This window comes from Eschrichtius robustus, chromosome 15 (genome assembly GCF_028021215.1).
Source record: "Eschrichtius robustus isolate mEscRob2 chromosome 15, mEscRob2.pri, whole genome shotgun sequence".
Classification (NCBI taxonomy): domain Eukaryota; kingdom Metazoa; phylum Chordata; class Mammalia; order Artiodactyla; family Eschrichtiidae; genus Eschrichtius; species Eschrichtius robustus.
In genome coordinates this window covers 60,377,762-60,511,902 of record NC_090838.1, presented here as the reverse complement: position 1 = coordinate 60,511,902, position 134,141 = coordinate 60,377,762, and the positions used below count along the sequence as shown (strand labels likewise).

Genomic DNA, 134,141 nt, shown 5'->3' with positions numbered 1-134,141 from the left:
TGAGAAAAACTGCTGACTGAGTGATGGGTATTATATGATCCCATTTCTGTAATTAAAATACCCCCACCCAGTCAAAAAAAAAGAAAAGAAAAAACTAGTACATGAACATGAAGAACAGTATGGATGGAAGGAAAACAAGTTGGATAAAAAGAAAGGTTAGGGACTTCCCTGTGGATAAGACTCCAAGCTCCCAATGCAGGGGTCCTGGGTTTGATCCCTGGTGAAGGAACTAGATCCCATATGCATGCCACAACTAAGCCCCAGAGAAACCAAATAAAGAAATAAATAAAATTACGGTTTAAAAAAAGGTTAAGCTTGGAGAAAGGAAGCAGAAAATCCACTACAAAAAAGGATTCATTTATTGGACAAATATTTATTGAGTTCCTTCCAAGTGGCATGCAGTGTTCCAGGAACTTGAGAAAAACCAGTGGAAAATATTGGTTTTTTTAAAATATTGATTCTAATGACACAGACATTCTAGTGGAGGGAGACAGATGACAATTAGAATAAACAAGTAAATGATGTAATGTAGGGTGGGGAAAGAGGAACGGGGAATGGCTTGCAATTTTAAATAGGACGGTCAGATCAAGCCTCATTGAGCAGGATGGCATTTGAGCAAAAGTTTGCAGTAAGTGAGAGAGTGGGCCAGGTGAATATCTAGGGAAAGAGCTTTCTAGGCAAGGAAAATGCCTGGCATGTTTGTGGAACAGCCAGTAGAGCACAGTAAGAAAGGGGGAAATGGAGGTGTTAATGGAACAAGATGCAAGTCACACAAGAAATAAACACTTCCATGTAAGAACATAAAAATAGGGACTTTGCTGGTGGTGCAGTGGTTAAGAATCTGCCTGCCAATGCGGGGAACACAGATTCAAGCCCTTGTCCAGGAAGATCCCACATGCCGCAGAGCAGCTAAGCCCGCGAGCCACAACTACTGAGCCTGTGTGCCACAGCTACTGAAGCCCACGTACCTAGAGCCCAAGCTCCGCGACAAGAGAAGCCACCGCAATGAGAAGCCTGCGCACTGCAACGAAAAAAAAGAAATAAAGTCTTTTAAAAAAAAAAGAAAGAACATAAAAATATGAAGATTAAGTCTCCTTTTTCTACAAGTTACAAAGAAAGAACTAAATTATGTGTTTTTTACTTTTCTTTTTCCAAACTACATTATGCCCACAACACCTAAGTACATTAAGTCTAAAAGCCCTTCAATAAATATATGTTGGTTGATTAGAATTTACCATGTCAGTGAACTGCACACACCTGTCCTAAGTGGAAACTTTCATTTCTGCTTCTGAAACATTAGGAAAGATTTTGCTGAAAGGACCCTTGATGAAGAGACAGTAAAAAAGACTTGCAAAGTGGAGGTGGATTGAAGGCTTTCTCATTCTGCACTCTTAACTTTTCAAAAGAATACTGTCACTAAAACTCAAAAAGATTTTTTTTAAGTCATTGGTGGAAAATGTTACCATGTATATGAAGTGTAATAACAAAGTAATATAAGAAATATTTATTCAAAGAAGTGTTCAAGAAAGCAGTCTTCTTAAGAACCTACACATTAAGATTCTCTACCTGACCAAACCCTAGCCAGGTTCTTCTGAGACCTCCTCTCAACAGGGCCTCAACTTTAGCATATAAAGACTAACATAGTTTACAACAGCTCAAAGCCGCATCCTTGGAATGAGCCCAACTTCCCTTAAAGTGCCTATCTGAAAAAACTCAAGGCTGCCAAAGAAATTTAGTGTTAGTTCCAGCTAACAAATGAAGATAGAGTCCCTATCTTCTAGTCTTTGTGGAAGGACTGGAGACTAAATTTGATAAGTAGCAGTTAACGAAAGCAGAGGGATTTCACTTGCCTAACAGCTGCTTCTCAATTTTTGTAATCTTTCATTTCCCTGACTCTACTGGTCCCCTACTCATCCCCCGACTCCCATTCTCTCATTCTCCTTTTAAAACGTGAGATCACCTATGTACAAATCGAAGTTGATTTGAACATTTCCCTATTGCAACAGTATATCATTGATTAAAATTTAAATGTTGACAGGTGTCCAGCTTTGTATTCACACTGGACTTTTACCCAGTGAAATACTAAATTACTGATAAAAGTTAAAATTTAACAAGTGTATGGCTTTTTTTGTCTATGACAACACTGAAATCAATAATTCTGCCTCGTCTCCAGGTTTTTTTTCTTCATTGGAACTACTTTAAGAAATTCATTTGCATATGCTGTTACTTCCAAACATCTCATTTCTTTCTTATTCTAAATAGTCTAAATGATATTTATTCTGTCCTAGGCAAGAGAGGAAATTTAGAGGCAATATGAGAAAAGATAAACATATTTGATTACATAAAACATAAACATTTTCAGATGGCAAGAGATAAAATTTTAAAAGTTAAAAAAACAATGCATGAGAATGAATATTTGCCACGAAAATGACAGACAAGATGGTGGTTTATATCACAAACATACAAAGAACTCTACAAATGGATAAGAAGAGGGAAACAACTCAATATAAATACAGACTAAGTACATAATTAGGTAAATCACAAAAGAGAAAGCAAGTGCCATTGGTCAAAAAGACAAGATGAAGAAATGCTCAACTCCAGTAGTAGTTTAGATGAATGTAACTGCAAACAAGGAGATACCAGTTTTCATCAATCATATTGGGGGAAACTAATAAGAATAATAACATCTTAATGCAGAAAAAAAGGTGGAGTAGACATAGAGCTCAGGTACTGACTTTGTTAGTGGGGGTGTGAATGACTAAAACCTTTTTAAAACAATTATTTATTAAGATACATAAAAAGATAATATTGGGTTGGCCAAAAAGTTCATTTGGGTTTTTCCGTAAGATGGTATGGAAAAAAACCAAATGAACTTTTGGGCCAACCCAATATTTAATTCATAAATCCCATGTTTGGCAATCTGCAGAGATAAAATAATTAGTCATAAGGGTATATGTACCAGGATGCTTACTGCAACACTGTTTGTAGTGGGGGGGGGGCTGGGAACAGGTGTAAGATACTAGCAGACATAAGGGAGAAATTCACTGGAACACAAAAATATTGGGGAATTAAACACCAATATCACATCAATGGACAGATCTCCAGACAGAAAATCAATATAGAAACACTGTTCTTAAACAACACAGTAAACCGGTTTGACTTAATAGATATATAAAGAAAATTGCATTCAAAACAGCAGAATACACATTCTTTTCAAGTATACCAAGAACATTCTCCAGGATAGATCACATGATAGTCCACAAGATAAGTCTCAGTAAAGTTTAAAAGATTGAAATCATGTCAAACATCTTTTCCAACCACGACACTATGAGACTAGAAATCAACTACAAGAAACAAAAAAGTGCAAAAAACACAGTACAAACACGTGGAGGCTAAACAATATGCTACTGAACAACCAATGGGTCACTGAAGAAATCAAAGAGGAAATCAAGAAATACCTGAAGACAAATGAAAAAACAAAAACGCAATGACCCAAAAGATATGGGACCCAGCAAAAGCCGTTGTAAGAGGGAAATTTATAGTAATAGAAGCCCACCTCAGGAAACAAGAAAATTCTCTAATAAACAACCTAACCTTACACTTAAGGGAACTAGTAAAAGAACAAACGAATCCAAAGTTACTAGAAGGAAAGAATCATAAATAACAGAGCAGAATTAAATAAATAGAAACTAAAAAACAATAGAAACTACTAGTGAAACTAAGAGCTGGTTCACTGAAAAGATAAAACAAAATTGATAAACCTTGAGCCAGACTCATCAAGAAAAAGAAGAGAGAGGGTCCAAATAAATAAAATCAGAAATGAAAAAGGAGAGGATACAAACAATGCCACACAAATACAAAGCCTCATAAGAGAGTACTATGAACAATTATATGCCAATTAAATGGACAGCCTAGAAGAAATGGACAAAATCCTAGGAATGTGCAATATCCCAAGGCTGAATCAGGAAGAAATAGAAAATATGAACAAACCAATTACCAGTAATGAAATTAAATCACTAATCAAAACACTCCCAACAAACAAAAATACAGGATCAGATAATGTCACAGGTGAATTCTACCAAATGTTTAGGGAAGAGTTAACATCTATCATTCTCAAACTATTCTAAAAAATTGCAGAGGAAGGAATACCTCCAAATTCATTCTATGAGGCCAGTATCACCCTGACACTAAAACCAGGCAAAGATATCACACACAAAAAGAAAATTACAGGCTAATATCACTGATGAACATAGATGCAAAAATCCTCAACAAAATATGAGCAAACTGAATCCAACAATACTTTAAAAGGATCATACAACAAGATCAAGTGGGATTCATCCCAGGGATGCAAGGATAGTTCAATATCCAATAATCAGTAAATGTGATACACCACAGTAACTGACTGAAAAATAAAAACCATATGATCATCTCAATAGATGCAGAAAAATGCTTTCAACATAATTTGACACATATTTATGATTAAAACTGTGAACAAAGTGGGTATAGACGTTACATACCTCAACATAATAAAGGCCATATATGAGAAACCCACAGCTAACATCATAATCAATGATGAAAAGCTGAAAACATTTCCTCTAAGACCAGGAGTAAGACAAGAATGCTCACTCTTGCCACTTTTATTCAACTAGTATTGGAAGTCCTAGCAACAGCAATCAAACAAGAATAAGAAATAAAAGGAATCCAAATTGGAAAGGAAGAAGTAACATTGTCACTGTGTGCAGATGACATGATACCATACACAGAAAATCCTGAAGATGCCACCGTCTACAGCTCATCAAGGAATTTTGTCAAGTTGCAGAATACAAAGTTAATATACATAAATCTGTTGCATCTCCATATACTAACAATGAACTATCAGAAAAAGAAATTATGAAAACGGTCTCATTTACAGTCACATAAAAAAGAATAAAATGGGGGTTCCCTGGAGGTCCAGTGGTTAGGACTTGGCACTTTCACTGCCGTGACCCTAGGTTGAAACCCTGGTCTGGGAACTAAGATCCTGCAAGCTGCATGGTGTGTCAAAAAAAGAAAAAAAGAAAGAAAAGAATAAACCACCTAGGAATAAACCTACCTATAAAATGCTGATGAAAGAAATTGAAGATGCCACAAACAGATGGAAAGATATACCATGTTCATGGATTGGAAGATTTCATATTGTTAAAACAAACATTGATTGTCCAAGGCAATATACAGATTCAAGGCAATCCCTATCAAAATACCAATGGCAGGGGCAGAGTCAAGATGGTGGAGTGGGAGGACGTGGAGTGCACATCTCCCCACAACTAGGTACCTACCAGATGCTGGTGGGCGACCTCAACACCGAGGGATGGGAGGAACCCCCGAGTGACCAGGTAGGACGTGGGGGGGAGAGAGGGGGGAGGAGAAGTGGAGGCTGGACAGGACAGGCGCCCCTGAGGGGTGACTGGGGGAGGGGAGGGGCTCCCACACCTGGAGGGACACTTGGGGGTTCAGAAGATTGGGGGGGAGGTGACTAGCATTTTCCCTACCCAGTAGGGCCCAGGGGAGACTGCTGGTGTCCTGGGTTGGGTCCTCTGCCTTCTGGGACCCCCTCCAGCTGCGTGGGTCCTAGGGGCATGGGAGGGAGGGTGGGGGGAGAAGAAGAGGAGAGATGGATGGGGAGGGACCCTCCAGGATCAGAGGATCAGGGGAGATGTGGCTACTTTCCCCTACCCACTCGGGCCCAAGGAGCCTCCTGGGGTCCCGGGCCTGGTCCTCCACCCTCCGAGGCAGGAGGCATTCTGGGGCTCCTCCTGTCTCACTGATCCTAAGCTCCACCCCCACTCCCTGAGGGCCTTTTCTGGACACATGGGTCCTAAGCCTAGACCATGCCTCCTAAAGCCTGCCCCTGCCTAAGCCCCTCCCCCCAGAGCCATGGCCTTTTCTGGAATTTTTTTTCCCTCTTTTTTTGCTTTTGTGGTTTTGTTTTACCTTCTGGTTGTTGTTCCATCTATATTTTTATTTTTCCTAACATATCTGTTAGTTTCTAATCTTATTTTATTTTTTTACTCTTTGTTATTGTTCAGCTCCTTTTTTTTTTTTTCACCCCGTGCAGCTTGCAGGATCTTGGTTCATGAGCCGAGGGTCAGGCCTGAGCTCCTGTGGTGGGAGCCCTGCGTCTGAACCACTGCACTAACAGAGAACCTCAGACCCCAGGGAATATTCATCAGAGTGAGGTCTCCCAGAGGTCCTCATCTCGGCATTACGACCCAGCTCTACCCAACAGCCTGCAAACTCCAGTGCTGGAAGCCTCAGGCCAAACAAGCAGTAAGACAAGAACACAATCCCACCCATCAAAAAAAAACCAAAATGAGACGACAAAGAAATATGTTACAGAAGAAGGAGCAAGGTAAAAACCTACAAGACCAAATAATGAAGAGGAAATAGGCAACCTGCCTGAAAAAGAATTTAGAGTAATAATAGTGAAGATGATACAGAATCTCAGAAATAGAATGGAGGCATGGATCAAGAAAATACAAGAAAGGTTTAACAAAGACCTAGAAGAAGTAAAGAACAAACAAACAGAGATGAACAACACAATAACTGAAATGAAAAATATACTAGAAGAAATCAATAACAGAAAAACTGAGGTAGAAGAACAAATAAGAGAGCTGGAAGACAGAATGGTGGAAATAACTGCCGAGGAGCAGAATAAAGAAAAAAAATGAAAGGAATTGAAGACAATCTCAGCGACCTCTGAGACAACATTAACTGCATCAACATTTGAATTATAGGTGGCCCAGAAGAAGAAGAGAAAAAGAAAGGGTCTGAGAAAATATTTGAAGAGATTATAGTCAAAAACTTCCCTAACATGGGAAAGGAAATAGCCACCCAAGTCCAGGAAGCACAGAGAGTCCCATACAGGATAAACCCTAGGAGAAACACAGCAAGATACATATTAATCAAACTAACAAAAATTAAATTCAAAGAAAAAATATGAAAAGCAGCAAGGGAAAAGCAAAAAATAATGTACAAGGGAATCTCCATAAGTTTATCAGCTGATTTTTCAGCAGAAACTCTGCAGGCCAGAAGGGAGTGGCAGGATATACTTAAAGTGATGAAAGGGAAAAACCTACAACCAAGATTACTCTACCCAGCAAAGATCTCATTCAGATTCAATGGAGAAATCAAAAGCTTTACAGACAAGCAAAAGCTAAGAGAATTCAGCACCACCAAACCAGGTTTACAACAGTGCTAAAGGAACTTCTCTAGGTGGAAAACACAACAGAAGAAAAACACACACACAAAAAAACCTAAAATAATTAAGAAAATGGTAATAGGAGCATACATATCAATAATAAGCTTGAATGTAAATGGATTAAATACCCCAACCAAAAGACACAGACAAGCTGAATGGATACAAAAATAAGACCCGGGGCTTCCCTGGTGGCGCAGTGGTTGAGAATCTGCCTGCCGATGCAGGGGACACGGGTTCGAGCCCTGGTCTGGGAGGATCCCACATGCCGCGGAGCAACTGGGCCCGTGAGCCACAACTACTGAGCCTGTGCGTCTGGAGCCTGTGCTCCACAACAAGAGAGGCCGCGATAGTGAGAGGCCCGCGCACCGCGATGAAGAGTGGCCCCCGCTCGCCACAACTGGGGAAAGCCCTCGCACAGAAACGAAGACCCAACACAGCCATAAATAAATAAATAAATAAAAATAAAAAAATAAACAGGAGCTGTTGTTTTAAAAAAAAAAAGACCCATATGCCGACTCTTTGGTGGGGCTAATGGCAGACTCTGGGAGGGCTCACGCCAAGGAGTACTTCACAGAACTTCTGCTGCCAGTGTTCCTGTCCCCACAGTGAGCCACAGCCACCCCCTGCCTCTTCAGGAGACCCTCCAACACTAGAAGTTTCCTATTTTTAACTTGAAGAGATAAGGAAGGAATACAAAGTAAGATCATCCTCCCCTTTTGGAAAACGGAGAAATGAAGAGTGAAAATCCTCAACTACAAGTATTTTACTTTAAATTATGGAAGTGAGTTCACAGATAAATGAGAAAGAGGGAGAAAACAGGAGATCAAGGCAGAGCTGACAGGAAGGGGATTAAGATGAGACGTGAATCCCCCTTGTGCCTCTCCATCATTCCTTCCCCTTCTTCCCCCTGTGGCCATCAGAGCAGTGGATGAACAGAGCTGGAAAATGGAGCACAGGGTAAAGCCATGTAGCTGACAGGGTCTTGGTGCTGTGGCCAGGTGTCAGGCCTGTGCCTCTGAGGTGAGAGAGCCAAGTTCAGGTTATTGGTCCACCAGAGACCTCCCAGCTCCACGTAATAACAAACAGCGAAAGCTGTCCCAGAGATCTCTATCTCAACGCTAAGACCCAGCTCCACTCAACAACCAGCAAGTTACAGTGCTGCACACCCTATGCCAAACAACTTGCAAGACAGGAACACAGCCCCATCCATTAGCAGACAGGCTGCCTAAAATCATAATAAGGTCACAGACACCCCCAAAACACACCACTGGACATGGTCCTGCCCACCAGAAAGACAAGATCCAGCCTCATCCACCAGAACACAGGCACCAGTCTCCTTCACCAGGAAGCCTACACAACCCATTGAACCAACCTTAGCTACTGGGAGCAGACACCAAAAATCAACGGGAACTACGAACCTGTGGCCTGCAAAAAGGAGACCCCAAACACAGTAAGTTAAGCAAAATGAGAAGACAGAGAAACACACAGCAGATGAAGGAGCAAGGTAAAAACCCACCAGACCAAACAAATGAAGAGGAAATAGGCAGTCTACCTGAAAAAGAATTCAGAGTAATGAGAGTAAAGATGATCCAAAATCTTAGAAATAGAATGGAGAAAATACAAGAAACATTTAACAAGGACCTAGAAGAAATAAAGAACAAACAAACAGTGATGAACAACACAATAAATGAAATTTAAAATTCTCTAGAAGGAATCAATAGCAGAATAACTGAGGCAGAAGAACAGATGAGTGACCTGGAAGATAAAATAGTGGAAATAACTACCGCAGAGCAGAATAAAGAAAAAAGAATGAAAAGAATTGAGGACAGTTTCAGAGACCTCTGGGACAACATTAAACGCACCAACATTCGAATTATAGGGGTCCCAGAAGAAGAAGAGAAAAAGAAAGGGACTGAGAAAACATTTGAAGAGATTATAGTTGAAAACTTCCCTAATATGGGAAAGGAAATAGTCAATCAAGTGCAGGAAGCACAGAGAGTCCCATATAGGATAAATCCAAGGAGAAACACACCAAGACACTTATTAATCAAACTATCAAAAATTAAATACAAAGAAAATATTAAAAGCCACAAGGGAAAAACAACAAATAACATACAAGGGAATCCCCATAAGGTTAACAGCTGATCTTTCAGCAGAAACTCTGCAAGCCAGAAGGGGGTGCCAGGACATATTTAAAGTGATGAAAGGGAAAAACCTACAACCAAGATTACTCTACCCAGCAAGGATCTCATTCAGATTTGATGGAGAAATTAAAACCTTTACAGACAAGCAAAAGCTAAGAGAATTCAACACCACCAAACCAGCTTTACAACAAATGCTAAAGGAACTTCTCTAGGCAAGAAACACAAGAGAAGGAAAAGACCTACAATAACAAACCCAAAACAATTAAGAAAATGGTAATAGGAACATACATATCAACAACTACCTTAAATATAAATGGATTAAATGCTCCAACCAAAAGACCTAGACTGGCTGAATGGATACAAAAACAAGACCCGTATATATGCTGTCTACAAGAGACCCACTTCAGACCTAGGGACACATACAGATTGAAAGTGAGGGGACGGAAAAAGATATTCCATGCAAATGGAAATCAAAAGAAAGCTGGAGTAGCAATTCTCATATCAGACAAAATGGACTTTAAAATAAAGAATATTACAAGAGACAAAGAAGGACACTACATAATGATCAAGCCATCAATCCAAGAGGAAGATATAACAATTGGAAATATTTATGCACCCAACATAGGAGCACCTCAACACATAAGGCAAATGCTAAAAACCATAAAAGGGGAAATCGACAGTAACAAAATCATAGTAGGGGATTTTAACACCCCACTTTCACCAATGAACAGATCATCGAAAATGAAAATAAATAAGGAAACACAAGCTTTAAATGATACATTAAACAAGATGGACTTAACTGATACTTATAGGACATTCCATTCAAAAACAACAGAATACACTGCCTTCTCAAGTGCTCATGGAACATTCCCCAGGATAGATCATATCTTGGGTCACAAATCAAGCCTTGGTAAATTTAAGAAAATTGAAACCGTATCAAGTATCTTTTCCAACCACAATGCTATGAGACTAGATATCAATTACAGGAAAAAGTCTGTAAAAAATACAAACACATGGAGGGTAAACAATACACTACTAAATAACCAAGAGATCACTGAAGAAATCAAAGAGGAAATCAAAAAATACCTAGAAACAAATGACAATGAAAACACGATGGCCCAAAACCTATGGGATGCAGCAAAAGCAGTTCTAAGAGGGAAGTTTATAGCAATACAATCCTACCTCAAGAAACAAGAAACATCTCAAATAAACAACCTAACCTTACACCTAAAGCAATTAGAGAAAGAATAACAAAAAACCCCAAAGTTAGCACAAGGAAAGAAATCATAAAGATCAGATCAGAAATAAATGAAAAAGAAATGAAGGAAACAGTAGCAAAGATCAATAAAACTAAAAGCTGGTTCTTTGAGAAGATAAACAAAATTGATAAACCATTAGCCAGACTCATCAAGAAAAAAAGGGAGAAGGCTCAAATCAACAGAATTCGAAATGAAAGAGGAGAAGTAACAACTGACACTGCAGAAATACAAAGGATCATGAGAGATTACTACAAGCAACTATATGCCAATAAAATGGACAACCTGGAAGAAATGGACAAATTCTTAGAAAAGCACAACCTTCTGAGACTGAACCAGGAAGAAATATAAAATATAAACAGACCAATCACAAGCACTGAAATTGAGACTGTGATTAAAAATCTTCCAACAAACAAAAGCCCAGGTCCAGATGGCTTCACAGGTGAATTCTATCAAACATTTAGAGAAGAGCTAACACCTATCCTTCTCAAACTCTTCTAAAATATAGCAGAGGGAGGAACATTCCCAAACTCATTCTACGAGGCCACTATCACCCTGATACCAAAACCAGACAAAGATGTCACAAAGAAAGAAAACTACAGACCAATATCACTGATGAACATAGATGCAAAAATCCTCAACAAAACACTAGCAAACAGAATCCAACAGCACATTAAAAGGATCATACACCATGATCAAGTGGGGTTTATCCCAAGAATGCAAGGATTCTGCAATAAACTCAAAACAATCAATGTGATACACCATATTAACAAATTGAAGGAGAAACACCATATGATCACCTCAATAGATGCAGAAAAAGCTTTCAACAAAATTCAACACACATTTATGATAAAAACCCTCCGGAAAGTAGGCACAAAGGGAACTTACCTCAACATAATAAAGGCCCTATATGACAAACCCACAGCCAACATTGTCCTCAATGGTGAAATACTGAAACCATTTCTTCTAAGATCAGGAACAAGACAAAGTTGTCCACTCTCACCACTGTTATTCAATATAGTTTTGGAAGTTTTAGCCACAGCAATCAGAGAAGAAAAAGAAATAAAAGGAATCCAAATCAGAAAAGAAGAAGTAAAGCTGTCACTGTTTGCAGATGACATGATACTATACATACAGAATCCTAAAGGTGCTACCAGAAAACTACTAGAGCTTATCAATGAATTTGGTAAAGTAGCAAGATACAAAATTAATGCACAGAAATCTCTTGCATTCCTATACACTAATGATGAAAAATCTGAAAGAGAAATTAAGGAAACACTCCCATTTACCATTGCAACAAAAAGAATAAAATACCTAGGAATAAACCTACCTAAGGAAACAAAAGACCTGTATGCAGAAAACTATAAGGCACTGATGAAAGAAATTAAAGATGATACAAACAAATGGAGAGATATGCCATGTTCTTGGATTGGAAGAATCAACATTGTGAAAATGACTATACTACCCAAAGCAATCTACAGATTCAATGCAATCCCTATCAAACTACCAATGGCATTTTTCACAGAACTAGAACAAAAAAATTTCACAATTTGTATGGAAACACAAAAGACCCCGAATAGCCAAAGCAATCTTGAGAAAGAAAAACGGAGCTGGAGGAATCAGGCTTCTGGACTTCAGACTATACTACAAAGCTTCAGTAATCAGACAGTATGGTACTGGCACAAAAACAGAAATATAGATCAATGGAACAGGATAGAAAGCCCAGAGATAAACCCATGCACATAAGGTCACCTTATTTTTGACAAAGGAGGCAAGAATATACAATGGAGAAAAGACAGCCTCTTCAATAAGTGGTGCTGGGAAAACCGGACAGCTACATGTAAAAGAATGAAATTAGAACACTCCCTAACACCATACACAAAAATAAACTCAAAATGGGTTAAAGACCTAAATGTAAGGCCAGACACTATAAACCTCTTAGAGGAAAACATAGGCAGAACACTCTGTGACATAAATCACAGCAAGATCCTTTTTGACCCACCTCCTAGAGAAATGGAAATGAAAACAAGAATAAACAAATGGGACCTAATGAAACTTAAAAGCTTTTGCACAGCAAAGGAAACCATAAACATGATGAAAAGACAACTCTCAGAATGGGAGAAAATATTTGCAAATGAAGCAACTGACAAAGGATTAATCTCCAAAATTTACAAGCAGCTCATGCAGCTCAATATCAAAAAAACAAACAACCCAATCAAAAAATGGGCAAAAGACCTAAATAGACATTTCTCCAAAGAAGATATACAGATTGCCAACAATGAAAGGATGCTCAACATCACTAATCATTAGAGAAATGCAAATCAAAACTTCAATGAGGTATCACCTCACACCAGTCAGAATGGCCATCATCAAAAAATCTACAAACAATAAATGCTGGAGAGGGTGTGGAGAAAAGGGAACCCTCTTGCACTGTTGGAGGGAATGTAAATTGATACTGCCACAATGGAGAACAGTATGGAGGTTCCTTAAAAAACTAAAAATAGAACTACCATACGACCCAGCAATCCCACTCCTGGGCATATACCCTGAGAAAACCATAATTCAAAAAGAGTCATGTACCACAGTGTTCACTGCAGCTCTCTTTACAATAGCCAGGACATGGAAGCAACTTAAGTGTCCATCAACAGAAGAATGGATAAAGAAGATGTGGCACATATATACAATGGAATATTACTCAGCCATAAAAAGAAATGAAATTGAGTTATTTGTAGTGAGGTGGATGGACCTGGAGTCTGTCATACAGAGCGAAGTAAATCAGAAAGAGAAAAACAAATACCATATGCTAACACATATATATGGAATCTAAAAAAAAAAAAAAGGTTCTGAAGAACCTAGGGTCAGGACAGGAATAAAGATGCAGACATAGAGAATGGACTTGAGGACATGGGGAGGGGGAAGGGTAAGCTGGGATGAAGTGAGAGAGTGGCATGGACTTATATATACTACCAAATGTAAAATAGATAGCTAGTGGGAAGCAGCCGCATAGCACAGGGAGATCAGCTCCGTGCTTTGTGACCACCTAGAGGGGTGGGATAGGGAGGGTGGGAGGGAGACACAAGAGGGTGGAGATATGGTGATATATGTATACATATAGCTGATTCACTTTGTTGTACAGCAGAAACTAACACAACACTGTAAAGCAATTATACTCCAATAAAGATGTAAAAAAAAAAAAACAAAACAAAACTGCAATCAGGTATCTTCACCCTAGTCAGAATGACCATCATCAAATATTCTACAAACAATAAATGCTGAAGAGGGTGTGGAGAAAAGGGAACCCTCTTGCACTGTTGGTGGGAATGTAAATTGATACAGCCACTGTGGAGAACAGTATGGAAGTTCCTTAAAAAATTAAAACTAGGGCTTCCCTGGTGGCGCAGTGGTTGAGAATCTGCCTGCCAATGCAGGGGACACGGGTTCGAGCCCTGGTCCAGGAAGATCCCACATGCCGCGGAGCAACTAGGCCCGTGAGCCACAACTACTGAGCCTGCGCGTCTGGAGCTTGTGCTCCACAACAAGAGAGGCCGCGACAGTGAGAGGCCTGTGCACCGCGATGAAGAGTGGCCCCCGCTTGCCGCAACTAGAGAAAGCCCTTGCACAGAAAGAAGACCCAACACAGCCATAAATAAATAAATAAATAAATAAATAAATAAATAATTTTAAAAAAAAAATTAAAACTAGAACTACCATATGACCCAGCAATCCCACTATTGGGCATATACCCTGAGAAAACCGTAATTCAAAAGGACACATGTACCCCAATGTTCATTGCAGCACTATTTACAGTAGCCAGGACATGGAAACAACCTAAATGTCAAACAACAGATGAATGGATAAAGAAGATGTAGTACATATATACAGTGGAATATTACTCAGCCATAAAAAGGAACAAAATTTGGTCATTTGTAGAGATGTGGATGGACCTAGAGTCTTTCATACATAGTGAAGTAAGCCAGAAAGAGAAGAACAAATATCATATATTAACACATATATGTGGAATCTAGAAAAATGGTACAGATGTACCTATTTGCAGGGCAGGAATAAAGATGTAGACATAGAGAACGGACATGTGGACACAGGGGCAGGAAGGGGAGGGGGGGACGAATTGGGAGATTAGGATTAACATATATACACTACCACATAAAATAGATAGCTAGTGGGAACATGCTATAAAGCACAGGAAGCTCAGCTCAGTGTTCTGTGATGACCTAATTGGTGGGATGGGGGGGGGGGAGGTCCAAGAGGGAGGGTATATAGGTATACATATAGCTGATTCGCTTCATTTTACAGCAGAAACTAACACAATATTGTAAAGCAATTAAACTCTAATAAAAAATAAAAATAAAAAAATTTAAATGTCTGAGAAAAAAATACCAATGGCATTTTTCCCAGAACTAGAACAAATAATTTTTAAATTTGTATGGAGACACAAAAAACCCTGAATAGACAAAACAATCTTGAGAAAGAACAGAACTTCAGGTATCATACTCCTTGACTTCAGACTATACTACAAAACCACAGTAATGAAAACAGTATGATAATGGCACAAAAAAATGACAGATAGATCAATGGAACAAAATGGAGAGCCCAGAAATGAACCCATACTTTTATGGGCAATCAATCTATGACAAAGGAGGCAAGAACATACAATTGGGAAAGAACGTCTTCGGTAAATGACAATGGGAAATGTGGACAGCTACAAAGACTCAACTCAGCCAATAAATAAATAAATTTATAAAATAAAAAAAAAAGGGACTTCCCTGGTGACGCAGTGGTTAAGAATCCCCTTGCCAATGCAGGGGACACAGGTTCGAGCCCTGGTCCAGGAGGATCCCACATGCCGTGGAGCAACCAAGCCCATGCGCCACAACTACTGAGCCTGCACTCTAGAGCCTGTGAGCCACAACTACTGAGCCTGCACGCCTAGAGCCCATGCTCCGCAACAAGAGAAGCCACCGCAATGAGAAGCCCACGCACTGCAACACAGAGTAGCCCCCGCTCGCCACAACTAGAGAAAGCCCACGCGCAGCAACGAAGACCCAACACAGCCAAAAATAAATAAACTTTAAAAAAAAAATTATTTTGCATGTAGCTCTTTTTTTACAGAGCTACATGCAAAATAATTAAACTGGAGTACTTTGTCACAGCATGCAAAAAAATAAATTCAAAATGGATTAAAGACCTAAATGTAAAACCTGAAATCATAAAAATTCTTGAAGAAAACATATAACTCTTTGACGTTGGTCTTAGCAATATTTTTTGGATGTGTTTCCTCAGGCAAGGGAAACAAAAGCAAAAATAAATAAATAGGACTACATCAAACTACGAACTTTTCCACAGAGAAAGAAACTATCAACAAAATGAAAAGGTCACCAACTCAACTGGAGAACATATTTGCAAATGTTATATACAATAAGGAGTTAATATCCAAAATATACAAAGAACTCACATAACTCAAAATCAAAAAAACAAACGAGCCCATTAAGAAATAGGTAGAGGACCTGAATAGACATTTTTCAGAAGAGGACATATAGATTGTCAATAGGCACATGAAAAGATGCTCAGCTTCACTAATCATCAGGAATGCAAATAAAAATCACAATGAGATATCACCTCACACCTGTCAGAATGGGTATCATCAAAATGACAACAATGGGAAATTCCCCAGTGGTTCAGTGGTGAGAACTCCAAACTCTCACTGCCGAGGGCCTGGGTTCGATCCCTGGTGGGGGAGCTAAGAACCCACAAGCCAAGCGGTATCACCAAAACAAACAAAAAAAAATTACAGCAAATAACAAGTGTTGGTGAGGATGTAGAGAAAAGGAAACTGCTGTGCACTGATGGCGGGCATATGACCTGGGCAGCCACTATGGTAAACAGTTTGAATATTCAAAAAAAGTTTTACAGAATTCCCTGGCTGCCCAGTGGTTAGGACTCTGTGCTTTCACTGCCAAGGACCTGGGTTCGATCCCTGGTAGGGGAAATAATCCCACAAGGTGGGCAGCACGCCTCCCCCCCCCAAAAAAAATTTACAATATAACTACTATACAATCCAGCTGCTTCACTTCTGAGTATTTATCAGAAAAAAACAAAACACTAATTCAAAAAGATATGTGCACCCTCATGTTCATTGCAGCATTATTTACAATAGCCAAGATATGGAAGCATCTTTTTATTAAAAATTTTATTGGAGTATAGTTGATTTACACTGTATTAGTTTCAGGTGTACAGCAAAGTCAATCAGTTATATATATACATATATCCACTCTTTTTTTAATTCTTTTCCCATATAGGCCATTACAGAGTATTGAATAGAGTTCCCTGTGCTATAGAGCAGGTCCTTATTTGTTATCTATTTTACATATAGTAGTGTGTACATGTCAATCCCAATCTTCCAATTTGTCCCTCCCCACCCTTACCCACTGGTAACTGTAAGTTTGTTTTCTACATCTGTGATTCTATTTCTGTTTCATAGATAAGTTCATTTGTACTCTTTTCTTAGATTCCACATATAAGTGATATCATATGATATTTGTCTTTCTCTGACTTACTTCACTCAGTATGACAATCTCTAGGTCCATCCATGTTGCTGCGAATGGCATTATTCCATTCTTTTTTATGGCTGAGTAACATTCCATGGTATATATGTACCATATCTTCTTCATTCATTCCTCTGTTGATGGACGTTTAGCTTGGAAGCATCTTAAATGCCCATCAATAGATGAATGGATAGAGAAGTATATAAATATACATACATATAGATATATATATTTACTATATGTAATGAATATATAAAATAAATATATATAGAAAGAAATATATTAGATATATATAAAGGTATATATTAGATATTCTTTCCTATATATTATGTAGCAAGGAATATATTATACATAATATATATAAAGGAATATTACTGAGCCAGAAAAAAGAATGTAATCATGACATTTGTGACATCATGGATGGACCCAGAGGGAATTATGCTAACTGAAATAAATCAGACAGTGAAAGATAAACACTGTACTATTTCACATATATGTGGAATCTAAAAAACCAAACAAATGAACACACATAACAAAACAGAAACACAATCATAGTTACAGAGAATGAACAGGTAATTGTCAGAGGAGAGAAGGTCATGGGAAGGAGGGAAATAGGTGAGGGAGATTAAAAGGTACAAAAACAAACAAATAAAAAACAGGTGAAACCTGAATGTATGTCAATGAATGCCATTTATCACTTATTCAATTTGCCACAGAAAAAATTGTGGCATATTCTGTGGACTCTTTGCTGCTTTTAACATAACAATTAATTAGATACATATTAGTTGAACTGGAGAATATCTATGATGCAAGTTTAAGCAAGAAAAGGAAGCTGCAAGTAATATCCATGGTGTAACCACATTTTTTAAAATAACAAAACTCCAAAGTACTTATATACATGTGCATCTGTATGCACGCAAAGTAAGATGTGGAAGCTTACAAACTAATGGGGGGAGGATAAGGTGATTATTAATCATTTCCTTATTTATCTACATTGTTTCACTTGTGACAGTGAGCATGTGTTACTTTTCTGAAAATAAAATAAGGTCCTTTAAGAAAAAGTAAAAAATAAGAGAAATCTCCCAAGGAAGAACATAGAAAATGGACCAGTGTGGCTAACGGGGGCCAAAAATAAAATGGGGCAGGCAGTCATGACAGACCTGGGGTTCAGTCACATACTCTGTGTTCGTAGAAAAACCACGAACAAAAACTTTAAAGACTTTTATTCTGCTAAGGGTCCTACTTAGAAAAGCCCCAATCAAGAAGCTCCAATGACAGCCAATCATTGATCATGATGGGAGGACTTGTAGTCGGTCTGCAAGGGCCACTCAATCCACTTACAAGTCTCCTAGCTATGGCTTCTGAGGGCTTCACTTTTAAAAATCCCTCACCCCTTTCCCCCACTGGGAACACGATTTCAGTTTCAGCTGAGGGCTGCATATCCCCAGTTTGCAAAACTTGTGAACAATAAAGCTGTCTTTTTGCTTCAAGTGAACCCTGATTCTTTTCTGGATGTTATTTCTAATTTAGGACAACACAGTTGTAACTTTAATACTTTATTAAAGTTTTTAATAAAGCTTTTAAAATAAATATAATATATAATAAAATAATAAAGTTTTAACAAACTTCTCAAAGCTTAAAAAAATACTTCTGCTATATCCATAGGAAGGAATTTTATTTGGAAAAAAAAAAAGGAATGAAGTATTTTCTTTTAATTTTGGTTGTGTTGGGTCTTCGTTACTGCACGCAGGCTTTCTTTAGGTGCATCGAGCGAGGGCTACTCTTCGTTGGGTGCGCGGGCTTCTCATTGCAGTGGATTCCCTTGTTCCGGAGCACGGGCTCTAGGCTTGCGGGCTTCAGTAGTTGTGGCACACGGGCTCAGTAGTTGTGGCTCGCGGGCGCTAGAGCACAGGCTCAGTAGCTGTGGCCCACGGGCTTAGTTGCTCCGCGGCATGTGGGATCTTCCTGGACCAGGGCTCGAATCCATGTCCCCTGCATTGGCGGGCGGATTCTTAACCACTGCGCCACCAGGGAAGCCCAGGAATGAAGTATTGATACATGCTATAACATAGATGAACCATAAAAGCATAATGCTAAATGAAATAAGCCTGTCACAAAGGACCGCATATTTTATTATTCTGTTTATACTGACGAAATAATATTATTTTTAAGGCAGGAGAAGAAAATTTTTAAACATAAAATTCTCTCTCTGCCTGTTTGGGCTACTACCCCTCTTGCACTGTACATCTGTATGATCCATTAACCAGATCTCTTTAGCAGATGTAGGAATGCCTGCTCAACCATAAAAACAATTTTTTCCTGGTGCCAGCAAGGTAACTTCTTAGGATATAACATTCATTTTTTAATCTTGTAAGGGGTCACCAATTACCCACTTCTCGCCTTATACAAGGAGATCTGAACTACATAGACTGTCAATACATCATTTGATATATAACCTTTTGTCTCCAAAATGTGTATAACTGTGCTTTAACTTCTAAGGGGCAAAACAGTCCTCAGAGCTTTCTGAAAGACTGTCTTCTATTGGCTCGAATAAAATTCTTTATTTCCTTCTTAGATTGACTGCTAATAATTTTTCATAGACATTTGCATGGCATAGCCAGCAGGATATCAGAGATACCCATCAGAGGACACCTGGAGACTACCTGAACTGGTTGTTGTTCAGTACCAGCTCAGGTCCTTTGAGTTCCACTGGCTTCTCAGTACTTTGCAGGTGTTCCAGTGAGTTCTCCTGATATCCAGATCTTGTTGTTTTAAGTGAAGGTCCTACAGGTTTTATTCAAGCTGATTTTACTTAAGACTTGGAGTCTTAAGGAGCACTGGTACATTTCTTAGGCAGGGACTTAGGGGGATCTGGGTGGGAGGCTCAGGGAAACCCAGATAGGTGGCCAGGTTTTTGTTAAATTTGGCTTAATTGAAAAACAAGTAGATACATGGTCTAAACAAACGGCTAGTGAAATGAGGCTGAATTATTCCACTCCGAAGAAAAGGGACATTTGCTCCTTCTGGCCACAAGGTGTCGTCAGGCAACTGAGAACTTAGTGGAAATGTCTGAGGATTAATCCTTGTGACGTGGAGCAATCTCACAGGGAATCCCAGTACCACTATTAAGTCATTTCTGCTCTTCCTGAGACACATGATGTAAAGACTGATCATCTAGTGCTCTGAGCACCCAAAGCAGTTTTAGACTGCCAGAGGGAAAACCAGAGACACGTAAAAGAGTCAAACCAGTCCAAGGTTAACTCTCTGAGGAGCTAGACTCAGAAGCAGCACACATGCGATCCACCACACTGTTCTCAGAAAGTTGTTGAATTAGGCTACCAAATTAATAATGGGAAATTGTTCCTCAAAGGCCAAACAGCTCCCTGACAGACAGGCACCTATGGGAGGAGCCCCAGCTGGGCTTATGTATCACACTTCTGGCACTGATAACCTGCAAGAGCTTACTTAGGAACTGTGGAAAGTCACGCCCTGAAAATGACCGAGATGGGGCTCTTTTTGACACTCCCAAACTGGCTTTGCATATGCAGTTATATAAGGCCAGCTTGATAAACATCTTCTCAGAATTCGGACCCTAAGGGAACAAGATCTTCTAGGAGGGACTTGCTTTTCTCTCCCTATGCCTTGAGATGTAAACGTTCTACCAGGACTCTCAGGAACTCTTACCTTACTCTTATCTAAACCATCTCCAATTCCTGAGACTGAGAGGAAAAAAGGTGGAAAAGAGGCCTTTTTAAACTCAGGCAGATAAACTTAACTTACTCCAATTGTTATTTACAAACTAGTGAGTTTATATTGTAATACCTGATTCATGACTAGATTTGAAAATGAAGCTATGAGATCTTTGGTTGTGTCTGTCTATACGTGTGTACGTTATAGATATGATATATCTTTACCTTCAGATGGCTTTACCAAAATTAAATGCCAATTAATGTAAATTAACTCTATTTAATTGGCTTAAATAAAACTAAGCTCTTATGTAAATACTCAGAAATATAAAAGAAACTAACCCAAATGAATTTCAGGTTCACATGATCTGTAAAATATTTAATGTTAAATTAATATTTGGTATCAAAATTAGTTTAAATTTTTTGGTTTAACTGATAACAGATATGTCTGTGGAACCATCAACATTAAGTACTAGGTTTACCAGAAGTCAAATAAGATCTTATAATCTCTGTTAAAAAATTTGCCAGCAAGAAAAAGAACTTGGTTTGATGAAACCAAGTTTCTTTGTCAATTGCATTGTAATTTGATCTTTAACCATACCTTTGTGGTTTTTTTTTGGCTGTGTTGGGTCTTCGTTTCTGTGCGAGGGCTTTCTCTAGTTGTGGGGAGCGGGAGCCACTCTTCATCGCGGTGCACGGGCCTCTCACTGTCGCGGCCTCTCGTTGCGGAGCACAGCCTCCAGATGCACAGGCTCAGTAGTTGTGGCTCACGGGCCCAGTTGCTCCCCGGCATGTGGGATCTTCGCAGACCAGGGCTTGAACCCACGTCCCCTGCATTGGCAGGCAGATTCTCAACCACTGCGCCACCAGGGAAGCCCAAACCATACCTTTTAAAGTCTTTTTATCATTTACGGACAGCTATTGTTGTACTCCGATGCTTTTGAAAAAAAATGCTTCATCTTCAAGAATATTCATAGAAAGAACCTTTTGACAAGTACAGGTTTCTGATATCTTTCAAATCATACCACTAATCTGGGTAAGAAATTAAGGAGTTCTAATGGAAAACCAAATGGCTTCATAAACTGTTAACAGATGATCGAGATCAACAAGGATTCGCTACATAGGACTGAGTGAACTGATGAATAGGGTTATAATTTTTATGGCTTTTTGTCTGAGATATTTTTGGCTTTTAATCTTTGTTTTCCAGTTTTAAGGAAATCTTTCCTCTTAAGCTAATAATGACTTATAGCAACTTGGTAAGTTGTACGTTTTTAAGCAGAATTGAAATATTTATCCTTTCTCTCAACTTAATTACTCCAGAATTTGGAAAGTCTTAGTGAATATTCTTATTTTTAGGCAATATAGTTATTTGTATAAGTTCAATAAGAATCTGTTCTCCTTATAACAGGACATAATTGGAAACATTGGTTATATTACCATGGCTTTGACTGGAATGTTGTATTACAGAATATGATAGAATCAGATACGACCAAATAACTTTAAAGAACTAAGGTGAACTTTATGGAGCTATAAAGCCCCTTGGAAAACAACCTGGTACCCTGCTTTCAGTGTTCTCAGCAGCCTTACCAGGTAAATAAAGAAGTCCACCTGCTGGCTGGTGCAGGAATCTCAAGATATTTTGGGGACCTTGAGAAGAGAGGAATTCACCCAAATCTATAGATACCACAGGCAGAATCTGATAGCAAGCCCTTGATGTGGCTTGCCCACCCTTGACAGGCCTTTTAAAAGTTTAACCTGAGATTCCTTATGAAAACTTCCAGCAAAGCCAATTTAAAGAGCCTATATAATCAATTACACTTATGTAAATAATTAAGATAAGTTTATTGAAGCCAGGCTTATTTTGCAAACAAATTACTCTTAATTTGGCTATATTTGGTGGAAATGAGGATAATTTTAGAGAGAAAAATTACTTGTGGATATTAAATTCTAGTGCTGTTCGTGCCTTTGGGGTTTTATACTTACTACCTAAGACTCACTTCCTGAAGGGCTCCTCATTACTATGTTATATTATTGTAAAGTTTAATTAAATTTTTAAAGGACATTCTAAGTTTCTTTCTGAAGCTTATCCCAGTAGTCTGTCTTTGGGCAAAGATCAGGTGCCCCATGACCTGCAACCAGGCAGATTATGCATACTGGGAAAGACATTATTTAAAGGGCCATCTCCAACCTAGATAGAAAGACCCTTACCAGGTACACTTGACTAGCTCATACACAGTAAAGCTAAAGGAAATTGACTTTTGGATTCTTATTTCCCACTTTAGAAGGGCCCTGCACGGGGCTGGTCTGTAGAGAAGACTGCTGACCTCAACTCACTTTAAAACAGTACTCAAATAGAAGAGAAACTACACCCACACGAGGACAAGAAGACAATGACATCAGAAGTAGACAGCTATCTTGAGATGCTGGACCTGACTTATATGATTATTTATAGTGTTTTATTGATTTCGTGGACTTTTGCATATATCAATTTTTTTCTATCATGGGCACAAAGCCTAAGTAGGGTTTAAAATTAATTCAATTGTTGGCTTTACAGTCAATAATCTATGACTGATTCTTCCAGGTGTACCTTGGTGGATTTCTTCTCTCCAAGGCTCTAACTGGATGGCCCTTAGAAATTTTATTTTAGAAGAAAGATACGCTAGGACTGTGCCAGCTACCACTGATATCACTAAGTGGGACCCTCTTATTCAGCCAATTAATGACATTTGTTCAGAACCTGACTATAAATACTCCTTTTCACTAGATATTAAATATATTACTTAGGGCTTCCCTGATGGCACAGTGGCTGGGGGTCCGCCTGCCAATGCAGAGGACACGAATTTGAGCCCTGGTCCGGGAAGATCCCACATGCCGCGGAGCAGCTAAGCCCGTGAGCCACAACTACTGAGCCCGCGTGCCACAACTACTGAGGCCCATGCTCCTGGAGCCTGTGCTCCGCAGTGGGAGAGGCCACCGCAATGAGAAGCCCGTGCACCACAACGAGGAGTGGCCCCTGCTCCCCGCAACTAGAGAAAAACCCGTGCGCAACAACGAAGACCCAATGCAGCCAAAAATATAATAAAAATAAAATTAATTAATTTAAAAAGAGATAACGGATATAAATTTATATATATATATATATATATATATATGTTACTTAGCTCCTACCAGGATCCACTGGATTTATCAAACAATTTTATGGCCTTGGCTCTCCCCAGGTTGGTTAGGAAGATGCACAATTGGTTTTACTCATGCGCAAGGTCACCTAGAGGTAGCCTTTGAAACTGTCCCTGCCAATCTGCCTTTAATATGAACACACTGGGATCAATCAGTCTTCCATTGGTATGATCGTTTGGCCACAATATTTATCCCTTCACTTGGAATAGAAGATGTCATTATTTACAGAGGCTTTAACAAAATTCACCCAGCAAGCCTTAAATGATAGTAACCAAGCCATTAGCTTGCTCAGTTTAGAGGTTTCCACGATGAGAAAAGAGGTCCTATAAAATCACATGGCCCTAGATATTTTAACTGCTCCCCAAGAGTCTTCTAATATAACCCATATTGTGACACATATGAAAACGCAAATTTCCACTCTAAATGATCTTCTTCCCAGTTTAGGTGAAACACTAGGAAAAAGGTTTGGTTTGGGGGGGGTCCTGCTTTAAATCTTTACTAATGGCATTCTTACTCCTGTTGGTAATTTTGATTACAGTTTGTGTAACTTATAAAGTGATGGTTTCTTGTATTTTGTGCTATGTATCACCAACTTCTACTAATATAATATCTAAACTGCTTGAAACTATTGATTACATCTATAGTTCTCTATAAAATAATGAACATGCACAATGCACATGCAATGTAAAATTGTCATAAGTCCTATTGGGCAACTTGGAATTCACTGTCAGTCCTTGACAGACATTACACCAGTACAATCCCCCTAAAAGGAAAGAAAGAACCAGGCTTTTAGAACTGGGAATGGAGGGACATGACAGACCCAGGGCAGGTAAGCAACCACAGGTGGCATCAAGGGACCAAATATTTGATCACCTAATGCTTTCTATCAAAACATTAATGATCAAAAGTGAGAATTGATGAAATAAAACTATTTTTAAGGCAGGACAAAAAAAATTTAAACATAAAACTTTCTCTCTGCTCATTTGGGCCAATACTCCTTTTTAGTGTGCACAGTGCTTCTACAATTATACATAAACCAGATCTCCTTAAAAGACACAGGAATGCCTGCTTGATGGTAAAGAGCAATTCTTCCTGGCACCAGAAAGGTAATTCCTTAGGATATAACATGAGGGATCAGACATAACATGAGGGATGAGGCAGCATTGAACATGGGGGTGTTTTATTTCTTTTCCTTCTCAACTAAAGAGGGTTTTCATTTCCAGCTCAAGTGTATTTTATTTTATTTTATTTTATTTTATTTATTGCTATTATTTTTTGGCTGCAGCACACAGCTTGCAGGATCTTAGTTCCCCGACCAGGGATTGGACACAGCCTGGGCAGTGAAAGTACCGAGTTCTAACCACTGGACCGCCAGGGAATCCCCACTTTCCTTTCTTAATCTTTAATCAAGATGACTCACTACTTGCCTTGTACATGCAGATCTGGACTATGTAAACTGTCAATACATCATTTGATATATAACTCTTTGTCTTCAAAATGTATATAACTGTGCATTTTCTCTCTTTTTTTTTTTTTTTCAAAGTACAAACATCCCAGCAACAGCACATGGTAAGCTGTTGCTGAGGGCATAGGTTTTTGTTTTTTTTTTTTTTAAATTTATTTATTTATGGCTGTGTTGGGTCTTCGTTTCTGTGTGAGGGCTTTCTCTAGTTGCGGCAAGTGGGGGCCACTATTCATCGCGGTGCGCGGGCCTCTCACTATCGAGGCGTCTCTTGTTGCGGAGCCCAGGCTCCAGACGCGCAGGCTCAGTAATTTTGGCTCATGGGCCTAGTCACTCCGCGGCATGTGGGATCTTCCCAGGCCAGGGCTCGAACCTGTGTCCCCTGCATTGGCAGGCAGATTCTCAACCAATGCGCCACCAGAGAAGCCCCGAGCATTGGTCTTTATTGGAGGAGGGGTACAGGCAGGGCATGAGGAAGGTTCCCCCATTCTAAGAGGATGGGAACAGTCCTGGCTGCCCCACAGCGGGTTGTTGGGGGGGTCTCTGGCCAGGCCACAGTCCACATGGGAAGACACCAATCAGTCACAAAGTCATGGGAATGCCACACAAGCCTGGCTGTAGGCCCAGGCACCATACAGGCGCCCGGGGCAGGTCCCCTGCACATTCATTGTTAAACTATACAGGATGAGGCTGTACATGAGTTAATTACAAAAGAGTCATATTTACAAAAATCTGTACACACATTTGAAAAACTCACAAAATTGTCATCTATGTATCTCAAGTTGCTAAATGAAAATAATTAAAAATGGAATAAAATTATACATTTCTTTTCTCAGTTCTTTTCAAAAGGATTAATATTTTTAAAGCACATATGCTACTTTCCTTAGCAAATTCCACGAAGAGACTGAGCAGCCCAGCCCTCCTTGAGCCCCAGAGGACTTGAGCTATGAATGGGCCTGGCCAGGGGACACTGCCCAGAGTTGGGGAAGGGGAGCCAAGCCCACAGTGCAGAGCAGAATGCTGAAACACAAAAAAGGAGGACGATGTCTCTGGCTGCAACTCTGGCATTAAACGGAAGAGGCAAACAGGATGGAAACATGCAGCCCTGCCAACCAGGTTGGGGCAGAGTAGGAGAACAGGCGGCCTTGAAGCCTCGCTGCAAGAGAGGTGGGAACCAGGCCTGGGCACGTACCTTGATGGGAGAAAGTTGTGTTTCAACCAGCTGGGTGTGCCTACTGGGCCTGGCAGGGAGTGTATGCATGAAAGAAACAGGGAAGGGCAGGTGGGCCGCCTTGGCCACAGCCAGCTCATCCAGTAACTAAAGTGGATGTAGTACAAAAGTTGCAACCAAGTACTATGGACATGCTACCTGCTTGCCTTAAGGGTCATGTGGCAATGTTGGGCCAAAGGCAGGACCTTGTCCTTGTCCTGGGTGCCTGGGTCCTCAGCCACAGAAAGAGCCCCAAGTTTTCCCAATGTGTGTGGGTCAGGGGAGACAGACCACTCTCCCCTTACATGTTAGCCGAGAGCTCCTGGGTCCAGGTATCAAGGCTCAGAGTTTGTGCTTCTCTTTGCAGTCTGTGTCCCCTGTAGGCACCAGCAGGCTGAGAATGGACAGAGGAATATCTGGGCCTCTCACCCCATGACAGAGCACCCAGCCTGAGCTCCAACTCAAAATATCACAACAGCCCTTCCACACTGACAAGGTGTCCAAGAAAACCCACAGGGTGGCCTGCTGAATAGGATGCGATGCACAGTTCCATGGGGCAGAGGGGCATGGGTGGTGCTGATCCTAGGGGAGCTCCGTGGTCCTCAGGTGTGCACCAGGCCTGGGAGGGCCATAAATGATCACTGAGGCAACGTGGTTGTTCTGCATGACCTCAAAGATCACCCGCTGAAGACCAAAGCAGAATGTGGAGCCAAAGGGGTTGGTGTTGTCTGGGGAGGAGGACCTGTGCAGGGCAACAGGCTTCGCCACAGGATGGCCCAGAAGCTCTTGGATGTTGCCCCCCCCTTGCTGTAGGTCATGCATGTTTCTGTCTGACCATCTGTGTTTTCTCTCTTTACAGTTAGTGGGATCTTGAACTCACAGTGGTGATAAATGTTAAAATTATAATGTCCAGGGTAATTGGCGTGTGGGACAAAGTTCTTCACTTTGAGTATATTCGCGTCAAAGAGGATGTCCACTCCAAGAGTGAAGTAGTTAAAAAAGTAGTCATTGCACTTGGATGGAACTTGCTTATCAGGAGAAGGAGAATGAATCTTCATTTTGTCTTCTGACTTGTAGAAGACCTTGTGTGGAGAGCTAAGCATGCTAAGAACATCTTGGCAGGAATTGCCAAAATACACTAAGAATTCAAATACCCACATCTTGGCATCTGCTAATACGCTGGGTCCGCAACCTGTGGCAAGTAGGCGAAATCATAAACCTGAGGGTCCAGTTCCATCTCAAAGAACATCTATACTCTCAGCACACACATTGCCCAGGAAACAGCTCAGGGGCATCATGGGAACCTTGGTATCCTGTAGGCTGTTTCCACTGTAGATGTACATTCGTTTCACAATTGCTTCTTGGGTTGTCTGGAGAGAAGCCAGACCATGGGCAAAACTGGGTTCGTACTTGGGAGCCTCGGTCCATGAATCTAGCTGAAAAGAGAAAGACAGTCTTCTGAAGTTGAGGTGGAAGAGCTGCTCAGTGGAGTTGTACACTCCAGGATGGGTTGCACCGAAAAACTGGTCTATCTGCTCAGTGGTGGGAGCTATGGCTTGAGAATTGAAATGCACACCACAATATTTTAACTTTACTTTAGTCAAGTCATATATTTCAATCACCTTAAGTCTCTGATGGTTTGATCCCATCCTGAGCCAGGTTAGAGATGAGGTGATGGCTTAGAGGAGACCAGTGCAAATTCCCATTGCTCGTTTCCCAGAGGACGCTGAGGCACCATCTCCACACCCAGCATTGGTTTGGTTCGCTGATCCGGCGGCCTCCCTGCCGCAGGGCAGACAGACCGGAGCTCACCTGACCGGCAGCAGCCTCGGGCGGCCCTGTGCGTTAACTTCTAATGGGCAGAAAAGTCTTCAGAGCTCTCTGAAAGACTGTCTCCCGGTCTATAATCCTCAGGTTGGCTCAAATAAAATTCTCTATTTCTTTCTTAGATTGACTATTAATCAAATTTTTCATGGACAATATAATGTCCAGAATAGACAAATCTGTAGAGACAGAAGATTAGTGGCTTGTGGCGAGGGGTGGAATGGGGAACAGGAAGTGACTTCTAATTGGTAAGTGTTTCATTTTTTTGGGGGTGAAAAATGTTCTAAAATTGATTATAGAGATGGTTGCACATCTCTGTGATTACACTAAAAAAACCACTGAACTGTACGTTCTATCTTTATACATTTTTTTCCTTTTTTTTTTTTTTTTTGCTTTTTGGCTGCCAGCTTGGGGGATTTCAATTCCGCGACCAGGGGTTGAACCCAGGCTGTGGTAATGGAAGCCCGGAATCCTAACCATTAGGCAACCAGGGAACTCCCAAACTGTATATTTTAAATGGAAGAAATGTATGTTATGTGAATTACATCTCAAAAAGTTGTTTTAAAATACTATCCACTATTAACATTTGTCTTATTCATCCCCAAAAGACTAATATTAGATATCTTTGAATAAAATCCCAAGAATGTGCACCAGATTCTAAAGACAATTCTAAAAATGGTTATCCAAAAGTATCGAAGTCTAAAGGAACTAGTCCAAAGAAAACACCACATTTTGGGGCATGTACATTTTCCAATGTTTAAAAACTTTTACATAACTTATAATATGCAATACAAAATACATAATGAGTATACTGAAGTACATTTCAGAGCCCTAATTTTTCTGCTTCCCTGGAAGAGGGCTGAAATTTGTATATATTCTGAGTCAGTTGGTTTTAGAATTCTTGGGACCTATTTGCATTAAATAACTATTTCTTAAATATTTTCCAGTATACATTGAATATACCAAGGAAATTCAAATATAAAGAAAAATTCCGCTAAGATCTAGAAATACATTCCAGGCTCTCAAAAATTTGGTTAACACCAAGAAGACAAATTCTTTTAACATCTTTATTGGAGTATAATTGCTTTACAATGGTGTGTTACTTTCTGCTTTATAATAAAGTGAATCAGCTATACATATACATATATCCCCATATCTCTTCCCTCTTGCTTCTCCCTCTCTCCCGCCCTCCCTATCCTACTCCTCTAGGTGGTCACAAAACACCGAGCTGATCTCCCTGTGCTATGCGACTGCTTCCCACTAGCTATCGGTTTTACATTTGGTAGTGTATATATGAAGAAGACAAATTCTTAATGAAACTTTTTGTTTTTTGGCCGCGCTGTGTGGCTTGCGGGTTTTATTTCCCTGATCAGGGATGGGACCCAAGCCCCCTGCAGTGGAAGCACCGAGTCCCGCCACTGCACCTCCAGGGAAGTCCCTTGAAACTCTTTTAAGTTAAAAAAAAAAAATTTTTTTTTATGAGATTTTTTCCGTACAGAAAAAGCAGGAACATCCATTCAACTGTATCGGAATGAGAGAAAAGAAATCATTTCTTATATGAAAAGTAACAGATTATATGGACTCTCAATTAACTTTTATTTTTAAATAAATAAACAAATCTTCCGGGAATAAACGTTTGCTTGTACGTAATCCTAAAGCATTTCAGCAACAGCGATTTTCGTGAGCGCCGCTGGTGTAGTGGTATCATGCAAGATTCCCATTCTTGCGACCCGGGTTCGATTCCCGGGCGGCGCAACTAACTTTTGTCCTTCCCTTAAATAATTTTTATAATCTTTCTTCTTCTGGAAACACTACTTTTCATTTCCATGAAGATTTATATTTCACTATAAATTACTGTTGACACATTCGAATCTGGAGGTGGAATTCAAAAAAGTTTACTCAAGTCATGAACTAGTTAACCTTTACGCCTGCGCAGTCTGAGACATCCCCGAGCGTCGCTGGAAGAGCGGCTGCGCAACGAGTGAATATAAGGACTGAGGTGCAGCCTGGCGGCCAGAAGGTTGAAAGTGCAAGATTCTTCTGCGCTTGCGCGGCCTGGGTCACTTCGCTGGCTGCTCCAAGGCTCCCGGCTCGCCGCCATCTTGTGTTGGGGCTTCATTGTTCGCGCTGGGCCGGGTGGTTTAGTGTAATTGCCGCCGAAGCAGGGGGCGGAGTAACCTCCGGTCGGCCGAGAAACCCCGCTATTTCACAGACATAGCAGCTCGAAAGATTTGTGAGGTAGTAAAGGGTAGAGAGCTGGACCCGGAGGCGCCGCCGCGACAGCAGCAGCCATGGAGGACGAAATGCCTAAGACTCTGTGAGTCTGGGGCAGCGATGAGGGGGGCGGGATGGTGTTGGTCCCGGAGCGAAGCTTCGGCTCTGCGCCTCTCCCCAGCCTATTGTTCCCCGCGGACGCCGCGATATCATGGGTTCCTCTCCTTAGCGCTCACCGGGATGCCTAGGGACCGAGACCCGGGCTGTGAGGGGACGAGATGGACGGAGACGGGGCTCAGCCCTCTAAATTAGTCCCTACACCGTAACTACCCCACAGCGTGGCTTTTGGCCTCGTCCCGGGCCCTCTGTGGTCTTAGGCGTGGAGAAAAGATTTTCATTCAAACCCGTTTTTAGAACTCGGCTAGCCTTTTTGTTCTACGCTTTTCTTCTCTCCCCCCATCCCCCTCTCCCGCTTCTCGATTAACCTCTTTTGATTTTTACGGCCGTCTCCCTTTCATTTTACTTTCATTTTCTCTAGAAACTCTTTCTTTCATTGTCTTTCGTTGATAAGAATTTTTGTCTTGAAAATACTTATACTGATTTTCAGGGACTTAAACTTTATTCTCGCAGTTGCCAACTGGAAAAAAGCCAAATGTTTTTTCTTGAACTTCTCTGTGCCTTTCCTTCTGTGGCACCCCCTCCCCCGATCAGAAAGCCCCAAATCGGACCCCTTAAGGATTTTGAAACTGCTTTTTAAAAATGGAACTCGACCCCGGAGGTATATATCAACTGAGGGGAAGTGGATATAATGCATTTTTGTCGTCGCTTGCTACTTTTCTGATTGACATGTCGTTGAAGGAGCGGGGAGTTTTTAATGAAGCAACAATTGATAAGTACCTTAGCATATTTAGTCACCTCTGAGAATTTTTAGACTTAGTGTTAAGTGATCTTAGTTTGGGATCTTTTCTTTGTCGTGTTGCTCTCCCCGCCCCCTCTCCTTTGTTTTTTTCGAAATATTATCCGCTGAGGTGATCCTGCCTTTGTTGCTTTTCTCGAAAAGAAGAAAAAGCCCGATGAGTTTTTGACGTAGCTTTTTTGTTTTTGTTCTTAGAATACTGGCAGTTTGAGAACTCAAGGCAATAAAAATACACTCTTACGTTTCTTTTTGCAACTCTCTGGATATCACAGTTGTTACGAAGTACAACGTAATCAATTATTTTTTTCGCCACCAAAATAGTTTCAGTTTTGTAATCTATATGAGAAATATAGTCACTTGTTTTCTTAATGAATAGGTAAACTTTTGATAGTTTATCTCATAATGTTAGTTACATTATGTCTCTTTTTAATAGGATGCAGCAATTAGCGCATGACTTTTGTCTTTTGAAAGATTATATCTGTAGATGAATATTCCCTAAAAAATCAGCCCCATAGAGTTTATGGAAACCTTTTTTCCCTCTTGCCTCTTCGCTAGAAGTGTGATAGCCAGCAGCATATTGGATTAAGAACTCATCTTTTATAATGTCTTTAAGATTCTTATTTTGAAATTTTTAATTTCAGAAACTGCTAAAAATAATCTGAGAACTTAACCTTTTTAGTACATTGATTTGGGAGTATCAAATAATGAAGACAACTTAAGCTTTCCCAGGCCAGTCTACAAAAGCAAGCAGTACTAGCTTGGGCACAGGGGACCAACCATTGCAGGAGAATTAATGAAGTTTTATTTATTTATTTTAAATTATTTATTATTTATTTATTGAATACTTACCGTTTGCCATGTGTTCTCTGTTAAGTGCTTTATGAGCTTGTGTAATCCTCATCAGAATTCTGCAGTAAATGGGTCCATTTTACAGCTGAGGAAAAGCTAAGCTTAGAATTTAAGTAACTCATCCCAAGTCATATACCCTTTTGTTCATCATCCTGCAACTCTGCTGTCCTCAACTCTTGACACTTAACATTCATGACTAATTTTGCTTTGTATGCTTTACTAGAACACCCCATCCAAAAATCTTTTCCCCAAAGTAGTCCATGCTTTAACATTTCCTATTATCCCCTCCCTCGCTTCTACCTTTCTCAACCAAAACTCCCATTCTTCCAGTCAGACCAATCTTGATTAAATATGAGTAGGTGCTCATCCCTAATTTTTCCCAGCAATGTTTCTATTTTTAATATAAAATGTTTGTTTGAATAACCTTGGGAGTCAGAGGCTTTTAATATGTTCTTAGCAATGTCTGGTCCATGGTAAGTGATTAATAAATTTGTTTTTAAAACTGGTACAGTTTCAAGCAGTGAATCAAGATTTTACTCATTCTTGAGGGTAAGATACAGTCTGAATTTCAGTATTACCTGTGTACCTGAATGGCTCAGAGGAAGTGCCTTCCTTTGCCACAAATGAGTGTTCAGCAGTGCCTTGTTAGAGACTGCCAGTATTCAATTTCTTGTCAGCAGTACTCTGGAAATGTACAGTTGACCCTTGGACAATGCAAGGGTTAGGAGCTCCAGCCCTCAAGCAGTCAAAAATCCATGTATAACTTTTACAGTCAGACCTCTGCTTCTGTGGATTCAACCAACCGTGGATCATGTAGTACATATTTAGTGAAAAAATTCCATGTGTATAAGTGGATCCACGCAGTTCAAACCCATGTTGTTCAAGGGTCAACCGTATTGTGAGAAGTGGTTTGATTCTGGAAATGTTTTGAAAATAGAGAATTGCCAGTGGTTTGGATGTTGAATATGAGAGTGAAGTCGGCAATAACTTTAATTTGCAAACGCGTAATTATCAGCCATCTAGAATGTTAGTTTGTTGTAAAATATAATTAAAAACGAGAACTGTCCTGAGAGCATGGATATCTTATTAATAAGTCTTCTGGGCATAGTGTTAGATACTTCCGTTCAGACCGGTTTATGTACAGTTGGCCCTCTGTGTCCACTGAACTGGAACCCTCAGATATGGTGGGCCAGTTGTAAGAAACCTGAGCATCCATGGGTTTTGGTAACCATGGGAGGGGGCAGGGCCAGGAACCAATCCCCTGGGAGTACCAAGAGTTGGCTGGCTGTATATGGTCTGATCTCCAAGTGAAGGAGGTGCTAGCTGATAAAATAAGAGGGTTTCAGCTATCACGCAACAGAGTGTCCTTTGTGAAGAGTAGACAGTTGTTAAATAATAGTAAGGTTGGGGCTTCCCTGGTGGCGCAGTGGTTGAGAATCTTGCCTGCCAGTGTAGGGGACACGGGTTTAAGCCCTGGTCTGGGAAGATCCCACATGCCGCGGAGCAACTGGGCCCGTGTGCCACAGTTACTGAGCCTGCGCTCCTGCTCTGGAGCCTGTGCTCCGCAACGAGAGGCCCGCGCACCGCGATGAAGAGTGGCCCCCGCTTGCCGCAACTAGAGAAAACCCTCGCACAGAAACGAAGACCCAACACAGCCATAAATAAATAAATTAATTTAAAAAAAATAGTAAGGTTATGATGCTGGTATATAGTATTTGTATTATATACAACAAGCATTTACTGTCATACATAATTTCTTTTTTTAAATTGAATATAGTTGATGTACAATGTTATATAAGTTACAGGTGTACAGTATAGTGATTCACAATTCTTAAAGGTTATACTCCATTTACAGTTATTTTAGAAAATATTGACTGTATTCCCTGTGACATATAATATACTCTTGTCATAATTTCATAATTAGTAGGAGACATACACCTTTTCCCCCTGAACTAGAGTGACTCAGGCAAAATGGGTTAATTCCCTAGCAAATTGCAAATGTTCAAAAGTAATTCTGAGAGAGTACAGTTACCTCTTTGACAAATATTTATAGAGCACTTAAATATTCCAGGCAGGGTTCTAGATAGTAGATATATAGTATGAATGAAAATAAAAATCTACTCTTACAAAATTTATCATTAGATTAAAATGTATTCATGTTTTTCACTCAGATTTTCAGAGGCCTCATATCAAAGTCTGCATTTTTTTTTTTAAACTCTGCCTTTTTATACAATGATTGTGGCTCATAACAAACCCAATACAGCATTCTGCCTTGTAAATTTTTCTTTGTAGCTTAAATTTTCTAGAGCTGTACTAATCAAAATGAATATTTAAAATGTTTTGGATTCCAATGTTATAACTGTTTGAACTTAATATCAGCTTTTAAAATATATATTAAATTGACATGAAATCCTATCCCAGAACTGTCAAGTTTTCACTAGCATTGATGACTTTTTCCATTGAATTTTCTCAGGAAGCTTTTTTTTAGATTTTTTTATTTTTTATTTTTACTGTACGCGGGATCTTTGCTGTAGCATGTAGATTTCTTAGTTGCAGATGCATGTGGGATCTAGTTCCTCCACCAGGGATTGAACCCAGGGCCCCTGCATTGGGAGCACGGAGTCTTACCCACTGGACCACCAAGGAAGTCCCTCAGGAAGCTTTTTATTTTGAAAAATTTAAAACCTATGGAAAAGTAGCAAAAATAGTATGTTGTAGACTTAGATAACCTTCATGTGGCTTTACCAATTGCTAATAGTTAGCCAAATTCGCTGAACCATTTGAGAAGACATCATGACACTTAGGGGCTAAATACGTCTAAGAATAGGGGCATTCTCTTATGTAACGGCAATATAATTTTCATATTAAGGAGACTACATATTAAGGAGTCAGCATTGTTAACTAATACATAGTTTATACTCATATTTTATCCAGTTGCCCAAGGAGGATGTTTACTTTCCAGTTCTGCACAAGATTGGTACATGATCTCAGAGGTGATATAATAAATATCAACATGGGATACTTCAGTCTATGCTGTTAACAAAAAGTTCATGGAACACATAGAAAGGGATATTTTAACGTTCTTGAATAAAAAGCATCTTGAAAAATTAAAACTACATAAATGTAAGAAATTTACATTTTTGTTTAGTAGTCCAGTTGACATTGTGACAGGGAATCTTGGCTTACAACTGCTCCAGTATCAATTTTTGTATCACTCAGAATTTTCTTAAACGCAAGCTGCAAAAAAATCCAGGCATAAAAGGAATTTGTTTAAAAAGATATCGGACACTCCCAGAGTTTGCAGGAAGGTTATGGAACCTGGCTTAGAAAATGTTCAGGAAAGAGAGACAACTAACTGTCAGGCCTGCAGTCCTAATCAAGCCACAGACCATCCCAGAAAGGATACTACTGCCACACCTACTGAGGACCTGATACTACAGCTTCCACTTTCACTGGGCATGGAACTCTGCGGCTGTTTGCCACCAAAGTGGATTCTCTTCAGCCTCTGCTTCTTTCACCCCTATCTTTGTCTTCTGTGTTCAGGACTGGTATCTGTAATTGAGCTAGCCCAGATCACATGCAAGGGAGACTATATAACCATATTTAGCCTTTTCATCTTCTGAAGAGGAGTCAGGCTTTGCCACAGGGTGAGAATTTCTCTAAAAACAGGAAGATATTTGGCAGCCTAAAAAAAAAAGAAAAATCTGTTACACAGGTAACTTAAATCCATGCTGTTAAGAGGAAATCCTTTCACTTCAGAAACAGAATAGTATGTGACAAAGTATGGGACAACTAAAGAAACATTTTTATATAAAAATGGGAATGAACTACAAGTATATATGTTACTTGTAGTTTATTGTAATGGTGTCGAAGGTTGAGAGCAAGTTGTTGTGTAACTTCCTCTGAAGAGACTTTCTCTAAACAGCTGTGTGTAGAGTTAATTGATAAAGCCTCCTGGAACATATAGTATATAGCAGGCCACATTAAATAAACAAATATAAAGGCCATACAGACCTTAGTGCTTTTTAAAGTATCTTTTATTATTATTATTAGCTATCTTCAAACTACGTAAATCACTTAGAAAATATTTCTGAGAAAATCTTAAAGTTTTGCAAAGAGTAAATGATAGACTCCAGGTTCCCTAAATACTGTTCAACTTGTCACTAGATTATCTACCTTTAGCAAAGCAGATGTTAGAATTAAATTTTCAGAAGAGCCATTTTTTTCATTTAGACATATGCAATCCTTAGGATTTCTTATAGGCACAAGAGTCGGGTAAGAATAGATACAGAAGAGTTGCAGAGATAGTACAGAGTTCTCATTTGACCTTCACCCAGCTTCTCTTAATGTTAACATCTTACTTATATAACCATGATATAGTTATCACAACTAAGAAATTAACATTGGTACAGTACTGTTAACTACAAATTTTATTACCATTTCCCCATGCCACTAATGTCCTTTTTCTATTCCAGGATCTAATCCAAGATACCACATTGTGTTCAGTTGTCATGTCTCTTTCCTGTAATATGTAAGGAGATAACTTTCATTACTGTGGCACTTTTGAAGGGTACTGCTTCTCCACTGTACACTGACTACTATTTTTCTCGACATACTCTGTCAGTTAGAATTGAGTCACTAAGAGTAGCCGACCCTCAAGGAGAGGGAAATTAAGCTTCACTTTAGAGAGGGAGGTGTATCAAAGAATTCTTGCCAGTAGCGATTATTACTAAGGTGTTTTAATGGTGATTTCTCTCATTTCTTCTACATTTATTAATTACAATTCTGTAAGAAAAAGCTATTGCCCCCCCCCAACCCTAATCTAGAATTCAGTCAAGGATTATTCATTGTATTAGGTTGTCAGTGTCTTTTAGGTCCCTCTTAATCAAAAACAGTCTTCCCCTCTTTTTACTTTTTTTTTAGGACAATCTTTTGAAGATAAATAAGTCGCCTTATATAATATCCCACATATGGATTCGTGTAATTGTTTTATATGCCCAATATCCTGTAAACTTAGATCTAAATTTAAGCTTAGCTAGAGTCAATTAGATATTTCTGATTTGAATACTTCATAGATGATGATATATAATTCATATTGTACACACAATGTCTCATTGTTTATCCATAAAATGATTTAAAGTTTGAACACTGGGTCAAAGTGGCCAAAAGCTCTCACTTTTAAGGTGGGTTTTCCGTTTGCAGTTGTTAAGTGATCTATGTGATAACTTAGGCACCCTGCAAATATCCATTTTCTTACCAACCTTTCACCTAATAGTTTTATATCCATTAATGGTTCATGCCTGAGTCAGTTTTTCAGTCGGGCTTACACATTGCTAATTTAATGCTCTCTGTCTACATTTATTGACTAGCATTTTTCTATAAAGGAATTGTTCATTGTTCCTTAAGACTCAGCACTTCTCCCTTTGCCATTTTAACCTATACCTGTGCCTTCACAGTAAGCATTCAATATTCTGTTGAATGGGTAAATGGAAGGAAGGAATTGAATCCACACTTTCTGGCATGTATAGATGTTTATTTTTCTGGGGAGAGAGGCCATACCTTTCATCACATTCCCTGAAGGATTCTTAGCAGAAGAATGAGAAACTACAGTTGTTGGGAGACAACATTCTCTGATTTCAGAAGTAATAAACCTCTAACTCTAACATGTCTGGAGGTAATCTCATTTTAAAATCCCATTTTGAAAATTTATTTATAAACCCTTTAAATAAGAATCATCCCCCTTCCCCCAGAAAAAGTAAGGATCATCCCAGTCATGTGGTCTTATAATACATTGTTTACACTAATTAAATTTGTTAGTCACCACTTCATATTATCTGTTAAAAGTCTCTCCTAGACTCTTTCTACTCCCTTTCTATTATCACTGATCAGTGGAAGGTTTCCCATTGAAAGGTTTCCCATTGAAAGGTTTCTGATTCTTTTGTGAGCGTGTACAACACCTGATAAGTGATTTATCCATGATTTTTCAAAAATATGTTTACTGTGTAAGCCAAAGTATACCTAAATTGGACAGTTTTAGGGAAATCATGGGAATTAAAAATTGAAGAAAATTTAATGTTCTCAGTAATACTGTAGAAGTAGAAATAATTGCAAAGCTTTCCAGGATCGATTGTATAAAATGTTCTACATATTTAATGATTCATTTGAGAGATTTTAAGCATATCTTCCTAAGGTAAGCCTAGAAACTTAGAAACAAGCAACAAGTTTTATTTGTACAACCTTGAATAAAAACACAGACACACACTAGCTTCCCCTCTGCTAACAGTGTCTCATTAATATATTTGCAAGTAACGTATCTTCCATATGTTTTGAAAGAGATTTTGAAGTTTTCACAAACTTTTAAAAAGTTCCCAAATAGTAGATCCCAAATAGTAGATCCCAAAGATCTGCCTATTCCCCATATTCACTCTCCAGTAATCAACTTTAGGAACTGATAAAAAAGAAGCAAATTTAAAATGATGAATTGTTTTTCTTTGTGTTTCAGATATGTCGGTAACCTTTCCCGAGATGTGACAGAAGCTTTAATTCTCCAGCTCTTTAGCCAGATTGGACCTTGTAAAAACTGCAAAATGATTATGGATGTAAGGGTATTTTACTTAGTTAACTTTCTTTTTTTTCTTTTCTTTGAGGTTGTCCATGATACATTATTTAAATCCATTACTTCCAGGAACTCTTAAATTGGTTTATACAGTCTAAATTCATAGGGGTTTTAGTAAATTTGTAATGAATCCGTTTTGGCCACAAAGTTTGTTTTAGTAAGTAAAGAAGAGAATGGTACTAATCATGTCTAAAGCAGATGACAACTGTATGTGGGCTCTCGTTTTAAAGTGTATTGAGGCATCAGAATTGTTTGTTTTATATGTGGTATCAGTTGATTGGCTAAACTAGAAATTCAGTTATTACAATTAAAATGGGAAATTGGGTAAAAAAAATAATAGACTTTGATACTGTGAGAGTGTTTTTAACTTAATTTTGAAGGTCATGATGCAAGTTTTTCTTGTATTGTGGCAGTGCGCATCCATCAGACCTTAATGTATAGAAAAAACATAGAATTCACTCATCTAATTGGTATTATTCCTGAGTCATAATGTGTGTTAAAAGGCACCTTAAAATTCTTTTGATGAGAAAAACAGTGCTAAAGAGAAATCCTTTTATCCCTGGTCTCTCCTACCTTTAAACTTTTGGTTTTCTTTTCTCCAGGAAAGTAAATCATATGTGTCTGTATCTACTACTTTCTCTTCTATTGTATTTCAATTTAACTTTTTTTTACTTGGTATTTTTAAAAATAATTATTTAGCCAGTTGGCTTTGGTTTGTTGTCTCAGATTTTAAAATGTCAAACCTTTCTCCTGGGATTTCCCTGGTGGTCCAGTGGTTAAGACTCTGCCTTCCAATGCCAGTTCGATCCCTGGTCAGGGAATTAAGATCTCATCTGGCACAGGGTGCAGCCAAAAACCAAAAAAAAAAACTTTCTCCTAATGTGGTAGGGTCACCTACATATAATATAGATGGATTCAACAGATGTTTTTTGTCCTTTACACTCTTCTAAAGTGTTTTCTTATCACATTTAATATCTGTATGCCTTTGGATAAAGAAGAAAAGATTTCTGTACCCTTAGAGAAAGACAAGAGGGAGAGATAGGGGACTATGATGGAGAATTTAAAACCAATCTTTCATCTGGGGCTCCTTCCTTATCTTAGTGATAGCATTTATGGAATGCCTACTGCCTGTTATTTTAATGCTGATGCCTTATCACAAATGCTCAATAGAAACATTACAAAGCAGATGTTATTCCTTTTTTTTTATTATTTTATTTTATTTATTTACTTTTGGCTGCTTTGGTTCTTTGTTGCTGTGCACGGCTTTCTCTAGTTGAGGCAAGAGGGGACTACTCTTCGTTGCGGTGTGCGGGCTTCTCATTGCGGTAGCTTCTCTTGTTGCGGAGCATGGGCTCTAGGCACACGGGCTTCAGTAGTTGTGGCTCACGGGCTCTAGAGCGCAGGCTCAGTAGTTGTGGCGCACGGGCTTAGTTGCTCCGCGGCATGTGGGATCTTCCTGGACCAGGGCTCGAACCCATGTCCCCTGCATTGGCAGGCAGATTCTTAACCACTGTGCCACCAGGGAAGCCCTTCCTATTTAATATATACAGAAATGGGGCAAAGCAAGGATGTAAACCCAGATTGATCTATTCTCTCCATAGGTCTGTAGGCTGCTATTCTCTCTGTGTCTGGGTCTTTCTAGATATTTGCCTATTAAAGATCACTAGGCAAAATGTTAATGACTGCTGGACCTACAAAAAAGGCTAGCTAGGTTACCTCTGCCACTTTGTATAAATTTTGGATTTTGGTCACTCAAAGGCTTAGATTAACTATTCCTTCTCCTCCTCCTTATCATTATTTTATTATTATTAAAGTCTAAATTCCAGTCTATTCACATTGATGCACTGATGTTCATATTTAGGAATTTTATACTCCCTAGAGTATAAAGGCTGATAATGTATATGCTTAGAATTTTTTTTAATCTAAAAAGTAGTTTTTTTTTTTTTCTGGGTACAAATTAAGTAAAATGAACATTCTTATTTATTTGATTGTCCTACTCTTAGGTGTAAGCCACTTTTCTAACCACATTCTGATGCCTGTCAACATTGATCTTGGTAATAGAATTCCCATTAAATATAGCATTAGTTTGATTATACAATTTTAAAAACATTTTTATATTCTCTAATGTTTTTAAAATAAAATAATGGATAGTTTCAATGTCATCAATTTTGTGGTTGCCTCCTTGCTCTAAAATTCTTTAAAATCATTGCCAGTGACTTTTTTTTAGCTGTTAATTGTGCTTGAAACAAAATGGCATATTTCTTTCTTCTGTTATCATCCTAGTCTTTTCAATTAGTTTCTTATTTTAACAGTTCTGCTTAGGAGATTATGGAAAGAATTAAAAAGTCATTTGGTATTTTGTACTGATAGGTGTAAAATATTTGGTGTTTTTTCTCCTTCTTTAATTTATCAGAAAACATCCAGGCTTCACCTGTCATCAGGCCTCAACTACTTGGAACACCAGTAGAAAAGAGGAGAGAGGTTTTTTTTTTCTTTTTTGGCCGCACGGCGGCTTGTGGGATCTTAGTTCCCTGACCAGGGATTGAACCTGTGCCCCTTGCAGTGGAAGCGCAGAGTCCTAACCATTGGACTGCCAGGGAATTCCCGAGAATTTTTATTTTTAAAAGATTTCTAAGCAGGCAAAAATTTTGATGTCAGAAAGTCCACATTCTAAAACCTATTTTAAAACTTTACTTACCAGAGAACCTCTTCAGTTTTCAGAGCCTGTTTACTTACACTTTAGTAACAGGTTTAAGAAGGTTAATTAGAACACTTAGTCATTAATAAAAGATTAAATTATATATAGTAGTATAGTACAAGCTGTTGAAGAAGATAGCTTTCTATAAAAGTAGTTCATTTTTTAGTGTTTACTGCCTTATCGAAACATTTATTTGCAGAAAAGACCCTTCGTTCTCCATGGCCTGATACTGAGATGTATAAAACTTTGTATAGTTTTAAGGTATTGGGAGTATAAAACTTAAAATTGGCTTTTGTGTTTCTTCTTCAACAGACAGCTGGAAATGATCCATATTGTTTTGTGGAGTTTTATGAGCATCGTCATGCAGCTGCAGCACTAGCTGCTATGAATGGGCGGAAGATAATGGGTAAGGTAAGCTGTCATAATTAAAGAAGGTGACTTGCACTGGAAAATTCTAAGTTGTATACGGTTTTGTTTCCTTTTTAGAAGCATTGTATTCGCTTTACAGAAAATGATCACATTAATATTAAGAAGCTGGGATAAAGCGTTTAGAGGGTATGTTTATGTTAGTATTCTTCATGGTGCCTTGCACATGGTAAATACTAAGACATTTGTTGAATTATTCAAGCTTTGATGAAAGATCTAGGAACAGTGGATACTAATGGGGAAGAATAAAAGAAAAAAAATTTATTGGTACTTTAGAAAGGTTAGTTGAATGTTAACAAAGAAGTAAGTATAGTTAGGATTTGTTAACATTATTTGCATAAGTGTACGTTAAAAAATAAGTATTGAAATTTTGACCAGAAAGTTTGAATGCTTCCTCTCAAACATATACCTATGTGTTCATAGATGCAAATCTTGTAATATCTGATTATTACCTTTATTTTTATGGAGTATAAATGTAGAAAAATTTTTTTAGGAAGTCAAAGTGAATTGGGCAACAACCCCCAGCAGTCAAAAGAAAGATACAAGCAGTAAGTATATTTTATACTCTTTGAACTTTTGTGTTTATTGTACATAGTAGTTTTATTGTAAAGCATATAAACATCATACATTTGCAGTAATGTTTTGATCGTTATCCTAAGATATGATTGAATGTGTTTGTGTTAATAAATTTAAGAACAAATCTAATCTTTGTCATCAGGTAGTACCGTTGTCAGCACACAGCGTTCACAAGGTAATTGTATCTTCTTAAACATAAAATGAAATCTCTTGAAAGGGTATTCACTAACCACCTGAAGTTTTTTTGTTTGATACTGGGGGGAGCGGGGAGGGAGGGGTCGTATGTCTATTTGTCTCTCTGGCAATATTTTTCCCCCTTTTTCCCACTGTTGACCAAGTGTGGTTTGTCCACTACTTTGGTGGTATTTTAAGTTCTCTGATCCCCATTGGTAGCAGCTGATGCCTTAGAAATACTTTCACCACTGAAGGGCAGGATACCCTGTTTCCTTGAGGTCATGATCTGTGCTTCATACCAGATCTTCTGATTGCTTGAGTTGCTCCTGAAACTGTGTTTCCCAAATGGCAACCCAATATGTTGCTTAAGGCCTGCCAAATAGGGGTAACTTTTCTTTCCAAATATAATTTGTCAGAATTGATATATATGTCCATTTAAAGTGTTGATCCAACTATTTTGTATTTTTAAAGTGTTTCTTTTTTTTTGAGCATTGTCTTTTTAAGAAAACTTCACATATGGGAACGTTTTTTTCTCTCCAGTGCTTTTTTAATGGCTCTGATATAAAGTGAAGGGATTACTGTTTTCATTCTGTTGCCTTCAGTCTTAGTTCACTTGCACATGGATTCACATAAACTGAATGGTGTAATGTCTGGGCAACCAAAACTGTTGGCTTTTGAGAAAACTGTCAAATACTTTAACATCAAACTGTTGCAATGCAAGGTATTTCTTTGATTGTTCTTCACAAAATATGGTTAAACCAAGTATATCACATAGGTAAACTGAATAAATGTAAATAAGTACTATTAGAACGGTAATGAAGTCATAAATATATATATATATTTTTTGCAAAACTTATTATTATTAGTTTATTTTCTTAGGCCAGTATAATAATTGGCTATAAGTAGAAATATAACTGTCAGTTTCCCATTAGATATATCACAGTCCTTAGGAGAATCTTTCCTGTATTGTCACCTTGATTCATTATGTTTAAAACTGATAGGATTTGTCTAGGTATAGGATAGTGTTATACTTTACTATAATCCATAAATTATTTTAAGAATACTTTACTGAATAGATTTTAGCATTTTTTAAAATTCTAAAATTATGTTTTTCTTTTCACTTCCCCTTCCTTCCCCTTATAAGATCATTTCCATGTCTTTGTTGGTGATCTCAGTCCAGAAATTACAACTGAAGACATAAAAGCTGCTTTTGCACCATTTGGAAGAATATCGTAAGTAACAGAAGATAAATTTTAAATGCTTTATATTAGAAACAATCTTACGTAGAAGTAATTTGAAAATCTATTGTGAATTTTGGACATTAATTTTAACACTTGAATGTGATGTATTAATATTCACTTGAATAAGTGTACTGTTTAGAGACTATTCAAGCAGTTAGCAGCCAAAGATTTTTTTCCCATTGATAAATAAATCTTTGGTCTTCAATTATCTTAGAATTCTTTTTCAATTAGCATTAGCTTTTAAGAGACAAATGTGCTGTTGTGCATATTGTTTCTTATATGAGTGTCTTGCTAGCTTGGTCATAATCTTTAGTGAACTTGTGCTATGACTAAGGAATTTAGACCCTTTGGCACTTCTATGATACCATGCATTTTCTGTTAATATATTTTAACAAAAAGAAACCTTAACAATTCAATCTAAAACGCAGTTATTAAATGTTAATTCCCAGGTATCTATCCTTTTGTTGTTGTTGTTGCTATTAACAATAATAATAATGCCTTTTAGTGTTTTGTGAAGCACTGTCTTGCTTGCATTTGTTATTAATTGTATAGTTTAGGCCTTTTATAAAAAGCTCACTCAAGGAGTATTCATCATAAAAGAACTTTATATTTTGAAAAGCATGCCTGTAATAGAGTAAGAATAATAAGTTGATGATTGCACGTTCTTAGAAGTAATCATTGAATTTAGAAAACAAAATTTTTAGAGTTTCTCGTTGCTTTATTATTGTTATTCCAGCTAGAAGAGTAGGAAAAAGGAAATGTTAGCTTTGGTTTGGTTTGATGAACAGACCAACAGCAGAGATGAGAAGCAGACTGGACAGTAAAAGATGTTGGTATTGGTGTTGAATTTTGGAAGTTTTCGTTTGAAGAGTTTCAGTTCATTGGTAGGAGGATGAAAATGCATAGTGACCAAGGAATGACCATAAGTAAGGGGCCAACTTTAAAGGCAGTCACACGATTAAGGTTTACAAGTGGACTCTTTTGTTAGGTGACATTTTTCTTTGTCTCTTAGAACTGACTTCAGGAAAATAAAGTTCTAATTTCTTGACTGTTCCTTTTAATCTGTTTTAGGGCTTTGATTATGGTTAGCTGGCTTTCTAGCTGGCTTTCAAATATCTAGATTGGAAAGGTCTTAACCTTTGGCCTCTCAAAGTTTCTATAAATCTCTGTATGCAAAATTTTATGCTTGTTTTCATTTTGGTGTGGAGTATCTTTGTAAGTTTTATCCTATTTTCAGATTAGTCACAGGACCATAAAAGATAAAGAACTCTGATATAGATCTTTGCTGCTTCTTCCTTAGAGAATCCTTTCAGATATAAGTAAGAATTAAATATATTTCAAGGCTAACATTCCCTGAAACTTACCTTTAAAAAGAAAAGGCTTTTCTAACATTTTAACAGATTAAATGCTATTTTATTAAATGTTTCGATTTTGATTGCAGTAGCTTTTCTGAAAGCATGGGAATTTTAGTTTGGCATTAGATAAAGATTGTTTAACAATTGGTGAGTTTAAGTTAAATGACATTCTAATTTTAGTAATTTCATTACTTTTTAATCAAGGATCAATAATTTCTTTTTGTTAAATATGTTGGTATCATAATTATAGTCTGTAGATTTTCTTAGAGTCAACTATGATTACTGATGTATATATCATTTTTTCTTGGTAAGGCCTTTAAGTTTTATAATTTTCAGTCGAGATAATGTCTAAGTTTTAGGCTACCCAAAGAGTTAGTGTTTCTAAATTTGAAGGAACCATTTTCAGTTGGTAGCATCATTTCCTGATTTTTTTCAATTAAAGGAGATAAGTTGATAAATACATATATTGAAAGGTTCTCATGATAGTCAGGTATTCCCTGTAGAGATCCTACAACAGTGCTTGATTTATAAAAGGTGTGTAGTAAATGTTGGCCTATTAAAATATTTAGTATATAAAATACAGTACTTTCTTTCCCTAATTTATATAGCTTAAACTTTTCCTGTTCCTTGAGTTTAGGGTAGTCTAACAAATTTTGCTGTAGAAATGAATCAGCTACAAATTAAATGCATGTGTACCATACAGATAATTTTAATAAGTATTTTTACATATTGAGAAGTGGCTTGCATTAGTTTTCCCCTTTCACCTTCACCTCTTTGTCATTTTGACCCTAAACACTTAATAAATCACTCCTAAATTGATCAAAATATGCTTATGTATACTTTAATATAAAATTATATTGCATGGCTTTCTGACTTGGGTTTTTGTTGTAAAAGTGCCTGTTTTGTTCATGTGTCCTGAGAGAACAAGCATTGTGACATACCTGGCTAACTTAAAAGCAGATTGCCTGTGAAGCACAATTTGAGTCCAATTTTTTGAGGTATGGAGTTTTAGCTATCATGGCTGGGTTTTTTACTCAATCTCAAATAATAGGGCTCTGGTTATTTTGCAGAGTATCTCTGAAGAATGGACAGAATTGCCCTGGCTAACTACAAGCTACGGTTCACAGTGGATAAATGTTGGCGTGCTTTTTTACTTTCTGACTTTTTAAAATTTTGCTTTTATATCTTATAGTTTCCAATCAACCTTATATGATTGCTATTTTAGAATTTAGTATAAAATCTTCTCTTATATAGTATAAAACTAAAGTGTGTGTCTAGTATTTTTCTTCAATGATTTAACGTTTCTGAAAAGTCAAGTTCTCAAAATTTACCCATAGTCCGGAAGGGGGGTATGAACTGATCTGAGAAAATGAAAAAATTTAATTAATTTAGGGAATATACAACTTTTTCATTCTTTTAGTTTCCAGTTTTCTATTTTAATTTTTTAATGATTAGGTAGTAAGTATATAGTATCAAATAGCAAATTATAAATTGCATGGTTAAAGAAAGCCATTCATTTAGTGTGCCTGTGAACCCTATAAGTTAAGTAAAATTCATGTGAATAGCTGCTTTTACCATGCTTAATATTTAAAATTTAAAAAATTTTTTGAAGTGGGAGGCAGTTTCTGTACAATGTATACATGTCTATTTAAGAAGTTATTGATTTGCATGTTTATAAAATTAAGCCTCATTTGCTAATACATGATAAATTTTATAGAATAAAAGGTGAATTTACATTAAAGGTTCGTTTTAATGAAGATGAAACATGAAAATGAGTTGTGTATGAAATTCTCACTTGATATCCAGAGGAGAGTTTGCAAACCTAAACTTCCGATTGTTTCTGATTTCAGAGATGCCCGAGTGGTAAAAGACATGGCAACAGGAAAGTCTAAGGGATATGGCTTTGTCTCCTTTTTCAACAAATGGGTGAGCTAAATAAAAAGTGCATGTGTAGTGCTTTAAGAGTAAAGGATAAAAATATTCATTTTGTTTCGATTGTTAATCATTTTCCTCATCTGCCATTTGTTCATTTCACTGATAATTAATACCCTTACTAGAGGATATCTCTTTCCTCCTGTTTGGTCATTTAGTCAGCATTTATTTAGCACCCGATGCATGCAAACTACTGATAAAATGTTTTCAGAATATAGAAAGTAGAGGTGTTTAAATCATCAGCCAAAGTTAGATATTGACTATCTCATTTATATATTTAATTCATTACGTCCCTGTTTCATATTCCCATGGTAATTCAAAAGTAGCTAATAAAATGTTCCAGTGGGTGGGAACCTTTCTTAAAATTGTATGTTAATGTATTTGAAAATGTCTCATTATTTCCTTCATTCAGTAAACATTACTGAACATGAATTTGCATGGACTTGAAATTTCTGGGTTTTGCAGAGAAAAGGAAGGATAGCGCATTTTGTCAAATGAGAGGTGAAAGGAGGGTATAAAGAAGGAAAAGGCTCATATGTAGTGTGACGGCTGGATAAAATCTTTGGTGTGCTCTCCATACAATATAATACTGTGCTGTTGTTTACAAAAAAGAAAATGAATGAGGAAGCTCTGTAAGTACTGGTTATGGAAAGATTTCCATGGTATATTGTCAGGTGAAAAAGCTCTTTTGTGTAAAAAAGAAGGGAGTGTGTGTGTGTGTGTGTGTGTGTGTGTGATTTCTTTTCCCCCTTCAGGGATAACAAGAAACTGGTAGGGTTTCCTGTTTGGAGGGTAGGTAATGAGAGTTAGGCAGATGGGCAGCAGGGCAGGAGGCTTCTATCTGTATTGTACTGTTTGAAGTTTGAACCTTATAAATATTTACAAATTCAAATAAATAATTTTTTTAGTGTGATAACTCAAGGTTCCAAACAATTAAATGCAGAGATATCACATTTCTAAAAATATAGGGATGGATGGTAGGAGAATTTAATGCACTAATCTTGGAGTATACACTAAGGTTTCATTAACCTTAGATTTTATTGTATTGCCTCTATGTTACGACTGTTGTTTGCCAACAATTACTATAAAAATATTGTACTTTCTGTGTAAGAGTACTTTAGAGTGAGCCATTAAAATTTTTGATAATATAAAATGTATTTTAGAAAGGATTTTCTTACTTTAGTAAATGGAGTATTTGAAATAGATATCATTTCTTGATGACTTCAGGTCAAATTTATGAGCATCATTCTGAGTCTTTTAAAAATACACCCGTTCGCAGTTATGCCAAATAGTGTCAAATTGTCTTGTTTTTTTCTAGTTCCTGTGTCTGCTTACATTGAAACTGTTTGGTTATTCCTCCCTATGAACTCTTACTATCCAGATACTTGCTATAGCAGCCAGCTTGCAACCATTTTGCCCCAAATTTACTTTTCAAATAAAAAAATCTGCCCTAAAAATGTTTACATGGCTTGTAAGTTAAGGCAAAAGAGGGTAGAATGCACTGTAATGGTATGTCCGCTGTTTGCACAGTAACATCATATCTTGCAATCACATTGTTTAAATGTATAGCTATCATCTTCCTCTCATGAAGTGAAAATGTCTTCTAAGAAGTAGGTTAGCCTAAGAGGTCAGGAAAAATCTGTATATTAGAAGAAAAGTTGCACATGGTAAAGCATATTGAGAGGTGAAGGGGTAAAAGCTCCGTCATGTATGTGTCCCATCTACCAAGTATAAGATGAGATAAGAAAATAAAAACTATGAGAATGTAGCTGGTTCTCAAAGCTTTACTGTTAATCACAGCATAATATTTAGGAAAGGTAGAAAAATACCTCATACAATGGATTGATAGCCACAATTAATATGAGTTCCTTAAAGGATTGATAAATAGGATATTAGTGTCTTGTGCTACTTGGGGAAATAGGTTGAGGGCTTTGGGTTGACTAAGAGCTCATTTTTTCCATTTGAGATTATGGAATATATACCCCTGCTGTATCAAAGTCACTATTTAATGCATATTTAGTATGAAAGTCAGATAGCAAACGATGTCTGTGTGTGGCCTCTGGAGTGAGCCAGAGATGGATTGTAATCCTGACAATCATCATATGATAGGTGTAACTTTGAGTAAGTGATTTAATGTGATCTTCCCAAATTTCTATTTCAATTTCTGTACATTTGGGATATGTGATTGGTAGGCATTCTCAGTGCCACAGCGCTGACTGAAATTACCCCTGGCTCCCTTGCCTCTTCCTGTGTTGTGTGTGCTAGGCAAACTCCAGTACTGGTTGAACATAGCCTCTCTGCCTACTCTGAAGTAATTGAGTATTGCTAGAGAAAAACTGAGTCAATGGTTTTGCTTCTAATTTAATGGTCACACATTAGATGAGTACATGTTACTGTCTTTGCAAACCTATATTTCTCTAGCAAATTTGATTTCCTGTTCTTTGATAACTATTTCATGCCCCCTCATTTCTCCTCGGATATTCCTCACTCTTTTCTCCATCACCACCCTGAGCTTCAGCTGAGAAAATAGAAGCTATCATACAGGAATTCCCTGAGCTTTCAACCACCAAACCTACATTAAATGCACTCACCTTCTCCCTCTTCCTCCTATTACAGTGGAGGAAAGGTCCTGTAAAAGACCAAATCACTTATGATTGGGGTCCCACCACTCCGTCCTTTTTAAGGACTTTGATCACGTGGTTATTCTGGGTTTTTTCCCGACTAAAGCTTTATTGAGATATAATTCACATACCATAAAATCCACTCATTTAAGGTATATGACTCATTGGTTTTTAGAATATTCACAAAGTTATGCAGCTATCACCACAATTTTAGAATATTTTCATGACCCTGAAAAGAAACTACGTACTCATTAGCAGTCACTAGCTTTTTTCTTCTACACCCTCTCCCCTCAGCCTTGAGCAACTATTAAATCTGCCTTCTGTCTATATAGATTTCCCTGTTCCAAACGTTTTTTATAAATGGAATTGTATAATATATGCTCTGCTTGTTCTTTTGTCCTGTGTCATCAGTCTTTCCCTCTTCACTGAATCATTCCCATCAACCAAAAAACATGTTCTGGTGTCTCTTAATAAACTTAACCCCATATCCCTTCCTTATCTATATCCCCATTTCTCTTAATAATTCAGAATCCAACTTCTCAAAAGAGTTGTTTGCATATTCTTCCACTTCTTTGTCTCCCACTCACGATACACATACACCCCACAGAAAAAAATTTCCCTCTCCTGTGAGCAGGTAATTGTATTTGTTTTCTAGGGCTGCTGTATCAAAGTAGCTGAATGACTTAAAACAACAAAAATGTATTCTTTCAAAGTTCTGGAGGATAGAAGTCCAAAATCAAGTTGTCATCATGGCCATGTTCCATCAGAAGACTGTGGAAGAATCCTTCTTTCCGTCTTCTTAGTTTCTGGCAGTGACTGGCAGTCTTGGTATCCTTGGCTTGTAGCTGCATCACTCCAGTCTCTGCCTTGGTCTTTACATGGCCTTCTTCCCTCTGTGTGTGTCCACGTTAGCTTCTCCTCTTCTTACAACGGCCCTTCTTAAAGGGCCCACCCTAATTTGTATTGACCTCATCTTAACTAATACATCTGCAAAGACCCTATTTCCAAATAAGGTCACATTCACAGTTATGGGGCAGGGTAGATAGAACTTCATATAAATTTAAGGGACACAGTTCAACCCACAACAGTAATTAAACATTGTATGGAGTTCAGACTTGTTAGTGTGGTAAGCAATATTTGTTTCTTTTTTAAGAATATGCATTTCCTTTTTGTGTCTCAAGAACAGCTTTTAGTTTGCCTGTTCTTTTGTGCTGGTTTAAGCTGACATTTGACATATGCAAACCAAAGCTGAATCCCATCTACTTTTCACTCTACTCTTTTTTTTAATAAGTTTATTTATTTTTTTGTATATTTATTTATTTTTGGCTGCGTTGGGTCTTTGTTGCTGTGTGCAGGCTTTCTCCAGTTGCAGCGAGCAGGGGCTACTCTTCGTTGCAGTGCGCGGGCTTTTCATTGCGGTGGCTTCTCTTGTTGCACAGCATGGGCTGTAGGTGCGCGGGCTCAGTAGTTGTGGCTTGCGGGCTCTAGGTGTGCAGGCTCTAGAGCGCAGCCTCAGTAGGTGCGGCGCACGGGCTTAGTTGCTCCGTGGCACATGGGATCTTCCCGGACCAGGGCTCAAACCCATGTCCTCTGCATTGGCAGGCAGATTCTTAACCACTGCGCCATCAGGGAAGTCCCTTTCAGTCTACTCTTAAGGTGGCTTTTGTTCTTACTCTATACCAGCACTACCCTTTTCAAGTTCACCTCTTGACTTCTGCTTGCTTGACTCTGACAGATTTTTGAGGGTTTCGTCCTTCATCACTGGCTATTCCTTCTTAGTCACCTTAGCTAGTGATCTCTCCTTTACCCAGATTTCAGATTTTGCTGTTTTTCAGGACTCTATCCCAGGATGCTTTCTTTTCTCTCTAGTCTTTCTTCATGACTCTGAATCTTGTATCTCCAGCTCCGTTTACTTCACACTTACTAACAAATGGTCTTCATTTGGATGTCTTACAGATATCTCAAACTTAATGTGTCTTAAATCGTCTTTGTTTCTTCCTCAAACTTGTTGCCCTCCTCCCTCCCAGGCTTCTCATTTCCATTAATGCTAGCACTATCCTGCCTACTGCCCAGGCAAAACCTAGGAATTATCTTTGATTCCTCCCCTTTGACTTAACTGTGCACATCCCTCCCCACCAGTTCTCTTGACTCTTCCTTTAGATTACATCCACTGCTACTGCATTAGTCCTGGTCACCGACTTTTTTTTTAATCTGGATATTGCATTAGTCTCATAAAGTGTCTTTTTCCTTTTACTATCTCCCCAAACTGTTCTCCTTCTTAAAACATAAGAATGGCCTTCTTAAAACATAAATCGAATCATGATAATCTTTCTTAAAATAATCAGTTTTTTCCTCTGGCACTTTTCCTTTTTTGCACACTAGATTCCAGTAAAACTAGTCATCTTTCGCATGCTTCTTTAAGATGCGTACCAAATACTTTCCTGCCTTAACACACCTTGCAGTGCTTTTCCCTCTACCAGGAACACCCTGGTGTTTTGACTTTTCTAGCTCCTCTTCCTGTCTACTTCAGCTTAAATGTCATTTCAGAGACCTTCCCTAATCATGCTGCTCTAAAGTAGATTCCCATGCCTGTATCTCAGCATGGGATATTCTCTCTCTCAACCTTTTGTTTCTGTCATGGCATTTACCACAATCTGTAAGTACTTTATTTGTCCCCCGCCAAAGAATGTAAGTTCTATGGCAGCAGAGACCATGTCTACCTCATTGACCAACGTTTCCCTAGCACTTAACCTGCTGTCTAGAACATGATAGCTGTTCAGTATTTACTTGTAAGATGAATGAGAAACCAAACACTGTCATTAAAAGCATGTTGGATTGTATAAAGTGCAATTTTCATCCATAATAGTATGGGTTGTTCCATGAACTTTACAATGGCTACCTCATAAGGGCTTTTGGGCTCGAGTCTTTCAGGTGATTAACATTCCTAAAGTCTGATATCCAAGTAAAAGAAAGACAGTTTAAAAGCACCATTGTGTTTTAGGAAAGCTGTCATATATTGTGTATTTCACAAAGCATTTCATTCAAAAAACATTTGTGAAAAGCAACCATGAGTTTTCTCTATTGCTAACAATTGTTTAACGTCAACTAATGGTGGCTTCTTTGTCATTTCTAATGTTGTGTGGAACAGGATGCTGAAAACGCCATTCAACAGATGGGTGGCCAGTGGCTTGGTGGAAGACAAATCAGAACTAACTGGGCAACCCGAAAGCCTCCAGCTCCAAAGAGTACATATGAGTGTAGGTGAATTGGAGAAGAAAAGGAAATGTGGAATTTTGGAGGAAAATACACTAGATTTTAAATGTTAGAGCTGTTCCCGGAGACTTATTGCAGAAATAGATGAGAAGCAAATCAAGACTACTGTTCAAAAATGTACTTAGTTTTCATTTTTGTAATTATAAATAATAAATTATATCTCTAATGTCAAGTCTCCTATTAAATAGAGGATATTGAGTAATTTTTAGACATTCTTGGGGGAGGTTTAATCCTCAATCAAATGTAATATGTATTAAATAAGCATTTTGATCAAGGTAAATATTACCATTACAGTAGTGTAGTTAATGTTGCTTTACTCTTTCTGAACATTTTATTTAATGAATTAAAAATATTAAATTTTTCCTCCCCAGCAAACACCAAACAGCTATCATATGATGAGGTCGTAAATCAGTCTAGTCCAAGCAACTGTACTGTATATTGTGGAGGTGTCACTTCTGGGCTAACAGGTATGGGGGCTTTACCTATGTGGCATCTTGAGATTAATTTTTAAACTAAAAGCCTTGGTATTTGTAGGATTTTAATGCAGGTTGTTTTTGTTTTTTGTCTAACAGAACAACTAATGCGTCAGACTTTTTCGCCATTTGGACAAATAATGGAAATTCGAGTCTTTCCAGATAAAGGATATTCTTTTGTTCGGTAGGGGTGGTTTTTAAAAAAACATTTCCCCCCAGATCATTTTTGAACATTTAACTTACTGGTTTTCTTTAAAATTTACTTTGGTTATAAAGAAATAGAAATTTCTCTAGTGTTTATCATATTTGCCACTTTTTTAATAGCTCCCTCCTTCCAACACAAGGCAAATAAAACATTCTATTAAAAGAAGTTTCCCCAGAACTATAAGATCTTTGACGGGGAAAAAAAAATGAAAATATTCCATTTTATTGATTCTTTTATATTAACTTCCTGTTATACTTCAGGCTCAGTTTGATTTTTAAAAATAGGTTTTATTCATAAGCACTTTAAACTATTTATTTATTTTTAACATCTTTATTGGAGTATAATTGCTTTACAATGTTGTGTTAGTTTCTGCTGTATAACAAAGTGAATCAGCTATATGTATACTAAACAATTTATATTGGTAATTCTTAATATTATTTTCAATAGGTTCAATTCCCATGAAAGTGCAGCACATGCAATTGTTTCTGTTAATGGAACTACCATTGAAGGCCATGTTGTGAAATGCTACTGGGGCAAAGAAACTCTTGATATGATAAATCCCGTGCAACAGGTGAGAAGGTTCTTGACTTTGCAGAGTAATTGCTGGGCTAATAGGTATTTTTAAATGAAATTGTTGATAATCGTCGTTAATGCTTCTAGCTAAAATGATAGCATATAAGGGCTCTTCATGTATTATAGTTCCAGAGTAGTGGTTCATGGATGCAGGGGTGACATGATGAATGTGACCACCTCAATTGACTCGTGCTCACACAGTGGATTTTAAAATGCTGCAACAAACTTAACAGGGTATTAAATTTTTTCTAATACTTAGTAGATTTATTCACATACTATTTGGAGAACTCACAAGCATGTTTTATTTATTTATTTGTTTGTTTATTTATTTATTTATTTACCCATTTTTGGCTGCATTGGGTCCTTGTTGCTGCGCGTGGGCTTTCTCTAGTTGCGGCGAGTGGAGGCTACTCTTCGTTGCATGCACGGGCTTCTCACTGTGGTGGCTTCTCTTGTTGCAGAGCATGGGCTCTAGGCACGGGGACTTCAGTAGTTGTGGCACATGGGCTCAGTAGTTGTGGCTCACAGGCTCTAGAGCGCAAGCTCACTAGTTGTGGCACATGGGCTTAGTTGCTCCGGGGCATGTGGGATCATCCCGGACCAGAGCTTGAACCCGTGTCCCCGGCATTGGCAGGCGGATTCGTAACCACTGCGCCACCAGGGAAGTCCTCACAAGCATGTTTGATTCAGCTGAAACAAAAGCTATGAATATATTTAGGACCTTGGCATTTTCTTCCAGATTTTGCTGCCTTTGTTTTTCCAGGCAGTTCTAGTGGTTCAAACTTGATCCCACAAACATTTCTATGAGGAAATGGAGCATCAAGATAGGAGTAAGAAAATCCTAAACTATATAATTTCCTTAGTAAACTGAATATAGGAATAAATAGTCTTTATCTTCCCTATCTTCCCTAGCTAAAGGAAACAGTCATATGGATAATTTACAAAACACCTAAACATTATCCTGAGTTTAATAACCCTAACCCTAACCTACTGCCTTACAAAGAGCATGCCATTTAGAGCATCATTGTAGAGTTAAAGCAGTATAACCTCACTTTTTTTTTTATTAGCCGTGACTTTATAAACTTTTCTTTGTCCTTTAGTGGTTTTTTTTTTAATATATATATAAATTTATTTATTTTATTTATTTATTTTTGGTTGTGTTGGGTCTTTGTTGCTGCGCACGGGGTTTCTCTAGTTGCCGCAAGTGGGGGCTACCCTTTGTGGAGGTGCGCGGGCTTCTCATTGCGGTGGCTTCTCTTGTTGCAGAGCATGGGCTCTAGGCACACAGGCTTCAGTAGTTGCAGCACACGGGCTCAGTAGTTGTAGCGCCCGGGGCTTAGTTGCTCTGCAGCATGTGGGATCTTCCCAGACCAGGGATCGAGCCTGTGTCCCCTGCATTGGCAGGCGGATTCTCAACCACTGCGCCACCAGGGAAGCCCTATCCTTGAGTTTTAATTGTAATGATGGCCCTATGTGTTACAGCTATGTATTTGTGGTATATTAGGACTGTATGTGCACCTATAACTTTAAATAATATTAAATTATCTGTTACAATTTTACTTAATAGCAGAATCAAATTGGATATCCACAAGCTTATGGCCAGTGGGGCCAGTGGTATGGGAATGCACAACAAATTGGCCAATATATGCCTAATGGTTGGCAAGTACCTGCATATGGAATGTATGGCCAGCCATGGAACCAGCAGGGATTTAAGTAAGCATACTTGTTCTTTTCCTTTATTATGAGCCTTTGAAAATGTCAAGAACTTGGGAAGAGATTTTAAGTAATTAGTAGGTAATGTGCCTTCTTTCTAAAGCATAGCCTTTGAAAGACTTAGGTTTTTACTTTATAGTTTTAAGTGTATATCTTTAAAATTTTGCCTAGAAATGTGTTGTCTTGATTTATAACCAGCGTTATGAGAATTTTGGTAATGCTTGGCAATGAATCAACAAATATTTAAGTAAGGAAATAAGAACTTAATAGTTGCTAGGCTTATTGGTACAGTTATTTTGATCCTAGTTGCTTTATTCATTATGCTTTTTTTTTGTGCAAGAGGGTTTATTCATACATTGTTATATGAAAGCTTCTTTATACATCCTGAATTACAATTTTACTTAAATTTCTGAAACACAAACTGGAAATTAAAACACTTTGCCATTTTTATTAAAAAGAATCTTGTAATGTTGAAAAAATTTATAAGCTTACATATACTAATAATTATCTTAATTTCTTCTTTGAGTAATATAAATGCAAGTCCGTACCATACCAAATGATCATGTTTCCTTCAGGTAGTGGCTTGTTCAACATATGTCAAACCCCCGATGGACAGTTTTCTGAGATTAGAGATGAGTTTTTCTGAGTTCAAGGGAATAAATGTTTATAGATAAAGGATATTTTCTTAGCTATAATTAAACTAACAGAATTAAACTGTACAAATTAAAGCTACAAGGATGCTTGTTTTTAAAAGAAAAAACCTTTTGCCTTTGCTTTCTCTGGCATAACAATTATTCTTATATTTGGGCTTAAGAAAAAGGATATTTCCCACGTATGTGTTATTTATTCTTGGCATTACATTTTATTTTAACCAGTGGATTTCCCCTCCCCTCTGCTTCTTTCACGTTCTCCACCAGTCAGACACAGTCTTCTGCACCGTGGATGGGACCAAATTATGGAGTGCAGCCGCCTCCAGGACAGAATGGCAGCATGATGCCTAATCAGCCTGCAGGGTATCGAGTCGCAGGGTATGAAACCCAGTGAAAAAGGACTCCAGAATCTAAAGCCAGTGGCTTAAGGCTACAGGGAGTGTAGTAAAGCCGTTGTTTACTTAAAGATTTATCAAATCAGTCAGTGCAAATGTCAGATACAATGTATTTATTTAAAAGATTCATTTTTTAATCATGAAATTACTTAACCATCCGCATTGTTTTAAAAAGAAACAATATGCTGGATGTCTGCCAATTTTTGCCTTCATTACCTTTTTTGATAAAGTTTCTCAAATCCTTGTTTCAAATACAAATGCAGGGATTGCTGCCACTTTTTTAAAATTGAGGCAGAAAATTGCACAATGTTGAACTTTTTTCCACTGAAGTAGTGTGCAGTTCTAGTTTGCATTCCTGATATGATTTAAAACATGTAATATAAAGATGTAAAAAAAAAAAAGAAAAAAGGAAAACCAAAACTGTGCAGAGTCTAGAAGTTCTTTGTAATCTTCAGCTTATGCACAATTCTATTTTAGGTTTTTTTGAAATAGGCATTGTTTGAGCTGTCCCATCTCCACTGTTTTCCCTTTGGGGTTTTTAAATATAAGTTATTAGTTTACATCATTTTTGTATCTACATTTTTTTCACAAATTTGTCTTGCCTTATTAAAGTTCTATAAAGTATACTTAAATGGAAAAAAATGATCTTTAGATTGAAAACTTTTCTCAGATGGATTGATAATTGCATTCATCTTGTGTTTTATATGAGAAGGTGCCTCAAGAATTCCCTGTTGAATTTGTTTAAAAGGGTTTTTATCTTCTGTGATAAACTTTGCTGTGTACCAGGAAATATAAAAACAAAAACTTGTTACTAAAGAAAATCTCTGAAATGTGATAAGTTCTTATGAACCCATGTTAATTTCATGTGTCAACTTCTACATTTACATGTATCATTTCATTATGTAAAATGTTTTAGCAATTTAATATTTTGCACAGTTAGCAAACTTTGTATGTCATTTCCTCCTTAAAGGCATCGTGCAGAGTTGACAGGAGATTTATAAGGTTTTGTTTGCATGTGAATATCAAATACACACTTTGGTAGTCTTTGAATACAAAGTCATCTGCTCTTGTTTTTCAAGAACTTTGAGACACAAAGTTGTATGTAAAGAAATATATTAATTTGCCATATTCTAGTTATATTTACTCAAAAAGAGTAAATCAACTTGATTTTAATATGTACAAATGATAGCTGTGAAACTGTAGAATATCCTTATGTCAGGCTTGGGGTTTCTTGTGAACTCCAAAATTAGCCTGAATGACCAGCCGGGCAAAGCATTTTTTAAATGTTCAGAGGCCAAAAGATAAACAAACAAAAAACCGTGAAATCCTACCTCCTTAAACAGCCTTCAAAGAGGAGAATCCTCAGTGCAATCATTACTTTGATTCTTTTGGTACCTGTTTTCCTGGAGTTCCCAATTTTATTATTTTGGGGTGGCTCCGAGCATTAAGAGGTTTAATCTTTGATGGCATTGTTCTAGTTTTGACATTTCTAGTATATTTCAGTCTCTTAGAAGAATTGTGGGAGATTTTGTTTTGTTTTGTTTTCAGCGAAAGTCACAAACTCTCCTCTTCTTTGACTCACAAAGGGGAAGGGTCCCCAGTATACATATTTGGATGCTTCGTTGTTTTTAAGACCAGAGAGCTCCTGGTGTTTTATTTAGGAACAGAAAAGGCCCATGGAATCCTAAGAGTTTCCTGGCCTGTATCCTCCAGGTAGGAGCAGATGACTCTAAGCTGGTCTCTAAGCCAATACTCCTGTAAACCAGAGCCCAGGAAAGACAGCTCATAAATGTATAATTCTCTGGAGCTCAATTCTATGCAGTTGTACTGATGTTTCATCAAGTCACTGTGTATTTTCTAAGTGTTGATACATTAAAAGTTGCTTTATGGAAGATGAGTAAATTTTTTAAACACTTGGAAATTTTATTTCCTTGTTAATTAACCTTCTACAGATCAGGGCATGCAACCAAAAGCAGCTTAAATACTCAAAAAATAAAATAACAGGATGCTGTTTTTAGATTCTTCTGGTTTATGTTCCTATTTTAGGACCCTCACTTTTCTCTTATTCAAAAGTATTTTATGTCCTATACATCTGTGGATTGCAGGGTAAATTATTTGGGCATAAATAATCCAAGCAAAAGTATAGTTTTTCTTTCATCTTGACTATCTCAAGAAATAACACTTTTTATTAGCCAATATTTTCTTATTGCACAATTCTAAAACGTACATTGACTACTTTTTGAGAAGAAAGTAGCATTACTCAAAGGCTTATTACTACTGAACAAATTTGCAATTCAGGAACATTGCTAACTTTGCTTTAAATCTTACTCTCAGTGTTAAATCATTTAAAAAATTTACAGTCTAAAAATCATACTGGTATTAGTATCAGGTAAGGAAATTAAAGTTTTTTAAATGGATTCATTCTCTGCAATATGCATTCAGATTTTACTTTAAAATACATCTGGTACTGTAAAGAACCTAAAGTGGTTCACACTTAATGGGTCATTAATCCAGTATTCTTTGCCCTGACTGTTTGGATATTAAAGTTCCTTTATGTTTTCTATAACCTTTGGGATCTTCTTGCAGTGATTATTGTGTGTGAGAGATTTTTTTTTCTTTTTGGTCTAGTCATATTGTTATATTCACTCAGGTATTTGTTAGATTTCTTTTTAATCTTATTTCAGAACCATGGTTTGCATTGGGTTACTGTTTGATACCACAAAGAATTGCTGTAGATTTAACTCACTATGAAATCAGGATCTCATTTTCCTTGTTAATATTCTCTCCCTGTTGAAAATGAGATTCACATTCTAGTTTTATTCTTCTCCTGTTTTGTCCCTGTGCTTACTCAGCTTCCTTTTGTATGTATTAGAGTTCTATTACTTTTGAGAAGGCGGTTGATAAGGACTAGTTTGCATACACAAAGAGAGTTAAGTTTACCAAGAGCTACAGGGTGCTCTTGAGGTTACAGTTGAATTGGAAAAATAAAATGTGTTTGTAGGAAATAAAGAACAAACCCTTTCAATGAAAGAGTGATGATTTCTAAAAACAAAATCTTTTTGTAGGGGGTTGTTACGTTTTTTCCAGTCACTGCATTTTGACTATTTAGAACTTGAAGAACATACCTCTAAAACAACAAATTTTAATTTAAGAGCCTTGATAAAATGTATGTGAATGTTTCTGAGTTGAATAGGACTTTACGCTATGGTCTCTAAAGTTGAAGGCTGAAGTTATTCTGATAGTAATTCACCGAAGAAAGGGAAAAGTAGATTTCTGACTCAGGGTTAATAAGCTCAGGTGAGAGGCTGTGCAGAAAATAGTTATTAAGCAGTTTTATATACTAGATAAATGAGATCCCTAGCTCCTTATTTGTGTTCAGCTCTAGAAAACCAACAGCCACACTTAAACACACCAGGCAAGATTTGGAGGCTCCTACTGTGGAAAAACTAAGCAACTCTTGAGTGAAAAGACAGATGCTGACATTTGAGGGTCCCCTCCAAATAGTAACTGGCCAAGAGTCCCCTTACAGTGGAGCGTACCAATCAGTAAGCCCTGCCCACGTACACAAACCTTCCAAACAGGTTTTTAGTGCTTCACTTCTAAATAAAGACAGCCAAAGATCACCAGAAATTGAGAAAAACTTTGATTGTAAAAGGTAGAGCTAAATAAAAGCAACTCTCAAGAATCAGAAAACTTCAAGAACTATCATATCCTCAAATAAGATACTGTACTCAAGAAATTAGAACAGGATACTAATAAAATGTCACAACAAGAAATTAGAATATGAATAAATTCAGTGAGAATATTAAAAGATGAGATGTTCTATGACAAAAGTATAGGGAGAAAAATAAATATGGATCAATTCAGGAGGTTTAATATTAAATCAATAGGAGTTCCAGGAAGAAAACAGAAAATAGAGGATTGGGTAGAATTTATTAAATAAAGGAAAATTTCCCTGATGAAATTTTGAGTTTCAAGGTTAAAAAAAAAGCTAATGTTGAATTTGCACAATAAATATAAAAGACCCATACGAAGCCATACCATTATGAAATTTTAGGATGCCAGACCTATAAAGAGAATATTCAAAAATTTACCAGATAGAAAAAGGATCGAGGAAAATACTCAATGGCAACATTGGAACCTAGGGATCAATGGGGTGCTGTCTTCAAAAGTTTGAATGAATTATGTCTTAGGTGACAATAGAATAAAGACATTTTTAGACATGCAAGTTCTCAAAAGATTTTCTTCTTGTTCACTGATTCTCAGTTACTGGATAAACTCCATCAAAATAAGAGTAAATCAAAGAAAAAATATGATGTAGCGTCTAGAAACAGGATCAAACACGAGTGAGATAACGGGAAGTCCCAGGATTGCAGCTGTGAAGCGACCTGGCAGCCAATCCAGACTGATGGTCAGAGGGCTAGACTTAAGGTTATCTGAGACGCCAGCCTGTGTGTTGTGAGATGTTTTATGGAACTATGGAGCATGTGAAAAGACTAAATACTGGAAGAAAATCAGGCAAATGGAAAGAGACAATTGTCAGGGAAAGCATTCTATAAGAAAGGAAACATTCCCTGAGCCAAGTACATGCATCAAGGTAATATTTCATGTTTTCCTGAATTGTATTCACAAATATTTGTATCAATACTATTCCACTGCTTTGGTTTTCTTTGGCAATTCCAATTGTGTGTTGGATTTCCTCTGCCTGACATCGGTTTCTATCATTTGTTCTTAATTATTTTTATCTTTTTGTTTGCTTTTTTCATTTCTAATCTCCGTTCCTTAATATGCTTCCTGTGGTATCCAGACTCACTTGTGTTCCTTTTAATGTAATCTTCATTTCTGAAAATAAATTTTTTTTCTGTTTTCTAAATTCCACCAATTTTTGTTTGACTTCAGGGATGTCTCTTCCCTGAATTCTTGTTTTTCTTAGCTGTACTTACTTCATTAGAGTTTTAAAATTCATATTGGAATGTCTATATTATTTTCAACTGCTTTGTGGGAACATTTTTCCTGTGAGTCTTCTCCAGGGAAACTCTAGGTAAGTTTTGCTGTCTTATTTTTAATTACAGTATCTTGGTACAAATGCTGTGCTTATTTCTATTTGTTCATATTTGAAACAGTTGGTTTTTCCTAGACCAAGTACCAGCAGGAGGATGAAGGGGAAAGACCTTGTCGAAGTTTCTCACCTCCCTCTGTGGCTACAATGAATTGCCTCCTTAAAAGTGTAGCCATGGGTCTTCTCTGGGATGTGATCTTGTTCAGAAGTTCTGTGCCAGCTCTGAGCTCCCTTGGTTCCTTCATCTGCTACATTAAGGGACCTAACTCCTGTCTTCAAGGAGATCCCCTGACTTGCTTTCTGAAAGACATCACCTCTGCACCCCTTAGGCACTTCACACACCTTCCCTCCCTGCCTCTCCCACACTCATATGCTTGTTCAGTCCTCCCCACAGCAGGCTCCACTCAGGGTTTGGCTCTCTTCTCAGAGTGAATATTTGCGAGTGATTTCTGAGATCTGCCACCACCAGCCCCCTCCTCACTCCCTGTCCTTCCCCCATGGCACTCAGTTGGCCTCCCATCCAGTACCACACTTCCACTCAATGTGGAATGTATAAGTTTTCTTTGCATCCCTAGTTTCACTTAAGATACTGTTTGTGGGAGTCAGTTGGTCATATGTTTTCCTTGTCGCACCCTGTGGTTTCCAGGAGAAGTGGAAAGATCCAGAACCAGGCTGCTAACATTTCTACCAGAATCAGAAGACCAAAGGAATCTTTTAACAGATGTAAATCTGATCGTGACACTCCCCTGCTTGAAAGTCTTTGTTTCAAATTGTATTTAGCAGTAATCTAACATCTTTAATGTGGCCTGCAGAGCCTTCTAAAGTGCAATCTGTGCTTACCCAACTTCACAGCAAGCCATTCTCCAGTCTCCCATAAGCCCTTCCGCTCCATGGTCATCTTTCAGTTTCCTGAATAAGTAAACACTTTATATCAGTTAAGGTCCAGTCAGGAGACAGAAGCCAACACTAAAACTTGAAAAGGGAGATTTTAATGTGAATAGTTGTTAAATAGTAAAAAGTGGTTAACTACTAAAAGGGATCCAGGAATTGCAGGTGCAAAAAAAAGTAGCTACTATTTATGGACAGAGTGGACAATGCAGAAACGAAGGGTTTAAGAGAGCACTGAGTTTCTCACCTCTTCAAAGTGGGCTTGATTATCATAGGAACGTGCCGCCTGGTGAACAAACATGCCAGAGGGCGTGGGCCAGAGCTGGTCCTTAGAAGCTGCCTACCATTGGCCAGAGGTGGGTGGGCTGGAGATAGTCTTTAGAAATGGTCCACCAGGTGGGGGAGCTAGGGTTGCCAGATTCAGCAAGTGAAAGCACAATCGCAAATATTGCAAGAAACATACTAAAAGTTACTTGTTGTTTAACTGAAATCCAAGTTTAACTGGGTGTCCTGTATTTTATCTGTCAGTCCTCGAGAGGGTTGCAGCCAAAGCTGCCATGGAAACAGCTGCAGGTAAGGAAAGTGTGGCCTGAGGGTGCAGCCGGGGCAGGTCCAGAGAACCACTGACGGGAGGGCCACTGGGTCTTCTGTACACTGATCCATTGGCTTGCACACTGAATAAAAAGATAGAACCAGAACCCATAAGGAATGTGCCTTCCTGTCACTATCACCTTGCCATGTTTCCCCAGTGCCCTCTATTGACAAAGCCTAACATTGAGCCAACTGGCAAAGAAGAAATGTTTCACAAAGCATAGGCCAAGAAGGGTGGATTGGGGACCAAGACTCCCATTGCAGAGCCCTGCCATGTGAATGCCTTTTGTCTGCTCTTTGTCTTCAGCTCTCCACTTGAATGTCCCTTCCTCTAAAATGCCTTCCTTTCTTTACCCACAATCTAAATCAGTAGCCTCTCAAGCCATCTTATGTTTACTTTTCCTTTATAGCATTTGTCATCATTTTAAATTATGTATTTGTGCGATTATATCTTTAAAACCTGTGTTGCCCACTAAAAGCTGGTGACTGTTCAGTGCTGTATATACCCAGTAGGTAGTAAATCAATCAATTAATTTAATTATCTCAATCTTGTTTTAACCAAATGGATTTCTACCATGTGCTGATAGTACTACCAGCTAGAGTACTGGGTATGAGGTGATAAGAGCTAAAACTAAAGGACCAAACCAGGGCCAATTCTTTATGCCATGCCAAGTAATTTGAACTTTTTTTTATCTTAAAGGTCCTAGGGAGCCATTGATCTAATTTGTTTTTAATCAAGATGTCTTCCAGGTTCCTGGCATGAGCAATTAGATGGATGGTTGGGGCTAGTTACTGGGGTAGGAAAAGGAAGAAGAGCAGTTTTTGAGGGTGAGTAAGGATAGATGCTAGTTAGAGGGCAGAAGATGAAAGCTAATGAGGTCTGCCTTTCAAAATGTGGCGCTTGGACATGTGTGACATTCAGGTAGAAATAGCCAGTACGTAATGATACGGAATTTGGAAGGGAGATCCAGGCTGACATAGAGATGGGAGTCATCAGCATTTCGGTGGTAGTTCAACCCATGGAGTGGCAATCACCCAGAGAGACGCTAGAGTGAGGACTGAGGACAGAACTCTTAGGTCTATCAGTATTGAAGGGGGCAGAGACAGAGAAGCTTGCAAAGGAGAATGAGGAAGAGCTGCCTGACAGGTGGGAGAAATACTGAGGGTCCATGATGTTGCAGAAATCAAGGAGGAAAACATTCAAGGAGTAGTCAAGAGTCAAATATGACAGAGGGGAAAAATACAAGTTGTGAAAAAAAGTCACTGGATTTAGCAATGAGGAAGTAGTTGGTGACTTTAAAAATGAGCATTTTCAGTGAAGTAGTAGGAGCAAAATGTGGACTGTATTGGGTTAAGGAGTGGGAGGTGGGGGATAGTTAACTAGCGCAGACTGCCTTCCCGATTCAGTGGGCTATAGACGGAAGGAGAGAGGAAAGAGGAGATGGGTTTAAGAAAGCAATAATTTTTAAAAATCTCAATACAATAAACTATGAATAAATCACAAAGATAAGTGAATGACCACCAAAAAAACAACGCCACTCTTCACTCATTCGGAAACACACAACAAAAAACATTCACCTCCGTTTTATATAGAAAATCGGAACAGTTAAAGAATGCGTTTGTGTGCATGTGTGTACTATTTCTCTAGGATACTCAGAATTGAATGATGGATTAAAGAATGTAAATTGTAAAAACTGTATGATATATGTTGTCAAATTATATTGGTACATTATAATGTACAGCTCTTTATAACGGTACAGCTCTTAAAAGCTGTACCATTTTACACTCCAACCAATAATGTCCGAAAGCACTCGTTTGCCCCCCTACTTTTACTAATGCTGATTGTTATTAAGCTTTTATTTTTGCCAATCTGATGCATGTAAAATGATCTCTTTTATTTCCCTGATTGTAAGTAAAGTTAGTGATTTGTTCCCATGATAGTTGGCTGTTTGTGTTTCTTTTCTGTGACCTGTCTGTGTCCTTTGTCCGTTTGACCTCCAAGGACTTTTAGACATTATAATAATCACATGTTGAATATGTAATAACTATATTTCATATGTCTTTAGAAATAAAAGATGCAGTAAAAATATGAGCAAGGAAGAAGTGACTATTGAATGATTAGGCAGAATTTTTAAAGAAACTAGTAGAACCTCTAGAAATTAAAAACACAAAAGCTAAAATTAAAAATTCAATGGACTGACAAAACCAAATTAGATACAGCTGAAGAAATCTGAATTGGAACAGTACAACAGTGCAGAGACAAAGAGGTAGAAAATATGAAGAGAGCATGGAGAATAGAATGGAAAATCTAAAATATATTTAAACTGGAGTTCCATAAAGAGAGAAAACAATTTGGGATGGGAAATATTTGAAGAGATATGGCTGAGAATTTTCCAGAATTATTGAAGGGTAGGAATTCTCAGACTCAAGATCCACAATGAATCCCAAGAAGGATAAATAAAATGAAGTCCATGCTTACATATATAGTCAAGTTGCAGATTATCAAAGACAGATTTTAAAAGCAGCAGAGAGGGGGAGAAAAAAGACTACTACAATGATATGACAATTAGATTGACATCAAATGTTTCAACAGCAAGACGATAGGCCAGAATTCAGAGGGATATCTTCAATGTGCTGAAAGAAACAACAACCTAAAGCAATCATACAAGAATGAGGATGAAATAGAAAAAGAAAAGCCAAGAGAATTTGCCAACAATAAATCCAATACTAAATGAACTTCTAAAGCATATATTTCAGGGAGAAAAAAATCCCAAAACAAAAGTCTGAGCTGCAAAAAGAAATGGTAAGCAAAGAAATTTATACATATGTAGTTTAATCTAAAGCAACAATAATAGTGCCTTCTTCTAAGGGAGAACTAAAATAAAATACTGGATAATAATAATATATATGACAGGAGGTGATTAAAGTGTTCTAAGATCACTGTATTTTTTTCAGGAGAATAGCAGAAAAATGTATTAGCTTTGGCCTTGAGTTAAAATGTAAAGGATCATCACTAAAATAATAAAAATAGAGCATATAACTTCCAAAAAGAGGAGGTAACAAAAGAAATCCAAAAGAAGGCAGAAAAAGAAAAGAAACATAGAGAAAGCCAGACAAACCAATCTTAGGTGGTAGATGGTAGAAATAAAATTAGATGGTAGAAATAATTCCAAATGGATTAACATGCATAATAAATGTACTAAACTAATAAAAGAGATTGTTTAATTGGATTTTTAAAATCTAGATGCACTGCTTAGAAGCAACATCTAAAACAAAAGTATGCAGAAAGATATATACCAGGAAACCCTAAATGAAGCTGATGTAGCCAAATTAATAGCAAAGAAAATATATACACATCTGTTCTCAAGCACACATGGAATACTTAAGAAAATATTGGTTTTAAAAGGTCACAGGAGTTAGAAGGGTAAGGGAAGTTGACGAATAATTATTGCCAATTGGCAAAAATCAAAGAACTGTGAATATTTGTTCTAATGTGCAAATACCACACAGATTCTTTTTATTGGAAATGCCTTTAAATATCAGAAGCTATTATTCATCTATTAACAAATAAATAAATAAAGCAGAGTTTCTATGAGATAAAAAAAAGTAGCTTATCATGTTTTCTGACCATGAAGTTAGGTTAGAAATCAAGTACGAAAACACATGTATAAATAACTTACGAGTCAAAGAAGATGCCATGGTGAAAATATAAAATTATTTAAAATTTAAAGAAAATAAAAATACTGTATATCAAAATTTGTGGAATGCAAGTAAAATGGCACTTTGAAAATAATGTATACACTTAAATGCTTATATTAGAAAAGAAAGGTTAGAAATTAATGGGCAGGGACTTCCCTGGTGGTCCAGTGGTTAAGAATCCGCCTTCCAATGCAGGGGATGTGGGTTTGATCCCTGGTTGGGGAACTAAGATCCCACATGCCACGGGGCAACTGAGCCCGCACACCACAAACTACAGAGCCCGCGCACTCTGGAGCCTGTGCGCCACTAGAGAGCCTGTGCGCTGCAACTAAGACCCGACGCAGACAAAAATAAACTTTAAAAAAATAGTCTATATAAAAAAAAAAAAAAAACCAATGAGAGAATTAAGTAAAGTGACTGGGTAAATATTAACATACTGAAAATTAACATACCAAAATGGACCATAACTTGAGAATGTTGTGCAATTCTGAGAATCCTACTTATGAGAAGAGGGCTCAGAAAGGACTTCGATGATGGCAATGTTTCTTCAAAGGCCCTTCTTTGAAGAAGGAATGGAAGAACCCTGAGTGTCTGGCTTGGAAGAAAGAAACCTCTTTTAGAATGGGGTTGCTTGATAGCTTCCTTTCTGACTGGAACAGATAATGTGTCTCAGCTGAAAACCCACAGATCTCTTAGGACACATTTGGGCAATTCCATTGAAAAAAATTTAAACACTCTCTCTTTACAACAGGGTCTCTCAATTGTGGCACTACTGACATTTTGGTCTAGATAATTCTTTGTTGTAAGGGCTGTCCTGTGCATTGCAGGATCTTCCATGTCATCTACTAGATGTGTAGCAGTGCTCCCAGTTGAGAAACTGCTTTAGATAATCACTTGGTACTAATACAATCATAAACACAACCAGGCATTGAAAACCCACAGTATTATTAGGTGATCATCTAGATGATACAGGATATACTGATGATCATTTAAAACCTTATAATTGAAGTGGAAAGACAAAATTGGAAAAATTTCCTGGAAAAAAATGTGCCCCTCTCCCCCTACCTCCAGTTTAAGAAACAACATAGCAAACCTTAATCATGAAAGGGACCACTTCTCTTATTAACAGTTGAGAAGACTACGGTTCTGCCAGCTAAAGAATGTCACTCACCTTCTGGCTCAACAAGGATTAAGTCATTAGCCACTGCAGTCACTGACCTTCAATACACCCTGAAAGGAGTTCAGGGTGGAGATCAGAAATGGGGCACTCCATGCTCTGGGAAAACTGGCAGAATAGGACTTCATATAGATATTTTCGGGAGATTTTATGAACCCAATTTCTTGCATCTTCCCATACTTAGAAAAACACTGAGATCATCATCTGTGCCTTGTGACCAGCAGCAATCTTCTACCAAGCTGTGTGCTTGATTGCACATACCCCTTCTGCAAAATCACAGATGTACTAACCTCTCGCCATACCTCTTCAGATCACTTCCTCAAAGCTAACTGAGAGGTTGTCTCCCTGACTATAGTCCTAAGTAAGTCCCTGAATAAAACTGAAACTCACAGCTCTCACATTTTTATTTTATTTTAAATATTTTTATTATTTCCACTGACAGTTCTCAGGCGACCAGCCCACAGTGCCACCACTAAGTAGCAGGATGAAGGCTAAAGGTGCAGGAAATCTCATTCCAGAGTTTTCCAACACACACAGGCCTCACCCTTAACACATTTGTACTCAGGAGCACAAATTTATTTATTTGATTAGATTTATTTATTAGATTTATTCTGTGCGATTCCAAGGACCAAAACTAGGTCATACCAGAACCCAATTCCAACGCCTTATATGGGAAAACGTTCAAGTAATATGTCAGAGTATAATTAAGGGAGAAAAAGATAACTTGATGCAAACACACAAGTGATAGAAACAGCGAATACTTTGGTGGACAAGACCCCCTTGACAAAACACTAAATCGCAGCCGGCATCTGCTAATAATGTAGAAAATGTAAGGCGATTTTTGCATCAATGACCAATGGAATTCTACTCAGAAATAGGACTCACTCAGGCCTGAAACAGTCATGACCAGCCCTAGAGTTGTCTGTGCCTTCCAGTACCAGCAGGGTTGGGCAGAAGCACTCTTTCCACAGCAAAGAACCTAAGTAGTACAGCCGCCAGGTAGGCGCACATTCCACCACCGGATTCCCCAACAATTGTCAGCCGCCTCCCGGAGGAGGAAACTATAACTCCCGTCAGACAACGCGAGCTGAGGTGGGCGGGCTCTCGCCGTGCGTGGGCGGCTCTGACCAATAACGACTGTCGTTACAGCGAACAGTTTAGCCGCGTTTGTAAAAGGCCGTGGCAGGCGAAGAGAGAGGAGGTGAGGGCGGTTATCAGCTGGGGGCCTGGGACGGCGGGGTGGGGCGCGCAGGGCAGGTAAGGGGGCTGTGTTGACAGAAGGCGGGGGCGGCGATGGGACAAGGGCGTAGAGCTGGGAATCCCGGCGGATAGCGTTTCCCAAGAGCAGGGTGCCGGCCAGGTGATGCTTCTGCTTGGGCCTACTTAGGACCGGAAGTGAGCGGTCGCGCGGGGAGGATGCCGGGAAGCAGGTCCCCGGGTGGGTGCGTCCGGGGGCTGGCCGCATCCCGGAAGCTAGGTGGGAGGTGTGGGTCCCGCAGGCCGGATGACAGGGGTCTTGTCCGCATGGCCCCGGAGGCCTTTCTCCACTATTCCGAGGCAGTGCGGGGCAATGGAAGCACCCTGGACCTGGAGTTGAGAGTCCTGGCTTCTAGTCCTGCCCCTTCCTCTCACTTGTGGTTTGACGGAATCCAGCAGATTCCAAACTCACGTTAGATTATCTAGAGGCTGGCTGAGGGACATTAATCAAATCACTACTTTCTCTGAGCCAGTTTCTTCATCTCTAAGATAAAATAATACCTACTTCACAGGATCGTGGTGAGCATTACATGAGTAAATGCATGGGAAAAGCTTACTTGTACTCAGTAAACGTTAGCAAGTTTATGTTTTATTTATGGTGATCGTTCTCTTCACTTACTGTGCTTCACAAGCCTTAAACAGCATTCACCAAACTGTATATAGCTCTACAGCCGAATAGTACGGGCCTGAAAACCCAGCACTACAGGGAGTGTTCGTGGGGTAGCTCTTCCAGCACCAGTCCGTTTACACCATCTGAGGAGGCTGTTTAGTAAACTTGCCAGGGAGAGGAGACCCTTTTTTAGGCAGGATTCAAATACAGGTTCTTTATGAAACTGCACTCCTTCTTGGGTGGGACCCAACCAAAACTCAGACCGGGGCTCCAACCCACCTGCACCTCACATTGGGAATTGAACCCACAATCCCTGACTTAGGAGGGGACTCGAACCCACTGTCTTTTAGTTGAAACTGCTCACCTGGTGTCAGGACTTACTGAAGCTCAGAGAATTCAGCGTGAGGCAAAGTGGCAGGTGAAGAGTGAGTTTATTAGCATAGGAGGCTTGTGAGAGATACGAGCTGGACAGCAGGGGAGCACAGCCCTGAGAACAAAGAGGGCTATATTTTTATAATCAAAGAAAAAGTGGGGAGGGGAGAACACCACCTTCTTCCTCAGTCTTGGGCAGACGTCATCATTTCCTCCTTTGACCCTATCTGGTCTAACCCGGACTGCCTTGGCGCTATTTAAATCATATGTATATTAGCAAAAAGATGGTAAATTATACTAAAATATGGTAATTCATCTCAAGTTTTTGTATAATGTCCCCTCTCACCTAGTTTCTTTCCCCTTTCATCTATATTCCTGTCTTGGCTGCATGCAGAAATGCTACTCTTCAAGGATCATTAACTCCCTGACTTCATGTAACAAGATTCAGACCCCATATCTATTGTCTTGTGTTGTAACTACCAGGATTTGTGGCTTGAGTATGTCTGGTGCTTGGATGCACCTTGTCTTCCTTCAAGATAGTGTAGATTGTTGCTAGGTTACTGGATTCTTTTCTTGAGTGGTCATTAGCTAACAACAATCTCCCAAACTCCCTTAAAATTCCCTTTCTGTCTTTAATCCCCTAGTGGGATTTCTAAACTAACTAATCCTACTCTATCCCTATCATTTACAAATTGTGTTACTTGTTTATATATGCTTTCAATATAGAATCTGTAATAAGTGATACTAGTACAAGTTTAAAATTCAAATCGTATGGAACAGTGAAATGTGTATCTCCTTCCCACTTTCTATTTCTCAAGTCCCCAGTCACTTCTTCTGAGGCAACATATTCTGTATGTGTGTATCTCCTCTGTCTTTTTTCTTTTTTAAACCAAGAGTATCACATTATACACGAAGTATTGTACCTTTTTTTACTCCACAGTATATCTTGATATTTGTTGCTTATCAATACATATAAATCTGATTCGTTTTAGTGGCTCTATAGTAGCATATTGTATGGTTACACCATGATTTATTTAGTTAGCTCTTAGGCTGCTTCTGTTCTTGTGCAGTTATGGACAGCCTTGCATGGAGTACCCCTGTACATATTTTGTGTTCATGTGAGACTAGAACTCGTGAAATCTTAAAAGTGGAATTCCTAAGTCAAAGTGTGTTTTAAGTTTATTTTATTTACATCCCTTTAAAGATGATATTGCAGTTTACACTCCCACAATAATGTACAGTGCCTATTTCTCCACATCTTCATGTGATAACATTTATCTTTTTTGTCACTTTGCTGAAGTCTTGTTTTAATTTGCCTCTTGCTTATTGTAAGGTTGAATTTTGGACGTTTAAAATCATTTTTCGGGAATTCCCTGGGAGTCCAGTGGTTAGGACTCAGTTCTTCCACTGCTGGGGGCCTGGGTTCGATCCCTGGTTGGGGAAATAAGATCTCACAAGCCACACCGCCAAAAAAAAAAAAAAAAAATCATTTTTTTTTCTTTTTCATAAGCTGTCTTTTTGTACCCTTTGCTCATTTTTTCTAGTGGGTTTGCTTCTTTTTTCTTATTGATTTGTAAAAATTCTTATTTTAGGAAATTAACCCTTTGTTATTTGTGTTCCAAATATTTTCCCTTTATTTTTAATGACAGATTTATTGAAACATAAATCACATAACATAAAATTCACCCTTTTAAAATGTTACAATTCAGCGATTTTAGTATATTCACAGAGTAGTGCAACCTTTCATTACCCCAGAAAGAAACGTCACACTCAATGGCAGTCACTCCCAGTCCCCCCTTTCAACCCTAGCAACCTTTCTGTCTCTGTGCATTTGCTTATTCTAGATGTTTCATTTAAATGGAATGTAAGGCTTTTTATGTCTGGCTTCTTTCACTTCGCCTAATATATCAAGGCTCATTCATCCATGCTGTAGCATGTATCAGAAATTCATTCCCAAAAAAAAAAAAAAGAAATTCATTCCCTTTTATGGCCAAATAATATTTCATTGTATGGATATATCACATTTTGTTTACCCATTCATCAGTTGATGGACATTTGGATTGATTCTACTTTCTGGCTTTTATGAATACTACTACAGTGAACACCAGTACAAATTTTTGTATGTTTTCAATTCCATTGGGCATATATAGATATAAATATAGATATAGATAGATAGATATAGATACAGATATAGATTCTCTTGGGAGTCATATGGTAACTCTCACATTTTGAAGAACGATCAATTTTCCAAAGTGGCTGCACCATTTTGTAATACCATCAACAATGTATGAAGGTTCCAGTTTTTCTATACCCTTGTTATTGTCTGTCTTTTTTTAGTCATCTTAGTGGCTGTGAAGTGGCATCTCACTGACATTTTGATTTGCATTTCCTTAATGACGTGATATTGAACATCTTTTCATGTGTTTATTGGCTATCTGTATAACTTCTTTGGAGACGTAGCCATTCAGATTATTGGCCCATTTTTATTTTTTTGAATTTTATTTATTTTATTATACAGCAGGTTCTTGTTAGTTATCCATTTTATACATATTACTGTATACATGTAAATCCCAGTCGCCCAATTCATCACACCACCACCACCACTCCCGCCACTTTTCCCCCTTGGTGTCCATAAGTTTGTTCTCTGCACCTGTGTCTCTATTTCTGTCCTGCAAACCGGTTCATCTGTACCATTTTTCTAGGTTCCACATATATGCGTTAATATATGATATTTGCTTTTCTCTTTCTGACTTACTTCACTCTGTATGACAGTCTCTAGATCCATCCACGTCTCTACAAATGACCCAATTTCATTCCTTTTTATGGGTGAGTAATAGTCCATTATATGTATGTACCACATCTTCTTTATCCATTCATCTGTCATTGGGCATTTAGGTTGCTTCCATGACCTGGCTATTGTAAATAGTGCTGCAATGAACATTGGGGTGCATGTGTCTTTTTGAATTATGGTTTTCTCTGGGTATATGCCCAGCAGTGGGACTGCTGGGTCATATGGTAATTCTATTTTTAGTTTTTTAAGGAACCTCCATACTGCTCTCCATAGTGGCTGTATCAATTTACATTCCCATCAACAGTGCAAGAGGGCTCCCTTTCCTCCACACCCTATCCAACATTTGTGGTTTGTAGATTTTCTGATGATGCCCATTCTAACTGGTGTGAGATAATACCTCATTGCAGTTTTGGTTTGCATTTCTCTAATAATTAGTGATGTTGAGCAGCTTTTCATGTGCTTCTTGGCCATCTGTATGTCTTCTTTGGAGAAATGTCTATTTAGGTCTTCTGCCCATTTTTGGATTGGGTTGTTTGTTTTTATAATATTGAGCTGCATGAGCTGTTTATATATTTTGGAGATTGATCCTTTGTCAGTTGCTTCATTTGCAAATATTTGGGGTCTTTTGTGTTTCCATACAAATTGTGAAATTTTTTTGTTCTAGTTCTGTGAAAAATGCCATTGGTAGTTCGATAGGGATTGCATTGAATCTGTAGATTGCTTTGGGTAGTATAGTCATTTTCACAATATTGATTCTTCCAATCCAAGAACATGGTATATCTCTCCACCTGTTTGTATCATCTTTAATTTCTTTCATCAGTGTCTTATAGTTTTCTGCATACAGGTCTTTTGTCTCCCTAGGTAGGTTTATTCCTAGGTATTTTATTCTTTTTGTTGCAATGGTAAATGGGAGTGTTTCCTTAATTTCTCTTTCAGATTTTTCATCATTAGTGTATAGGAATGCAAGAGATTTCTGTGCATTAATTTTGTATCCTGCAACTTTACCAAATTCATTGATTAGCTCTAGTAGTTTTCTGCTGGCATCTTTAGGATTCTCTATGTATAGTATCATGTCATCTGCAAACAGTGACAGTTTTACTTCTTCTTTTCCAATTTGTATTCTTTTTATTTATTTTTCTTCTCTGATTGCCATGGCTAGGACTTCCAAAACTATGTTGAATAATAGTGGCGAGAGTGGACATCCTTGTCTTGTTCCTCATCTTAGAGGAAATGCTTTCAGTTTTTCACCATTGAGAATGATGTTTGCTGTGGGTTTGTCATATATGGCCTTTAAAATGTTGAGGTAGGTTCCCTCTGTGCCCACTTTCTAGAGAGTTTTTATCATAAATGGGTGTTGAATTTTGTCAAAAGCTTTTTCTGCATCTATTGAGATGATCATATGGTTTTTATTCTTCAATTTGTTAATATGGTATATCACATTGACTGATTTGTGTATATTGAAGAATCCTTGCATCCCTGGGATAAATCCCACTTGATCATGGTGTATGATCTTTTTAATGTGCTGTTGGATTCTGTTTGCTAGTATTTTGTTGAGGATTTTTGCGTCTATATTCATCAGTGATATTGGTCTGTAATTTTCTTTTTTTGTAGTATCTTTGTCTGGTTTTGGTATCAGGGTGATGGTGACCTCATAGAATGAGTCTGGGAGTGTTCCTTCCTCTGCAATTTTTTGGAAGAGTTTGAGAAGGGTGGGTGTTAGCTCTTCTCTAAACGTTTGATAAAATTCACCTGCAAAGGCATCTTGTCCTGGACTTTCGTTTGTTGGAAGATTTTTAATCACAATTTCAATTTCGTTACTTGTGATTGGTCTGTTCATATTTTCTATTTCTTTCTGGTTCAGTCTTGGAAGATTTTACCTTTCTAAGAATTTGTCCATTTCTTCCAGGTTGTCCATTTTATTGGCATAGAGTTGCTTGTAGTAGTCTCTTAGGATGCTTTGTATTTCTGCGGTGTCTGTTGTAACTTCTCTTTTTTCATTTCTAATTTTATTGATTTGAGTCCTCTCCCTCTTTTTCTTGATGAGTCTGGCTAATGGTTTATCAATTTTGTTTATCTTCTCAAAAAACCAGCTTTTAGTTTTATTGATCTTTGCTATTGTTTTCTTTGTTTCTGTTTCATTTATTTCTGCTCTGATCTTTATGATTTCTTTCCTTCCACTAACTTTGGGTTTCGTTTGTTCTTCTTTCTCTAGTTCCTTTAGGTGTAAGGTTAGATTGTTTATTTGAGATTTTTCTTGTTTCTTGAGGTAGGCTTGTATTGCTATAAACTTCCCTCTTAGAACTGCTTTTACTGCATGCCATAGGTTTTGGATCTTTGTGTTTTCGTTGTAATTTATCTCTAGGTATTTCTTGATTTCCTCTTTGATTTCTTCGGTGATCTCTTGGTTATTTAGAATGTACTGTTTAGCCTCCATGTATTTATGTTTTTCATGTTTTTCTCCCTGTAATTGATTTCTAATCTCATAACGTTGTGGTGAGAAAAGATGCTTGATATGATTTCAGTTTTCTTAAATTTACTGAGGCTTGATTTGTGACCCAAGATGTGATCTATCCTGGAGAATGTTCCGTGCGCGCTTGAGTATAAAGTGTAATCTGCTGTTTTTGGATGGAATGTCCTATAGATATCAAATAAATCTATCTGGTCTATTGTGTCATTTAAAGCTTCTGTTTCTTTATTAATTTTCTGTTTGGATGATCTGTCCATTGGTGTAAGTGAGGTGTTAAAGTCCCCCACTATTATTATGTTACTGTCGATTTCCTCTTTTTAGCTGTTAGCTGTTGCCTTATGTATTGAGTTGCTCCTATGTTGGGTGCATATATATTTATAATTGCTATATCTTCTTCTTGGATTGATCCCTTGATCATTATGCAGTGTCCTTCCTTGTCTCTTGTAACATTCTTTATTTTAAAGTCTATTTTATCTGATATGAGTATTGCTACTCCAGCTTTCTTTTGATTTCCATTTGCATGGAATATCTTTTTCCATCCCCTCACTTTCAGTCTGTATGTGTTCCTAGGTCTGAAGTGGGTCTCTTGTAGACAGCATATATATGGGTCTTGTTTTTGTATCCATTCAGCGAGCCTGTGTCTTTTGGTTGGAGCATTTAATCCATTCACGTTTAAGGTAATTTTTTTTTTGAACATTTGTTATTTTTTTTTAAATTTATTTATTTATTTTTGGCTGTGTTGGGTCTTCGTTTCTGTGTGAGGGCTTTCTCTAGTTGTGGCAAGCGGGGGCCACTCTTCATCGCGGTGCGTGGGCCTCTCACTATCGTGGCCTCTCTTGTTGCGGAGCACAGGCTCCAGACGTGCAGGCTCAGTAGTTGTGGCTCACGGGCCTAGTTGCTCCACGGCATGTGGGATCTTCCCAGACCAGGGCTCGATCCCGTGTCCCCTGCATTAGCAGGCAGATTCTCAACCACTGCACCACCAGGGAAGCCCTAAGGTAATTATTGATATGTATGTTCCTATTACCATTTTCTTAATTGTTATGGGTTTGTTTTTGTAGGTCCTTTTCTTCTCTTGTGTTTCCCACTTAGAGAAGTTCCTTTAGCATTTGTTGTAGAGCTAGTTTGGTGGTGCTGAATTCTCTTAGCTTCTCTGTCGAATCTGAGTGAGATCTTTGCCGGGTAGAGTAATCTTAGTTGTAGGTTCTTCCCTTTCATCACTTTAAATATATCATGCCACTCCCTTCTGGCTTGTAGAGTTTCTGCTGAGAAATCAGCTGTTAACCATATGGGAGTTCCCTTGTATGTTATTTGTTGTTTTTCCCTTGTTGCTTTCAATAATTTTTCTTTGTCTTTAATTTTTGTCAGTTTGATTACTATTTGTCTCGGCATGTTTCTCCTTGGATTTATCCTGCCTGGTACTCTCTGCACTTCCTGGACTTTGGTGGCTATTTCCTTTCCCATGTTAGGGAAATTTTCGACTATAATCTCTTCAAATATTTTCTTGGGTCCTTTCTCTCTCTCTTCTCCTTCTGGGACCCCTATAATGCGAATGTTGTTGCGTTTAATGTTGTCCCAGAGATCTCTTAGGCTGTCTTCATTTCTTTGCATTCTTTTTCCTTTATTCTGTTCCGTGGCAGTGAATTCCACCATTCTGTCTTCCAGGTCACTTATCCATTCTTCTGCCTCAGTTATTCTGCTATTGATTCCTTCTAGTGTATTTTTCATTTCAGTTATTGTATTGTTCATCTCTGTTTGTTTGTTCTTTAATTCTTCTGGTGTTTGTTCTTTAATTCTTCTAGGTCTTTGTTAAACATTTCTTGCATCTTCTCGTTCTTTGCGTCCATTCTTTTTCCGAGGTCCGGGATCATCTTCACTATCATTATTCTGAATTCTTTTTCTTGAAGGTTTCCTATCTCCACTTCAATTAGCTGTTTTTCTGGGGTTTTGTCTTGTTCCTTCATCTGGTACATAGCCCTCTGCCTTTTCATCTTGTCTATCTTTCTGTGAATGTGGGTTTTGTTCCACAGGCTGCAGGATTGTAGTTCTTCTTGCTTCTGCTGTCTGCCCTCTGTTGGATGAAGCTATCTAAGAGGCTTGTGCAAGTTTCCTAATGGAAGGGACTGGTGGTGGGTAGAGCTGGGTGTTGCTCTGGTGGACAGAGCTCAGTAAAACTTTAATCCGCTTGTCTGCTAATAGGTGGGGCTGGGTTCCCTCCCTGTTGGTTGTTTGGCCTGAGGCGACCCGACACTGGAGCCTACCCGGGCTCTTTGGTGGGGCTAATGGCGGACTCTGGGAGGGCTCACACCAAGGAGTACTTCCCAGAACTTCTGCTGCCAGTGTCCTTGTCCTCACCGTGAGCCACAGCCACCTCCCACCTCAGCAGGAGACCCTCCAACACTAGCAGGTAGGTCTGGTTCAGTCTCCTATGGGGTCACTGTTCCTTCCCGTGGGTCCTGACGCTCACACTACTTTGTGTGTGCCCTCCAAGAGTGGAGTCTCTGTTTCCCCCAGTCCTGTCAAAGTCCTGCAATCAAATCCCATTAGCCTTCAAAGTCTGATTCTCTAGGAATTCCTCCTCCCGTTGCCAGACTCCCTGGTTGGGAACCCTGACATGGGGCTGAGAACCTTCACTCCAGTTGGTGGACTTCTGTGGTATAAGTGTTCTGCAGTTTGTGAGTCGCCCACCCAGCAGTTACGGGATTTGATTTTATTGTGATTGTGCCCCTCCTGCCGTCTCATTGTGGCTTCTCCTTTGTCTTTGGATGTGGGGTATCCTTTTTGGTGAGTTCCAGTGTCTTCCTGTCGATGATTGTTCAGCAGTTAGTTGTGAATCTGGTGCTCTCACAAGGGGGAGTCTCATTGGCCCATTTTTAAATTGGGTTATTTGTCTTTTTATTGTTAACTTATAAGTCCCTTATCATATATATGACTGCAAATATTTTCTGCCATTCTGTAGGTTATCTTTTCAGTTTCCTTTTTTTTTTTTTAATTTTATTTATTTTTTGGTTGCCTTACGTCTTCATGACTGCGTGCGGGCTTTCTCGAGTTGTGGCGAGCGGGGGCTACTCTTTGTTGTCAATGCACAGGCTTCTCATTGCGGACGCTTCTCTTGTTTTGGAGCATAGGCTCTAGGCACGCAGGCTTCAGTAATTGCAGCACACAGGCTCGGTAGTTGCGGCATGTGGGCCCTAGAGTGTGCGGACTTCAGTAGTTGTGGTGCTTGTGCTCAGTAGTTGTGGCGCACGGGATTAGTTGTTCCATGGCATGTGGGATCTTCCCAGACCAGGGATCAAACCCATGTCCCCTGCATTGGCAGGCAGATTCTTAACCACGGTGCCACCAGGGAAGTCCCTATCTTTTCACTTCCTTGATGTGTCCTTTGAAGCACAAATGTTTTTAATTTTGATGAAGACCAATTTTTCCATTTTTTTTCTTTTGTCACTTATGCTTTTGGTGTTATATCTAAGAGACCATTGCCTAATCCAAGGTCACAAGATTTATTTGTTTATTTATTTATATTTTAAAAAAATATTTATTTATTTGTTTATTTATTTTGGCTGCGCTGGGTGTCAGGTACGGCATGCAGGGTCTTCACTTTGGCATGCGGGATCTTTTAGTTGTGGCACTGTTTTTAGTTGTGGAATGTGAACTCCCAGTTGTGGCATGTATGCAGGATCTAGTTCCCCAACCAGGGATTGAACCCAGGCCCCCCACATTGGGAGCGTGGAGTCCTCCCCACTGGATCACCAAGGAAGTCCCAGTCACGAAGATTTATGCCTGTGTTTCTTCCTAAGAGTTTTAGCTCTTACATTGATGTCTATGATCCACTTTGTTAATTTTTATATACAGTGTGAGGCAGGGGTCCAACTTCATTTTTTTGCAGGTGGCTATTCAGTTGTTCCAGCACCATTTGTTGATAGGACTGTCATTTTCCCTTAAATGATCTTGGCGTCCTTGTTGAACATCAATTGACCGTAAATGTGAGGGTTCACTTTTGAATTCTCAATTCTCTTTCACTGATTTGTATATCTGAATGTCTAAGTCACAATGTCTTTTTTTTCTCCAGCTTTTTTGAGATGTAATTGACATATAACATTGTGTAAGTTTAAAGTGTGATACACTTATATTGCAAAATGATTACCACCATAGCATTAGCTAACGCCTCCATCACATCACATAATTACCATTTCTTGTTTGTGGTAAGGACATTTAAGATCTACTCTTAGCAACTTTCAAGTATATAATGCAGTATTGCTAACTATAATAACTATGCTGTATTTTAGATCCCCAGAATTTATTCATCTTATAACTGGAAGAGTTTGTACCCTGTCACTAACATCTCCCCATTTCTCCAATCCCCTAGTCCCCTGGCAACTACCATTCTATTCTGCTTCTATGAGTTTGGCTTTTTTAGGTTCTACATATAAGTGATGCAATACAGTATTTGTCCTTCTCTGTCCACATTGTCTTAATTTGCTTTGTAGTAAATTTTGCAATCAGGAAGTGTAAGTCCTTCTACTTTGTTCTTTCTCAAGATTGTTCTGGCTCTTCCAGGTCCCTTGCATTTCCCTATGAATTTTAGGATCATCTTGTCAATTTCTGCAAAAAAAGGTATCTGGGATTTTGATAGGGATACATTACATTGTATCTGTAGATCAATTTGAGGAATAGTGCCTCTTAACAATATCAAGTCTTCTGGTTAATGAACATGAAAAGATGTCTTTCCATTTTTTAGGTCTTTAATTTCTTTCAATTATGGTTTGTAATTTTCATCATACAAGTCTTGCACTGCTTTTGTTGCTTAGTTTGTTTTCATCTTTGGACTTAGTTTAAGGTACTTCTTTCCATGCAGAAAAATTTCATTTTTAGGTAATCAAATATAATGAGTCATAATTTTTAAATGGGCCAAATATTTGAATAGTTATTTCCCCAAAGAGATAGACATATGGCTAAGTAAGCACGTGAAATTTTGCCAACATCATTATTCATTAGGGAAATGCAATAAAAACCAAGTGAGATACCACTTCACACCCACTATAATCAAATGGCTATAACCAAGGAGACAGTAACACATGTTGGCCAGGAAATGTTGAAAAGAACCCTCATATGTTGCTGGTGCAAATGTATAATGGCACAATCACTTTGGAAAACAGTTTGGCGGTTTCTTAAAAACTTATACGTAAACTTACCCTACCACCCAGTAATTCTAATTCTAGGTATCTACCCAAGAGAAATGAAGACATTTGTCTACACAAAGACTTGCATGTTAATGTTCTCGACAGTGTTCGTGATAGCCCTGAAGTGGAAACAATCCAAGTATCTATAAGGTGGTAAATGGATAAACAAAATGATATAACCATACAATGGAATACTGTTCAACAATATAAAGGGATGCAGTACTGATATGTGCTACAATGTGGTCGCACCTTGAAAACATCATGTTGAATGGAAGAAGGCAGACATAAAAGGCCACATATCGTATGATTCCATCTATATGAAGTGTCCAGAAAAGGTAAATCTATAGCGACAGAAAGTAGATTAGTGATTGCGTAAGGGTGGGCATGGTGATTGACTCCAGAAGGCAAGAGGGATCTTTCTGGGGTGATGGAAGTGTTCCAAAACTTAATTGTAGTGATGAATACCTAACTCTATAAATTTTATAATATTATTGAATTGTACACTTAAAATGGGTGAATTTTATTGTATGTAAAATGTACCTCCATAAAGAAGTTTAAAAAAAAAACACTGAAATAAATAGGAAAATATTAATCATTTCTGGATATAATATTTAATATTTTCTGGATTCTGGGTTTTGTGTCATTTAGGCCATCCTCAATCTGATATCCTTAAAAAATTTTTTTTTTAAATTTTTTATTTACTATTTATTTATTATTTTTATTTTTGGCTATGTTGGGTCTTCGTTTCTGTGCGAGGGCTTTCTCCAGTTGCGGCGAGTGGGGGCCACTCTTCATCGCGGTGCGTGGGCCTCTCACTATCGCGGCCTCTCTTGTTGCGGAGCAGAGGCTCCAGACGCTCAGGCTCAGTAGTTGTGGCTCACGGGCCCAGTTGCTCCGCGGCATGTGGGATCTTCCCAGACCAGGGCTCGAACCCGTGTCCCCTGCACCGGCAGGCAGATTCTCAACCACTGCGCCACAAGGGAAGCCCCCTAAAAAATATTTTAAGAAAAATATTCTCTCCTTTTTTTATTCTACTGCGTTAGCAGTTCCATCTTTTGTATTTGAATGTTCTATCTGCCTGGAATGTATTTGAGTATAGAAAGTGAGATAGGATGAATAAGATATATTTAATGATGATAATATTTTTAGAAGTAGAACTTTTTTCTCCCAATAAAATCTTATTCTGTACCCAATAAATTAAGAAAACTAAAAACAATGTTCAGAATCTTTTCTACTGAAATATTTGCATCTATGTACTGAGGTCAGTGTTTAGGATGTTCATTGCAGCATTGTCTAGAACTAAAAACCCACTGGTAGAGCTGGTTCAACTATGGTCTATTCACACTACAGATTACTGTTCAGCAGCTAAAGATGGTGTTAAAGCCATTTGTGCTGACATGGGAAGAAATCTGTGGAAAAATGTTAAGAAGGCAAACTTCAGAACAATGAGTATAATATAATTCAATTTTTCTAAAAACAAAAACCCACATCCGTACATATATGTATTTATTCATTTATAAAGAAAATAATCTGATGGATATATGGCAGCCTGTTAACTGTATTTACTCTTGAAAAGTGAGGATTTTGGGGGGCATGTGGGGATAGTGGTAGTGATAATAGTGGGGCATAAAAGGGTCTTTAGCTTTTTAGTTTGCTTTTACACTGTTATTTTGTAAGATGACTCTTGTCTTTTAACATTTTTTTCAATTTGCATTTTTGAAAAGATCATAGATTTACATGATTTATTATTTTTTTATTATTATTATTTTTTTACAAATATTTTGTTTATTTTAATGAAGCTGGTACAGACAATGTCCATTGAAAACCCATATCGCAGGCCAAAAAGTACAAATAAAGTCAAAAAGAGCAGCGTTCTGCTGTATACACTTCTGCATGAATAACTTAACTGGTAATGAAAATTAGAACTTTTCTGGGATCTTCTGACAAGATTTTTCTCTCATCTTAAAATGCTTTCTCTTCAGTGAAGCCATCTTTGGAGTTAGTCATTATTTTCACCACCTCTGTCACCTTGACTCCAACGTGATATTCCTTTTCTTTTGGTCCAGACCCTCAGATTTTTAAAGTACCTTCAAGTTAAGGAAAGGTCATTTTTTCCACAGTTCAGTTCTCTGAAAAACTTCCATCTCCCACTGAAAGTCACAGTCCAGGAGTGAAGCGATCACATGCTAGAACTTCAGGGCCAATTGGAAAGTCATTATGAACACTCTCATTAGTCAATCTTATTTATCACAAGCCTGTAAATGCACAATCCTGGAAAAGGCAGGCTCTCTGTGCACACACGTAATTTTTAAAAAGGAGAGGGCAATATGAATGGGGCTGAGGTTTGATCACCAAAAATCAGCACAATGAAAACAAACAATAATGAATAATGGGCACTAGAATTCAAATTACCAGATGCTCTAAAGAGATGGGGGTGCCAGTTTTCAATTCTGTTTTGAACACCACATTACAAAAGAACTATTTTTAAAAATAAAAAAGGATTAAGGGAAAAGAAAAAAAAATAAAAATATCTAAATTGTTGAACGACCCCCTGTTTGTTCCTGATAAACTTCAATCACATCTTCTTCCTCCATTCCCAGTTCTTTTGGAGTGTGATTATCAGCAATTCTCTGACCTTCAAAGAGAAACCTGAGTGAATTCATGGGAACTCCCTGTCTTTGACAGTATGATTCTTTGAGTTTCTTGAGATGTGTTGTCATTTTCACTTTGAAGTGAATCTCACTGCCATCCTGTCCGATGACTTTGAGTTTAATATATTCTCCTTCCTTCTTATCCCCCAAGTCCTCAGTTGAAGGTTTTGCCTCCTGGCCAGACATGGTGACGGTGGTTTCCCCCAGGGTCTCCGCACAGCAGTGGCCTCGGGTAGGCAGAACCTCGCTCTGGGGTTTACAAATGCCTTCCCCACATCACAACACCACGGCTCTACATGATTTATTTACAAAATAAACTATAACTGGCAAATAATTCCTCCCTTAGCAAGCAAAGTTGTTCTGTTTTTACACTTTAATAATATGACATCATCATCATCAGTGTAATTTTAAAATTGAATTATATGGGACTTCCCCCGTGGTCCAGTGGTAAAGAATCTGCCTTACAATGCAGGGGACGTGGCTTCGATCCCTGGTCGGTGAACTAAGATCCCACATGCCACCGGGCAACTAAGCCCACGCGCCACAACTACTGAGCTTGCGTGCCTCAACTACAGAGCCTGCTGTGCCGCAAACTACAGAGCCCGTGCACTCTGGAGCCCGCGCCACAACTTGAAAAGAGAAAACGCCATAACGAGAAAGAAGCCCGTGCGCCGCAATGAAAGATCCCACATGCCACAACGAAGATCCCATGTGCCACAACAAAGACCCGACTTGGCCAAAATAAAATAAATAAATATTAAAAATAAAAAATAAAAAAGGTTTTTAAAAAATTGATTTGTATATAAAACAATCTGAAGCTCAAAAGTTAAAAGACTTGGTCACAGAGATAATTGACTTTGGAACATTTTCTCCTAAGAACCCATGTTTGGCTGAATGACAATACCTATCAAAGAAGTTTATTGACCTAAGAAGGAAATGCTGTGTAAACAGGCTAATGTCTCTAGGTCAGTGGTTTTTAACAGGTGATTTTGCCCCCAGGGGGACATTTAGCAATATCTGGAGACATTTTTGTTTTTTTACAACTTGGGGAAAGTGTGTTGACTGCTACTGGCATCTGGTGGTGGAGACCCGGGTTGCTACTAAACATCCTGTGATGCATAGGATAGCCCCCCGCAACAAAGAGTTACCCAGCCCTACACGTCTGTAGTGCCAAGGTGGAGAACCCTGCTGTAAATCATATTTCACAAAGCTTTATTCACTCAGCAGATATTACAGTTGGGGGATTAGTTCATAGCCAATGAGAAGGTGGGCATTCTTAGGCTTCTTTTATTTGTACTTCCCAGTCTGTTAATCAGTGGACTATAGAAGATGTGAAGGGAGAGTCTTTTATCAAGACCATTCTTGGGACTTCCCTGGTGGCGCAGTGGTTAAGAATCTGCCTGCCAATGCAGGGGACAAGGGTTTGATCCCTGGTCCGGGAAGATCCCACATGCTGCGGAGCAACTAAGCCCATGTGCCACAACTACTGAGGCTGCACTCTGGAGCCTGACGAGCCACGAGCCCACGTGCCACAACTACTGAAGCCCGCTCGCCTAGAGCCCGTGCTCCGCAACAAGAGAAGCCACCACAAGGAGAAGCCCGCACACCGCAGCAAAGAGTAGCCCCCACTCGCCACAACTAGAGAAAGCCTGTGTGCAGCAACGAAGACCCAACGCGGCCATAAATAAACAAACAAACAAACAAATAAATAAATTAAATAAAAAAAAAAGAATCCGCCTGCCAATGCAGTTTCGAGCCCGGGTCCGGGAAGATCCCACGTGCCGCGGAGCAACTAAGCCCGTGCACCACAGCTGCTGAGCCCGCGTGCTGCAACTAATGAAGCCCACACGCCTAGAGCCCATGCTTCGCAACGAGAGAAGCCACCGCAATGCGAAGCCTGCGCACCACAACAAAGAGTAGCCCCCACTCTCCGCAACTAGAGAAAGCTCGCGTGCAACAACGAAGACCCAACTCAGCGAAAAAAAAAAAAAAAAGACCATTCTTTGGGGTCAGGGAGGAAAAGCAAAGCTAACACCCTACTTCAAAATCACAAGCAGATTTACCTTTCTAAAAAGCATTAAAAATATTAAACTTTAGTTAATAATGTGCATGCCGATCTGATACCTGTAACTTACTTAGAAAGGCATTAAAATATGAAAGGGATTGATAGATGGAGAAAGGGATGGGTAGGTATGTAATAAAGCAAATATAGTAAAATGTTAATTGTAGAATCTAGTTGGTGGGTATATGAAGATTGTATAATTCAATTTTTTTATATGTTTGAAAATTTTCATAATATTGGGGGAAATCAAAAACAGATTCGCACTCTTTTTAGCAGACTCTGGGTTAGTAGAAATCACATTGCTGATTTTGCTGGGTGGCCTCAGGCAAGTTACTTAACTTTTTGATTTTCATCTGAAGAACAATTGTTGTTTGGCTCAAATAAGATACTAATATGGTGAGGTTCAAATGAAATAGTGAATGTGAAATCACTTTGAAAAGCATAAAGTACTCTAAAAATGCAGTGCATTACTATTAGGAAGGATGAGTGTTCAACCAATTATATACCATGGCTCTAGGTGTTCTTGACAACTCCCTGTGTAATGACATTAACACTGTTTTACCTTCTTGAGATTCAAAGTATAAAGCAACCATAACAATTTCTATCAAATATTTCTCAAGTATTTGTGAAAGACTTAGATTCCTTTTCTAGGATGAAAGAATCATTCTGTCTTTGTATAACTTTAATATTTTTTTCCTGTTTTACTTATAGACTGCCAAGGTCTCCACTTAGGGCAGTGGGAATCTTTGACTGTGGAACATTGGGCATGAGCTTTGCCATTGGCTGGTTGAGAAGGAGAAGGCAGAATGTCTGCATTGTTACACCACAGAGCTCAAACTTCAGAAGACCTTGAGTTAAGCAGTGTCATTTACTATGCACATGATTATGTCTTCGTCTGTCCTATATGATCATCACAAACTAATGAAGCACCTTTTAGGTCTTATGAATTGAGGTTACACTTTTTCTGGATGCTCTGGCAACTGATAGAGGTAGGATTGGGCTGGGTTTTGTGGGGAATGGTGGAAGGGAAAGAACTCATCTTTCCCATTCTCCAGTCTTTGCTCAAGTCAAACATCTGTGCATGTAAAGATTAGGTTAACTAGGGAATTCCCTGGTTAGGACTCTGTGCTTTCACCACTGAGGATCCCCGCAAGACACGTGGCGTGGCCAAAAAAAAAAAAAAAGAAAAAGATGTAGGTTAACTAATCTAGGTTGTTGTATAGAATAGGATTGAATCTAGAAAAATGCTTCAGTTATTACATTAGGACTTAAAAAATATAGAGAGAGGGCTTCCCTGGTGGTCCAGTGGTTAAGACTCCGTGCTTCCACCGCAGGGGAAGCGCAAGTTCGATCCCTGGTCAGGAAAGTTCCACATGCCATGAGATGCGGCCAAAAAATAAATTATATATATATAGAGAGAGAGAGAGAGAGAGATGTGAAATGTGAAAAGCAAAGTTTCCTCCACTTTTTTTTTTTTAAACATCTTTATTGGAGTATAATTGCTTTACAATGGTGTGTTAGTTTCTGCTTTATAACAGTGAATCAGCTATACATATACGTATATCCCCATATCTCCTCCCACTTTTATTTTGCTTGAGGGTTTAAGTGGATGTTCTCTTTGAGGGTACAATTTGAAAATAGTGGATAGCTTCTTACATTTTACTTTGTATACTAAATATCATAAGTGATTTTAACTTCGTGTGTGTGTGTGCATGTATACTCATGCTGATGGGCTTATTGCCTTTTCTAGGACCTGTGAAAAATGGAACCAAACTCTCTAAGGACAAAAGTCCCAGCTTTCTTATCTGATTTGGGGAAGGCCACCTTGAGGGGAATCAGGAAGTGTCCCCGCTGTGGCACATACAATGGAACCCGGGGACTGAGCTGTAAGAACAAGACATGTGGAACCATCTTCCGGTATGGCGCGCGGAAGCAGCCTAGTGTTGAAGCTGTCAAAATCATAACAGGCTCTGATCTGCAAGTCTACTCGGTGCGGCAAAGAGACCGGGGCCCTGATTACCGATGCTTTGTGGAGCTAGGTGTTTCAGAGACGACCATCCAGACAGTGGATGGGACGATCATCACTCAGCTGAGCTCTGGACGGTGTTATGTCCCCGCATGCTTGAAAGCTGCCACCCAGGGTGTTGTGGAAAACCAGTGCCAGCACATCAAGCTGGCCGTGAACTGCCGGGCAGAGGCCACCCCTCTGACGCTAAAGAGCTCGGTCCTGAATGCAGTGCAGGCCTCCCCAGAAACCAAGCAAACCATCTGGCAGTTGGCCACGGAACCCACAGGTCCCCTTGTACAGAGGATTACTAAAAACATTTTGGTGGTGAAATGCAAGGCAAGCCAGAAGCATAGTTTGGGGTATTTGCATACATCGTTTGTGCAGAAAATCAGTGCCAAAAGCTTGCCTGAGCGCCGTTTCTTCTGCTCCTGCCAGACTCTGAAATCACAGAAGTCGAATGCCTCCAAGGATGAGGCGGTCCAGAGATGCATTCATTTCTTTGCTTGCATCTGTGCCTTTGCCAGTGACGAGACATTGGCTCAGGAATTCTCAGACTTCCTAAATTTTGATTCCAGCGGTAGGTGGTGTCGTTGACACAGTTACTCTGTTTTTCTAAAATGGCAATGAAAGTGTCCCACTGATGGCGTTTGGAGATTGTCTTAGCAACCTTCAGAAGCAGTTGCTAGATAAATCAAATGAAAAGCATTCCTTCTTTTAATCCCAGTGAGCATACTTGCATAAAGTTTGGTTGGCTGGTTAGTTGAAATTAATGATCAAGAGACTACTTGTGCATTTTCATTGAAACAATGAATCTAGCAAAGTTAGTTTTGCTTTGATTTTTTTATTCCACAGATGCCCTATGTTAGTAAAAACAAAGAACAAACAAACAAACAAAATCCCTTTTATTTTGTCTTGCTTGCTTGTTTCTTATCTTTGAAGATGGGGAAAACTAGTACCTTGCTCAGAAGATCTTTAAATGTTTCTACATCATCTTATGTTTTTTACATTTTTATCTTGTAGATGCTTTTTATTTTCATTTCTGAACGATCTTTAGTTGGCAGCAGCTCCCAACTTTTTAGTTTTACATTTCTCTGTAGAGCCTTTTATCATATTAATGGTCTATGAACAAAAACATATGTTAGGGAGAGTTCTTTAAAGGAACTGATTTTAAAGAAGACGGTCACTCTATAATTTGTTTTGGGGATTTAGGTTTTTAGAAATTAATTTTCTGTAGATAGGGACCCATACTTACTCTTGGGTAGTATTAATAATTCAGAAATTTGTTATATTTTAGGTCTAAAGGAGGTTATTGTGCCCCAGCTAGGTTGCCATTCAGAATCAACAGTATCAGCTTGTGAGTCTACTGCCTCTAAGCCAAAGAAGAGGAAAAAGGAGGAAGTATCTGGTGAGAAGCTGTTGGGTTTGTTTGTTTGGTGGTGTTACCTTTAGAGGTGGTTTTACTGTGTTTTATGTGTTTCACTGAATCTCAGCAAGTATAAGAAATAATGTTGTTGTTGTTTCCTGAAAAAAGTTTTACTCTCCCTTGATGATTCTTTCTCAAGTAAAGCTAAGAGTCGGTCCTACTGGCCAAGTATAAGATCTGACCAAACTCCACTTTTAGTTTTCTCATCCCTTAATCATTCAGACTAGTCTTACACCTTACTCTGCCTTAGGACAGTGTTATGAAATTTTCATCAATAGATATATTTTTTTAAACTTGTGACAATGGTTAATTATATTTTCAACGATAATTTAGCAACATAGTTATCTGCATTTTCAGCAGGTGGCACCATATATGTATTTTTTTTCTTTTTAAATTCAAATATATCAGTGTCAGTTAAAGACTCATATAAATCAGTATGAAAATGCTGAAGTGTCCTAGTCGGTAAGCGTTAAAAGACCTAGGCTCTAAGGATTTCCCTGGTGGTCCAGTGGCTAAGGCTCTGTGCTCCCAATGCAGGGGCCCTGAGTTCGATCCCTGGTCAGGGAACTAGATCCCACATGCCTCAACTAAGAATTAGCATGCCACAGCTAAAGATCCCACACGTGGCAACGAAGATCCCACATGCCACAACTAAGACCCAGTGCAGCCAAATAAATAAATCTTTTAAAAAATAATTTTAAAAAAAAGACCTAGGCTGTAAACAAAAGGAAAATATTACCGGTCCGCACCTGAGGACCAAACTCCAAATGCACTAGTGAAGAGAGAAATGCAAACATTTTATAAATGCAGAATTAAAACAAGATACTTTGGGATACCAAATTAGCAAAGATATTTAAGCGACGAGACCACAGGCAAAGGTAAAATCAGTGTTCTTCAGCATGGCTAGTGTAGTGTAAGTTGCTTTAATCATTTGTAGTATCTGCTAAGAACCTTAAAAATGTTCCTACCCATAGAGGGAGTATTGCTGCAGGTGGGTCAGATGGTCAGGCACAGGCATTCAGGTGCTGGGAAGTTGGAGAAAGATGGAGAAACAAAGCGACATGGTTATTTCTGTGTTTTTGAGGGGTAATTCTGGCAGCAATATAGAGCAGAGATTGTGGTTAAATGTTTGATTATGGGTCTTTCCCAGGAAAACTTGAAATTAAAAAAAACTGTTTTTTACCCTCTAACTCAGTAATCCCACTTCTAAATAATCTTTTTTTAAGGAAATAATCCTTTGTACAGGAAAAGCATTTTGTCCAGAGATGCCTATTGTGTAGTTATTTATAATATTGAAAAATTAGAAACAACTAAGGGCCAACCACTGGGGATAGTTAAATGACCCATGATAAACCACTTGGTAGAATACCAGGCAGCCATGAAAAATGACTATAAAGAGTTTGGAGAAATGTTAGCTCACTCGGGTAGCCAGATAGAGTACATAATGCTCAGTTCAATTTGAATTTCAGATAAACAGTGAATAATTTTTTGGTATAAGTACTTCCCATGCAATCATTGGAACATATTTATACTAAAAAATTATTTGTTTGTTTGAAGTTCAAAAAAAATTTTTTTTTTGCTAAATCTGGCAATCCCGGTATAATCAGAGCTACTTAAAGCACAAAACCAGCAAAATAAACTATTTACAAAAAGGAAAATGGACAGTAGTTCACCAGAAAATTAATAGTGATCGTCTGAAAGGTGGGAACAAAGGGTGAATTTTTTTCTTCCTTTCACTTCTAGCCCCCCCACCGACTTCCTGTAAAGGGCGTGAGACACTTAAGATGTTATGTATAAAGGCTAATGCTCATTCTTTCTAGAAACTGAAGCTAACTTAGAAATTAGCAAAGACTTTTTATGTTTCAGACTTCAGAAATTAATATTGAATCGATTTATATTCTGTAGACATTTTATTAAACACTATAATGATTTGTGGTTTAGGTGCACAGACGAACAGTTCACTGCTGCCTCAAGATGCAGTGAGCAGTAATCTAAGGAAAAGTGGCCTGAAAAAGCCTGTGGTTGCTTCTTCATTAAAAAGGCAGGGTAAGTTTCTCTTCCCCAGGATAGGCTAAAGAGGTGGAAAATCATCCTGAAGAAGCCCAAAGAGGGGACTTCCCTGGTGGTCCAGTGGTTAAGACTCTGCGCTACCAATGCAAGGGACGTGGGTTGGATCCCTTGTCAGATCCCACAGGCTGAGCAGAGTGGCAAAAAAAAAAAAATGATGCCCAAAGCAATATAATCAAAAGAAATGCTGCATATTGTCCCCCTAGATAAATACTAGCAGGCACTGAGGCTAAGATCTGTGCTGTCGGTCCCACTGGTCTCAAATCAGGCTCAAAACCAAATTGTCTTTTTTTTTAAAGATTTATTTATTATTTGCTTCTTTATTTTATTTATTTTTGGCTGCATCGGGTCTTAGTTGCGGCACCTGGGATCTTCGTTGAGGCGTGAGGATCTTTCGTGGCGGCGCACGGGCTCTTCGTTGTGGTGTGCAGGCTTCTCTCTAGCTGTGGCGCACAGGCTCCAGGGTGCGTGGGCTCTGTAGTTGTGGCGTGCAGGTTCCAGAATGCATGGGCTCTGTAGTTTGCGGCACACGGGCTCCCTAGTTGACGCTCGCGAACTCAGTAGTTGTGGCACCTGGGCTTAGTTGCCCCGTGGCATGGGGGATCTTAGTTCCCCAACCAGGGATCAAACCTGCGTCCGCTCCATTGTAAGGTGATTTCTTTACCACTGGACCACCAGGGAAGTCCCCCAAATTGTCTTTAAATAACAAATGCAACAAAAATTACTGACATGTTTTGGCAGCACATATTTTGTAAAATATTTTCCTTTTGTTGCTGATTACCCATATGCAATTTGGTATAGGGGTTCCAAATTGAAGAAGAAACATATCTTACAATTATACTGAAAATATTTGTTGAGGAAGACAAATATAGTCTGTTCTCCAAAGTTAGTGAACTTTGAAAACACCTAAAAGCAGTAGCATTTAAGAGACAGAATGACTTAATTTGAATATAACTTATAAATTTATATACGTAAATTTTCTACTCAGAATAGTTAATCTTGTATGTTTGGGGGTCGACATTTTCTTAACTCTCATATAATATGGCTGGGTGTTAAAAATTAGACATTATCCCTGCCCTCATACTCTGGTTTTGAAGACAAGACCGATACATAAATAGCAAACAATACAAGACCAAATCTTTTTTTTTTTTTTTAAGACCAAATCTTAATTGACTAATTAATTAAGAACTTACACAGTCCAAGAATAAATGTTTTTGGAAGGTCAGGAAGTAAACAAATCAAAAGTATCTGGTAGCAGATTTTAAACAAATTTTTATCACTTTGGTGCAAAGAAAAAAGAAAATAGCTTTTAATCCAAATTATCACTATATGCATTTATGAGAATTGTAATTTAAATGAATAGTAGTTTTGGCATCATTATCTCTTTATAAAAGGGGATAGGGCTTCCCTGGTGGCACAGTAGTTAAGAATCCGCCTGCCAATGCAGGGGACACGGGTTCGAGCCCTGGTCTGGGAAGATCCCACATGTCGCGGAGCAGCTAAGCTTGTGTGCCACAACTACTGAGCCTGCGCTCTAGAGCCTGCGAGCCACAACTACTGAAGCCTCTGCGCCTAGAGCCTGTGCTCCGCAACAAGAGAGGCCCCCGCAGTGAGAAGCCCACGCACCACAACAAAGACCCAACGCAGCCAAAAATAAAATAAATAAATTTATTAAAAAAATAATAATAATAAAAGGGGATATATACTTCAGTCATATGAAAACATTTCAGGAGAAGAAATAGAATAGAATGGTAGGTCATTGGGTATATAGACATATTCATCAGGAATAGGGCCAATTATTGGCTCTAAAACAACCATTATACAAGGCCATTCTTCAATTTGCAGTTTGATGTTGAAAGGCTGCAAATTTTTTGTGGTTAATAATCTTAAACCCATTAGTCTCTCAGAGCTTTCTATTTCTTTTTTTTTCTAGTTGGATTATTTAAAAGAATCCTGCAATATTCCATTTCACTTATTGTATCTACTTTCTTTGAATTTCAGCTTGTTCCTCTTTTATGTATAAACTCCTTAGCTTTTTCAAACTTCAATTAACTGTTAAATTCTGTAAGAAAAAAGTTAATGAAGCATTTTGCTTTGTTTTTCCCTAGGCTGTAGTCAGCTGTTAGATGAGGCACAAGTGACATTATCCTTCCAAGACTGGCTGGCCAGTGTCACAGAACGCATCCATCAAACCATGCACTATCAGTTTGATGGTAAGTATTGGTCATCCAACTGGGCTACTGCTGAAAGTAGGAGAAATTAAAGTAATTGTGTTATAGGTCTACTCTGTTTTGATAGAAAAAGTAATTGGGCTTTAGTCTAGAGTGCACTGGGCCTCAAGAGAGTAGAAATCTAAATGAAATGAAGGAATAAACACATAATCAAAATGCAGGACCAGCAAAATGAATTTAGAGATGGAAGAGAAAAACCACAGCAAATAATAAGTAAAGGTAGAGAGCCTTGGTCTTGGGGTATGCATGGGTGTGTGGTAAGGGAGATACCAAAACCTTAGAAGATCATTCTAACCCTCAAACTTAAAGCAAGGGAGGGAAAAGTTTAGAAAAAATCTAAACCTGTGAGACTAAGATAGTCATATAAAATTACACAGACATGCTAAGGAAGATCGGAGAACACAAGCTGGATTTGGGCTGATCGTGATAGCCTCATAGAACCTCAGCAGTTTCAGAGGTGGACCATCCAACCGAGTCTTGCCCATTGCCTTAAAAGCATCCTTGATGGATGGTTTTCCAGGCTTTGTGCAGTGATGAGCAGCTCACTGCTTTTTAATACTTTTTTAAAAAAATCATTGTTATTCTTTTTTTTTTTTTAATTTATTATTTATTTTTGGCTGTGTTGGGTCTTCGTTGCTGCATGCGGGCTTTCTCTAGTTGTGGCAAGCGGGGGCCACTCTTCATCACGGTGTGCGGGCCTCTCACTATCGCAGCCTCTCTTGTTGCGGAGCACAGGCTCTAGACACGCAGGCTCAGTAGTTGTGGCGCACGGGCTTAATTGCTCCGCGGCATGTGGGATCCTCCCAGACCAGGGCTCGAACCCGTGTCCCCTGCACTAGCAGGCAGATTCTCAACCACTGCGCCACCAGGGAAGCCCCGGCTCACTGCTTTTTGAGGCAGCTCCTGACATTGTTAGACAGTGAGAACTGTGAGGAAGGTCTTCCTCATACTAAGTGGAAATGTTTGCTGATAATACTTCCTGTTGGTTCTAATTCTGTGCTCTAGTCACATGGAATAAGTCTGTTCCTGTTTTCAAATAACAGTCCCTGCCACTGCACACACCCTTTGCTCTGCCTGACAGGTCTTCTCTTTTCCAAGTGATGCATCTCAGGTCTTCAAACACTCCTCACGGCATATTTACAAACCTCACATCATTTTGATGTTCTTTGCTGAACATGTTGAAGTTTATGAACATCATTTTAAAAATAAAGCACCCCAAACTGAATAGTAGCCCAACTGCAGACACTCAGTAGGAGGACATGAGTTTTGAAGGATTAGATCAGTTGTGGCTTCATGGTGAAGAAAGGGACAAGAATGGAGGTGTTGAAATACATGCTTAGTTTTATTTATATTAATTCAGAATAAATAAAACTTCAGAAGTTACTTTTTAGAAAAACAAAATAAGCTAGGGAAGGTTAAAGAGAAAGTCTATGTTTTCCTTTTCTTTTAAAAATTTATTTATATATTGTTTTAAATAATATAATAAATACCTACTAACCCACCTCCCAGAACATTGACAATAACGTAAGCTATAAACTGTGGTCCTTTTTCATCCCATTCCTTGTAACAGCCCCTCTCACCATCTCCATTACCACCACCTTTGTCAAAGTCACCGTCAGCTCTCTCCTGGACTGTGATTCCGTGTCTTGTACAAGGACTTTTCAAGATTAATTTACCTAAACCCTAGCATCCCATCAGCTGAGTTGTGGTAAGTTAGGAGTTTTAGAGTTGTAATGATCTCTGCAGATAGCCCATAATCTAATTTCAAGATGAAAGATTTTAAAAACCTTTCTGTAGTGACTTCTCGAAACTGCCCAGATATTAATATTTTAGGGGCTTGGGACTTCCCTGGTGGTCCAGTGGTAAAGAATCTGCCTTCCAATGCAGGGGATGCTGGTTCGATCCCTGGTCGGGGAACTAAGAGCCCACATGCCGTGGGGCAACTAAGGCCCGAGCCCCTCAACTAGAGAGCCCACGCGCTCTGGATCCCGGGTGCCACAGCTACAGATCCCACGCACTCTGGAACCCATGCGCCACAACTAGAGAGAGAAAACCTGCACGCCACAACTAGAGAGAAGCCTGCACACGGCAATGAAGAGCCCGTGTGCCGCAACAAAAGATCCCGCGTGCCGCAACTAAGACCCGATGCAGTCAAAAATAAATAAATAAAAATTAAAAAAAAAATTTTAGTGGCTCAGAAGCAGTGACAGTTTTGTCATTGGCATTCTGCACTCAATTAAGTAGGTAAAATCAATTGATAGAATGTAACACCTTAATATGGAATTCTAGAAAACCTTTCATTTTCATTTTTCTTGGCTTGATCTTTATTTCAGAAAGGCAGCTGAACTGTCTTTAAGAACTACACCTTCTACAGGCAGGTGGAAGTTACATGTTAAGCCATGTGGTTCTGGATGTTTTCCCTCTGTTGGAGCTTGCTTCTTGGGCAGAGTTTTTAAGGAAAACTCTGAACTCTTTCACCCTCTCCCCTGAACACTCTTTCTGTTGACTTTTTGTTGACCTAGTGTCTTGCAACTTTTTAAAAGAGGTTTGTTACGTATTTTCAAACAGTTTGCCTGTCTTCACATCAGAGAGAAGACTGATGCTTATTGGATAAATTGTCCTAACTTTGCAGTCTCTGGCATTCATGGTCCTGGCCATCTGAGAAAATGAATGCAAACAGCAGGTGCCTGGGATAGTGAGCAGGAGTGAATCAAGTTTACCTTCTCAACTCAGCCTCAATGTTCTCATCTCATTTCATGTCCTCTTTAAAGGGAGAAGTCTGTGCTGTGGCAGTGTTTACAAAATTAGGGATTTGAAAAGTTATCTTTGGTAGATGACAAGGGTGTGCTGTATGTGTTATAATTGCAAGGGATCAAGAGTAGGGCAGGTGACAGTGCTTGACTCATAAAGGTCAATCAAAGCCTTCTTTTGGCCCCTGTATAAAGAAATCTCAGTGGTATTTTTAGTTATTACTACCCATCAATTCCATTTCTTCCACCTTCCCCTACACACCAGAAAGCCCACTGAGTTTCCTTAAATGAGCTTCTTCTTATTTCCTATAGGCAAACCAGAGCCACTGGTGTTCCACATTCCTCAGTCCTTTTTTGATGCCCTGCAACAGAGAATATCCATAGGAAGTGCAAAAAAACGGCTTCCCAACTCTACCACAGGTATGGGATTTTTCCTCAGGAATAGCAGTAGATGTCTTGACCTTAGAGAATAATGTTTGGGGAAAATTGTGTGGCATTTTCATGATTAGGACTTCTAGTTACATGCTCAGAGCATGACGCCTTAGCCCATCAGCTCTTAGAATAATGATCACACTCTTCAAAGGCCCCATGCTTATGCTAGTAAGAGTTGATGGAAAGATTCCGAAAGCACAAGGTTGGTAAAAGAATCACCGATGAAGCACAATGAAGGTGCCCACCAAGAAGTTGGATATTTTCTGGATATGAACCAGTTTCAACAAAAGCATTGCAGGCTCCAATTGTTGTTTGCGCTGGCTTCTTGGAAGCATATTACAGTATGTGTCAAAAACGAAAACTTGTTTTTCATGATTCCCCATTTATGATAAAGAGAGATTTTATTTTTAGAGTGATTCTCAGGCTTGGAACATTTTATAATTACAGTATTCTGATACTTATTTCTTGGTTTTATATAATATCTTTCTACTAGAGATCTCAAGATACTTATTTGGTAGTATAAGGAAATAAGGGAGAGAAAAGGAGAAGGAAAAGGTTGCTCAGGGACAAATAGCCCAAGAGTAACTACAGCTAGAAATCAGAGCTATTTCTTCAGTAAATTGTTATTTGATGATGTAATAGGGACTGAAGTGTTTTTGTTTGTTTGTTTTTTTGGCCAAGCCTTTCAGCATGCGGGATCTTAGTTCTTGACCAGGGATCGAACCTGTGCCCCTGCAGTGGAAGCTCAGAGTCCTAACCATGGAACCGCCAGGGAGTTCCCAGGACTGATGTTTAATTCTGTCTTTGAATAGTACAAGCTGTGAATCTCTCTGTTTAGGGCCATAAAAATCTCTGTCTTTACACCTTATCTATCTGACTTTTGAGACAGTATTCTTTTTTTTAATAAATTTATTTATCTTTTTTTATTTTTATTTTTTGACCATGTTGGGTCTGCGTTGCTCCACACGGGCTTTCTCTAGTTGCGGCGAGCAGGGGCTGGTGGCTTCTCTTGTTGCCGAGCATAGGCTCTAGGCGCGTGGGCTTCATTTGCTGTGACACGTGGGCTCAGTAGTTGTGGCTCACAGGGTCTAGAGCACAGGCTCAGTAGTTGTGGCGCACGGGCTTAGTTGCTCCACAGCATGTGGGATCTTCCTGGACCAGGGCTTGAACCCATGTCCCCTGCGTTGGCAGGCAGATTCTCAACCACTGCGCCACCAGGGAAGTCCCTTGAGACAGTGTTGATGCTTCCAGTTTAAACTTTAGGCCTGGAATTTCCTAGCAGTCCAGTGGTTAGGACTCCACACTTCCACTGAAGGGGGCATGGGTTCAATCCCTGGTCGGGGAACTAAGATCCCACATGCTGAGTAGTGCAGCCAAAACAAAAACAAAAACAAACCATTTTAGGCCGGATACATTAATTTTAACCCATTGCTTAGATATTTTTGGGTCCTTCAGTGGAACCCCTTTATAATCTGGGAGGCAGGGCAATAGATTGGCAACCACGTGAGCAGGCTTAAACTCTATGTAGTTATTTTAAGGACTATGATTTGACCTCTGACTTATCTAAAGTTGTAAGAGGCTGTTTTATAATAGAGTCCTCTGTGTATAGACTTACCAAACAAACAAGTTTCCAAGATGTCAAAAATAAGTAGTGTCTCAAAAGAAGCATCAGAGACTTTTTATAGCAGAAATCCTTATCATTTGATTCATCACATTTCTGCCAAAACTCTATTATAGATTTGCTTCTAGAATTCCTTTTTTAGGGAATTCCCTGGTGGTCCAGTGGTTAGGACTCAGCACTTTCACTGCCGGGGCTAGGTTCGATCCCTGGTTGGGTAACTAAGATCCCTCAAGCTGCGTGGCAGGGACAAAAAATATATATATTGGATTGGCCAAAAAGTTCCTTCGGTTTTTAAATTAAAAGACGCATTTTTCATTTTCACCAAGAACTTTATTGAACAACGTATTCACCCTTTTGTTCCACTACCTTCTGCCATTTTTCAGGCAACTTCATAATCCCACATCTTCCCAAAACTTTTTATCTTTTTGAGCAAAGAACTGTTACAGGTGTCTTTTACAGTCTTCCAGGGAACTGAAGTTTTTTCCATTAAAAGAATTCTGTAAAGACAGAAATAAATGGAAATCTGAAGGTGCAACGTCTGGTGAATACGGCAGATGAATCAGAACTTCCCAGCCAAGCTCTAACAGTTTTTGCCTGGTCATCAAAGAAACATGCGGTCTTGCGTCATTCTGATGGAAGATGAAGCGTTTTCTGTTGACTAATTCCGGACACTTTTCATTGAGTGCTACTTTCAGTTGGTCTAATTGGGAGCAGTACTTGTTGGAATTAATCGTTTCGTTTTCTGGAAGGAGCTCATAATAGAGGACTCCCTTCCAATCCCACCATATACACAACATCACCTTCTTTGGATGAAGACTGGCCTTTGGTGTCGTTGGTGGTGGTTCATTTCTCTTGCCCCACGATCACTTCCCTTCCACATTATTGTACAGTATCCACTTTTCATCACCTGTCACAATTTGTTTTAAAAACAGAACATTTTCATTACATTTCAGTAGAGAATTGCATGAGGAAATACAGTCAAGAAGGTTTTTTTTATGTGGAACCCAAACATCAAAGCGATTAGTATAACCAAGCTGGTGCCAATGACTTTCAGCGCTTGATTTGGATATTTTCAGTATGTCGGCTATTTCTCACGCGGTATAACGTTGCTTGTTCTCAACTAACGTCTCGATTTGATCGCTATCAGCGTCAACTGGTCTACCCGACCGTGGAGCGTCGTCCAGCAAGAAATCTCCAGCACGAAACTTCGCAAATCACTTCTGACACATTCAATCAGTCACAGCACCTTCTCCATACACTGCACAAATCTTTTTTTGTGTTTCAGTTGCATGTTTACCTTTCTTGAAATAATAAAGCATAATATGCCGAAAATGTTGCTTTTTTTCTTCCATCTTCAATATTCAAATGGCTACACAAAAAGTCACCAATTTTGATAAGTTTTTTTTAAATGCAACTGATATGACAGTTGTCACAATACAATCTAACAAGATTGTTTCAAATGAAGTTAAAGACCACTAAGCAATACTAGAGCCATCTTATGGAAAAAAACGAACAAACCTTTTGGCCAACCCAAAACATATATGTGTGTGTGTGTGTGTGTGTGTGTGTGTGTGTGTATAAAATACCTTTTTTAGAGGGCTGAGATTCTATAAGGCAGGAATATCACTTCACTGAACTCTCCAGAAACTGGATAACAAATTCAGTGAAAGAGCATGTTATTTTTCGATAGTCTAATTTTACCCCCTTTTTACCTTGAAGCTTTTGTTCGCAAAGATGCTTTGCCACTGGGAACCTTTTCCAAGTATACCTGGCATATCACGAATATCCTGCAAGTTAAACAAATCTTAGATACCCCAGAGGTAAGAGTTTATTTCTACAGTAGTGGGAGGGCAGAGAGGGGAAGAGAGGGAAGCAAGTGCGGGAAGTATGTTTGCACCAGCTCCTTGAGTCATGGACACCAAAGAGAATTCCTTTTTTTCATACTAAGAGATTATTCAGAAATATTCATGGCTTTATTGTTCCAACTCTGATTTTAATAGGTATTCCCTGTAGCTTGAGGCTGTATTTTAAATTGGAGTATCCTTTTTTCTTTGCCTTTGGGATCAGAAAACAGGGATGCTTTTTCTTGTAAATTAAATAATGATCCCCTACTAGCCATGGTGAGCCCTAGGTTAACTGGCAAGCAGCTAGAAAGTATATATACAATTTGAGATGATATACTGTTTGTGAAGTCTGTGGGTCCAGCACAATTCAATGTTCCTCTCCAAACTGCAATTTAGTTCTCATTAGAGAAATGATTCTTAACTAGTTTGTGTTCTTTTTCACAGGGACAATATTAGACATTTTTAAACATTTTTTTCAAGCAGATCCTAAAAATGTGAGGATTTTCCCTTCCTATGATAATGGAATAGTGTGGAAAACTCAGCATCATGTGATTTAATACATTAAGATTAGCTGAATTGCGAGGCACTGTTATGTTCAGAAAAATAAATTGTTTGGTAACTATAGAACTTACATGGGAACTCTAGGAAAGGCCTATGTTCGCACTAAAGACACTTGAGGAACTTCTTTAAATGCAGGATGTCGCAGAAACAGCTTCTAACCTGAAAAGGGTGGGGTTCAGGGAGGCACTGCAGCAGCCCCAGAGCAAAGTCAAGTCGTGGAGCTTCTGTGTTGCACGTTACTTACCTGTATCACCCCATTCAGTCTCACAACCATGCACTGGTATTAACTGTATTTTGCAGATGAGAAACAGGCTATGAGAAGCTCAGCCTGCTGTTTAGTGGCAAAGGCAAAATTCAGTTCAAGCTCTGTCTGGCTTAGTCCCAAGGATGGTGGAAACACACAGGATGTGAGGTCAGCTATAGGTGCCGTTGGTAGGGTTTTCAGGAGAAGATTGCTGCTAGCAGAGCAGTAGGGAGGGAATAAAACTGATTTTAGAGCAGGTCTGTGCCAGTAGCAGTCATGTAGCCATGAAGGTATTAGGCGTTCAGTATGGTTTGGTAAGGGTTCAAATGAAAGTTACAGAGAGAAAAAGGAAAGGCAGAACTGTTGAAAAAATTTACTTGAAAATACAAGGGGAAATTTTAGTTAATTTGAGTGTACTTAGCAGAAAAGAATGAATAAAATCTGTTGTCATCCAATGTTTGTCTACTTTGAAAGTTTTCTTTTCTCACCTTTCTTGGTATTGTCTCCATATGCAGATGCCTTTGGAAATCACCCGGAGTTTTATCCAAAACCGGGATGGGACTTACGAGCTGTTTAAATGCCCTAAAGTAGAAGTAGAGAGCATAGCAGAAACCTATGGTCGTATAGAAAAGCAACCAGTGCTGCGACCCTTGGAACTAAAAACTTTTCTCAAAGTTGGTAAGTAAATTGGTGGTTTCAATAGCACACCTTCCTTTGAGGGTCACCTGTGTGTGTATTACGCTATCCTCGACTTTGGGGCTTGACCTTGAACAAAGAAGACACATTCACACATTTTGTAAAGGCAGTCATGGGATAAGGTGTTTTGTTTCATTTGAGCCAGTACTTTAAAAATAAAATTAGAGGGCTTCCCTGGTGGCACAGTGGTTAAGAATCTGCCTGCCAATGCAAGGGACATGGGTTCAAGCCCTGGCCTGGAAGATCCCACATGCCGCAGAGCAGCTAAGCCCGTGCACCACAACTACTGAGCCTGAGCTCTAGAACCCGCAAGCCACAACTATTGAGCCCATGTGCCACAACTACTGAAGCCTGCACACCTAAAGCCCATGCTCCGCAACAAGAGAAGCCACGACAATGAGAAGCCCACGCGCCGCAACGAAGAGTAGCCCCCGCTCGCCGCAACTAGAGAAAGCCTAAGCACAGCAATGAAGACCCAACACAGCCAAAAATAAATAAATAAATAAATTTATTTTTAAAAAAATAAAATTAAATAAAATTAGAGAAGTAATACCTGTTCATTATACAGAAATCATAGATTTCATTATAGAGCATAAAGGAGGAGAAAAATAAAAACCACCTGTAAACCCACCCACTGTAGATGACATCATCATTAAGATTTTGGTGTATACTCTTCCAGACTTTTTTTTCTGTGCATGAAAAGGGTTTCTAGGGACTTCCCTCGTGGCGCAGTGGTTAAGAATCTGCCTGCCAATGCAAGGGACCACGGGTTCGAGCCCTGGCCCTGGAAGATCCCACATGCTGCAGAGCAACTAAGCACCACAACTACTGAGCCTGCGCTCTAGAGCCCGCAAGCCACAACTGCTGAGCCCGTGCGCCACAACTGCTGAAGCCTGCGTGCCTAGAGCCCGTGCTCCGCAACAAGAGAAGCCACGACAATGAGAAGCCCGCGCACCGCAACTAGAGGAGAGTAGCCCCTGCTCATCGCAGCTAGAGAAAGCCCGCCCACAGCAACGAAGACCCACTGCAGCCAAAAATAAAAACAAACAAATTAATTAATTAATTTTAAAAAAAGAGAAAAAGAAAAGGGTTTCTAAAACATGGGATCATATCTCAACAGCTTTTTTCACTTAAAAATATATCATGAACAGCTTTCCATGTCTGTCTTCAACATTATTTTTTTAACTTTTTTTATTATTATAAAACATGTAATATAAAACTTAACATTTTAACCATTTTTAAGCATAAGGTTTTCTGGCCTTAAGTACTTTTGCATTGTTGTGCAACCATCACCACCATCCATCTCCAGAACTTTTTCATCTTTCTCAACTGAAACTACCCATTAAATACTAACTCTGCATTCCTGCCTCCCGCCAGACCTGGTTGCCATTCTACTTTCTGTCTGTATGAATTTGACTACTCAAATTAGAATCATACAGTCTTTGTCCTTTTGTGACTGGCTTATTTCACTTAGCATAATCTCTTCAAGGTTCATCCACGTTGTAGCATGTGACAAATTTTCTTTCCTTTCTATGGCTGAAAAATATTTCATTATATGTATCTACTACATTTTGTGTATCCTTTCATCTGTTTGGATACTTGGATTGCTTCAACCTTTTGGCTGTTGTGAATACAACATTTTTAAACAGCTTCATATAATTCATTCGTTAAGTTATCTCACTCTAGTCAATCCTGAATTTAAGTTGTTTCAAACTTTTTGCTATTATGAATAATGCTTCCTTTTATAATTAACTTCCTTTTAGACAAACCTTTTATAGCCTTAATTATTTCCTAATTTATTTAGGATATTCTTTCGGGTAAATTCTTAAAAGTTAAACAGGAGGGTCAAAGGTTATGTACATTTTTAGGACTTTTGATTGTTTTTGTCACACTGCCCTCCAGAAAGATTGTAATATTTCTACAGTTTACTCCTGCTAGCCATGCATGAAAGAGTTTTTTAAAATTTTTTTATTTTTTACTTTTGGCTGTGTTGGGTCTTCATTGCTGCCCATGTGCTTTCTCTATCTGTGGCGAGAAAGGGGCTACTCTTCATTGCAGGGGGTTACTCTTCGTTGCGGTGCACGGGCTTATCATTGCAGTGGCTTCTTTTGTTGCAGAGCATGGGCTCTAGGTGCGTGGGCTTCAGTAGTTGTGGCATGTGGGCTCAGTAGTTGTGGTGCACGGGCTTAGTTGCTCCGTGGCATGTGGGATCTTCCCGGACCAGGGATCGAACCCATGTCCCCTGCATTGGCAGGCGGATTCTTAACCACTGCATCACCAGGGAAGTCCCCAAGAGTTTCTTTTTTTAATCTTTATTGATTTGATAGCCAAAAAATGTTCTATCATTCTTTTTATTTATTTATTTATTTATGGCTGTGTTGGGTCTTCGTTTCTGTGCGATGGCTTTCTCTATTTGCGGCAAGTGGGGGCCACTCTTCATCACGGTGCGCGGGCCTCTCACTATTGCGGCCCCTCTTGTTGCGGAGCACAGGCTCCAGACGCGCAGGCTCAGTAATTTGTGGCTCACGGGCCTAGTTGCTCCGCGGCATGTGGGATCTTCCCAGACCAGGGCTCGAACCTGTGTCCCCTGCATTGGCAGGCAGATTCTCAACCACTGCGCCACCAGGGAAGCCCTATCATTCTTTTAATTTGCATTGCCCTCAAATGTTAAGGAGAGTAAATTTTCATATTAGTCATTTGTATTTGATGAATTGCTTTTTGTCTATTTTTAACTTGGGTATAATAATTTAATAATAATAATGACAACTATAACAAGTAGCACTTAATGAGCACCTACTCTGTGCCAGCTGTTATTTTAAGTTCTTTACCTAGATTAATCCATTTAATGCTCATCAGCCCACTCAGAGGTAGATTCTGTGATACCCATTTACAGGTGAATAAATTGAGGTGAAGATAGGTGCAGTAAACTGCCCAGAGTTACACAGCTAGTAAAGTGGTGGAGCTGGTCCTCAACCCCAGGCAGTTTTGGACTCCAGAGCCTTCACTTCTAGCCATCCAACACTCACCTGTCTTTCCACTGACTAGGCTATAAGCAGTGTCAGGGCAGTGAACTATGTCACCAAGAAATTTAGAATTTAGAATTATTTTGTCAAATTCTTGTGAAATATATTTTTGGCTGCTCTTGTGAATAAGATGTTTATCATGTGTCTAACTTGTTACTGCCAATGTATGGAAAGCTCTTGATTTTGATATAATTACTATCAAATTGCCCTCCTTAATGAGTTCCTAGTAGTGATGATAGTTGTTTACCTGTTGTTTCTGGGAAATCAATTATATCACTTGAAAAATAATGATAATTTTGTTTCCTTTCAAATGTTTATATCTCATTGTTTTTTTCTTGTTAAATTAGCTACAACTTCAAGAGCAACAGTGAATAATAGTAAAGCTAGCAGCTGAGATTTTCATTTTACTATAGTAAAACTATCATTTTTACTATAGTAAAAACTCCTCCAGCATAGCATTTTCCAACTCTATCTTGAAGAAGAGATAGTGATAAGTATGCTGTGAAAAAAGTGTTCCATGATCTGATAAGTTTGAGAAGTGCTACATACTGTACTTCTTTGATTCTAAGACCCTTGACTGTAAGATGTTCAGTCAATTTTGTAATAACTTTTTTGGTGGGAAAAGAAGCTTTGCCACATGAGAAATTCCCTGGTTGTATGATATACTCAGATCTCAGAAAATGTTACAAGTGGAGTAGGGAGGCAGTAGGGAGTAGTGTCTTAGAATATAATGTATCTCTCTTAGTAACTCATCCTATAAATTTGCATATTAAAAAGATTCTGAAATTAAAATACCTGTTGAACTTTATTTAACTTAAGTTTTCCCCAGTTTATTTGACCGGTCAACACTTTTCAGGGGAATACCATTAGCATTTCATAGAATTTTTCTGGGAAAAGCTGCTCTGTGTTTCACTATTAAATAATGAACTATTGGTTATTGATTTCAGATAAAATTTTTTATTATAACAGCATATCATATTCTTGGTTTATTAAGTATTTTTATTAGGAACTAGAATTGATTTTTTTTAATGTAGTTGTTTTTTAAATTATTTTTATTTATCTATGTATTATTTTTTGGCCTCACCACATGGCTTGCGGGAGTTCCCCAACCAGAGATTAAACCTGGGCCACAGCAGTGAAAGCACCAAATGCTAACCACTAGACCACCAGGGAACTCCCTAGAATTTAATTTTTTGAAATACCTTTTTTTTTTTTTTAATTTTTGGCCATACCCCGCAGCATGTGGCAACTTAGTTCCCCGACCAGGGATCAAACCTGTATCCCCTGCATTGGAAGGCGGAGTCTTAACCACTGGACCATCGGGGAAGTCCCTTGAAATACCTTTTTACCATCTTTTGAGAAACCTCAAAAGATAAACGGTTTTGACCCAAGTGCAATGAAATTTATTTATTTTAAGTATAATTGATTTACAAAGTGAGTTTTATGAATAAATGTCTAATATTGAAGTAATCTTGCCTTTCTGGAATAAATCCTGTGTGGTCTTTTTTATTTTAATATGTATGTAGATTCTATTTGCTAATACTTTCTTTAGGATTTTTTATTATCGATTCATAAGTATTAACTGACTACAGTTTCTTTTTTGGAGGCTATCTTTTTTGGGTTTTTGTAATAGTTATATAGAAAATAATTTTAGAAAGCTTTGGACCAAATTAAATATCTTGGGGGGGAGGGTAAATTGGGATATTGAGATTGACATATACACACTACTATATATAAAATAGATAACTAATAAGAACCTACTGTTTGGCACAGGGAACTCTACTCAATTCTCTGTAATGACCTATATGGGAAAAGAATCTAAAAAAGAGTGGATATATGTATGTGTATAACTGATTCACTTTGCTGTACAGCAGAAGCTAACACAACATTGTAAATCAACTATACTCCAATAAAAATTAATTTTAAAAAATAGCTTAGGAAATATCTGTTCCTTGAATGTTTAAAAGAATTTATTCTCTTGGACCTAACCTTTACTTGCAGGCAGTTCTCTAAAAACTTCTTTAATTTCTTCTGATTTATATTTGTACTCACAGTCTCTATCTCTTCTTTAGTCAATTTTAATTGTTTTTTTCCCAAAAAATTCTTCTATTTTCATTCAAAATTTAAATTGTGTACATTTTTATAATTTTTGGTATAGAGGATAATCACATAACTTTTACAACCTGGGTCTATAGTTATATACTCCAAGAATTTTTTGTCTTTTTCAAAGAACTGGCTCTTGTATTTATCTGAATGTCTGTTTTGAACTATTTTATGCTTTTGCCTGTAAAAATTTATCCTAACTCTTTAAAAATTTTTTCTAACATTTTCTTGGAATTTTTAAATTTTTATACCTTTTGGAATTATCAGTTAATTTTTAAAATTTATGTTTGATAATAAGAACATTTAAGGTGGTTCTTCTTATTTTTAATATCTAAATAGTCTCTAATCATAGTTTAGTTTCTCTGTGTCCCCAACACTTTGTTATTTAAAATTTCCAGTTGGTTGAGTTGGTTTGATTTTTATATTCTTAGGTTATCAATTTCTACTTTTATTATTTTGAGGTCAGAAGATGTGCCTTTTCAATTTCTATTTATTTTAGGGATTTAAAAATATTTTCTCACTAACCTAATATATGATATTAATTTGTGCTAGCAAAGATGTTATTATTTATCCAATGTAAAGTCTTGTGTAGCTTTAAGACTTATACAACTTAGATAGCAGAGTTGTGATACAATTTCCTACTACAGTTATGTTCCTCTAAATGTCTTCTGATATTGCAAAAAGGCTTTGAGTATTGTAATGCAATGTTTTTGGTACATCAGAGTTATTGACAGATGTCAATGTAAATATATTGTCTTAGTCCATTTGGGCTGCTATAACAGAATACCATAAACTGGGTGGCTTACAAACAACAGAAATTTATTTCTCACAGTTCTGCAGGGTGGGAAATCCAAGATCAAGGCACCAACAGATCTGATGTCTGGTGAGGGCCTGCTTCCGGGCTCAAAGACGGCCATCAGCAGTCTTCACTTTGTGTCCTCACATTACAGAAAGGGCAAGGATGTCTCTGGGGTCTAAAATAAGGGCACTCATCTCATTCATCTGCCCTCATGACCTAATCACCTCCCAAAGGCCCCACCTCCAAGTACTATCACATCGGGGATTAGGTTTTCAATTTATGAATCTTGGGAGGATACAAAATTTGGGAGAAATTTTGGGAGAATGTAGATTCAGTCTATAGCAATACTTTATCAATGTAAAAATAACATTTGCCCTAAATTCATCTTTGTTCAATATTACAACAGTGACACCAGCTTTCGTTTTACATTTTTCTGATGTTTGCCATCCTTTTAACTTTTTTGTGACACTTTGTTCTTATTGAATCTCTTATCAATATTATATTGTTGGTTTTGATTTTTGTCCAATTTCAATAGTTTATCCCCTTTATTATAATTGATATAGTTGGTCTTCTGTCTCGTTTTGTTCTTCTGTTTTTTGCTAAATGGACTATGTTTTCTATGCTTAATTGTCTGCATAGTTTTGAAGGTGATACCATATGCTTATTTTTAATTCTGCTAGTATTTTACATTTTTTCAAAAGCATTCTTTTCCTCTTCGTCTGGGCTCTCCTTATGATTCTTTTGGCCCTATTTTCATAAAAGTTGGGTCTTATTTTATTTGAGGATGCCAGACAGTTCCCTGAAACTTTGTTTTGGATAGATATAGCAGTAATCACTTTTCCCTTCCCTTGATTCTTCTTGTTGCCCCCCCCTTTTTTTTTCCTCATATATATATATATTTTTAAACTTCTTTTTCATTTCCTTTTAAAATTTGTGAACAGGGTAAGATCTGTCCAGACTCAATTTTTTTTTTTAATTAATTAATTAATTTATTTATTTTTGGCTGCATTGGGTCTTTGTTGCTGCGCGCGGGCTCTCTCTAGTTGCGGCGAGTGGGGGCTACTCTTCATTGCAGTGCGCGGGCTTCTCATTTCTCATTGCGGTGGCTTCTCTTGTGGCGGAACACGGGCTCTAGGCACACGGGCTTCGGTAGTTGTGGCACGTGGGCTTAAGTAGTTGTGGCACACGGGCTTAGTTGCTCCACAGCATGTGGGACCTTCCCGGACCAGGGCTCGAACCCATGTCCCCTGCATTGGCAGGCAGATTCTTAACCACTGTGCCACCAGGGAAGTCCTGTCCAGACTCAAATTTATTTTGGAATCGTACTAATTGACCTTTTTTCTTTTCTTTTTTTTTTTCTTCAGGCAACACTTCCCCAGATCAAAAGGAGCCAACACCTTTCATCATTGAGTGGATCCCAGATATTCTTCCCCAATCCAAGATTGGCGAGCTGCGGATCAAGTTTGAGTATGGTCACCACCGCAATGGGCATGTGGCGGAGTACCAAGAACAGCGGCCCCCCCTGGACCAGCCCTTGGAACTGGCCCCTCTGACCACCATCACTTTCCCTTGAGGCAAAACAAAAGAGTCTTTCGCTGCTAAATTTGCACATCCCCACCCTTTGACAACTTTAAATACTAGTTAGGCACTTAGATGGCTCTGTTCCTTACTGAACTACTCTTAGCTAAGATGCGGTTTCTCAACACATTCAAGTGGATTCTGTTGAAGAAAAACTCTTCTTGTACATAGCCCTTTTGGTGCTGCTGTGTATAGTCTTCATTATAAATTGGGTGGTATTCCTGGCTAGTTTTTAAAGGAACAAAAAGAAAACCAGGCCACATACCTTCTCGAAGAACTCACCTTTAGAGTTTGTTTCAACCTTTTCCTAATTCTCTAAGAAGTTCGCAGCACTCGCCTTACACCAGCAGTGTTGGAAAGTTAATAATACCCTGGTTAGGGCAGAATGTTGAAGATCATCCTGGCAGAATTCCAGTCATGCCCTTTTATTCTCTTCTCAAAGCACAGTGTCACTAGTTTTTCCAAATTATATCTCATGTTGGCCTAATTATAAAATTATAAACCTTTCGGGAGAGTTAGGTGATAGTAAAACAGGAAAAAGAGATCCAGGTGTCAAGGCAGTATTTGACATTTCAAACTAATGCTTGTAATTGCTTGTTTACTTGATTTTTATTTCCTTCTTTACTCTCCAAAAAGTTTAACAGGTGGTAAAATTCAATTCCTGTTTTTTAATTCATTGATCACAGAATGGAGATACTGAAAGATACAGAATGAAAGCCTGCCTTTAAGGAGAAAAAAGGGAATGAACATTTCCTGTTTGCCTACTACATTCCAGGCATTTTCATTTAGATTCTCATTTGATAATTTTTCTCATTTAGTCCTCATCATTCTTTGAGTTTAGCCATCACCCCTTCTTTTATAAGTTTAAACAGTCTCTTTGAGATTAAGTATCTTGCTGGAAACAGCATTAAAAATGTTTCATTTTATTCCAAAGTGCATGTTCTTTCCACTCTGTCATGTTGCTTTATAATATAAATTCCTTATAATTCATTGTCCTTGGGAAGACAAGAAAAGTCCTTAGGTAGGCTTTTTGTTTTGATTGCACATAACAAAAACCCAACTCTAACCAGCTCAGGCAAAAATGCAAACGAATGACTGGTTCACGGACATTAAAATAGGGCTGGCCAACCATCCTGGGGTAGAGCTGGGGTGTGGCTAGGCCTCTGAAGCCCTGCAGCCAGGGTCCATCTGACCCATCTCCACCTCTCCTGAGCCTTCACTCTCTCTCAGCACAGAGCATCTCCTTCTGGTAGGAATTCTGGCTCCTAACGCACCTGAAAGTATGGCTTTCACTTCCACACTAGAGCAGGACTGACTGCTCTACTCTCCCTGATCCAAAGTTCAAAATCCCCGAAAGAAAGGCTCTGCTGGGCCTAACTGGGGTGGGGGTGGGGGAGTCTGTGAGCATTTTAGGTACAAGGGGGAGCTGTGCCCCTACAAGAGGGGGATGGGTAGGCAAATTAAGGGTTGTTTATCTACGACTGAGGAGCTAGCTTGTGTGGAGAGCTCCCAAGTGCTTCTGACAATGGGGAAAATCCTTGAGGAGAATCCAGAGGTCCATGGAGAATTAGACCTTGTGCTGGGCTTTAAAGGAGAGGAAGGTGGGTATTCCCTGGCGGTCCAGTGGTTAGGACTCCACGCTTCCATTGCAGGGGGCATGGGTTTGATCCCTGGTCGGGGAACTAAGATCCCACAAACCGTGCCACACGGACAAAATAAAATAAAGGAGAGGAAGGGCTTGGATAGGTATAGAGAAGAGGAGAAATTAAAACTAGGTGAGGCAGAGTGTCTGCCTGAAAAGCAAAAACACCCAAGGAAACACAGTGGTTGGCCTATTCTGAGAAGTCCTTCAACCTGAGTACTTCTGAGGACATCAGTCACAGCTTTTTGATCAAGCCAAACCTGTGAGTGACAGGCAAATCCTGGCTGGATCTAGCAGTACCTGACTCCAACCACAGGGGCCAGAAGAACCACAGGAGCCGTAAAACACATGGCTGGGGCAAATAATTCACCCAACGAGGCCCCCACTCAAATGCTAAGGTCTTCCACCCAGGACCACCCCAGCCCACCAACACAGTTCATCAAAATCTGAAATGGGGTTCAGAGTTACATTGACCTTTTCTACATTGATACCCTCTCTACCAGGTCAAGCATGGTCCTAGGAGTACCAGTAGGGTTGCTGCACCCACTCCCAGCATCCAGACACCTTTGGGACACCATCAGTATTGACCTCATTTCAGACTTGCCCCATGCCAGAAGAGTAGAGTGGTCCTAGCTACTCCCATCAGTCCAGTGCTCTTCAAACCCTGCACCCACCCACACATACTCCCATCTGTACCATCCACTGCACACCCCCATTAGTCGTTGGAATCTCCCAGCTCTGAGGGCTGCCCACCTGCTGCTTTCCCATGCTGCAGCCACTATTTGTGTTCTGGAGTGAGCAGCTCAAGACCCTCCAGGTCCACACAGCCTCCTGTCTACTGCACAGACAGACGGACCATCCTCAGACTGAGTGTATTGCTGGGTCTGAGATGGATGGCATCTTAACTCCTCCTCCAGGCAACATGGCGGGGGGGCCCTAACATGATGGGCATCATGAGAACAGCTTGCTACTCCTACACCTAGAACACTTTGGTTCACACCTGCCTCTACCAGAACTGCTATCATCTCAACAGCTTGCTACTATTTAGAGGAGTGATAGGCCACTCAGAGACCTCCAGAAAATCTGACTCCAAGAAGCACCCACCTAAGTGAAGTTCTGTAGGCCTGCCACCTGGCTCTCTCAAGGTACCCGATGTCATCAGCTCTGTGACTTTCTGGGCCTAGCAATTTCCAGTCACATATGTCCACCCCATCTTTCACTGATTCCTGTCATGTCTGATCTGCCAATCACTTCCCTTCCCTCCAGCCCACATGTGCATACACATGCACCCACACCAGCCCCCAGGCCTGGCCACTTACAGAGTGCAACCTGTATATGTCATCCAAGAAGCACTCTGCTGTCACTGCCTGGTGTCCCATGTCAGAAACAGGCCAAAGTTTGCCCTCCACTAGAATTCAGAGAAATCCCACTCTATGTGCTGAAGGTGAGGGAATGGGCAGGGGCTGCCCTCTTCCAGCCCTTCGAGTGAATGGACCCTCTCAGGCATAAGTCACAGACAACACAGAAAAGTCAGTCACAGAGAACAGCCCTTGTGTCTATTTTTTTGGTGAATTTTCCCAAGATGGACCTGCTTCCCCCCTCAACATACTCCTTTTTTTTTAAATCTCCCAGATTTCGATTTCCTAGTTTTCTTCCTTCACATCTTGTGATATTTGCTGATACTCCTTACTTGATCCTCTTTTTAGACCCCCTTACAGGGAGTTCCCTGGTGGCCTAGTGCTTAGGATTCCAGGCTTTCACTGCTGTGCCTTGGGTTCAATCCCTGGTCGGGGAACTGAGATCCCAAAGGGCACTCGGCGCAGCCAAAACAAAAAACCAAAACCTCCTTCCTGTCCCTGCCCTCCCACCATCCAGCTCCACAAGCTCCCTTCACATCTTTCTACCATCCCACCTGTATCACCAAGGGAGCAGGGTGACATGTTAACAGCAGTTCTTTAGTGTGCATAGGAATCACCCAGGGATCTAGTTAGAAAGCATATTCTCATTCAGAAGTTCCAGGGTAGGGTCCAAGACTCCGCATTTGTAACATCAAGCTGAATGAAGAAAGGTGATGGACTGAAGAAACGCTGCCGGACTGCAAGCCTCACTTTGAGTTGCAGGACCTAATACCTGAGCAGGCGCTGACCCCCACCTTTCACTGGCAGTGCTGGGGTCAGTGACACTCCGCAACTAGTGGCCCTTGCATATAGCCAGGTGTTTCAAGGCAGCATATTAGTCTGGGCTGCTTTATGGCACGCTCCTGCAAACCTGATCCAACTGATGGAGGCAGTAGCCATGTTCCTAGGAACTAGTTCCCATCCGACAGTTACAGAAGTACAAAGCCAGTCTGCTCCCATATATGTTCCCTGCCGTTTTTCGCCCTTCTCCCCAGACCACCATCTTAAGGTTCAGATTTTAACCCCTGGGTTCAAACCCCCACTCTGCTACCCGCTTATTAACGGTACAACCTTGGGCAAATTATTTAACTCTCTGAGCCCCAGTTTCCTCGTCTGGATGATGTGCAGAGTAAATAAGATAGTCTGTTAAACGCTTATTAAATACTATTACCCTTTCGTCTCGCCTATTGTTCTGCACTTCTCTCTTCTACCGTGTTTTCTTACTTATTTATTTACTTTCGGCTGCGTTGGGTCTCCATTGCTGTGCGCAGGTTTTCTCTAGTCGTGGTGAGCGGGGTCTACTCTCTGTAGCCGTGCGCAGGCTTCTCACTGCAGTGGCTTCTCTTGTGGCGGAGCACACACTCTAGGTAAGGCAGGCTCAGTAGCTGTGGTTCGCAGGCTGTAGAGCGCAGGCTCAGTAGCTGTGGCGCACGGGCTTGGTTGCTCCGCGGCATGTGGGATCTTCCCGGATCAGGACTCGAACCCGTGTCCCCTGCACTGGCAGGCGGATTCTTAACCACTGCGCCACCAGGGAAGTCTCTACGGTGTTTTTCTAACTTAGCTCTGCTTTTTGTCCCTCCTTAAGAGCTTTTGTACTTACACTGCTATACAACAAGATTAAAATAAGTCTGGAAGTAAATATGAAAAGGGGTACTGTTATTCCTTATCTTCATATCTTTTCCTTTATTTTCCCCCCCAAATTTTCTATAGCAATATAACTTCTATTGATAAGTTAGAGAAAAGGCAAGGTTTTAACCTTAAAAGAAGGGGCATAATAATCAAGCTTCCACACTGTACTGGAAAAAATAGGAAGAGAAAGGCTCCCGGCGCCGAGGGCGGGGGCTGGTCACGCGGCTGCCGCCCCCTCGGCTCCGCGAGCTGATGTCAGTCACGTTCTCCTCTCACCCGCTCCGCCGCTTCCGGCGGGTTTGGTGCTTTTCTTCCACCAGGCGGCGCCGCAGGACGTTCTGTTGCGGACGTCTCTTGCGCAGCCGCATTAAACCCCCGGACACGTCACCACCTTCGCGTCTTTTCTGGAGAGCGCGGGAAGGCGAGAACTGGAGAACGGTGACGTCACCGGGGTTCCCCGCGTGGCTCGCGGGGGCGGGGCCGGGGACGTGGCGCGCGCCGGGCGGGGGCGGGGGGGTGGCGCCGAGCGTTGGCCCCGCCAGGACTGACCGGGCCGCGCCCGTCGGTGATGCTCCGGCGCTGCCTCGTGACCCACCGTGGGGCCGGGGTGGGCCAGGGCGGCGGGCCGGGCTGCGGGAAAGGTGCTGACGAGGCGAGCTGGGAGGGGAGGGGTGCCGGGGCCCGGCGCGAGGCCTTCCCGAGGTCGTTAGTCGGCCGGGCCCCCAGGCGTGCCCCAGGTGCCTTCAGATCCGCTCTGAGGCTGGGCACCGACTTTCTGGCACCCTCGCGCGGGCGGGGCCGATCCTGGATTCCTGCCCACGGGTCCGCCGGGGCGGCGGGGCACGTGGGGCTGGGCCGCACCCTGAGCTGCAGACAGCGCGGCTCTGCGGGGAAGGAGCAGCTGCGTCCGGGGACCCGGGCCCCTCCCGTCTTCCCGGTATTGGCCGAGCCTCGCCCTGGCTGGCCTGCCACGTGGGGAACGAGAGGGGGCGTGGGCTCTGGCCAGCCTGTTTGCCCTGAGCGAGTCGTTCATATCTCTGTCGGTTTTCTCCTTTGCAAAATATCCACTCCACAGACTCACTAGTCTGTGTCTAGCACGTGGTAGTCGGTCAGTCAAAATATAAAAATTGCTTTTCCACTTTTTCTCACCGGATCCTTAGAGCCACTTTGCAGGGGCATTAATCCCAGGGTAGTCCTTAAAACAAAGGGCTTTGTGTGGTTCCCTGTACTGATTTTTAATGGACAGAAGCTTCCCTTTTCCTAGCATGAGCTCCACAGCCTGCCCAGTGGGTTTGGAGGAAAAGGCATAGGGTTCATCCATGATCTGATGAGTTGAACCTGGGGTCTGGTCAGAATTTAGGGAAGGGTGGTTAGGGGGATTTTCTCTGGGCCCAAGCATCTGTGATACTGCTGAAGTGAGAAGCCGCAGGATTTCCTGCTGGGAGTCTTGTCTAGGGCACACTCTGCCTTGTGGCACCCTTCAGTTGTCTTTCTCCTCTAGCTGCCCCTTCCTGGAATTTTTCATCTCATGTTACACTGCTATGGGCAAGACATCTTTCCTGGAATGGCCCGAGCCCTGGGGACAAGCTAGCCTCCAGTAGTTTATAGGAAGTTGGTCTGAGTAAACAGAATGCAAGACTATCTCCTGGAAAGAAGAAAACTGATGTATCTTGGAATGCTTATTTAGCATGCATCGGAGACTGTATTTGCCTTTTCACACAAGTTATCTCATTAGATTCCCACAGCTGGTCGTGTGAGCTAGGTGGAATTCTCCCTTTATATAGAGGAAGAAACTGGTTCAGCAGGGTAAATGGCATGCATCACATCTTAGAGCAAGAATATGGTAGACGAAGTGCTCTCAGAGGCCATACTGAAGTTCCACTGCAGGACTCTGGCAAGAAAGCGGCAGTACCTAGTCAGCCCTTTTCTGGGGTATGAGAAGCTCAGGACCATCTAGAAGGTATGAGTGAAGGCATATTACACTAAAGGCTTCCCCTCCATATCCCCTGTCTCTTGGCCATCCCTGCCATTTGTGTCAAGGCAAAACCAGGTTAAGCGATGGATCACTTAAGGGTACCCTTTGAGACTCTAGAAGCCCCAAAAGTCAGAGAAAGATCAACCCCACCCACATACTTTGCCTTGGTCATGGATGGGTTAATGGAAGGACTCTTGTGTATCACACTTGGGCCTTTTTTTAGCACCATCTGGCAGGAGCAACCTCTCCTGCACCTGCTCTATCTGCAAACCATTGCTCATTTGCCAGTCAACGGTGCGAAGGGCAGAAATGTGGTGCCTGTGTAAGTTAGATTCACTGTTACCTCCGGGGGAGTCTGTGTTCTCTGTATTATGTCCTGAGAATGGCAGCCCATACTCACTGCTAAGTTGTACGTGGAACTGCAAGAGATAAAAGAAAGGCAACAAACGCAGAAGTCCCCTCTCCACTTTTCTTTCTTTTTGTAAATTCTTGAACTTGGCTAGAGCAAAAGGTAGAGAAATTCCCAAGATAAGGTAAACTAATAAGGTCCCAGGTATTTTGGAGTCATTCCTCAAAACCCGGGGCTTTGTAGGTAAATACTCCTTGGTTTTGAGCAAGGCAGATAGCTTTTGTGTTTTAGATCAAGAGAGCAGATGAGCCTCATTAGTTGACCCTGGGCCACTTTAAATGGAGGGTGAGTTTTTTTTCTTCCTCTTTGCTGCCAAAGCAGTCCTTTCTACACTGTCATAGGAACTTACTGAAATCTACAAGGCATGGGCCCTCAGGTGCTTATTTGGAGAAATGTCTTCTATTTTGTCAGTGTAGCTTGTATACCTAAGTGACAGGAAATAAGTTTGCTTTCAGACCAGTAAAACCCACATGTAATGGATGATTAGCTCTCCATGAAAGTAAACCTAGAAAGTGTCTGTAAATTTGTTGCCCAAATGTTTGAGGACACTCTGAACACTAATCAGATGTCTGGGAGCAATCTCAGGAAGGAAGGGCTGGAAAGTGGTTGTAATTTAGGTTAAGTTACAAAGCAGTTTGGAGAACTGAGCAGAAGGGACTTGGCCATCCTCTGAAGTAAAGAAGTGGGCCTGGTACTGCCTGAGGAAGGGCAGGTCTTGACTAAGGGGACTTGAGCGCTGTGATTGCCTTGGTCCGACTGCTCCTGTAGCAAGGAAGGGGGACCCTGCCATAAAGGAGAGAGGTGACTTTAGGTCGGTTACTTTTGTTCTGAGTCCCTGTTTACCAAACACTCGTTAGCCCATGAGGAAAAGATCAGCTAGTCAGGCCAATTCAAGCATTCCAGTCCATAGAATGTCCACTGTTCCTTGGTATGCATCAGTACATTGGCATTTGGTTTATATGCCCTGCGACCTCTGTGTGAACTTGGTTAATAGGTGTTTGAGAGGTGGGTCCCTTCACATGGGCCAGCCTGAAAGTGTAAGGCCCAGATCTGGGTCCTTGTTCAATTCGGCAAGATAAGCACTGCTAAGTGGGGATCTGTGGGAAAGAGGGTAGAAGGAAGGGGAGCAGGGGCAGGAAGCCAGCTTTGCCAAGGAAATACTACCCTTGTCTTATTGTTGACCTTCCTGTTGCAGTCACATTCAGGAAAATTATATTATCAGCATAAGGCAGGAGGTGCTAAATTCTAGATGAGTGATGCAGGCATTGAGTGCTGTGGTTTCAGAGGTAGGGGAGATTACTGTAGGAGGTTAAAGGATGGTGCCACCGAAGAGTTCGGTAGGACTTGACAAATGGATACGATTTCAATAGGTGGAGATGTTGGAGGTGGAGAAGAAATACCCACTGCCGTTTCAGTGAAGTTCCCCTCTAGAGCTGATGTAAAATACATGGTCATCTGATCTCTTAGCTGTTAGCCAAAGAAAAAACACTGTTGTGGCAGAAGAGGGAGTGGTAGGCTCCAGAGAAAAGGAAGGGAAATCAACTGTTCATTCAACAGTTTGTTCGTTTAACATTTATCGAGTTTCTACTATGTGCCAGGCACTGAGCTGTGTCCTAGGGATATAGAAATGAACAAAAGAGACAAAAGCCCTACCCTCAAAAAGTTTACATTCTAGTGAGGAGAAAGAAAGACTATGAAAGGAAGGAAGGGGGGCTTCCCTGGTGGCGCAGTGGTTGAGAGTCTGCCTGCCAATGCAGGGGACACGGGTTCGAGCCCTGGTCTGGGAAGATCCCACATGCCGTGGAGCAACTAGGCCCGTGAGCCACAACTACTGAGCCTGCGCGTGTGAAGCTTGTGCTCCGCAACAAGAGAGGCCGCGATAGCGAGAGGCCCGCGCGCCGCGATGAAGAGTGGCCCCCGCTTGCCACAACTAGAGAAAGCCCTCGCACAGCAACGAAGACCCAACGCAGCCAAAACTAAATAAATAAATAAATAAATTTTTTAAATGTATTAAAAAAAAGGAAGGAAAGAAGAGACTGAAGGAGGGAGGGAAAGAAGGAGGGTTAGATGAAGGGCTATACAGTATATCAGATGTGCTGTGGAGAAAATTAAAGCAAGGGGTGGGGAGGTTGGAGGATGTGCTGAGGTGTTTTTCTTCTAAATTTTTAATGAATTATGTGCAAGCTAATATAAAGGTAAAAGTACACATAGTCTTTGATCATTTTCTGTGAGTTGCGGGAGCTGACCAAGTTGTGACCGAGGAGATAAAATTTGTCTGTGAATATGACTCACTGCCTGGGGAAAAATAAGCCACGATCTATGAATGGAGCACTTCTTCTGAAAGCCAGAAAAACCGGGTGCAATGATAGAGGAAAACAGACTTGTACCCTAAACCCCAAAATATAAACATCATGGTTCTAAGAAAATAGGTGTTGACCTCGTGAGATGTGATAGAGCTAAGCGGGGAAGAGGAAAGAGCTAAAGAAGCACCTTCTATGCTCTTTTTCCTGCTCAGGGGGTGGGGGAGGGGAGGGGAGGAAGTCAGGTCTTGAGACAGGGTGGCTGTGGAATCTGCAGAGACCACATGTGTTTCCTCAGGAGGTTCCCTGTTCACAGATGGGGCTGTGAGGCTGGAGATACGAAGTTGAGGAGGGATCTCAGCCTGCCCACCTTGTGTGTCACAGCACTGTTTTCTGACCAAGGCTTTCAGAGCTATAAAGTTTATCATACTCCTTCTTGGTGCCAGATGTGAAATTGGGACGAAAATATTGGCATTCTGAAGATGTTTTGATGGCTTATGAGCATGATAAGACAGAATAGTCAAAGAGGTAGAAGCTTGTGGTTGAGGAGGGAGAGATTAAAGGTGGATAGTGTGACTACGAGTGTTAACAGTACCCACTGGAACAAGGCTGAGGGATGTACAACAGGGCCTCAAAAAAAGTCTACACTGACCTGCAAGTGTCAAAGTCAGTAGTCATCTCTGTTCTTTGAAGCTGGGGAAATGGGTGTGGCCCGTAACTGAACTTGGCTCGGCTTACATTCCTGGCTTCACCTCTCCCCTCCTCCTCCCCCCTCTGTTAATGATAAGGTTGGGGGAGAGTTAAAGGACTTCCTCTGTTGGTGGGGGGGTGTTCTTGGCTATCTCTCTTCCTCTCTAGCTCTGGCCTTGGGCAAGTCTCTCTCCCTCTTGGAGTTCTGGCTTCCTCTTCGGTGCAAGAAGGACTTGAATTGATCCCTGTTGTTCCCTTAGACATTCTGTAAAGAGATGGGGGCCTCTTCATTTATAACCCAACCTGTTCATGTGGACAGAGGTTGGTCACTTAAAGATAATCAGGTGTCCTTCTTTTCTGAACAGTGTTTTCCCTTTTTGCTTCCTCTGCACAGAAGAGGCAATGGGTATAAGCACAAGAGAAGTTCTGTGGGGACCTGAGAAGTGGCATCTCACCCAGACACAGTAATGGGCAGCGGAGACCACCAGCTTTATAGTCTCAGTCTCTGGTTTTGAAGAATCTTCAGGTTGACTAATAATTTCTGCATGTGGTCTGGCAGTGCCCATGAGACATGATAGATATATCCATACTCTTTGATCTAAAAATGGCAGCCCCCTCTCTCCCATATGATGTACCCATCCTGTGTCCACCCACTTCTTTCCACTCCCACTGGCACTACCTTAGTTCAGCCCATTTTCATCTCTTACCTCAATCACTGCAGGTGCCTCCATGGTCTTCCTGCCTCCACTCTAAGCCTCTTCAAGTCTTCCCCGGATATGCCTGTCTCCTATGCAGACCTGGTCATGTTACTCCCCTGCTTAAAACCCATCAGTGGCCCCTCATTGTCTTCAGATATTTATTGGCAATTAATACGTATCTACCAGTGTCTCTGAGCCCCATGGGGGACAAAAACGAACATGAGACCCAGCCCCTGCCTAAGCATGACAACAAGAGCCTTGGTCACCTGGTTCTAATTTCCTCATCCACCCTCATCTCTTCCACCCCACCCTCTATTCTCCATCCACACAGCCATGTCTACTCTCTCTCTTCTACCTTTGCACATGTTGGTCTCACTGCCTGAACATTCTTTCCTTCCCCTGCTTCCCGTGGCTGGCTCGTATTTACTCTTCAGGTGTTCAGCTCAAGCATCACAGTCTCTGATCACTCTTCCCTAACTCTCTTTGTGCCACCACGTTTGGAACAAGGCAGGCACACTCTGTGCAAACATCCACATACTGCCTTACTGTTAAGTGTTGGTGTTCTTGGCTCTCCACCATTTGACCGTAAACTTCTCAAAGACAGGGATCTGGGTCTTATGCACCTTTGCATTCCCAGTACCTAGCATAGTGCTTGCAACCTCAGAGGTGTTCTATAAATGTTTGTTGAATGAGTAAATGAATAAATTAATTAATGTATGAGTGCTCTGTGTAATCCGGAGCTTGCCATGACAAACCTGGAGAACAGGGCCCTGGCCTACACTCTCCTTTTAATGGGTCCTCTTTTATCTTGCAGTTCTCCCAGGGAGATGGCTTATAGTGTTCAATATATAGCCTTATCTGTTATGCTGAACTGAACTGTTCAATGCGGGTAGCAGAGTCCATGGGGCAATGGGGAATTCACAGGTGATCTTCAGAATCACAAGCAAAATGGGGCCTTCCACCTTACGCTGTAATGCTTGTACCCTGAGTTTGTCAAATCTTTTTTTTTTGTAACAATTTCTTTTCTTTTTTTCTTTTTACTTTTTTGGCTGCATCGGGTCTTAGTTGCAGCACGCGGGATCTTCGTTGAGGCGTGTGGGATCTTTCGTTGTGGCGCACAGGCTTCTCTCTAGTTGTGGCATGTGGGCTTCAGGGCCCATGGGCTCAGTAGTTGTGGCGCTTGGGCTTGGTTGCCCCGTGGCATGTGGGATCTTAGTTCCCCGACCAGGGATCGAACCCACGTCCCCTGCATTGGAAGGCGGATTCTTTACCACTGGACCACCGGGGAAGTCCCCGAGTTTGTCAAATCTTATTGTAAATTTGGTCCAAGGCTGTTTAAGTCAGGGCCCTGGGAATTCCGTGGTGGTTCAGTGGTTGGGACTCTGCGCTTCCACTGCAGGGGGCGCAGATTCGATCCCTGGTCGGGGAACTAAGATCCCAGAAGCCTTGAGGCACAGCCAAAAAGAAAAAACCGACAGGGCCCTGCTGCTCAGGATCCGTACATGGAACCTTCCCCAAGCCACATTCCTTGAATCAATTCATACCCCCCATGTTCCCGTGTTCTTCTTTACCTGGAAGAAAATCTACCTGTTATTAATGGAAATGGGTTATTTTCATACCTGCTTTTGAGCTCTCTTCTGCAAGCTGACAGATTTCTGAGATTCTCAAGGACACAATCTGGCAGTTTCCCATCTGTCAATTAGCTTATATTTTTCAGTGACAAACTGTGTTTCAAGCCAGGATGTCCTGACAGGAAACCTGAGAAACACAACACTCCTTCCTGCCAGTGTGTTTTGTATGTATCTGTGGAAGCCACAGTGGTGCAGTAGCTTCTTGCTGCTTCTTTCAGTCTGTGGTGTTCCTTATTCTCAATCCGGTTGGGGTTTTCCTCTGAGAATAAGCCAGTACAGAATGGATCTCATGGTATCATTCGTGGTGATGCTGTACACTGTGTAACAGGAGCGGGCCTACAGTCTCCGTGGGGCCTTCTGCCCCGTGTTCCCAGCAAATTTAGCAGCGCTCGCTCGATGGCAGTGTTCTGGCCCAGCACCCTCAGGGGAGGTACATGGTATGGTTCTGGACACCTGAATCCCTGCCAAGCTCAGTGTCACTGAGAATGACTTGCTTTTAGACTCACATTTGATTTGAGCAGAACCTTTCATTGAATGCACCTGACATATGTCTCAAATTTCCTGCATATGAGCCAAGGAATTATAGCTAATGAAAGCTGAACGCTCTGACACTGTTACAACTAATTAACACCCTAAAAGGTTAGAGAATCTTGTGTGGATTACATTACCTAGAGTTTGAACTCTTGACTATGATCTTTGTAATGCAAAAGCTATTTCCCCAAAATCTTAAAAAAAGGGAGAGGCTGGAGAAAGCCATTCTTGTACATCGTATTTCTGACACACAGCTAACCATGAAAATGTCCACAACTTAGTGATATACTTGTTACCTTGCAAATGGATTTAAAGAACAGAACGAATGAGTCCAGACACATTAATGAACTGAAGGTGCCCTAACAGGGTTATTAGTGATTGAGGGCTGGAGCTGAGTGTCATGTTTGTTTTTGTCCCCAGCCCAGGGCCTCAGACAGCCACGGATACATATTAGGTGTCGATTGACAGTCACTGAATTACTAAATGGAAATTTACTGGGGCCCTCTGCTCTGCTAAACTCCACACACAAATAGACCTGCCCCGTGGGATTCTTAGCAAGAGCAGATATTTTATGAGAGCTGTCACTCCGAGTTGATTGGATAGACAAAGTGAAACCAAGGGATTGTGTTTTTAAAACCAATTACATTTACTCTGCTAAATTTTACGACTGGGATGTTCTACTTTGGATTAAGTTGGACAAAATGACCTCTAACTTGAGGTTTGTAGGTTTAGGAAAATATAGTTGGGGTTTTTTTGTTTTTGTTTTTTTTTTAAGACACTGAAATGAACCCAGCAGGCGAACTGGCAGGAAGTCAGACTGCGGTCCTTGCCTGAGAGGATGACACAGGCCAAAGGAGAGAAGGAAAACAACAAGGCAGCCAGAGCTAGTAAGTCCTTTTACAAAGTTTTGCAGAGCTTTCCAGGTTTTTCTGGAAAAAGGAAGAAAAGAAAGAGTAAAGGGCAGGAAGAGGATTGGTTAACAGCTGGCTACAGAAATGCTGATGAGTGGATTTGTGTACTGGTTTTGTTTTTCTAAGTCAGGGATAAGGAAAGAGGCTGTGCTTGGCTTGGCGCTGCTTGCTGGCCAGGCAATCTTCCTGGTCTGTGTGCTGACGCTGTTGTTCCAGCCACCGGAGGAGTCCAGAGGCCTGCTGCCCTGCGTGTCTCATTGAAAAGCAGATGCAGACTGCCTTCCAAAGATGTCTAAGGCATGTGGAAGAGCAGAAAGGACAGGAGTTTTTTAAAGTTTTATTCTGCTTTTAAAATGTTTATACGTATTTACTTTTTTGGATTGGTAATTCATGTACATGGCTCAAAACTAGAATAGTATAAAAAGGTATATAGTGAAAAGTCTCGCTCCTGTTCCTGTGCCCCATCTGTCCATTTCCCCCATCCCAAATAGATAACTCTGTTGCTAGGTTTTTGTTTATCCCTCTAATGATGTTTTTATGCATAGACAATCTAAAACAGGCATATACTCTTCTTTACTCCATTCTAACATAAATGGTGCCATGCTATGCATACCTGCTGCACCTTGTTGGGTTTCCCCCTGACTTAACACTATGTCTTGGAAACATTTCCTTATAAGTGTATAGAGAGCATTCTCATTTTTATTTTTATGGTTGCAGAGTTTTACATTGTATGAATGTACTGTAATTTAACTGGTTCACCTGATGGACAGTTAGGTTATTTCCAGTCTTTTGGTATTACAAATGACGGCATGGACCTTAAGAACAGATGTGCCGGGCTTCTCTGGTGGTGCAGTGGTTAAGGATCAGCCTGCCAATTCAGGGGACACGGGTTTGAGCCCTAGTCTGGGAAGATCCCACATGCCGCGAAGCAACTAAGCCAGTGCACCACAACTACTGAGCCTGCGCTCTAGAGCCCACGAGCCACAACTACTGAGCTCGCGTGCCACAACTACTGAAGCCTGTGCACCTAGAGCCTGTGCTCCACAGCAAGAGAAGCCACCGCAATAAGAAGCCGCGCACCGCAACGAAGAGTAGCCCCTGCTCTCCGCAACTAGAGAAAGCCCGCGAGCAGCAACGAAAACCCGACGCAGGCAAAAATTAATTAATTAATTAATTAATTTTAAAAAAGCAAAAAACCCAAAAAAACAGATGTGCCTTCAAATCCTAGTCTGATGCTTGATTTTAGGCCTTCAATGCCTCATCCATAAAATGGGGATTATTTTATATTTTTATTACCTGTCCCATAACATTATTGTGAAAGATTAAATAATATACAAAGAACTTGAGAGATAGTAGGTGCTCAGTGAAAAAATATACCTTGCAACTGGGCATATTAGAATTTAATCTTGAAAGAGAAGATACTTTGATTGTTCCTAATTAAATAATCACATAAATTTAAATACTTTTTTTCAGAACCAATGCACGTTTATTGTTTAAAAAAAATCCAGTTGAATAAAAAGAAGAAAATATAGATAGCCTATAATTGTACCATTGAAAAAAATTACTGCTAACTTTTGATCTGTCTTTCAAGTTATTTCTCTAACCAAATGTGCATATAATATAAAATTCTGAATGGAATGGTGCTGTACATGCTTTTTTGTTGCAATCATCTCTCCGTGTCATAAAATATTTTTCTCATTGTTTTAAATGACTGCCTAGTATGTCATCCTTTGGATTTACAATAATTTATTTAAAATTCTCTCTGGGTAGATATTTTTACACATAAATATTTAGTCTTTCTGGAATTAATGGTGATACATGGTATGAGGTGAGTAATCTAAATTATTATTTTTTTTTTTACAAATGGATAGTTAGCAAATTGCCCAACATCACATCCTTTACTGAACAAGCCACACTTACCCCACCAGTTTGAAATGCTATCTTAATCATATTCTGAATCCTTATATATGTATAGATGGATTTGACTTTAGACTTTATTCTATTCTGCGGATTGGCTTCTCTATTCTCATGCAGTAATCACAATTTCATTAACGTACGCTTAAATATCTACTGGTATAAGTCCTTCATTACAGTTCTTTTTTTCAAGAATGTATTGGCCATTTTAATTTTCTTATTCTCTCAGAATGTTAGAATAATTTTTCCAGATTCTAGAAAAATGGAATTGGATGAAAAATTGAATTATATTTAATTTATACATCCCTTTGAGGATGTATTTGTTTCCTATGGCTGCTATAACAAATTACCACAGACTTTATGGCTTAACAACAACGATGAGAAATTAATTCTTATCGTTCTGGAGGCCAGAAGTCTGAAATCAGTGGCACTGAGTAGAACTGAAGGTGTCAACAATGCCACACTCCACCTGGACGCTCTAGGGGAGAATCCATTCATTGCTTCTTGATTCTGGTGGCTGCTGGCCTTCCTTGACTTTGAAGATACTTTGATTGCTCCTAATTAAATAGAGTAATCACATAAATTTAAATACTTTTTTTTAGAACCAATGCATGTTTATTGTTTTAAAAAAAATCCAGGTAAGTAAAAAGAAGAAAATATAGATAGCCCATATTCGTACCACTGCAAAAAATTACTGCTAACTTTTGATCTGTCTTTCAAGTTATTTCTCTAACCAAATGTGCATATAACATAAAATTCTGCATCACCCTGATCTCCGTGGTCACATCATCCCCTCCTCAGTACGTGTCAAATCTCCCTCTGCCTCTATGTCATAAGGGCACCTGCGATGGCATTTGGGGCTCACTTGGATAATCCAGAACAGTCCCCTCATCTCAAAATCCTTAATTTAATCACATCTGCAAGGACAGTTTTTCCAAATAAGGTAACATTTACAAGTTCCAGAGATTAGGACGTGTATATCCTTTGAGGGCACCATTTCTCAGTTTACCACAGAGAAAAATTGACATCTTTATAATTGGGTTATTGTGATTTATAATAAAAAAATATATTTGTCTTCATCCCATTTCTAAAACCCTTGGAATTTTATTCTAAATGATAAGAGCAAAAAACTGTCTTGTTATTCATAACAATCCCCTTTGAACCACACTGGAGTTTATATGTATTTGTTTTTTTTTTTTTAAAGATTTTTTTGATGTGGACCATTTTTAAAGTCTTTATTGAATTTGTTACAATATTGCTTCTGTTTTATGTTTTGGTTTTTTTTTTTTTTTTTGGACTGTGAGGCATGCGGGATCTTAGCTCCCCGACCAGGGATCGAACCCACACCCCTGGACTACTAGGAAAGTCCCCTGGAGTTTATGTTAATGAGGTGACTTTTGGAAAGCATCTAAGGATGAGGGCTGGTTGCCAGGGGAACCAACCACGTTATTAGAAGGTTGGAACTTTCAGTCCCACCCACCGGGAAGGGGAGAGGGGCTGGAGGTTGAGTCAATCAACAATGGCCAATGATTTAATCAATCATACCTATGTAATGAAACCTCCATAAAAAGTCCAAAAGGATGAGATTTAGAGAGCTTCCAGTTTGCTTAATCAGAGTGTATCTATTTGCCAGGAGGGTGGCATATGCCAAACTCCACGGGCACAGAAGTTTCTGTGTTCTGGACCCTTCCAAACCTTGCCCCATGCATCTCTTCATCTGACTGTTCATTCCTATCCTTTAATATCCTTTGTAATAAATTAGTAATCTAGTAAGTAAATTGTTTTCCTGCATTCTGTGACCCACTGTAGCAAACTAATTGAACCCAAGGAGGGGGGTCATGAGAGCCTTCCAATTTATAGCTGGTCACTCAGAAGCACAGGTAACAACCTGGACTTGCAATTGGTGTCTGAAGTGGGAGACACCACCTCCAGGAAGATAGTGTCAGAATTGAGTTAAATTATACTCAGTGTCCACTAAGAATTAGAGAAGTATTTGGTGGTGTTGGAAACACATACATTGGAATAATATTTAGTTTTTCCATGCAAATCAGAATGTTTCTCTAGTTATTCTTTTAAGTCTTTAGGTAATGTTTGATAGTTTTCTTCACATAGGCTCTACGTGTTTCTGAGGTTTTTTTTTTTTTACCATTATATTTTCTAACTATATTATTGGCATATAGAAAATCTGTCACTTTTGTGTATGTTTATTTTGTAGATATTTTGTAATTGGGATATACATAATCAAGAATTTGCCTATTAATGCTAGTGGTTTTTCAGAAATTTTTCTAATATTTTCAGGTAAAGTAGTATATCATCTGCAAATATTGACACTTTTGTCTTCTTTCAAATATCTTCTTTTTCTTGTCTTACTGCAGTGGCTAGAATTTCTAGAACAATGTTTTAAAATAGTGAGCATTCTTTCCTTGTTCTAGCCTTTAAAGGAATAACTCTAGAGTTACTCCATTGAGTATAATCAAACTATTGGTTTGCAAACTTTTACAAGACAATTCTATGATCTTTTAGTCATAAATAAAGAGGTCTTCTGTCAATGCCTTTGCTTCTAGATTTGAAATTAATTAGATCAGTGCTAAACAAACAAACCCAACTAATTCACTCTTTCCTGCTTTGTTACTGAATTGTAACAAATTGTTACTTTTAGAGCTTAGACTAAAGCAAGAAGTGCCTACTCTGTAACCTATACTTTAGAGGGCCCCATATATCACAAACACATAAAATAATAAATTATTTAAAGAACTCACAGGAATCTTTGTCACTCAGGATCTTGTATTCAGTTCCAGCCCAGTCCCTCTCATAACCCTAAACACCTACTCTTATGACTAACTGTATTCAGGCCTTTGGAAACACTCTTCTCCATCTGTTAACCTGTGTCCTCAACACAAGAGGGGACTGCATCCAGATGCTATGAAGGTTGTGGGTTGTGTGCCTCTGTGTTAGAAGATTGCTTTGGGGTTCAGGGAAGATATGAGGAACAGACCACTTTATTACGAGAAAAAACAAATTAATTGTTGGATCCTTCTCAGATAGCAGGAGTATTAGTTTCCTATTGCAGCTGTAACAAATTACCACAAGTTTAATGGCTTAAAACAATACAAGTTTATTATCCTACAGTTCTGGAGATCAGAAGTCCTAAAACTGAGGTGTCAGCAGGTCTCGGTTCCTTCTGGAAGCTCTAGAGGAGAATCTGGTTCCTTGCCTTTTCTAGCTTCTAAAGGCCACTTGTATTTCTTGGCTTATGGCCCCATCCTCCATATTCAAAGCCAGTGATGTAGAATCTTCCAATCTATCTTTCTCTCTCTGACCTTCCTGCCTTCTCCTCATAAGGACCCTTGTGATTACATTGGGCCCACAAAGATAATCCCCCCACTCAGGATCCTTACCTTAGCCACACTTGTAAAGTTTCTCTTGCCGTAAAAGGCAACATATTCACAAGTTCTGGGGATTAGGATAAGGCCTTCTCTACCATCAACGTACCATAGCAGAGATACAACAGATTCTTGCAAAATAAAGTATGGTTTCCCAGTAGTGCAGATTATCAATTTTCTTTCTTTGTGTTCTAGTTCATGGTTACAGACATAGTCATGACTTACCAAATATTCACAGCATTGCATATGACACCTTAGGAAATGAACTTTTGCAATATTAAAAGACTCATATTACTCTTAAATTTACATAAATGTATTTGTTACATGCATAATTCTTTGTAAAGTCAATATATATATATTCCTAGAATTATAAATAGTTCTGGTTTTATAGAAATACGTCATTATGTTTAAACTTTTAAAAAATTAAGTAAAATTTTGAATTCATTTAAATAGTTTTGATTTAAATGTTTGATATTAATTATAATTTATATTTTTCTTTTTAATTTTAATATTTTTCAATATCTTAGAATAAATATTTGTGAAAACATGAAAAATAATTTAATTTTTTTAATATTTTACATTAGTTTAAAATTTTATGAATTATTCAAATTTTATACACTTCAAATACATTTTAATTTTTAATCCTTAGGTCAGCACTATGCAACAGAAATATAACACAAGCTAAAAACATAACTTTAAATTTTCTGTAGCACATCTTAAAAAGTAAAAGATATAGGTGAAATTAATTTTAATAATATATTTTATTTAACACAATGTATCCAAAATATTATCATTTCAATATGTAATCAATACAAAAGTTATCAATGAGATATTTTGCATTTCTTTTTTTTTTTTGTACTGAGTCTTCAAAATCCATGTGTATTTTACACTTACAACACATCTTTAGAGGTTTTGCCAAAATGAGTACAAGAAAAATAATTTTATGGAACGTATGATAATTTAAGAATTAAGATTCTGTTTATTACTTTATATTACCAGTCTATCAAAGTATACTCCAATATATGTAAAAGTAATTAAATTCAGTTGACTTTGGTGAGACTTTCAATTGTATAAAACCATAGTTTCACTCATATTTTGCAATTTTGTTGTCATGAAGGTATGTGGCATATGGTATATGGGCCTCCATTTACATGCTTGTCCCGAGCCCCACACATGCTAGGGGTGGGCCTGATGACTTTGTCTCCACCGTGTGACCAGGTGCAATCGGAGGGGAGACTCTTTAGGCAACTTAGTAGAAGCCCTCTATGGTAGTGCTTACCACTGTGCTTTCTTATTCCTGAATATCTTCCCATGTTCCCTTTATGATTCTCCTTAACCTTTTCCCTTTCAATGAAATAAATATTGATATTATTGACTAAATAAATTCATGTAGGTTATTTTTGCTATCTATAAAGCCTTTCACATATATATCTACTTGATGTACAGTAAACCCCATGAGGTAGGAAATAGTAGATAAGGAAACAGGCTGAGAAAGACTAGGTGACGTGACCTAAGTTTAACAGTAACCAGGCCTTCTCATTGTAAGTTCTTGCTCTTTCTACTTCATTTTTTTGCTACTCTATATAAGGCTCTGTGCTAGGCCCTGGAAGATGCAGCCATGGGAAATCAACTCTTCTTGCCTCAGGATTACGCTTCATTAGGAGAGGTAAGACAAAACAAGATGAGTGGCTCTCAGGTACACATTGAGGGCTGTGATTCTTTAGAGAAGAAAAAGAAAATTCAACTATTTGGGAGAAAAAGTCTTCATGGAATAGGAAAGATCTGAGTTGGGCTTTGATTTGGACTGGGAGAAATAGGAGTTAGGAAAGCATGTTAAGTGGAACAAACAGTATGAATGAGCAAAAAAAGAGAAAATAGTGGTTCAGTTTGGCTGAAGCTCAGGGCCTGTGTTGAGGAAAAGTAGAATATGTGGGAAAGGACAGGGCTGTTTTGATGAGGCCTTGGATGCCAGGTTTGGGATTCTGCATTTTATTCTGGTGATAGTGGTGAACCCCTGAAGACTTTGCAGATAAGAAAAAGGCATGCTGGGAGCTCTGCATTAAAAAGAGGAAAAGTCACAAGCATGGAAACCAGATAGATGGCTTTTTAGCAGTCCAGGAGAGACTCAGCCAGGGTGGAAGTGGGAATGAAAATAAAGAGACATCTGTGGGACACAGCCTGGCTGTACAATCTATAGAAACTGACCACTGATTGGCTATGGAAGGGCAGGGCCATGGGTAATGAGTCAAACAAACCATACTTTTTATCCTGGGAAAGAGTGTTTATGCTCACACAAGCATTCAAGTCAGTAGGATAAGGTGGTCAGGAGGCATGAGGCAGGACGGGGTGGGAGTGATGGAAAGTTAGAGAATTGTTTTCTTGGACCATATTAATTGAGTTACTGTGGGACATCCAGGATAACTGGTCAGTTGTTGGAAAAATCAATTAATGTAAGCCAGGAGAGAGTTTTACACTGGGGGTAGGATTTCAGAGACTTTTGCACTGTGGTGGCATTGGACTTATGGGAGTGAAGGAAGGCATGCAAGAGAAAAGAAGAGGACCAAAGGAAAAAGCCTCAGGAGATGTCATCTTTAAGCACTGAGAGGAAGAAGAGGAGGAAGTGGGGAGGTGGAAAAGTAGCCAGGGAAAGGGGAGATCCTTTGTGAGTGATGAACCTGAAGACAGACACCAGGAGTCTTACCTTTTGTCCCCATATCCATTACTATGCCTGGCATACAACAGGCACGATCGAGTGAATAAACGAATGAACCAGAATAGAGATAATATATCCTCACCCCACCCCCTGAAAAAGAGGAAAAAGGCTTTTCAGAAGATGATGGTTAATAATATAAACGCTGCCGACAGGAAAAGAGTGATGTTGACTAGTAAGAAGCCCTCAACTTTCTCACTCTTTTTCTCAAAGCTCAAGTGGTCACAGGAACATGGTCCAGGTGGGGCAGAGGGTGACCATAACGACCAGACAGGAGGGAACTCTCCCAGGGAAGAGTTGAACCCTAAGGACACTGCAGGGGCGGGGGAGATGTCAGAAAGGACACCAAATGAGGCCAGCTTGGTGCTTTCCCGCCCCCCTCCTCCTGCCTTCCTCTTTGGTTCATGTAGTTGCCAGTGTTTGGGTGTTAGGCCCATCCCTCTGAGTCAGGAAAGAATCATTTCTCATCCTTTGGCTGACTAAAGTGAGGGACCTGCTTTGGTGTCTTTTAATGCTGGACTTCCAGGGAGTGGGGGAGGCAGGGAACACACCCGTGTAGAAACTGGCTTTATGTGAAGTGGGACACGTTGGTCCCTAAACTGTAACTGAAGGCATCCTCAGCCCTGTCTTCCTACATAACTATCTTTTACTGAATGTACAGAAAGCTTTTCCCTCCAAAGTAGGGGCCTGGAAGTGCCTGAAGAGAGGCATCTTGTGATGCAATAAAACAGGATTTTAGCTAACCGTCCTCTCTCCTATTTGGGCCCCTGAACAGTCTAGTAACTTCCTATAAGTGTGTGAAAGGAGACAGAATGGGGTCACCACCGTAAGACTGGCCGGCCATCCACAGAGATTCCCCGTGGTGTCAACTCATCTCAGAGCTTAGTCTGACTGGCCCTCAGCCTTGCCTGGCTCAAGACCTGATTTATTAACACACGAAGAGTGGATCAGCTCTCTGGGGGCTGACTCATTAACCCAACTCTCAGACACTGATGATGTGCAGGGATAATATTTTGACCTCCTAACCAACATATTTTTTTCTCTGTTTCCTGTTACCTTGTAACCCTCCCTCCCTTTGAGATGACTGCACCATGAGGCATCTTTCACCTCAATGTACGGCTGTAGAGCAGAATGCAGAGAGCAAAGACCGACTTAGATCAGTCTGAGTTAGTTTCTTCCCCTACCAGAAGATCAAGTTTTCCCAGACTGAGAATGCAGGGCCCCAGGCACCTGTGAGGGTCTGCACTTGCCCCCTGAGTATTCCCATGCCTGAGAGTGCAACAAAAAAATAGCAAATAAAAAACACCATAACAGGTTGAGAGAGAGACTGCAGAAGAAAGGAAAAAGCATTTTTTCCTTCTTTTATGAAAAAGAGGTCCCACATTTTCATTTCAGACTGGGCCCCGCAAATATGTAGCTGAACCTGCTGGCGGATAAAGCATTCCTGAAGGAGTTAGCCAAAGCCTAAGAACATTCTGGGGGTTTTGTGGCTTAAGGAAGAATGTCAGTTAGCCCTGCCCAAATTTGGAACAATGTTGGGGCTATTTCAAGCCACGTGAAATGTCAACAACAGTGGTAAAGGACTATTAGCGAAGCAAATATGAAGTGACTGCACATGTGATAAACATAAATCAAACTTGCTAGAAGGTGTTTGTGGCTGTTCAGTTTCACCTGGAAGACGGAAAAGGTGGGTAGAAAAGGGTGTCTGGCTAGCGCCCCCTTGAAGCCAGAACCCAGCTTGTTTACCCTGATAATCTAGGATCAGATCTGAGGATGGAAACTTCAGAAAATCTTGATTTGAATAGAGAGTTGATCTCCTCACACCGTCTTCAATATTAGGTGCCACCAAATTCTGGTTGTTGCCAGTTTGTTACTGAACAATGGTATTATGTGTTTATTTTCATCCAGTCCCTAGGATAGTTGAACTTAACTTCAAATGGGTCTTCCTTTAAAAAAAAAAACAAAAAAACTTCAGATGTTTGTGTCCTTTTTTGAATTCCCCAGTCATATTCCTCATTTTATTTATTTGCAAGCACTTCCTACATATCGAAAATAACATATTGCTTATCACATATGTTGCAAATAAGTTTTCCCAGTTTGTCCATTTCTTTTAACTTTGTCCCTCTGGACTGTCTCCAAAGCACACCATCTGATGGGAATGAATGAGGTCACACTAACAGTAATACCAAAATCTCATTAATTCAAATTAATAATCACCTAATTTACCACTATTAATAATCAACATTTACTGAGCACGTACTAAGTGCGTCATGTGCCATTAATCCTCACAATTACCCTATAGGGTGGGTACTGTTGTTAGTTCCATTTTATAGATGAAGAAGCAGGTAAGAGAGAACAAGTAATTTGTGATTACACAGCCTTAGTAAGAGATGGAATATGGGTCTTGGTATCTGACACCCATCCCAGGTTCCAACCGTGCACTGGCCAGTACAGTAGCCATATGTGGCTACTGAGCACTTGAAATGTGGCCAGCCTAATTTTGAAGCCCAAGTATGAAAGAATGGGCGAGATCTCATGATTAATTTGTAAATTGATTATATGTTGAAATAATAATTTTTAATACATTGGGCTAAGTAAAATGTTTTACTGCTTAAAAATTTTTTTTGATGTGGCTACTAGAAAATTTTATTTTATTTTATATGTATTTTTTTTGGCCACGC

General features: G+C 39.5%; 3 protein-coding genes, 1 non-coding gene and 1 pseudogene across 16 annotated transcripts; 3 read left to right on the top strand and 2 right to left on the bottom strand.

The window, feature by feature from the left end:
- Window positions 1-27,314: 27,314 nt before the first annotated feature.
- On the bottom strand, window positions 27,315-28,485 carry LOC137778151 (phagosome assembly factor 1 pseudogene; annotated as a pseudogene).
- Window positions 28,486-30,240: 1,755 nt separating this feature from the next.
- On the top strand, window positions 30,241-30,311 carry TRNAG-CCC (transfer RNA glycine (anticodon CCC)). Its single transcript has one exon. It is a non-coding gene; the product is annotated as a tRNA-Gly (tRNA).
- A 263-nt stretch (window positions 30,312-30,574) lies between these two features.
- On the top strand, window positions 30,575-60,022 carry TIA1 (TIA1 cytotoxic granule associated RNA binding protein). 8 transcript variants are annotated; one of them, XM_068564077.1, is made up of 13 exons: window positions 30,575-30,873; window positions 39,038-39,134; window positions 42,162-42,260; window positions 42,769-42,823; window positions 42,994-43,026; window positions 44,170-44,257; window positions 47,472-47,547; window positions 53,323-53,431; window positions 53,819-53,914; window positions 54,020-54,104; window positions 54,573-54,696; window positions 56,269-56,411; window positions 57,329-60,022. In XM_068564077.1, the coding sequence occupies exons 1-13, from the start codon at window positions 30,848-30,850 to the stop codon at window positions 57,453-57,455; spliced, it is 1,158 nt and encodes a 385-aa protein (XP_068420178.1). In that variant the 5' UTR covers window positions 30,575-30,847; the 3' UTR covers window positions 57,456-60,022. The 8 variants fall into 8 exon arrangements, with proteins under 8 accessions (XP_068420178.1, XP_068420175.1, XP_068420177.1 ...); XM_068564074.1 differs by having other exon boundaries at window positions 57,287-60,022; XM_068564076.1 differs by having other exon boundaries at window positions 56,266-56,411.
- Window positions 60,023-69,990: 9,968 nt separating this feature from the next.
- On the top strand, window positions 69,991-110,504 carry C15H2orf42 (chromosome 15 C2orf42 homolog). 6 transcript variants are annotated; one of them, XM_068565085.1, is made up of 11 exons: window positions 70,050-70,071; window positions 81,587-81,882; window positions 86,972-87,249; window positions 88,011-88,845; window positions 89,563-89,673; window positions 91,633-91,737; window positions 93,867-93,971; window positions 97,052-97,159; window positions 100,512-100,612; window positions 101,957-102,119; window positions 109,427-110,504. In XM_068565085.1, the coding sequence occupies exons 4-11, from the start codon at window positions 88,023-88,025 to the stop codon at window positions 109,633-109,635; spliced, it is 1,725 nt and encodes a 574-aa protein (XP_068421186.1). In that variant the 5' UTR covers window positions 70,050-70,071; window positions 81,587-81,882; window positions 86,972-87,249; window positions 88,011-88,022; the 3' UTR covers window positions 109,636-110,504. The 6 variants fall into 6 exon arrangements, with proteins under 6 accessions (XP_068421189.1, XP_068421186.1, XP_068421191.1 ...); XM_068565087.1 differs by lacking the exon at window positions 70,050-70,071 and adding an exon at window positions 70,191-70,230 and having other exon boundaries at window positions 81,653-81,882; XM_068565086.1 differs by lacking the exon at window positions 70,050-70,071 and adding an exon at window positions 78,565-78,774.
- On the bottom strand, window positions 83,868-84,384 carry LOC137777808 (small ubiquitin-related modifier 1-like). The gene has a single exon (XM_068564744.1). The coding sequence runs from the start codon at window positions 84,382-84,384 to the stop codon at window positions 84,079-84,081; it is 306 nt and encodes a 101-aa protein (XP_068420845.1). The 3' UTR covers window positions 83,868-84,078.
- Window positions 110,505-134,141: the final 23,637 nt, after the last annotated feature.

Coding starts and splice junctions, on each gene's coding strand:
- TIA1 (XM_068564073.1), top strand. CDS start 30,848: ATGGAGGACGAAATGCCTAAGACTCT. Junction 39,135..42,161: donor ACTGCAAAATGATTATGGAT/GTAAGGGTATTT, acceptor CTTCTTCAACAG/ACAGCTGGAAATGATCCATA. Junction 43,027..44,169: donor CAGCACACAGCGTTCACAAG/GTAATTGTATCT, acceptor TCCCCTTATAAG/ATCATTTCCATGTCTTTGTT.
- LOC137777808 (XM_068564744.1), bottom strand. CDS start 84,384: ATGTCTGGCCAGGAGGCAAAACCTTCAACTGAGGACTTGGGGGATAAG.
- C15H2orf42 (XM_068565088.1), top strand. CDS start 88,023: ATGGAACCAAACTCTCTAAGGACAAAAGTCCCAGCTTTCTTATCTGAT. Junction 97,160..100,511: donor GCTTCCCAACTCTACCACAG/GTATGGGATTTT, acceptor TTTACCTTGAAG/CTTTTGTTCGCAAAGATGCT. Junction 102,120..109,426: donor AAAAACTTTTCTCAAAGTTG/GTAAGTAAATTG, acceptor TTTTTTCTTCAG/GCAACACTTCCCCAGATCAA.